At 43.7% G+C, this 144,179-nt stretch overlaps 1 protein-coding gene across 1 annotated transcript; it reads right to left on the reverse strand.

The window, feature by feature from the left end:
• Positions 1-11,723: 11,723 nt before the first annotated feature.
• On the reverse strand, positions 11,724-82,995 carry LOC126267624 (uncharacterized). Its single transcript, XM_049972923.1, has 3 exons — positions 82,746-82,995; positions 12,063-12,148; positions 11,724-11,903 (listed from the first exon to the last, which is right to left on the reverse strand). Exons 1-3 carry the CDS (start codon positions 82,993-82,995, stop codon positions 11,724-11,726), a joined length of 516 nt encoding a protein of 171 aa, XP_049828880.1.
• Positions 82,996-144,179: the final 61,184 nt, after the last annotated feature.

Here is a 144,179-nt window from a genome sequence, read left to right on the forward strand (position 1 = left end):
TATACTCATAAATGATCTGTAGGACAGGGTAAGCAGCAGTCTGCGTTGTTCGCTGATGATGTTGTGTTGTGCCCGAAGATGTTGTCATCGGATGACTGTAGGAGGACGTAGATGACATAATAGTATTTCTAATTGGTGAGATGGAAGACACCTACTTTTAAATGTACAAAAATTTAAGTAGATGCAAGAAAGTAGGAATAATAAACCCATGATGTTCGAATAAAGCGTTAGTGGCGTGCATCTTGACACAGTCACAACTACTAAATACACTGAAGCGCCAAAGGAACTGGTATAGGCGTGCGTACTCAAGTACAAAGATATGTAAAGAGGCAGAATACGGCGTTCCGGCAAAAACGTCTATATAAGATTAAAAGTGTCTAGAGTAGTTGTCAGGTCGGTTACTGCTGCTATAGTGGCATATTATCAAGGTTTAAGTGAGTCTGAACGTCGCCTTATAGTCGGCGCAGGAGCGGTGGGACACAGCACCTTCGAGAGAGCGATGAAGTGGGGATTTTCCCGTACGAACATTTCACTATTGTACCGTGAATATCATGAATCCGGTAAAACTTCAAATCTCCGACATCAGACTGAAGAGAATCGTTCAGCGTGACAGAAGAGCAATCGTTCCGCAAATTGCTGCAGATTTTAGTGCTGGGCCATCAACAAATGTCAGCCTGCGAATCATTCAACGAAACATCATCGAAGTGGGCTTTGACTGCTAGGCACAAAGCTTTACCCATCGTCTGGGCCCATCAACACTGACATTGGACTGTTGACTACTGGAAACATGTTGCCTGGGCGGATGAATCTCGTTTCAAACTGTATCTACCGGATGGACGTGTACGGGTGTGGAGACAACCTCATGGATCCATGGACCGTGCTTGTCAGCGGGGGTTGTGCAAATTGGTGGACACTATGTAGTGGTGTGGGGCCTGTGCAGTTGGAGTGATAGGGATCCCATGATAAGCCTAGATACGACTCCGGCAGGTGACACCCATATAAGCATTCTATCTGATCACCTGCTTCCATTCTCCTGTCTGATCACCTACATCCATTCCTGTCCATTGTGGATTCCGGCGGACTTAGGCAATTCCAGGAGGGCAATGTGACATGTCACATGTCGACAACTGCTACGAGTGGCTCCAGAAATTCTTTATTGAGTTTAAACACTTCCGCTGGCCACCAAACTCTCCAGATATGAACAGTATTGAGCATATCTGGGATGAGCCCCCCCCCCCCCCCACTTCGCAATCTTGGTTTTATGAACACCACTTCGGGAATCATGGCGTCAATTCGTTCCAGTAATACTATATGTGTTAGTCGAGTCCTTGCCGTTTTGCGGCACTTCTGCGTGCGCGAGGGGGCCCTACACGATATTAGGCAGGTGTACCAGTTTCTTTGGCTCTTCAGTACATGCAGGTGTAACGTTACAAGTCGATATGAAATGGAATGAGCATGTAAGGATTGTTGTAGGGAAGGCGAATTGTCGACTTCGGTCTATTGGTAGAATTGTAGGAAAGTTTGGTTCATCCGTAAAGGAGATCGCTTTAAGGACAGTAGTGCAACCCACCCCCTTTCATTTCTTAATACTGCCTCCACAGGCCAGCGTCCGTGACGCGATAAATGTTTAGAACAGCCATTTGTCTCGATGACGGCGTTTTCTGGCACGCCCATCAACATGGTGTAACATTAAACGTTAATCGTGACACATTTCCATTGATTCGCAGTCTAATCTCGATGATCCCGTGCCAGCTGCATTCGTAATTGACAATGACATTTGGTCAACATGGTAACACATAGTGGCCGTGTCTTGCGGAGCCCCGTGTTCAGCAAAAAATGGTTCAAATGGCTCTGAGCACTATGGGACTTAACATCTGAGGTCATCAGTCCTCTAGAACTTAGAACTACGTAGACCCAACTAACGTAAGGACATCACACACATCCACACCCGAGGCAGGGTTCGAACCTGCGACCGTAGCGGTCGCGCGGTTCCAGACTGAAGCGCCTAGAACCGCTCGGCCACACCGACCGGCTCCCGTGTTCAGCAGTGTTTGCTGAATGATGTGCTACGAAATAGCTGTGCCTACACTGGCATAGTACTCTGTCGTCAGATTTGCTACCGATTGCCACTTCTCCTGCTTTAGAGAGCGTGCGACACCCCGATTTCTAAGTTATGTGATGAATGGTTCCTCCCTCCTCCTTTTCCATAGGCACTTACGACAGTAGCAAGCAAACAGACGACCAGGGTAGCCATTTACGAGAAGCTCGTTCCCACTGGCCCGTAAAGATCGGCCACTAGGCTCCATTAGATATCGCGGTCATGTTTTGGCTCATCGTTGTCTAATATCCATAATTGGGAAAAGGTGCAAAGTTAAAATTAATAGTAAAGAAGTAAAATTAATCTAAGATTATGAAAGTATCTGACGCCAAAACAGAAATAAATGAAACAATAAAAGACAGCTTCTTTATTATTGAAGCACTTTAACCAAGTACGACAAGAGCTGCTGCGGTGAGGTGCAGTAGCAAATGTGTGAGGAAGGAGAGAGGTATTAGATAAAACATCCTTCTGTACAGAACAGCAAGTAATATATTATGGCTGAAAACACACACGACACTGGTGTAATATTCTACATTATTTATTATTGAGTTTACATACGGGTTTTCGGCTGTGACGCCATCATCAGGTACAAATATAGATATATGATGCAGTGAAATTTTTTTAGGATCTAGGATTTCCAAATAGCACATCTATGGAATAGCTCCGTTTCCAAAGATGAACATTGTTAATTGTTAGATTTAGGAATAAAACGAGAGGAACAATTTAATTGAAAATGCGATCAAAGGTTATTTGACTCAGGTAAAATTTATGACACACTGACTAATGAACTATATAACAAACTACAGTTATAAAGAAATAAACTGAACACTACGCTTTGGTGACACGTTTCAATGGAGTGGCAGAGCTAAATGATCTTGTCGTAATCCTGTATTCAACAGCTCCCATATTACAGGCAGATGAGATATACTAATGAGGTTAAGCAGGTAAGTGATTCAACTTTCATTATACAAAGCACCTTTTTTAACAGAACAAGAGAAATTATAGCAAATGAAATGAAGGAAAAATGGGGCGATATGACATAGCGTGGGATTATGAGTAGTATCTGCAGTTATAAGTGGCGACTACCGGAATTGTGTCTGGCCAGTAAGTACTAAGTTTGGACAGATGGACATATGTTTATTAATTTTCTTCATTTCAAGATAGTTCTTCATCCATCGTCTATGGATATGATGATGCAGTACTTCATATTACACCTTTAGCTACGCCATTGTTTAAGCAGGTAGTTTGCGAAAGTAGAGTCTACTTTTTCAAGTTATTAACTCCTGTGAAGTTCCTTGAAATGGAAGTATGTTGCTCTGCCATGCTGATATGTAGAATCTGCCACAATTACTAGTGATTTTGTATATGCCACTCTTTTCCAAAGATGAAGTTCCGTTTTTTGGACAAAAAGTATCCAGTAGTGTTCTGCACATAAAATGACTACTCAAAGTTCCTGGATTGGTTGGTTGGTTGGTTGATTTTTTTTTTGGGAGGGGGGGGGGGGGGAAGAACTGAACAGTGAAGCCATCAGCCCAATTGGATTAGGAAAGGATGGGGAAGGAAGTCGGCCGTGCCCTTTCAAAGGAACCATCCTGGCATTTGCCTCAAGCGATTTAGGGAACTCACGGAAACACTAAATTTGGATAACCGGATGTGGGTTTGAATCGTCGTCCTACCGAATGCGAGCTCAACGTGCTAACCACTGCGCCACCCCGCTCGGTAAGTTTCTGGGTTTGAGCTTTATGGCTACGTGCAGTGAGACTTTGCGTAAATATGGAATTGCGCTTCATCTGTAGATGCACTAGTTTAAAATCTTTGATACTATAAAAATTTTACTGCACCACATATTTATCTTTGTACCTGATGATGGTGTAACAAGCTAAAACCGGTTTCTGAAATAAATAATAGATAACTAATTAAATAATTAATATATATTGTAGAAAACTACAACAGTGTCGTGTGTGTTATCGTTCATAATGTATAATATATTTTACCAAGAACTGGCGGAACAATCAATCAGTGCAGAAAGTAATATGTGAAGAGAATCACCTGGAATATGGCCACTGTTGATGACCGAAAGCCCTAGGAATATGGCTCTGGTGAGAACAAAAAGTAAATCTAATGAAGATCTTTTCTGAGCAATCTATGTTCGAAAGGGCCTTGTGGCAACTGTCAACCACACAAAAGCTTTTTCGACATTTACTAAAACATAATGAATTGTTTTTTAGTGGTAGACGAAAAGATTTTGGGAAAGAAAACCAAGAGGAGTAATTACACGGATCCAATAGAAAATCAAGGTTATGAAGAAATGAAGCGGACAGAACAATACCAGAGAGAAGGGTTCCAGTAAAAAGGCACAATGTTAGGGTGCTTGACTTGGCTTCTATCGTTTTAACTTATCCATGTCCCACTTTACAACGTCCTTGTGAGGAAGTATTTGGCAGATTTAACTTTGGTCATGCAGGGTAGATCGACACTATACTGAGAACACTTCCTTATTCGGAGGAACACTCGGACGGGCTCGTTCACATTTTTACGCCCCACTTCCTTCCTAAGTCAATAAAAAACTGGAAACTCGTGAATACTGCATACCTCTGATGGTCACTCGCTCATCTGACTGGCTTTTGGGGTCACCATTATTCTTTATCATCGGGTAGAACGTCGACAGTAAAAGCAATATCATCAACAAATCTCATCCCTGGTATTGTTTCACAGTGAATGTTAACTCCGTTTGTGACCTTTCTTTTATTTCTTTCATTGACTCTTCGACATTTGTGCCGAACAGTAGCGGAGACAGAATGTATCTCTGTCTTAAGCATTTTTAAATACCGAGTACTTTGCTCGTTGTCTTGGTGCTTACTGTTTCATATTCGTGCTCGTGTCTCTCTGTCCTTTAAACATATATAGCTCAGTATTCCTTTGTTCGTATATGTTTACTGTTCTCTCTTTGTCCTTGTTCACACTGAATATCGGCCTCTTTCGCTATGGTCTGTACATGCTGAAAGCTGCTACTAATTTCTAAGTTTTATCTATAAGTGCATGTCAAGTTGTGACACCAGTATTAATGCCACTAAAATTTTGGCCTCAGTATGAAATTTGATCCACGAAGGAGTATCAGCGCAATGTGACTACTGTTACTGAAATCTGAGGTACTGATAAAACTTTCATAGAACAACGGAAGAGCAAAGTGGCCTCTAGCAGAAATTAATGGAGATATGTTGCATACAAAGTGTTGAACAGAACAAAACCTATCAGTGGAAATTTATCCCTCCTTACACGAGAGGTACGTGCCATGCAGTTGTACTGTAGTCTGACGCAGAGCTGAAAAGACGCAAAACACAACTCATTACCACGCTTAACACGATGCAGAAAGGTGCCGTCTGAGCTTCGAATCACAGTTCGATTAAAATGCCTGATACGCCTAGACCGTCCTGAAACGGACTGATCCCATGAATCCAGTTACCGTAAAAGCGTCATGCAACGGAAAGGATAGAAAGTATTCCGGCTGATAAGAAATAAATGTAATGAAAATATATCCTATAAAGAAAATACATTACGAAATTCATGAGCTACCCCTAATATCGTATCATACATCTTTCGCGAGGCGTAGCGCAGCCACCCGACGTGACATGGAGTCACCAAGTTGTTTTAAGTTGCCTGTAGAAATATTAAACCTTGCTGCCTCTACAGCCGTCCATAATTGCGAACGTGTTGCCGGTACAGGATTTTATGCACGAACTGACCTCTCTATTTTGTGCCATAAATGTTCGATGGATTCATTTCGGGCGATCTGGGTGGGCCGGCCGAGGTGGCCGTGCGGTTCTAGATGCTACAGCCTGGAACCGCGTGACCGCCACGGCCGCAGGTTCGAATCCTGCCTCGGGAATGGATGTGTGGGATGTTCTTAGGTTAGTTTGGTTTAAGTAGTTCTAAGTTCTAGGGGACTGATGGCCTTAGAAGTTAAGTCCAATAGTGCCCAGAGCCATTTGAACCATTTGATCTGGGTGGCCAAATCATTCGCTAGAAATGTCCAGATTGTTCTTCGCAATAAAAGCGAACAGTTGTGATCCCGTGACATGGCCCATTATAAAGGGAACGTGAAGTCCATGCATAGCTGCAAACAGTCTCCAAGTAGCCGAACATAACCATTTCCAGCCAATGATCGGTTCAGTTGGACCTGAGGACAACTCCATTTAAACACAGCCTACAACGTTACGAAGGCACCACAGCTTGCGCAGTGCCTTGTTAACAACCTGGGTCCATGGGTTCGTCGCATCTGCATCACACTCGGGCCTTGCCGTCAGCTCTTACCAACTGAAATCGGAGTTTATCTAACCAGGCCACAGCCGTCTAGAGACCAAACCCTTTGATCACGAGCCCAGGAGAGGCGCTACAGGCGATGTCGTACTGTTAGCAGAGGAACTCGCATCGGTCGTCTGCTGCTCTAGCCTGTTAACGATTTATTTCGCCGAACTGCCCTAACGGATAATTTCGTCGAACGTCCAACACTGATTTCTGCGGTTATTTCACACAATGTTTCTTGTCTGTTAGCACTGACAATTCTACGCAAACGCCGCTACTCTCGGTCGTTAAGTGAAGCCCGTAGGCCACTAGTTTGTCCGTGGTGGCAGGCAATGCCTGAAATTTGGTATTCTACACACATCCTTGACACTGTGGATCTCAAAATAATGAATTCGCTAACAATTTCCGGAACTGAATGCCCCATACATCTAGCCATAACTGACATTTTACGTTCAGAATCAGTTAATTGCCATTGTGCCGTCATAATCATGTAGGAAACCTTTTCACATGAAACACTTGAGCACAAAGGACAGCTCCGCCGTGGTACTCTCATTTGTTACCCTGAGTACTCGATATTAGCTCCATCTCTATGTGTGCATATCGCTAATCCATGACCTTTGTCACCTCCGTGTAAATGGAAGGTGCAAAACCTAAGTACGAAAAAAAAAACACACCACGAACAAGAGAACAACTTAAACATTGTGTTTCAGTGGAAATACTGAGAGGTAGTATGTGACAGTTGCCACAGTAGTTCGTTGATACAGGTTTGAATTTACATGGGAAGTATGTTGAAGAGTACGAGTGAAACAGATTTCATGTTCTTTCTCGAGGGTGTGATGTTGTAACCTCCTTTCTCAGTTGATTTATTAGCTCAAGATCGTACTGAAATGGGAATAATGAATATCAAGCTACATGCATCTAATACGGGATACGAGTCGTGTTTGTAAGGAAATTGCTTCTGTTGACTCATAGTAGTTATTCTTAAGATCAGTAACACAGTGTGGAAGGAAGAAGATTCTACAAAGGGGCGACAGAAGTTACGGGATAGTAACATCCACATGGTATACAGCAACAGTGCACTGGCGGTATTAACAGACTCTGAACGCAAAATGGTAGTTGGAGCTAGACGCATGGGACATTCCATTTGAGAAATTGTTAGGTAATTCAATAGTCTGCTATCCACAGTGTCACGAATGTGTCGAGAATACCACTTTTCAGACATTACCTCTCACCATGGACAACGTCCGCCTGTTCGCTGGGTGATAGCGTGCTCTCCTCCCATGCAAGCGGGCCCGGGTTCGATTCCCGGCAGGATTGGAGATTTTCTCCGCTCGGGGACTGGGTGTTGTGTTGTCCTCATCATCATTTCATCCTCATCTCCGGAGCACAAGTCACCCAATGTGACGTCGAATGACTTGCACTTGGCGCCCGGACTTCCCCGAATAGGGGCCTTCCGGACAACGATGCCATACGCTCATTTCCATTTACCATGGACAACGCAACGGTCGGCGGCCTCCACTTAACGACCTACGGAAGCGACGTTTTCGTAGACTTCTCATTGCTAAATGACAAGCAACACTGTGTGAAATAACCACAGAAATCGACGTGAGACTTAAGACGAACGTTTCCGTTAGGACACTGCTCTGAAATACAGTATCAGTGGGCTGTGTCAGCAGACGACCGGCGCGAGTGACTTTTATAACAGCACGACGTCACCTGCAGCGCCTCTCCTGGGCTCGTGATCATGTTGGTTGGACCATAGACGGCTGGAAATCCGTGGACTGGACAGGTGAGACCAGATTTCAGTTGGCGAGGGCTGATGGTACGGTTCGAGTGTGGCGTAGACCTCAAGAAGCCATGGACGCAAGTTGTCAACAAGGAATTGTGGAAGTTGATGGTGCCATAATAATGGTGTGGGCTGTGTTTTCATGGATTAGACTACGTTCTCTGGATGTTTGACTAGTTCGTTTGAAGCCATTCATAGACGTCACGTTCCCAAACAATGATGGAATTTTTATGGATGACAATACGAATATCACCGGGTGACAATTGTCCGCGATTGATTTGAAGAACTTTCGGGGACATTTAGAACGCACCGTTCGCTCACTCAGATTGTACGACATGAGTCCCATCAACGTTTATGGAACAGAATCGAGAGTAAAGTTTGTGGACAAAATATTTTACTGGCAACACTTTTGCAATTATGAAGTGCTATTTCATTTCGAAAATCCACGGATCAGTATTCCTGCAGGGGACTTCTATCGACTGGTTGAATCCATGGCATATCGAGTTGTCGCCCTACGCCGGGCATAACAATGTCTGATATTACGACTGAAACGTCCCCTTAGAAAAATTTATAAATGACAGTGCTGGTAAACCTCTTACGTTATTTGATTTTTAAACAGTTGAGCAAAACTCAACTTACTCAGACATTTCTCTCTTTACTCATTCTGATCATGAATAAATCGACACCCAATATTTTTTTAGCGCAACGCAATCTGACTTTCAATAATACCTACAAAAGAATGGGCCTGACTAACAAGAACCTATACCTTTCATGAATCACTTATCTCACAAAAATCATCGTTACTCAAACTACTGCAATATAGCGAGCGTCTATACTGCCAGCTAAATAAAATATTCTAACTACTAAAGGCACTAACTACTGACAGCACAGTTAGCAAATGAGAGATTTTGATGGAGAACAGGCAATGTATTTACCTTAATAGTATTCAAAAGTCATAATATATACACTCCTGGAAATGGAAAAAAGAACACATTGACACCGGTGTGTCAGACCCACCATACTTGCTCCGGACACTGCGAGAGGGCTGTACAAGCAATGATCACACGCACGGCACAGCGGACACACCAGGAACCGCGGTGTTGGCCGTCGAATGGCGGCATTTGTGCATTTGTGCACCGCCGCCGTCAGTGTCAGCCAGTTTACCGTGGCATACGGAGCTCCATCGCAGTCTTTAACACTGGTAGCATGCCGCGACAGCGTGGACGTGAACCGTATGTGCAGTTGACGGACTTTGAGCGAGGGCGTATAGTGGGCATGCGGGAGGCCGGGTGGACGTACCGCCGAATTGCTCAACACGTGGGGCGTGAGGTCTCCACAGTACATCGATGTTGTCGCCAGTGGTCGGCGGAAAGTGCACGTGCCCGTCGACCTGGGACCGGACCGCAGCGACGCAAGGATTCACGCCAAGACCGTAGGATCCTACGCAGTGCCGTAGGGGACCGCACCGCCACTTCCCAGCAAATTAGGGACACTGTTGCTCCTGGGGTATCGGCGAGGACCATTCGCAACCGTCTCCATGAAGCTGGGCTACGGTCCCGCACACCGTTAGGCCGTCTACCGCTCACGCCCCAACATCGTGCAGCCCGCCTCCAGTGGTGTCGCGACAGGCGTGAATGGAGGGACGAATGGAGACGTGTCGTCTTCAGCGATGAGAGTCGCTTCTGCCTTGGTGCCAATGATGGTCGTATGCGTGTTTGGCGCCGTGCAAGTGAGCGCCACAATCAGGACTGCATACAACCGAGGCACACAGGACCAACACCCGGCACCATAGTGTGGGGAGCGATCTCCTACACTGGCCGTACACATCTGGTGATCGTCGAGGGGACACTGAATAGTGCACGGTACATCCAAACCGTCATCGAACCCATTGTTCTACCATTCCTTGACCGGCAAGGGAACTTGCTGTTCCAACAGGACAATGCACGTCCGCATGTATCCCGTGCCACCCAACGTGCTCTGGAAGGTGTAAGTCAACTACCCTGGCCAGCAAGATCTTCGGATCTGTCCCCCATTGAGCATGTTTGGGACTGGATGAAGCGTCGTCTCACGCGGTCTACACGTCCAGCACGAACGCTGGTCCAACTGAGGCGCCAGGTGGAAATGGCATGGCAAGCCGTTCCACAGGACTACATCCAGCATCTCTACGATCGTCTCCATGGGAGAATAGCAGCCTGCATTGCTGCGAAAGGTGGATATACACTGTACTAGTGCCGACATTGTGCATGCTCTGTTGCCTGTGTCTATGTGCCTGTGGTTCTGTCAGTGTGATCATGTGATGTATCTGAACCCAGGAATGTGTCCCCTTCCTGGGTCAATGAATTCACGGTGTTCTTATTTCAATTTCCAGGAGTGTACATCAGTTCATGACATCCAGTTTTACAAATTTCCTTTTTCTGATGGACACACGTCAAGATCGTCCGCTCTCAAAACTCTGCCATCTCTCTCCCCACGTCCATCACTGCTGACGGCTCACCTCCAACTGCGCAACGCTACGTGCTGTTCACATCCAACTGACCAATACTACAGTAACAAATATTCCAACAATGCAAGCCGCAGCCACAGACTGCACACAGTACAGTCAGTGATTTTCATACAGAGCGCTACGTGGTGTTACCAAATGGCTCTGAGCACTATGGGACTTAACATCTATGGTCATCAGTCCCATAGAACAGAACTACTTAAACCTAACTAACCTAAGGACATCACACAACACCCAGTCATCACGAGGCAGAGAAAATCCCTGACCCCGCGGGAAGCGGGCATGCCAGTCGGGAACGATAGAACAAGTGGGGCTGTGACAAGACATCAGCCAATTGCACGCTGACCCCTGTCGAGGACAACAACAGCGGAGGTCTCTTATGCCAAGAGACATAAGCGCCGCGTCCGACTGGTCGGTGCCCAGTCGAAGAAACGTTTCTACACTAACGACCTCAAGTGTCAACTTTATTACTTTGCTTGTGCTAGGATTGTTTGTACTGATGAACCTTGTTTATTTTGCACGTCGCTCTTTGCTTGCGACACATTTGTCTAATCGCAAAGTTAAGCATTGTAATCCTTTTCATTTTATAATAAACCTTATTAATACGATTTGTCTGAATTTTGTCTAGCGATCAGAGAAAGCTGGCTTCCTAGACGAACCATGTTCGACGACTAGGCAGTATTTAACAGTTCAGAAACACCAATACAACCGCTCAAAGTACGTACCTTTTCTGCTGACTCACCGTGTTTCTATCCCTGATCTAAGGGGAGATGGGTTACGCACCCATCAGTTAGCGCAGCTTTCTACCCAGCGACTGTTCTCAGAGTAATTCTCACAAATTCGTGTCCCTCCACGCTGCAGAGTAACCACTTTTCCTCTGAACTAATCTCTCCCTGAACCGACTAACGTCCGCCAGCCACTGCTGGGAGCCGGTGTGGAGGAGTTAGGAGTGAGGTAACAAAGTGAAGGCGCTGCGCCGAACGAATTGCGAGCGGGGGCGCAACTTGCGTCCCGGCGTTGCATATGCAGCGGCGGCGCTAACTTCCGCCGTCGCGAGTTATTTCCGCGGCCACAGCGGCGGCGCCAGCACTGGCCCCTGCGGGACGCGCGGCAGGCACGCGATTCACGGCGGCGGCGGCGGCGGCGGCGGCGGCGGCGGCACACGCCCAGCCCAGGGCGCTACCTCTGAAGGCCCACGCCCACGCCCAGACCCGCCTCTCCGGCGGGGTTCATTTGTTTAATTAAGCCGTGCGCGAGATAAATGAGTGCGAGCGGGAGCGGCGTGTGACGAGCGGCGCCAAGACAGCCGGCGGGCCGCTAAATTAATTACGCGACCGGCCGGTAGGGGACCGGCGCAGGCGCCTCCGAGGACCGGCCGGGGCCGCGAATGCAGGCGGTCCGCGCAGCGCCGAGGCGACGCAGCCGTAGTTCACTGGAGGCGAGCCGGCGCGGGTCTCCTGGCCTGTTTCAGGGTCAGCATTGATATCACATCAAAATACACCGCAGGCCGTAATGGCTCCTATATGGGAGACCAGAGAGAGAACATAGAAATACTAAATTCAGTACTCCGAAATACACTGATGGTTGAAAATCTGGAACATGAAAAAATAATTAATGTAGGGTAATGTAATTTAGCGAATACATTTCTCCAGGTAACATACACTACTGGCCATTAAAATTGCTACACCAAGAAGAAATGCAGATCATAAACCGGTATTCGATGGAAAAATATATTATACCAGAACTGACACGTGATTACATTTTCACGCAATTTGGGTGCATAGATCCTGAGAAATCAGTACCCAGATCAAGCGCCTCTGGCTGTAATAACGGCCTTGATAAGCCTGGGCATTGAGCCAAACAGAGCTTGGATGGCGTGTAAAGGTACAGCTGCCTATGCAGCTTTAACACGATACCACAGTTCATCAAGAGTAGTGACTGGCGTATTGTCACCAGCCGGTTGCTCGGCCACCATTGACCAGACGTTTACTATTGGTGATAGATCTGGAGAATGTGCTGGCCAGGGCAGCACTCGAACATTTTCTGTATCCAGAAAGGCCCGTACAGGACCTGAACATGCGGTAGTGCATTATCCTGCTGCAATGCAGGGTTTCGCAGGGATCGAATGAAGGCTAGAGATAAGGGTCGTAATACATCTGAAATGTAACGTCCACGGTTCAAAGTGCCGTCAATGCGAACAAGAGGTGACCGAGACGTGTAACCAATGGCATCCCATACAATCACGCCGGGTGATACGTCAGTATGGAGATGACGAATGCACGCTTCCAAAGTGCGTTTACCTCGATGTCGCCAAACACGGATGCGACCATCACGGTGCTGTAAACAGAACCTGGATTCATCCGAAACAATGAAGTTTTGCGATTAGTGCACCCAGGTTCGTCTTTGAGGACACCATCGCAGGCGCTCCTGACTGTGGTGCAGCGTCAAGGGTAACCGCAGCCGTGGTCTCCGATCTGATAGTCCATGCTGCTGCAAACGTCGTCCAACTGTTCGTGCAGATGGTTGTTGTCTTGCAAACGTCCCCATCTGTTGACTCAGGGATCGAGACGTGGCTGCACGATTCTTTACAACCATGCGGAGAAGATGCCTGTCATCTCGACTGCTAGTGATACGAGGCTGTTAGGATCCAGCACGGCGTTCCTTATTAGCCTCCTGAACCCACCAATTCCATATTCTGCAAACAGTCATTGGATCTCGACCAACGCTAGCAGCAATGTCGCGATACGATAAACCGCAATCGCGATAGGCTACAATTCGACCTTCATCAAAGTCGGAAACGTGATGATACGCATTTATCCTCCTTACACGGGGCATCACAACAACGTTTCACCTGGCAACACCGGTCAACTGCTGTTTGTGTATGAGACATCGGTTGGAAACTTTGCTCATGTCAGGACCTTGTAGGTGTCGCCATCGGCGCCAACCTTGTGTGAATGCTCTGAAAAGCTAATTATTTACATATCACAGCATCTTCTTTCTGTCGGTTAAATTTGGCGTCTGTAGCACGTCATGTTTGTGGTGTAGCAATTTTAATGGTCGGTAGTGTATTTATCTGATTAACACTGAAAGATCGCAGGTTAATGTAAGCTTGAGATAAAACATTGAAAATGTGAAATACTGGCACTTTAATAACCGGCGTAATCGCCCGATGGTAAAATGCAAACATGCAAACGTACGCGCATTGTATTGTACAGGTGCCAGATGTCAGTTTGTGGGATGGAGTTCCGTGTCTCTTGGACTTGGTCGGTCAATACGGGGACGGTTAATGCTCGTTGTGGTAGAAGTTCGAGTTGACGTCAGATGGTGTCCTGTATGGCCTCGATTGGAAACATCTCCGGTTATCGAGCAGGCAAAGGCAACATGTGGAAGCCCAGTAGAGCATCTTGGGTTGCAACCTCGGTATGTGGCTGAACGCTATCCTGTTGGAAAACACCCTCCACAATGCTGTTTATGAATGGCTTGCCAACAATGTGTCTAGCATGTAGACAGGTTGGTCTGAGACCCTGAAATAGCTTCGTTCTTACCAAAATACGGGCGTCTCTGTCAGCGAGGCAGTACCAGGTTTCAACAGAAAACACGACAGACATCGACCTCCCCCCCCCCCCACCTCTCCAATGAGGTCGTAAACGGGGGTTCTTTGGGGTCAGTGGAATGCACGGTACAGGACGTGTGGATCGAAGCTGTCCCTAAAGTAACCAATTTGTAGCACTCTGTTGTGTCACAGTGTTGCCAACTTCTGCTCAGATTTCTGCTGCAGATGCAGTGCGAAGCGCCGGAACCATACGCCGAACACGGTGGTCTTCCCTCTCGGTAGTGCCGTCCGGAGCCCGATCGTCTTGCGACCATACGCCCTCGTGACCACCGCAGCCAGCTATCATGTACGTTGGCTACTTTCCTCCCTAGTCGTTCCGCAACATTGCAGAAGCAACATCCAACGTCCCCTAGTCATATTACAAGTCCTTATGCAAAGTCAGTGAGGTTTTAATAACAGCGTCTTTTAAAATCTTGTACAGGGCTGCACGTTCAGAGACCGTGCATAGTTACAATTGAAAGAAAATCAGCCCTCGGTCACTATTTTTAACAAAATGGACCTGGTTTCGACACTGCCTGGAGTGTCTTCATCAGAATTTAAAACGAAGAATGGTCTATTTTCTATAACATGGTCACAGAATTATGACTAAAAATTTATGATAGAGTATAAGTACGCAATCGTCGTGAAAGACTGACAGTACTTACATGTCATTTATAAAATAATAAATATGCGAAAAGGGCATTAGTCACAAAGATATTTGAGATATGGAAAAATGTGATGGCGAGACAGTAAGGGCTGCTCGTTACTTGCGTGGTGCAGGTTGCGAAACGGACTTAGTTGCCCGCGTTAGCAATTGCGGCCAGGTTCAAAAGATATTTCAGATGAACAAATCACACACTTCATGAATCTCATCTCAGTCGTAGTCAAGTACAACTATTTCGAATTCAACGGACATTAGTATCAGCAATCCGATGGTCTCGCTATGGGAAATCCGTTAGCTGGTATCCTAGCTGATATTTTCATCAACTCCCTAGAAGAAAAAAAATTTAATTGTTTTCCAGCTGCGTCACTAGGTATTCTTTCTTATTCCATATACGTTTATGATGTTCTAATCATTTACATAGGACCCGTTGACGAAGTTGATCGTATCTTTAGCCTATTCAATGATCTTCATGAGAAAATTTCTTTCACTATCGAATTTGAAAATGAGGTCCGTCAATTAAATTTCGATGACTTGATGCTTACTATAGAAACAAATAAAATTTCTTTCAATATTTTTCGTAAAGTAACATATACCGACCAGATCGTTCCTGCGTCTTCTATTCATCCACAATCGCATACAAAACCCTTCTTTCATTCTGCTGTTCACCAAGCCATTTCCATCCTACTTTCTAAAGAAAACTTCAACGACGAAATTAATTTACTTAAAACAATAGCAGTTAACGAGAAAAAACCTAACATAGTAGATGACGTCTTTAAAAAGAAAACTGCTAAAAGACTTAACTACGCTGGGCACTTCTGTTATCGAGCCTAACTCAAAAAAATATTTCTCATTAGCTTTCGTGGGGCCTATCTCTTATCAGATCCAACGCATTCTTCGAAAGAAATACGATTGCTACGTTGCTTTTTCTACTAATAACAATTTGGGGAAAAAAACTTCGTTCATTATTTACATTCTATGCATTCCCCTTTAGAAAATTCTGGTGTCTACAAAATTGTCTGCGATACTTGCTCCTCGTACTATTTAGAACAAACAGGAAGTGCCTTCACTACGAGATATAAAGAACACTTGTTAAGAAAAAATGGCACTAGCCTGCAAAATTCGTCTTTTGCCGACCATCTTCTAATTACAAGTCATTCGCCTAAAGCCATCTGTGGTAGCAACATTTTACACACCGAAAAGAAAGGGCGTAGACTAGATATTCTAGAAGAATCAGAGATTTTCCAGCATTTTGCTCGAAAGGATAGCCTCACCCTTAACGAACAGCTACAGCTACGTAACAAAAAATTTTTCATCCTTACAAAGCCGTTACTCGATATCTGACTTCGGGTCTCCTTGTGCAGGTTGCCGAACTGTTCTTTCCCTTCTAAGGTAGTCCTATGTTTTTCAGTTATGAAATGTTTCTTGGCGGCATTTCACGTAAATATTGCTTTCTACAAGTAGTCATTCAGTCTTATCTACATTTTCATAATGATGTTTTCATGTTTTATTTTTCTGTTACAAGCTTTGATGTAGACAAAATGTTATGTTGCATGCTACTATCAAACAAACATTGCTTCCCATTGTGTACCAAACACCATTTATAATCATTTCTGCCTATATTTCAGTGTGATGTAGTCTAATTGTATCTACGGCTACTAGATGTCGCGCTCGTTGCAGTGCCATGTTCACCTGGCCGCATTTGTTAACGCGGCCACCTCTGTCCGTTCACAACCTGCACCACGCAAGTAACGAGCAGCCCTTACTGGCTCGCCATCACATTTTTCCTTATCTTAAATATCTTTGTACATGACATATAAGTACTGCCAGTCTTTCACGACGATTGCGTACTTTATCATACATTTATAGTCATAATTCCGTGACCGTGTTATAGAATATAGACCATTCTTTGTTTTAGATTCTGAGAAAGACACTCCAAGCAGTGTCGAAACCAGGTTAATTTGTTAATAATAGTGACCGAGGGCTGATTGTAACAGCGTCTTTGTTGCCCAAAGACATTCTTGACTGACATCAACTGATCACGTCCAGTCTCGAAGGTAACTAAGCCTCACGGCAGTTACAGCGTGTGTCTAAAACAAAACTGATTTACATCCTCGCAGTGGTGCCGCTGCAGCCGCTCACACGTGTCTGGAGCCAAATCTGAGTAGAGATCATGTTTCAGATGTAGAAACACGCCTACAACTCCTTCTTGGTTTTACGATTCTTTTCCCCTCAGTCGAAATACGCATGCGACAACGTGTGCTGTCTAATATGTTCGAAATGGCCCGTATAAAAATGAGATTCTTCCGGCGCTCATATTCGGGTTCGATTTCAGATAGAACGGTAGACTCAAGTGTTTAGGGCAGCCCTCGGTCTGTGGACCATTTGTGTACCCAACAGAAAGATCGGCTTAATGTCACTATCCCACAGTACAGGGTAAAAGTATGAATATTACATACTTCCTCCTGATTAGGCTAACGGAACAAACCGGATTGTTCTTTTTCCATTCATGTGATCTACGATGCGTCTTGAGACTCTTACAGAGGCAAAATTAGTCCATGGGTGGTTCCTGAGAACTCACCTCCCCCCCAAAAAAGAAAATGTTTCGCACAAACTTATCGTATCAAACCCGAGCCGCGGGTTCTAAGACTGCTATTCGCAGCAAATGACTGAATTTTTTACGATGTTTTCCTAACATCCTGATCACGAACAATCTTTACAGTTTTACTGTTAATTTTTATCCCTTTCCGAGATACGTAAGTCCAAACTTTCCCTACTTGTATATGTAAAATACGCAGGTAAAATCCTGTGAGGTGGAAACGTAGTTTATAAAGTGGTAGAGGAAGTTGCTGGGAAGTGTCTCCGTTATCATCGGAGTGTACTAAGAACGTCATGTAGTGGTACTGAAGCACATGCAAACTCTTCGTGCACGTAAAATCCTGTCAGAGGTGTAAAATGAGTTTTTGATCATTTTAGTTTCCCGTAAGTAAACTACAATTTTACCTAACCATGAAGTTCGTTTCCTATGTCATGCCCTATTGCGGCATGGAAAAGAAGGCAAACCGGGGAAAAAAATATTCCTTTTGAAGCACAAGAAAGGTGAATATGCTCCTGTTCGAAAGACTCTTACTAAAAAGTGAACTAGTGCCTCACTGTATCTTTCTTAGCATCTTCAAAGGTTATAGCAGAAATTTTGGCATGCAGCACAACAAGAAAGGAAGGAAGGGATGCAATAAGAGCAGTAACAGAGAGCAAGAGGGAGACTGTGACAGTGATAAGAGACTATAGTAGTAGTAGAACAAAAGACTGGGGCCTTGAGACACGATTCAGAGACAGAGAGACAAAAAGAGATTGTGCAAATGAATTGGCAAAATGAGTGAGAATGGACAAGTGTGAGTGGATGGGGAACGGCACATTTGGCAAAACTAATGGTTTACGTTTAACATCAGCCGTAAACTACTCTAGCTGACTAACGTTAGTGAAACGTCTACGAGATCGTTCTGCCCCCAAATGCCATTAAAGCTTCATACAAAACAAACTTAAAAACCATTTCAGAAAGTAAACGTTTGTAGGGTGGTGAATCTGTAAACTTTAAGTGCCGAAATGTGTTTTTTGCAAGCACATTAAAAGATTAGAGGTTTCTGTATTATCCGGATTTTCGACAATGCAGAATACATCTGGTATCAATCAATCAGCTAAACCAGTTTCTTGTGTAGAGTACACGGGCGTGCAAGAATTAAGAACGCAAGTAAACTTTCGCATAATGTGTCTGATATGCCCGATAAACCCGCTGGGAGAACAGGTAGTAGGATTGTGGAAAGGGCCAAAGGTTGAGGTCAGTTTCTCCTTCTAATTGTCATTTATTGTAATTGAATAACCTTTACAACCAAAGCGGCACATAGCCGGACCTTTACCGAATGCAGCTCTTTCACGGTTGAAGGGCTCGAAACAAGAAATCTCAACAAATGAATACGATAAAAATTCAATTAAGATAGCAATAAAACAATTGAAAAAGAACAAACATATTAAAAGCGCAATACAAATGGTTGAGGGCCACAATTAAATTTCAAAATTTTAGAATATATTACCATAGACTTTTAAAGGCGGAAGGCCAGAATGTTTAACAACAAGAAATCTTAAAAATTAACAAGATTAAAATGCAATTAAAGAAGAAAATAAAATAAATGGAAAACCGTATCACGGCTACGTGGAAAGCCTCAAGGCTAAGCAGATAGAACATACATATGTAAGGTTGAATCCAGAAGGCCGCAATGTTTAAGCTCGAAAGATAAATTAAAGAATTAATTTTGCAAAATTATAAAGAGAAAGATAAAATAACTATAAGCCCGGTGCCCGGTGGCACTCAGAAGCCCCCAGGGAGGTCGATCCTTCCTCGTTCACTTAGGCGAGACAGGTGGTGAGCCCAACTACACTTGATCCGTCGGAACCCAACCAGGAGACAGACGTGGACCGATCGACACAACGACTTGCTTGCCACCAATCCGTACATGAGAACTCAAACACACAAAAGTTACGAAGCACACAACATGAATGCACGTGGCTTGGGTAGTTGAAACTACTACTCAACTTTGACGTCCTGGGACGGTGAGCCACGAAGCTCGTAGCGGTCGGACAGCTCCACACACGCTCCGACACTGCACAGGGAGCGGCAACGGCCACAGCGACTGCACCGCGCGGAGACTTCTTCCCTGGTCCGCCGCAAGCGACCGACTGCCTGCTGGTGCGTCCGCGACTGCTACTCCGTCGCGACTGCACTGCTGGTGTGTCTCCCACTCACTTCAGACACACGAATGAGGATATACTGGCTCGGACCCAACCATGCTGAGGAAACACGCCCACTGGCCTAAACGACATCCCTGCACCAAGAACGGACCGACCCAAGTTGCACAAGATGATAACTGAAGGGGCTCAGAAGCACTCGGAGAACCAGTTACACGTCGCCCGTTGAGTTGAACGACCTCTCACAGCTAATACACCGACAATATCTAAAATAACTTCTCACTGGAAATAACGTGAGCTACACATACAACCTGGAAAAACATTTGCACGAAGATCTGAATGATACCCAACAATAGCTAAGCACGCATGAAGACAAATCGGGAGTCGATGCACACACACACACACACACACACACACACACACACACACACACACACACACAGCCGACTCATGATCGATTGGCTAGCCAAAAGGGGTCGTCCGATAGAACGACCGACCGACGATCCACCAAGACCGTGGCCCGGCTAAAATGATGCGTGGCGACAATGGTCGGGCGAGCCATGTCGACTCAGATCTTACTGCGGCTCCAACCGACTGCATTAGCGCCGCATTGCAACTCCCCGAATGACAGGTCCAGACTGCGCCCCAGACGCGTTCCAACTGACTGGCAAACCCCAACTCGCTATCAGAATTCCCTTGCGACTGACAACGACCGGGAAGTAATAGGAATCGAGCAAAGAAACTAAGAGAAGGGATATATCGAAAAGCGCTGCTAACGCCGCTCACGGTCAGGCAAAGCAGCAACTCAGGGACAGTAGTAATTTAAATTAACGTAGTGAGGTGGAAGTACTTTAAAAACAGGATATAAAATACATGATGGCCGGAAAGTGAGCTAAGCATGGCTCACATCTGGTACCGATGAATTTGCTAAACCAGTTTCTCGTGTAGAGTACACGGGCATGCAAGACTCAAGAACGCAAGTAACTTTCGCGTAATGTGTCACTGTCAAATACTTATAACACAGCTCTATGAAATTTGGACCATAAAGGAAATGAACTGCTACAGAACAGTACTATGTAGTATCACGGCTCCATCTGATAGCAGTATAAACAGGCCATGTTAACCAGAACGGGGCTCCTCTCTCCGTGGTCAGTTACGAATGTGGGTTCACTGCTAGGCAGGAGGAGGAGAATTGTGAGGGCATGTCCACAGATGGCTGCTGATGACAGAATAACATTTATTGATCGACTGCAATACATTGGATTGGGGTCTCTGGATGTGGTTTCCTTCCACTCGTAATATTCTTGGCGACAACGGAGGTGAGCGGCGGACGTTCACACGTGCGCCCGCCACTGCGTCTGAAGCTGTGCTGGTTGAAACGTCCTCTTAGAAAAATTTATGGATTACTGTGCTGATAAAACCCTTACGTTACTTGAATTTGAAACAGCTGAGCAGAACTGAACGTGGTCAGACATTTCTCTCTCTTTACTTATTCTGATCAACACTAAACTGACACACAATATTTTTAGCGCTACGCAGTCTGACGTTCAATAATCCCTACAAAAGAATGGCCCTGTCGAACTATAACCCTGACTGGTTTGATGCGGCCCGCCACGAATTCCTTTCCTGTGCTAACCTCTTCATCTCAGAGTAGCACTTGCAACCTACGTCCTCAATTATTTGCTTGACGTATTCCAATCTCTGTCTTCCTCTACAGTTTTTGCCCTCTGCAGCTCCCTCTAGTACCATGGAAGTCATTCCCTCATGTCTTAGCAGATGTCCTATCATCCTGTCCCATCTCCTTATCAGTGTTTTCCACATATTCCTTTCCACTCCGATTCTGCGTAGAACCTCCTCATTCCTTACCTTATCAGTCCACCTAATTTCCAACATTCGTCTATAGCACCACATCTCAAATGCTTCGATTCTCTTCTGTTCCGATTTTCCCACAGTCCATGTTTCACTACCATACAATGCTGTACTCTAGACGTACATCCTCAGAAATTTCTTCCTCAAATTAAGGCCGGTATTTGATATTAGCAGACTTCTCTTGGCCAGAAATTGCCTTTTTTGCTATAGCGAGTCTGCTTTTAATGTCCTCCTTGCTCCGTCGTCATTGGTTATTTTACTGCCTAGGTAGCAGAATTCCTTAACTTCATTGACTTCGTGACCATCAATCGTGATGTTAAGTTTCTCGCTGTTCTCATTTCTACTACTTCTCATTACCTTCGTCTTTCTCCGATTTACTCTCAAACCATACTGTGCACTCATTAGACTTTTCATTCCGTACAGCAGATCATTAAATTCTTCTTCACTTTCACTCAGGATAGCAATATTATCAGCGAATCGTATCATTGATATCCTTTCACCTTGTGTTTTAATTCCACTCCTGAACCTTTCTTTTATTTCCATCATTGCTTCCTCGATGTACAGATTGAAGAGTAGGGGCGAAAGGCTACAGCCTTGTCTTACACCCTTCTTAATACGAGCACTTCGTTCTTGATCGTCCACTCTTATTATTCCCTCTTGGATGTAGTACATATTGTATATGACCTGTCTCTCCCTATAGCTTACCCCTACTCTTTTCAGAATCTCGAACAGCTTGCACCATTTTATATAGTCGAACGCTTTTTCCAGGTCGACAAATCCTATGAACGTGTCTTGATTTTTCTTTAGCCTTGCTTCCATTATTAGCCGTAACGTCAGAATTGCCTCTCTCGTTCGCCAATACTGCCAGCTAAATAAACAATTCTAACTACTGAAGGCACCAACTACTGATAGGAATAGTTAGCAAATGAAAGATTTTGATAGAGAACAAACAATGTATTTATCTTAATAATGTTCAAAAGTCATTCATGACATTCAGTCTTACAAATTTCGTTTTGCTGACGGACACATGTCCAGATCGTCAGCTCTCAAAACTCTGCAATCTGTCTTCCAACATCCACCACTGCTGGCCGCTCACCTCCAACTGCGCAACGCTACGAGCTGTTCACATCCAACTGCCCAACACTACAATAGCGAATATTCCAACAATGACAACCAGCCACAGACTTAGCATAGCACAGCCAATGATTTTCATAAAGAGCGCTACGTAACGTTACCAACATAAGAACCTAAACAGCCTACTTACATGGTGTAACTCGAATCGTATGCCTCGACACCGGCGTTCTGGGCTTTCAGAGACTTATTGGGGCGGCTGGAACGAGACGCCACGGGCCTCTGCCGTGCTGGCGGCCATGGGGGTGGGGGGTGGGGGGGGGGGGAGGGGGGGAGGCGTGGCTGCACGGCAGGTCAGTGACCTGTCTCAGCGGACATTCCCGGCGGTGGCTGCCTGGCGTCAGCGGGCCATGGGCCCCGGTTCCTGCCCCAGTCACGGTATTCGTGTCGGCAGCGTCCCAGGACGTTGGCGACAGTGCGTTACCGCGCAGTACCCCAAATGATGATTCCCGTGACAGGTAGCTGCCTGTTGAAAGCGGCCGACGATAGTTACGGTGGCGGCGTCATTCCGGCGACGACCTACATTACCACGGTGACCATTACGATGGCAGCGACGATTCTGAACTGGTGACGGGGCTAGGTGTCACAGGCTGTGTCTCACTCCAACACTTCACGGCGGACGATGTTGATAAACTGACTGCAGGCCCTTAGATACGGCTTTCTGCCGATGATGTCTGCTGTTCTTCTTACCCAGTAGGTCGCTGGCATATTCTGGTGTTGCTCGACTGGCGGAACTGACCAGGTTACCGCCTTCGATGTCAACACCCTGGCGTGTGGCGAGCTGCTTCTTGTCACGCCGCCGGCCGGAGTGGCCGAGAGGTTCTAGGCGCTGCAGTCTGGAACCGGGCGACCTCTACGGTCGCAGGTTCGAATCCTGCCTCGGGCATGGATGTGTGTGATGTCGTCAGGTTAGTTGGGTTAAGTAATTCTAAGTCCTAGGGGACTGATGACCTCATAGCTTAAGTCCCATAGTGCTCAGAGCAAGCCTCTTGTCACACCAGTGAGCTGGTCGATGGCTCAGCGTTCTCCTTCATGTTGCTGAACTGGAGGCTTCGCCGACCCATTTAAGCCACAGTTTCATGGCTCACCACAAAAATGACGGAATATGGTGTAAGTAGGCTGTTTAGGTTTTTATGTTGGTAACGCAACCTAGCGCTCTGTATGAAAATCACTGACTGTGCTGTGTGCAGTCTGTGGCTGGTTTGCATTGTTGGAATATTCGCTATTGTAGTGTTGGGCAGTTGGATGTGAACAGCGCGTAGCGTTGTGCAGTTGCAGGTGAGCCGCCAACAGTGGTGGATGTGGGAAGAGAGATGGCAGAATTTTGAGAACGGACGATCTGGACGTGCGTCCACCGGAGAAAGGAAATTTGTAAGACTGTATGTCATGAAGTGATATGTATATATAATGACTTTTGAAGGCTATTAACGTAAATACATTGTTTGTTCTCCATCAAAATCTTTCATTTGCTAACTATGCCTATCAGTAGTTATTGCCTTCAGTAGGTAGAATCCTTTATTTAGCTGGCAGTATTGGCGCTCGCTGTATTGCAGGAGTTCGGGTAACGAAGATTTTTGTGAGGTAGGTGACTCATCAAAGGTATAGTTTATTGTTAGTTAGGGTCGTTCTTCTGTGGGGATTCTTGAAATCAGATTGCGTTGCCCTAAAAATATTGTATGTCAGTTTAGTGTTGATCAGAATAAGTAAAGAGAGAAACGTCTGAGTACGTTCAGTTTTGCTCAGCTGTTTGAAAATCAAATAACATAAGAGGTTTACCAGCATAGTAATTTACAAAATTTCCTAAGGGGACGTTTCACTGGTTCTTAATAGCGTGTGCAATTATCACGGATCTCTGCAAAGGGTTCTACCTCAGCCTCGATATTATAAAGCGTTCTTGAGGTAAGACGTTCCATTCCTACACAAGTGTGGTTGACAACTGATGAATCGTCGTTGATGCATGTAGACATGCTTCAGTAAGTCTCTCCGACGTATCCTTAACGCACTCGATTAGATTTAAGTCTGGGAAACTAACAGTCCAGCGCATTCGCCGAATATCATCTCGTGCACAGAGCTACATCACCTGCGCTGTTCGATGTGGTCGTGCATTCCCATCTATAAAAAGTGTCGAATGCACTCATGAAGAAGTTTTTATGGTCAAGGCGCCTATGCAACATTACACCTCCCACCTCCCCATGCCGTGACTCCTCGACCACAGTTTGAAACTTGCTGCAGGCATGAACTTACCAAGACGAATACAACTAACCGTAAGCTGTCAGGTGAGGTCGTGGTCCAAGAAACTCTTCCTGGCGTTTCGTCCAGAACTCCGCTGGACATACTCAGAGGCGCTCCTCCGTTGAGTCATTTCCTACTTCGAGTCGTTTCCAGTGAGACGATAAATTTATGAACAAACTTGATGGTGTACCAATTGGTACCCATTAGGTCCTGCTAGCGCTAATTTCTGTATGGAGAAATTAAAACAATCGGCTGTCGACAATGCAAATAAGAAACCATCTCGCTGGTACCGGTTTGTAGATGACACATTCGTGGTTTGTTCCCGTGGTAAAAGGCTTTTGATGAATTCTTTAGTCATCTAAATAAAATTAATGCAAAAATTCAGTTCACCATGGAAATGGTAAAACATTAACAGAATATAGTTCTTGGATGTTTTAGTTGTGAGACACTCCGATGGAAGATATTTGCATAAAAACTCCACTCACCATCCAAAACAAAAGAGAGGTGTCACTAAAGGTCTCTTTTTTAGATGCCAATTGATATGCACATCGGAACACTTGGATGCTGAAATAAAACATCTGGAGCAGGCTTCCGACAAAAATTGTTACTCAGAGAAAGAGGTAAAGAAAATTTTGCGACCAAGGAAAAGAAGACTGAAGGACAGGGATGAGCCAAAAAGATGCAAAAATACAGTTTCTCTACCATTTATTAAAAAAAGTAATAAATCACATAGATAATATTTTACAGAAACATGACATCAGACCGGTATTTAGACCAACAAAGAAAATAAGTAAAGTACTCCAACCTACCGACCGGAGTGAACGAGTGGTTCTAGGCGCTACAGTCTGGAACCGCGCGACTGCTACGGTTGCAGGTTCGAATCCTGCCTCGGGCATGGATGTATGTGATGTCCTTAGGTTATTAGGGTTAAGTAGGTCTAAGTTTTAGGGGACTGATGACCTTAGAAGTTAAGTCCCATAGCGCTCAGAGCCATTAGAACCGTACTCCAATCTGTAAAGGATAAACACCCTCCTCTGTCGACATATGGCGCATACAAAATTCCGTGTACGTGTGGTAAAGTTTGTATTGTAACTATCAAGAGCAGAATAAGTACATGGCTTAAAAGAGCACAACAGTCTTTGCCGACTAGGAAAAATAGAGAAATAAACTGTAGCAGAGCATGATCTTCAGTCAGAACCACATATATAATTTTTTAATATAGAAGGCTGTGAATTGCTGTATAATAAAGGTCATGTACAGAAGAGGATGGGCACCACGTTGAGGAAGCTGAAACAAAGTTAGAAAGACAAGAAATTTTATGGTGGTAAAAGCATAAGAGGCAGGCTGACAGACAAAATGATTGATGACCTACAGCAGTATTATGGGGTGGTCATTAGAAATAATATTGAGGATTAGTTGAAAATGAAGCAGGCAGTATACCTTCTTCCACAGACTGTCAACTGATGAAAAACCAGTAGACCATCTTTGTCCTCCGGGACCTGATTCATGGTGCAATTAGTGCAATGCCCAGTATTCAAACAGTTCATACAACCATAAATATTCCATCCCAGCAACAGTCATGGATATCATGAAACCTGTTTGCACAGACTTGGCAAATCCTCAATTACTCAAGAAGTGTCTGCATGGCCAGACTCAAAATCCCAATGAGTCGATCAATAATCTTATATGAACTCTGTTACCAAAACATATTTTTCTTGGTATGAAGACACTAAAGTGGGGGGTCAGTGATGCTGTTATTGCTTTTAATGATGGCATATGGGAATTAATCCTGGAGCAAACTGCATCAGAGAACGTAAACGGATAGACAGGGTTCGCATTGATAAAGCAGAGTATGCAGCACAGTTGGCCACTAAGGAGTCCAGAAAGAAGAAAAGAAAAAAACTTGGAGGAAGAGCAAGAATATGATAAACAGTATGTTGCAGGGTGCTTCTGAGTGACTAAAAATAAAAAGTTAAGCATATATTAATAAAAACTATCTATGACTACAAAATTTTAAAGACGTAATTAAAAAATTTTATTTCCGAAAGCAGTCGGTGAAATGCAATTATTGTGTTCAGTAGACTCAGAATTTCATGCCAATGGTTAAGTGATTCCTGAAATACAGGGAAACCAAGTCACTAAATTTAACATTGTCGGGATAGGACGTTCTAACTCCCCATAAGACTTCGACCCGCTCGCAAAAATCTAGTCACAAGGCCCAAGTCCAGTATATTCGAAGCCAGCAACGGGCATTAGCAAAACTAGCAAGCGTGCAATTTCTTCAGTGATACGTCAGTCAAACAAATTATTTATTCATTTATTTGTGAAATTTCAGATGGGCACGGGTGCCCATATTGCTAAATCGTCAGACATATGAAGTGTTAGGCTCTCCACGACTGTCTTAATCTAGAACGCAACTGACGGCTTTTGATGGACAAGACATTCCCGCTGTCAAAACATGTACTTTGCCTGCCACATATCGCTCACATACGCGAACAGTGACTTTTAAAATGCTATAAACACGCGTGTGTGAAAACATAGTTGGACTAGATTCTTTTAATTTGTTGACTTTAACATTCAGGACAATGTGTTGTCAGTGTAGCTAGCTTGCTAATAGAATTTCCAGGTTTCACAAGGTTTAGGCAAAGCTAACGATTTTGTTGCACATGTTACTACACAATGCTTAGCCGAAAGATTCCGGGCGAGACCTGTTCCCATTGTATTACGGGACAAAGTTGCTGCTGAACTTCAAGAATTGCAGGATAACGAAGTTATTGCGCCCTTATTAGCTAGTCAGTGGGCAGGCCCACTGATTTTTATCCCCAATGCTTGGGGTTGCATTCGCCTCTGTGTTGACTTTCAGTGTACATTCAACCCACAAACTGTCAGTGATACGTATCCGTTGCCACGCCCAGAAGATCTCATGGACAAATTAGGCGCTGGACGCTATTTTTTAAACATCGATTTGATTCACGCATATCCTCAAAAACCGCTCGATGAAGAATCTCAAAATGTGTGTGTAGTTATTACTCATTTGAGCTCATTTAGATATTTGTGTTTGCCATTTGGCAGTGCTTCCTCAACTGCCATTTTCCAGCAGTATTTGGAACAGCTGACTGCACCAGTTCCAAACTGTTCAAAATATTTGGACGATATTCTAGTAGCAGCTCGAAATCCTGAAGAACATATTGCAAATTTACGTGCTTTGTCTCGTGTGTTATTTGATGCAGGACACAAGTGCAGGCTGGACAAGTGTGAATTTTTTAAACCTGATTTGCAGTATCTTGGTCATGCCATAAACAGTCAAGGTGTACATCCTCTACAGTCGCATTTGTTAGCCATACGAGATTTGCCAATGTGACAGAATTGCACGGAATTAGGGAAAATTAACTATTATATTCGGTTCATACCGAATGCTGCTCAAATCACAGCTCCAATGTATCGCTTGCGTTGCAAGAATGTCCCCTTTGTTTGGACAGATGTGTGCCAAGTAGCTTTTCAAAAACTTATGGATGCAATGCTTAGTGTCGATGCTTTGTTCACTTTGATCCTGACAAACCACTTGCGCTGCAAGCTGACGCTTCTCCTTACGGAATCAGTGCAATGCTTTCGCGCAGAATTGATGATAGAGACAGGCCTATTGCTTCCGCATCAGAAGTGTTGTCCAAAGCTCAGTGTAACTATTCACAAATTGAAAAAAAGTGTTTGGCTATTGTGTATGGTGTTACCAAATTTCACCACTAATTGTATGGTTGAAGATTCTACTTAGCGACGGATCACAGCCTATGTAGTCCTTGTTTCATCCGATGAAACCGGTTCCTGTACGAACTGCCCAAAAAATTGCAAAGATGGGCTTCGTTGTCGTCTCAATACCAGAATGAGATTCGGTATCGTCCGACAGCTAAACATGGTAATGCGGACGAACTTTCACGTCTTCCGATCGGCCCTGATACAGACTTTGACGCTTCTGCTGCATCTTGTTGTCACATCGATCCTCAGGATTCTTAATTGCTTCAGTCTTTTCTGCTGAAATATAGGAAGATTGCACAGGCTACGGAAGCTGATTCAGATTCGAACATTTTGCTCAATTACATGCGTACATCTTGGTCTCGTTCCTTGCTTTGCATAAATAACTCTGTATTGCGCTGATACTTTGCACGTCGGCATAGCCTTTTTACAGAAGCGTGTGATTCTTGTTCAGAATGACAATGGACAGTCACGTGTGTTGATCCCTAAAGCTTTGCAAAAAGAAGTGTTGCAGTTACTTCACGAAGGGCACTGGGGGATTGTTCGCACGAAAAAGTCAGCGCGCCGACACTATACTTGACAGGGTATGTACGCCCAAATAGAACTGATGTCACCGTGTCACACATGTGCTCAAAATCAGTCTGCTCCGCCACAAACATTCTCTGCTTGGCTTAAGTCGCAATCGCCATGTTAACGTGTGCACATAGACTTTGGGGACCTTTTTGGAACACCTGTTGGTTGATTGTGGTTGACTCGTATAGCAAGTTTCCTTTTTCTGTGCCAATGAACTCGACAACGCTACGTAACACAATTCAGGTGTTGCCGTCGATTTTTTGCCTAGAAGGTTTACCTGAAGTATTAGTGTCGGAAAACGGCCCACAGTTCACGTCGCATGAATTTGAAACATTCTGTGAACGCAATGGCATCCAGCATCTAACTACGGCAGCCTTCCATCCACCGTCAAACAATGTCGCGGAACGTTTTGTCAGAATATTCAAGCAGAAGATGGCCAAAATTCGCTCCGCACCCACCAGGGATCAAGCCTTGCAAATGTTTCTCGCCTCATATGTTTCGTACCCATGAGATGGACCATCGCCAGCGGAATTGCTTCACGCCCGCTGCTCCACCAGATCCACACTCCTCAGCATCCGGGGCCGAAGGAAGGCCGCAAGCATCTCTTCGCGCCACTTGATATTGTCTTTTACAGGGCTTTAAGCTTCAGCAGACGGTGGGCGCGAGGCGGGAACGTACGTCGGCTTGACACTTGCAAGTATCTACTTTCAGGTCTAGATGGTCTGCAGAGCCGCCATCAGAACCAACTTCGCCTGTGTCATTTACATGATGGTATTTCAGTCTCTCTTCCCATAGATTCACGGGTCCAGAGGGCAGCGTGGCCACAGCAACCGTCAGAGGGTGTCATCACAACATCGAAGACCCCATGGAGCCTTCGCCTCCATCCGATGGAGCTGGACCCGCCCACACCGCAGCAGTTGCCACCTTCTTCATCTGGTTCATGGCAGCAGGAGGTGATCGCATACTACTCTGGCTGTTTTCCGGGGGACGTTTCCGTCAGAGCGCAGGCTGGATGGCGGGGTACGACCGGAAGCTTGACGTCCCCTGCAGCCACAGCTTATGGCCCAAAGTTGCGCCCTTGCTCCCCCGCCTCGGTCGCACTCCCTAGACGCCGACGGTCAGTCGCTATTTTTGGGGGGGAAGAGGGGGGGGGGGAGAGAAATGTTCCGGCGTAACCATAAGCGCCGGAACGAAGGCGAAGAACGGAAGACCAGAGAAGGCGGTGTAACGCTGTCGGCCAATGGGCGCTCAATGGGACCGCGGAGCTCAGGGACCGACCTCTGCAAGTAGTGAATATAAGCGCCGCTCCTGACAGCCTCGGCCGCTCAGATCGACTGAGTATACGGACATATTAGTGAATACACTACTGGCCATTAATATTGCTACGCCAAGAAGATATGAAGATGATAAAAGGGTATTCATTGGACAAATATGTTATACTAGAACTGGCATGTCATTATATTTTCAGGAAATTTTGGTCCACATAACCTGAGAAATCAGTACCACAAAAAACCACCTCTGGCCATAATAACGACCGTGATACGCCTGGGCATTGAGTCAAACAGAGCTTGGATGGAGTGTACAGGTACAGCTGTCCATGCAGCTTCAAAACGATACCACAGTTCTCCAAGAGTAGTGACTGGCGTATTGTGACGAGCCAGTTTCTCGGCCACCATTGACCAGACGTTTTCAGTTGGTGAGAGATCTGCAGAATGTGCTGGCCAGGGCAGCAGCTGAATATTTTCTGTATCCAGAGGGGCCCATACAGGACCTGAAACTGCGCCCGTGCATTGTCCTACTGAATTGTAGGGTTTCGCAGGGGTCAAATGAAGGGTAGAGCCACGGGTCCTAGCACATCTGAAATGTAACGTCTACTGTTCAAAGTGCCGTCAATACGAACAAGAGGTGACCGAGACGTGTAACCAATGTCACCCCATACCATCACGCCGGGTGGTACGCCAGTATGGCGATGACGAAGACACGCTTCAAATGTGCGTTCACCGCGATGTGCCAAACACGGATCGGACCATCATGATACTGTAAAGAGAACCTGGATTCATCCGAAAAATTGACGTTTTGCCATTCGTGCACCCAGGTTCGTCGTTGAGTACACGATCGCACGCGCTCCTGTCTGTGTTGCAGCGTCAAGGGTAACCGCAGCCATGGTCTCAGAGCTGATAGTCGATGCTGCGGCAAACGTCGTCGAACTGTTCGTGCAGGTGGCTGTTGTCTTTCAAACGTCCCCATCTGTTGACTCACGGGTCGAGACGTGGCTACACTATCTGTTACAGCCATGCGGATAAGATGCCTGTCATCTCCACTGCTAGTATTGCGAGGCCGTTGGGATCCAGCACGGCGTTGCGTATTACCCTCCTGAACCCACCGATTCCATATTCTGCTGACAGTCATTGGATCTCGACCAACGATAGCAGTAATGCATACGCGCCACCGGCGCCAACCTTGTGTGAATGCTCTGGAAAGCACGTTATCTTCGTGGCGTAGCAATGTTCATGATCAGTAGTGTAGTATAGGCACAGTTCTAGTCCGGCACACGCAGGTCAGTTATTAGTGACATGTTTTAAACTTGTAGGAACATTTCATAACCAAGAATATTACTGTTTGCATGTCTTATTACTGTTTGCATGTCACCCATCGCTAGCGACTACTCCTTGTAAACCGCCAAGTTAAATATTGTAAATCTGGTTTATAGAAATAAAAATACTAATGTTATTTGCTTGAATTGTTGTATAGCGTTCCGAGGATGCAGCATCCTTTAGGCACGCTATACGAGACGAGTGGGCAAGACCCAACAATTCAACTGTGTCGGTGAAGACATGATGTAGTTCAGCTGCTCTGAATAGAAACGAAAAAGCCTAAATGGGTGGTATGAATGGCGTCAATGAAACCACCGCTCCTCTCTTTGGGACACTGGTTACCTCACATTCCATGGTCAAAGACGTCGATTCACGCTGCAATGAGCAACAGGCAGATTTTCTTGACAACCTTTGACACTCCCCACGTTCAAAGCCTTCTCTATGGACATCGAAGGGCTGCATCCACGCTGAACGCGATCGCCACACTTTGAGTGGAGAATGATCGTAATTTTTCCTCTCGTGTACAGGGTAGAATCACTGGAGACAGTTCAAAAATGATTCCACGGTATTTTAATCTGACGCGAAGCAACAAAGGGTCCTCATGTTTTTTCAAATGGTCCAAATGGCTCTGAGCACTACGGGACACATCTGAGGTCATCAGTCCCTTAGAACTTAGAACTACTTAAACCTAACTAACCTAAGGACATCACACACATCCATACCCGAGGCAGGATTCGAACCTGCGGCCGTAGTGGTGGCGCGGTTCCAGGCCGAAGCGCCTAGAACCACTCGGCCACACCGGCCGGCTCATGCTTTTTCAGTACTCCTGTGTCACACCCTCCTGTGGTGTGACCGTGATGGGATGTGACATTTACGCATACGAGAATAAAACGACAAGGGTTCCTTCTAACTCCCCCCAGTTCGGCCAAACCCTCGAAGGTACCAGCATACATTTATTGGGGATTTTAACAATATACCTTTACAGAAAGAACCTGCAAAGTAGCCTGCCAGCAGACGCCTAGGACAATTTCTCAGGTTTTCTAAGACATATTTGTAAAGTACTCGACGAAGTTGGGTGGTTGCTACAGAGCGTTTTGCCGAACTGGGGTGGTCTTAGAGGGATCCTTCGCCATTTTATTCACGCTTCTGTCAATGTCGCATCCTTCTGTCATCAGGACGTGCAACAGGAACGCTGACAAAGATAATTTGTTTATCAGAAGACATTCCAATTTCGTCGAATGGCTTTGAACGTTCCCCAGTGGTTCTTCCACCCTATACACCAACGAAAATGTTGCAGTTTCACTGCACTACAAAGGGGTAAGATCTCATCCACTGTTGTTGCAGCCCCATGATGTTCGTCGGGAGGGATTGAATCACCCATTAGGTGCCAAAGGTTGTCTAAAACTTAGTCGTTGTGCTTATCGTAGTGCGAGCTGTCGGGTTTCGACCGCGAAACGTGTTGGAATCAACGTACCAGGGGAAGAGATGGTTTCATTGACGTTCTTTATTCCAACCCCTCAGGCCTTTTCGTTTCGATTGTGTGAGGCGGTGTTTCTGAAAAGTTTTCGTCTGCCACCCATAAGGAAACTGTGTGATTTTAACGCTGGGCTTAGTGGTTCTGGCCTCCACGACAGAGACGTGAACTGTAGGTAAGAGGGGCTGTGACAACCTTCCCAGCGTGCCACATGTCCATTGTAACGCTGGGCACAATTGTGGTGAAATCTGCTGCCGGTGTGGCGTAATTAATCGACTCTACACACATGTGAGCAATATTTCAAACTTATGTGTCAGAATGGGAGACAATCAAGGGGTTTCGAAAAATGATCCCTTAGTTTTGTTGCGCATTGTATTTCCTAAATGGTGGGAAAAAACCTTGGTGCGATATAAGGAAGGATTCGTATCATCTAATGCATTCGTAAATTCATGACGCATTATACATACTGAAAGAAAAAAACCAACAACATAAATTACTGCCCGGCGCGGTGGCCAAGCGGTTCTAGGCCCTTCAGTCCGGAACTGCGAGACTGCTACGGTCGCAGGTTCGAATCCTACATCGGGCATGGATGTGTGTGATGTCCTTAAGTTAGTTAGGTTTAAGTAGTTCTAAGCTCTAGGGGACTGATGACCTCAGGTGTTAAGTCCCATAGTGTTCAGAGCCATTTGAAACATTTTTGAACATAAATTTCTGACAATATGCCGGGTTCGCATCGACCATCTCTTCATAATTATGCTGTGCAGATGGAGGTGATATTTTAATTTTAACTACTGACGATGCCTTTCACACGATTGGTTTATGTATCTCCACTGCAGGATGTGATTTTAGTGTATTTTTGCTTCTGATGAAGGTATATTTAGATGTACCGAATCCGTGGTCAAGGATTTCAATAAACCTTTATCCTGCAACTGTTTGGCTGTTAACAGTTACCTTGAGTAAATTTATACACCAGACTGAAAAACGATGGGCCAGACAAACGTTAGCTATACTGATCAGCAGTACGGCCAATAGCTCACGTAGATATTCTCCATCTCGGAAGTGTACGGGATAAAAGCAAATTCAGACACGATTACAAATTCATGTTTAACAGCGCGCTTGGATGAATAATAACACTGAGCTAGAGGCTATCCGCGTGGCGGAAAGGCACGTAGTCTAGTTTAGCTAACTAACACAAAGAAATACCGAATTCACGAAAGTTATTCAAATAACGTAAAACTGTACATACACGGCAATCTATAAAAGGAAATAACAGAAAGAGGAGATTTACGGAGAGGAAGGCTCGAATGCACTAGATGGGAAGCACTTGTTCTGTTATCAATTCACACGCAACAAGAAACCTGAAACTCTAGAAATGAATTTAAAACTGAAATGAGGAAAAGAATTCTAACACGACAAACGGATATCACATACACAACGCATTCACACATAAAAGATTCACAGTAACTAAAGCGAGATATAGGTTGAATCAAGCACTATCTGAGACTCCCGCTAAACACGCTGGGCAGAACAGGTAAAATTATTGTGGAAAGGGCCAAGGGTTCAGACCAGTTTCTGCTTATAATTGTCATTTATTATAATTTAATAACCTTTACAACCAAAGAGGCACATAGCCGAATCTTTACCGAATGCAACTCTTTCATGGCTGAAGGCCTCCAACAAGAAATCTTAGCAAGATAAAATACAATTAAGATAGCAATAACATAATTCAAAAAACATCATACTCAAAGTCCAATAAAAATGTCTGACGGCCACAATTAAATTCCAAATTTTAGAATATATTAATATAGACCTTTACATGCAGAAGGCCAGCATGTTTAACAACAAGAAATCTTAAAAATCACCAAAGCAATAAAATAATTTAAAGAAGCAACATATGCAAGGTGCAATATCAGTGGCTGAGGGACACAATTAAACTCCAAATATTTAAAAAAAAATTACCACAATCTTTAAAGGCAGTGTTTATGCTTGAGGAATAAGTTTAAAAATTAATTTTGCAAAATTTTAAGAAAACAAACAAATAACCATAAGCCTAAAATTTAAAATAGCTGACATCAGATAATTAAACACCGGTGGCACTCAGAAGGTCTCCAGGGAGGTCGGTCTGCCCTCGTTCACTTAGGTGAGACAGGTGGTGAGAAAAACTATACTTGATCCGTCGGAACCCAACCAGGGGACAGCCACGGACCGACCGACACAACGATCTGTTTGCCACCAATCACTACATGAGTACTCAAACACCAAAGGTTACATACTCAACTCGGACGTCCTGGGTCGGTGAACCAATAAACTAGTAGCGATCTTACACACACGCTCCGATACTGCGCAGGTACCGGCAGCGGACCCAGCGGCTGCACCGCGCGGAGACATCTTCCCTGGTCGGCAGCAACCGACCGACTGCCTGCTGTTCGGTCAACGACTGCTGCTTCGTCGCGACTGCACTGTTGGTGCGTCTGCCACTCACTTCCACACTCAAGACGCACAAATACTGGCTCGAACCCAACATGCAGAGGAGACAAGCCCACTGGCAAAACGACATCCCTGCACCAGGAAAGGACCAGTCCAAGTTCCACAAGATGGTAATTGAAGGGGCCAAAAGCGCTAGGAGAACCAGTTACACGTCACCCGTTTAGACGACCTACCTCTCAGAGGCAGTACGCCGACAACATTTAAAATAACTTGTCAAAAGAAATAACGGGAACTGTACATACAAACTGACAAACATTTGCACGAAGACCTAAGCGATATACAACAGTAACTAGACACACACGACGACAAATCTGGAGTCGATGCACACACACAGAGCCGACCCAGGAACGATTGGCGAGCCTAAATGCGTCGTCCGGTAGGAGGATGAACCAAGACCGTGGCCCAGCTCAAGTGATGCGTGGCGGCAATGGTCGGGCGACCCATGTCGACCCAGACCACACTCTGCTCCAACCCGGCGGCATTAGTTCTGCATTGCAAGTGCTCGACTGGCAGGTCCGGATTGCGCTCCAGACGCGTTCCAACTGATTGGCAGCCCGAACTCGCAACCCCGAACTGGCCTCCGACAGACAACAACCGGGAAGTAATAGCAGTCGAGCAAAGGTACTACGAGAGGGGATGTATCGATACGTGCTGCTAGCGCCTCTCACGGTCAGGCAAAGCAGCAACTCAGTGACAGTAGTAATTTAAATTAACGTAGTGAGTTGGAAGTACGTTAAAAACAGGGTGCAAAATACATGATGGCAGGCACATGAGAGCCACGCGCGGCTCAATATCCTATAGCTAAGTGGACGTAGGACAAATAATGACGTTAAATAAACAAAATATTAATAAGCATCGTCGCACTCCACAAATGAAATAGATACTTTGGTGTGATTTACCAAGAGTATACTTCTGCGAAACGCACCAGCATCCCAAGCCAAACCAAATCCTTACTCTTTCCAACGACCTAAACTTACATAACAAGAGACAACCTCACCTTCCGACGTCCCAGTGATCGGTGAAGTCCAAGGGTATAGGCGGAAACGAGCAGAGTTTACGTCTTTCCTCTGCCTGTGCCAACCTCTATAACAGCTGCTGACCAGTGTCCTCTAATGTTTCTCTGGCCCGGCACAAGTTGGTTAAGCTGCCACTACCACTCAACAGTTCCTCCCTAAGAACCAAACTACATGGAAGTATCACACATAGACGTACATACACTATGTGATCAAAATATCCGCCAGAGTAGATCAGATGGCCGTCTCGGAAATTCTGTGTACAGAAAACGGACGCATACAGATTTGTATCTAAACGCGCGTAGTTTTCACCACCCTGCTCAGAAGAGAGCTATGTTGAATACCTTGGTAGACAGAGCAAGGACTATTTTGGACAAGGATCATCTCGGCTCCGAGATAAGCCATCTAACGACGGTATTCAGAAAAAATGGATATTCCGATCGTGATATCAGATCTACTCTGGCGAAGAAACCTAGGAAAGACGCTGTTCGAACAGATGAAGAGGCTACTAGAAAACGACCAGCAAAATCGGCAGAGTCCTGAGCCGGCAGGGAATCAGACCAGTCTTCTGGCCACCCAGGGAGATTAAGTAGATGTTGAGACCCGTGAAAGATAATCTTGGCCTGAGAGTGCCGGGAATTTACAGCATTCCTTGCGAGTGTGACAAAAATTATATGGGCCAGTCTATAAGAACTGTTGCCGATCGCTGTGTGGAACATCAGCGTCACCTGAAAAACAGGTATCTAGAAAAATCAGCGGTGGCTGCGCACAGTTTGTTAAATCAACATAAGATTCTATTCGACGAAACAAGACTACTTGCTCAGGATTCAAACTATTGGGACTCTGCTATCAGGGAAGCAGTTGAAATTAGACTCTGTGAAAATAATTTCAACAGAGACTCCGGTTATTCACTCAGAAATGCTTGGAAGCGCGCAATTTATAAAGAAAGAGCGCAGAGGGAGACTTCTTTCATTCCTCGCAGTTCTCCGCCTGTTGCGATGGATGGCGCTGCAAGCAACACAGGATAAAGCGCGCAATCAAAACCTATGTCTATAGAGGCCGCCACCTCGGCACGCGCCGTTTTCACCGTGACGTCATCCAGTAAATGAGAAGCCATCCACTGCTTATAAAAGCGTAAGCCTCGCCGGTCCACAATAAACAGTTTTACCCTTGACGAAGATGACGGAGGTAGTCATCGAAAGCTTGGGATGTTATCCAAATTTGACGCGGCAAGTAAACTGATAACTTTTTATACATTACAGGGATGTTATTGTCCTGTAACCACTCCGCCATAGGTTCAAAATGCATTACAAGTTCGTGCCGCCCTCCGTTGGTAATGTTGCAATTCAATGCCTTGATGACAGCTTCCACTCCCGTAGGCATACGTTCAGTCAGGTGCTGGAAGGTTTCTTGGGGAATGGCAGCCCATTCTTCACGGAGTGCTGCACTGAGGAGACGTATCGAGGTCGGTCGGTGAAGCGTGGCACAAATTTGGCGTTGCAAAATATCCCAAACGTTTTCTTTAGGATTCAGGTCAGGACACTGTGCTGGCCAGTCCATTACAGGGATGTTATTGCCGTGTAACCACTCCGCCATAGGCCGTGCATTATGAACAGGTGTTCGATCGTGAAATCCAAGTTTTCTCACCTCCCGCCTAACTGTCATAATACTTGCAGCGGATCCCGATGCAGTTTGGGATTCCTGTGCGATGGTCTGGATAGATGTCTGCCTATTACACACTACAACTGTCGGCGATCTCTGCGAGTCAACAGACGAAGTCGGCCTGTACCTTTTTATGCTGTACGTGTCCATTCACTTTTCCACTTCACTATTACATTGGAAACAAGGGACCTACGAATGTTTAGCAGTGTGGAAATCTCGAGTACAGACGTATGCCACAAGTGACACCCAATCACCTGACCACGTTGGAAGTCCGTGAGTTCTGCGGAGCGCCCCATTCTGCTCTCTCACAATGTCTAATGTCTACTGAGGTCGCTGATATACAGTACCTGGCAGTTGGTGGCAGTGCACTGCACCTAATATGAAAAACGTTTGTTTTTGGGGGTGTCCGGATACTTTTGATCACATAGTGTACAACCTCCCTAATAGGTGAGACAAGGAATAGGAAAGGGAAAAACAGACAAATAGTATGAAAACATAATAAACAAACGGGAAAGCAAAACATAGCACTGTAGATACAGATAATTAGTATAGATCTTGTTGTTGTTGTGGTCTTCAGTGCGAAGACTGGTTTAATGCAGCTCTCCATGCTACTCTGTCCTGTGCAAGCCTCCTCACCTCCGAGAAACTGCTGCAACCTACATCCTTCTGAATCTGCTTACTGTAATCATTCCTTGGTCTCCCTCTACGTTTTTTACCTCCCACGCTGCCCTCCAATACTAAATTAGTGATCCCTCGATCTCTGAATGTGTCGTACCAAAAAAACACTGCTTCTAGTCAGTCTGTGCGACAAATTTATTTCCTTCCCCATTCTATTCAGTACTTCCTCATTAGTTACGTGATCTACCCACTTAGTCCTCAGCATTCTACTGTAGCATCACGTTTCAAAAGCTTCTATTCTCTTCCTGTCTGAACTGTTTATCATCGATGTTTCAAATTCACACATGGCTACAGTCCATGAAACTACTTTTCGAAAAGACTTTCTGACAGATCTACATTCAATGATCTTCTTCTTCAGAAACGCAATTCTTGCCATTGTCAATCTACGTTTCATACCCACTGTACTTTGGCCATTGTCAGTTTATTTTGCTCCCCTAGTAACAAAACTTCTCTAATACTTTAAGCGTCTCATTTCCTAATCTAATTCCCTCACCCTCACCTGATTCAAGTTCCATTATCCAGGGACTGCTTTTGTTGTTTTTCATCTTATATACTCCTTTCAGGACACTGTCCCTTCCGTTCAACCGCTCTACCAAGTCCTTTTCTGTCTGTGATAGAATTACAGTGTCATTAGTAAACCTGTAGATGTGTAAAATGTAATGCATACATTTAGAAATAACAATTTTTGCCTACTGAAGTGCCACTGTGGCTGTCTCATGAAAGTCTCTGCTGCTTATTCTTCTCCCCAGAATCGAAATCACAGCTGTACCGATCAAAAGAGGTGCAGGTAAATATGTAAAGACAGCAGGAAGTCGAATATTGCCAATGAAAAGCTCCACATTGAAACGTTTGATCTCTAGTAACGACTGCGGAACTTTACTTTCAATTGAACGATTTGGCGCGACCCACTTCGCCAGTCGGTCATTCGGCGCAAATCCGATGTCTCACGAACTGATTAAGTTCTTTCTAGTTACTCAAATGTTTCCCAAAAGTTGACGGAAAAGCGAATTTTCGATTATGTAATGTTAGCTCGGTATTAAAAGTTTGTCCCCTATCATTACAAATAAAATCTGAATGACTCACTAATAACAATTAACAAAAGGAAATATGAGTTTTCATCCACAGAAGGCACTGAGAATAGAAGACGATTCAGTTGGCGCTCTTTTCATGACAGACGGCGATAGATGTGCGCAGCTGTTGTGTCTACCTAACTCCAATTTATGACTTCATGTGTCGGCTACTACGACTTCGCTTGGATGGGATATAAAACTTGGGAATATTGTTTGTAATTTCACGAGCCAGGAATGTTAAACCTCATATTAGTGTTTGCAAGATATCGTATGTGAATGTAACACAAGCTGTCTTTCACTCTATTGGAGTCCCTTGAACCTGTGTTGATAGTTCGAAAGAATTTTTCTTTCTTCAACTAACGTGATAATGTTTCGCTTATATTTTACTTTAGGATCTTGCAACTCCACCTGATCAGTGCGAATCGGATTCCTAATACTCCGCCAACAAGTCTAATATCATCGCATTTAGAGCACCAAATCCTACGGGGGGCAGAACAGTAGCTGAAACTAGAATCTAGAGACATGCGTTGTTGATGCTATTCTAATACGATTGACAACGGTTGGTGACATTCGTTTCATACAATATTTCGATGGTAGAATAGTAGTTGATCCGTGTGAATAATTGGCACTCCATCCTGATCAGTCACCGGTAACTAGCATTGTAATGGAGAAACAAGTGAATTCACGTATTTATTAATAAAATGTTTTATATTCTGAATAGTAGTAACAGATATTATGCTCATAGTAAACAATCGCTATCATTAAATACAATGTGGTCAATTGTAAACCATATACAAATAGGTAGTGTCGGACTGATCTTAGTTTTAAATTTTCTTTGTTTTACTAAACTTTTTTGAAAACAATGTTGGCAGCTATAATGAGACGATCGTTTACTTTTTGGTTGTAAGTGTCGTTAACACAAACATGGATAGCAGTGAATGTGCGAAGTCGTATAGAGCCACGTATAACCGTCCATGCGGTAAAAAAACAGGATCTGGTAAATACAATGCTGCCCTTCGAGGAGTCAGACTTTGTACTTTATTAATTGTCATATGGTCATAGCGAAGGCTACTTTCGTCGAGAATTGTTTTCTTATCATTTGGAAAGGCATAGTTGGATCAGAAGTATTGAGGTTAATAAGGCGTTCGAACACAGTTTTATCGAAATTTATGAGTTCAGCCGTGACGATGTACTTTTCTCCTAAGAGAGTTACCACTAATCGTGCGCCACGAGCTAATGCCTGATCAGAATTAATATTTCTAATTAACTTGATAACAGCAGTTTTCTTTAAAAGAAATTGATGATTTAAAAAGTTCAAGAATTCGAATTTCAGCTGTACGCTGAATGTTGTTCATTTCTTCGAATAGGACACATTCAGAACCGAGATAAACCTTTGTCGCTCCAGGTAACAAATTGAAAATGACAGGTTCATTAATAGTTGTACTATCATTTTTTTAACGTAGAATCGCCGTTCAATAGAATCGAGAAGCATTTTGTTCACTGAATTCTATGGTGCTGCATATAGTGCTAACAGAATGAGCGTAATTAGAATAACTTACCTGTGATGATGAATGCTAGTGTAATTCAGTTTATTCGTGGGGTACATAATGCATGCTTGAAGAAAATAAACAACTCCAACTGCTGTAGTGTGTAATAATAAAATTAGATTATCAATAGCCTGCAACTTCTTAAAAATAATGTTTTTAAAATAAAATTTTGTTAGGAGAACGGTGACTTTAAACTATTTCAGTATTTTTTGGTCACAAATAGTGAACATAATCTTGAAAATGATGTTTCATTCGTAAATTTTCGTTACGTAATAAAAGACATATGACATACAGATTAAAAACAGCGTTGAGAAATAATGCCTTGATGACAGTTTCCACTCCCGTAGGCATACGTTCAGTCAGGTGCTGGAAGGTTTCTTGGGGAATGGCAGCCCATTCTTCACGGAGTGCTGCACTGAGGAGACGTATCGAGGTTGGTCGGTGAAGCGTGGCACAAATTTGGCGTTCCAAAATATCCCAAACGTTTTCTTTAGGATTCAGGTCAGGACACTGTGCTGGCCAGTCCATTACAGGGATGTTATTGCCGTGTAACCACTCCGCCATAGGCCGTGCATTATGAACAGGTGTTCGATCGTGAAATCCAAGTTTTCTCACCTCCCGCCTAACTGTCATAATACTTGCAGCGGATCCCGATGCAGTTTGGGATTCCTGTGCGATGGTCTGGATAGATGTCTGCCTATTACACACTACAACTGTCGGCGATCTCTGCGAGTCAACAGACGAAGTCGGCCTGTACCTTTTTATGCTGTACGTGTCCATTCACTTTTCCACTTCACTATTACATTGGAAACAAGGGACCTACGAATGTTTAGCAGTGTGGAAATCTCGAGTACAGACGTATGCCACAAGTGACACCCAATCACCTGACCACGTTGGAAGTCCGTGAGTTCTGCGGAGCGCCCCATTCTGCTCTCTCACAATGTCTAATGTCTACTGAGGTCGCTGATATACAGTACCTGGCAGTTGGTGGCAGTGCACTGCACCTAATATGAAAAACGTTTGTTTTTGGGGGTGTCCGGATACTTTTGATCACATAGTGTACAACCTCCCTAATAGGTGAGACAAGGAATAGGAAAGGGAAAAACAGACAAATAGTATGAAAACATAATAAACAAACGGGAAAGCAAAACATAGCACTGTAGATACAGATAATTAGTATAGATCTTGTTGTTGTTGTGGTCTTCAGTGCGAAGACTGGTTTAATGCAGCTCTCCATGCTACTCTGTCCTGTGCAAGCCTCCTCACCTCCGAGAAACTGCTGCAACCTACATCCTTCTGAATCTGCTTACTGTAATCATTCCTTGGTCTCCCTCTACGTTTTTTACCTCCCACGCTGCCCTCCAATACTAAATTAGTGATCCCTCGATCTCTGAATGTGTCGTACCAAAAAAACACTGCTTCTAGTCAGTCTGTGCGACAAATTTATTTCCTTCCCCATTCTATTCAGTACTTCCTCATTAGTTACGTGATCTACCCACTTAGTCCTCAGCATTCTACTGTAGCATCACGTTTCAAAAGCTTCTATTCTCTTCCTGTCTGAACTGTTTATCATCGATGTTTCAAATTCACACATGGCTACAGTCCATGAAACTACTTTTCGAAAAGACTTTCTGACAGATCTACATTCAATGATCTTCTTCTTCAGAAACGCAATTCTTGCCATTGTCAATCTACGTTTCATACCCACTGTACTTTGGCCATTGTCAGTTTATTTTGCTCCCCTAGTAACAAAACTTCTCTAATACTTTAAGCGTCTCATTTCCTAATCTAATTCCCTCACCCTCACCTGATTCAAGTTCCATTATCCAGGGACTGCTTTTGTTGTTTTTCATCTTATATACTCCTTTCAGGACACTGTCCCTTCCGTTCAACCGCTCTACCAAGTCCTTTTCTGTCTGTGATAGAATTACAGTGTCATTAGTAAACCTGTAGATGTGTAAAATGTAATGCATACATTTAGAAATAACAATTTTTGCCTACTGAAGTGCCACTGTGGCTGTCTCATGAAAGTCTCTGCTGCTTATTCTTCTCCCCAGAATCGAAATCACAGCTGTACCGATCAAAAGAGGTGCAGGTAAATATGTAAAGACAGCAGGAAGTCGAATATTGCCAATGAAAAGCTCCACATTGAAACGTTTGATCTCTAGTAACGACTGCGGAACTTTACTTTCAATTGAACGATTTGGCGCGACCCACTTCGCCAGTCGGTCATTCGGCGCAAATCCGATGTCTCACGAACTGATTAAGTTCTTTCTAGTTACTCAAATGTTTCCCAAAAGTTGACGGAAAAGCGAATTTTCGATTATGTAATGTTAGCTCGGTATTAAAAGTTTGTCCCCTATCATTACAAATAAAATCTGAATGACTCACTAATAACAATTAACAAAAGGAAATATGAGTTTTCATCCACAGAAGGCACTGAGAATAGAAGACGATTCAGTTGGCGCTCTTTTCATGACAGACGGCGATAGATGTGCGCAGCTGTTGTGTCTACCTAACTCCAATTTATGACTTCATGTGTCGGCTACTACGACTTCGCTTGGATGGGATATAAAACTTGGGAATATTGTTTGTAATTTCACGAGCCAGGAATGTTAAACCTCATATTAGTGTTTGCAAGATATCGTATGTGAATGTAACACAAGCTGTCTTTCACTCTATTGGAGTCCCTTGAACCTGTGTTGATAGTTCGAAAGAATTTTTCTTTCTTCAACTAACGTGATAATGTTTCGCTTATATTTTACTTTAGGATCTTGCAACTCCACCTGATCAGTGCGAATCGGATTCCTAATACTCCGCCAACAAGTCTAATATCATCGCATTTAGAGCACCAAATCCTACGGGGGGCAGAACAGTAGCTGAAACTAGAATCTAGAGACATGCGTTGTTGATGCTATTCTAATACGATTGACAACGGTTGGTGACATTCGTTTCATACAATATTTCGATGGTAGAATAGTAGTTGATCCGTGTGAATAATTGGCACTCCATCCTGATCAGTCACCGGTAACTAGCATTGTAATGGAGAAACAAGTGAATTCACGTATTTATTAATAAAATGTTTTATATTCTGAATAGTAGTAACAGATATTATGCTCATAGTAAACAATCGCTATCATTAAATACAATGTGGTCAATTGTAAACCATATACAAATAGGTAGTGTCGGACTGATCTTAGTTTTAAATTTTCTTTGTTTTACTAAACTTTTTTGAAAACAATGTTGGCAGCTATAATGAGACGATCGTTTACTTTTTGGTTGTAAGTGTCGTTAACACAAACATGGATAGCAGTGAATGTGCGAAGTCGTATAGAGCCACGTATAACCGTCCATGCGGTAAAAAAACAGGATCTGGTAAATACAATGCTGCCCTTCGAGAAGTCAGACTTTGTACTTTATTAATTGTCATATAGTCATAGCGAAGGCTACTTTCGTCGAGAATTGTTTTCTTATCATTTGGAAAGGCATAGTTGGATCAGAAGTATTGAGGTTAATAAGGCGTTCGAACACAGTTTTATCGAAATTTATGAGTTCAGCCGTGACGATGTACTTTTCTCCTAAGAGAGTTACCACTAATCGTGCGCCACGAGCTAATGCCTGATCAGAATTAATATTTCTAATTAACTTGATAACAGCAGTTTTCTTTAAAAGAAATTGATGATTTAAAAAATTCAAGAATTCGAATTTCAGCTGTACGCTGAATGTTGTTCATTTCTTCGAATAGGACACATTCAGAACCGAGATAAACCTTTGTCGCTCCAGGTAACAAATTGAAAATGACAGGTTCATTAATAGTTGTACTATCATTTTTTTAACGTAGAATCGCCGTTCAATAGAATCGAGAAGCATTTTGTTCACTGAATTCTATGGTGCTGCATATGGTGCTAACAGAATGAGCGTAATTAGAATAACTTACCTGTGATGATGAATGCTAGTGTAATTCAGTTTATTCGTGGGGTACATAATGCATGCTTGAAGAAAATAAACAACTCCAACTGCTGTAGTGTGTAATAATAAAATTAGATTATCAATAGCCTGCAACTTCTTAAAAATAATGTTTTTAAAATAAAATTTTGTTAGGAGAACGGTGACTTTAAACTATTTCAGTATTTTTTGGTCACAAATAGTGAACATAATCTTGAAAATGATGTTTCATTCGTAAATTTTCGTTACGTAATAAAAGACATATGACATACAGATTAAAAACAGCGTTGAGAAATAATGTTTTTGATGAGCTGCCCTTCACTTACTGAATGGTTCAGATAAGTAGTCCTCTCTTGACAGAAAACATCAGAAGCGGCTTATACACTCGTGCGGCTCTTAAAGTCTGTTACCATTGAGTTCTACAGCATACGAGGTGCGACAATAAAGTAATGAGACTGATTTTCTTTGCAAGATGTGGCAACCCTGCAGGCTTGCGTAGGCACAAAACCTTTGACCTTGGTCTATAAACTGCTTCTAGTGCAAGCAGCACATCGATGCAACTGCTCAGTCGTGAGTTGTGCTGTAATAAGTTAACACGTGTTTGTGTCTCTCGTCACGGAAATGGAACCGCATAATATTCCGCAACGGTATGTCATTTCTTCTTGCGTTAAACTAGGTGAAAACGCAACGACAACTTACAGTAAGCTTCAGAAGGCTTTTGGAGGGGAGATTATGTCAAGAGTTCAAGTTTTTCGTTGGTATAAAATGTTTAAAGAAGGCAGAACAAATGTTGAAGATGAAGACTGCAGTGGACGACCATCAACCTCACTGACGGATGTCAACTTGGCCAGGTTGCGTGAACTCGTACGATCTGATCGAACATTATCCATGAAAATGATTGCAGGAGACCTGAACATCAATCGAGAAACGGTTCATCTAATAATAACTGCCCGTGCCAACATTGCTGATAACTGGATTCTGCATCACGATAATACGCCATCCCATACTGCTCGGTCAGTACAGCAGTTTTTAACGTGAAAACAAATTTTAGTACTACCACAGCACCTTATTCACCAGATATCGCTCCATGCCACTTTTTTCTATTTCCAAGAGTCAAAACGGCGGTCAAGGGACACCATTTTCAAACAACACAAGACGTCAAAAAAGCTATGACGAGGGTCTTGGAGGATATTACAGGAGTTCCAGAAATGTAACCATCAAAGGCAGAAAAGCTGGAAAATGTGTGTGCAATCAGAAGGGAACTACTTTGAAGGTGACAACAGTAAACTTGACTGAAACAGTAAGCAACATTTTTTACACATCGGTCTCTTTACTTCATTGTCGCACATCGTATAAGAGGCAGGCAGCAATTATACGTACCGAAACATTAGCAACCTTATTGGGCTATTTATCTATTCACCTTACTTCACCCATACACACACATGCCGGTAAACACATCTCTTTGCTAGTCGGGGACTCCCGCTACGATAAACTCTGAAGACTGATTATCAAAGTGAGATAAGAGTGCCGGTATTCGATATTACTTTTTTTTATTTTTACTGGTGTTTTTCTCATCTAGTGAGGTGTATTGTATTAAACCGGGGACCTAGAAACGACGGAGAGGCTTCGTCCCGCCGTAGCCCTCAGTGGTACACAATTCCAAAAAGGCCCAGGGTTATTGTGCGTTCGGCCAACAGTGGACTCCCCGTGGGAACGTCTCATACCAGACGAGTATAATCCCAAATGTTTGCATGGTAGAATAATTATGTTGTATGCGGACTTGGAAACGGTGTTTGCGCAGCAATCGCCGATACAGTGTTACTGAGGCGGAATAAGGGGAATCAGCCCGCATTCGCCGAGGCTGGCCGGCACAGCGGACCTCGACACTAATCCGCAGGACGGAATCGTGCCGGGAACTGGCACGCCTTCCTCGTCGCGAAGAAGCGCGTTAGACCATGTCTAGTGAGGAGGTCTTAGTTCAGTGGCTGCTGTTCACGTTTTATTAATAGCCTAGTGTTTCACCCTGCCCCCATGAACCATGGACCTTGCCGTTGGTGGGCAGGCTTGCGTGCCTCAGCGATACAGATGGCCGTACCGTAGGTGCAACCACAACGGAGGGGTATCTCTTGAGAGGCCAGACAAACGTGTTGTTCCTGAAGAGGGGCAGCAGCCTTTTCATTAGTTGCAGGGGCAACAGTCTGGATGACTGACTGATCTGACCTTGCTACACTAACCAAAACGGCCTTGCTGTTCTGGTACTGCGAACGGCTGAAAGCAAGGGGAAACTACAGCCGCAATTTTTCCCGAGGTCATGCAGCTTTACTGTATGGTTAAATGATGATGGCGTCCTCTTGGGTAAAATATTCCGGAGGTAAAAAAGTCCCCCATTCGGATCTCCGGGCGGGGACTACTCAAGAGGACGTCGTTATCAGGAGAATGGCGTTCTACGGATCGGAGCGTGGAATGTCAGATCCCTTAATCGGGCAGGTAGGTTAGAAAATTTAAAAAGGGAGATGGATAGGTTGAAGATAGATATTGTGGAAATAGTGAAGTTCGGTGGCAGGAGGAACAAGACTTCTGGTCAGGTGAATACAGGGTTATAAATACAAAATCAAGTAGGGGTAATGCAGGAGTAGGTTTAATAATGAATATAAAAATAGGAGTGCGGGTAAGCTACTACCAACAACATAGTGAACGCATTATTGTGGCCAAGATAGACACAAAGCCCATGCGTACTACAGTAGTACAAGTTTATATGCCAACTAGTTCTGCAGATGATGAAGAAATTGTTGAAATGTATGATGAGATAGAGGAAATTATTAAGGTAGTGAAGGGAGACGAAAATTTAATAGTCATGGGTGACTGGAATTCGAGAGTAGGAAAAGGGAGAGAAGTAAACTTACTGGGTGAATATGGATTGAGGGAGAGAAATGGAAGAGGAAGCCGTCTGGTAGAATTTTGCACAGAGAATAACTTAATCATAGCTAAGACTTGGTCGAGAATCATATAAGATGGTTGTATACATGGAAGAGTCCTGGAGATACTAGAAGGTGTCAGATACATTATATTATGGTAAGACAGAGATTTAGGAACCAGGTTTTAAAACTGTACGACATTTCCAGGGGCAGATGTGGACTCTGACCACAATCTATTGGTTATGAACTGTAGATTAAAACTGAAGAAACTGCACAAAGGTGGGAATTTAAGAAGGTGGGACCTGGATAAACTGACTAAACCAGAGGTTGTACAGAGTTTCAGGGAGAGCATAAGGCAAAAAAATGACAGGAATGGGGGAAAGAAATACAGTAGAAGAGGAATGGGTAGCTTTGAGGGATGAAGTAGTGAAGGCAGCAGAGGATCAAGTAGGTAAAAAGACGAGGGTTGGTAGAAATCCTTGGGTAACAGAAGAAATATTGAATTTAATTGATGAAAGGAGAAAATATAAAAACGCAGTAAATGAAGCAGGCAAAAAGGAATACAAACGTCTCAAAAATTTGATCGACAGGAAATGCAAAATGGCTAAGCAGGGATGGCTAGAGGACAAATGTAAGGATGTAGGGGCTTATCTCACTAGGGGTAAGACTGATACTGCCTACAGAAAAATTAAAGAGACCTTTGGAGAGAAGAGAACCACGTGTATGAATATCAAGAGCTCAGGTGGAAACCCAGTTCTAAGCAAAGAAGGGAAAGCAGAAAGGTGGAAGTAGTATATAGAGGGTCTATACAAGGGCGATGTACTTGAGGACAATATTATGGAAATGGAAGAGGATGTAGATGAAGATGAAATGAGAGATACGATACTGGGTGAAGAGTTTAACAGAGCACTGAAAGACCTGAGTCGAAACAAGGACCCGGGAGTAGACAACATTCCATTGGAACTACTGACGGCCTTGGGAGAGCCAGACCTGTTAAAACTTTACCATCTGGTGAGCAAGATGTATGAGACAGGCGAGATATTCTTAGACTTCAAGAAGAATATAACCATTCCAATCCCAAAGAAAACACGAGTTGACAGATGTGAAAATTACCGAACTATCATTTCAATAAGTCACAGTTGCAAAATACTAACGCGAATTCTTTACAGACGAATGGAAAAACTGGTATCAGCCGACCTCGGCGGAGATCAGTTTGGATTCCGCAGAAATACTGGAACACGTGAGGCAATACTGACCATACGAATTATCTTAGAAAACAGATTAATTAATGGCACACCTACATTTCTAGCATTTGTAGACTTGTAGCTTTTGACAGTGTTGACTGGAATACTCTCCTTCAAATTCTAAAGGTGGCAGGGGTAAAATACAGGGAGCGAAAGGCTATTTACAATTTGTACAGAAACCAGATGGCAGCTATAAGAGTCGAGAGGTACGAAAGGGAAGCCGTGGTTGGGAAGGGAGTAAGACAGGGTTGTAGCCTCTCCCCGATGTTATTCAGTCTGTGTATTGAGCAAGCAGTAAACGAAACAAAAGAAAAATTCGGAGTATGTATTAAAGTCCATGGAGAAGAAATAAAAACTTTGAGGTTCGACGATGACATTGTAATTCTGTCAGAGACAGCAAAGGACTTGGAAGAGCAGTTGAACGGAATGGACAGTGTCTTGAAAGGAGGATATAAGATGTACATCAACGGAAGCAAAACGAGGATAATGGAATGTAGTCGAATTAAGTCGGGTGATGCTGAGGGAATTAGATTAGGAAATGAGACACTTAAAGTAGTTAAGGTGTTTCGCTATTTGGGGGGAAAAATAACTGATGATGGTCGAAGTAGAGAGGATATAAAATGTAGACTGGCAATGGCAAGGAAAGCGTTTGTGAAGAAGAGAAATTTCTTAACATCGAGTATAGATTTAAGTGTCAGGAAGTCGTTTCTGAAAGTATTTGTATGGAGTGTAGCCATGTATGGAAGTGAAACATGGACAATAAATAGTTTGGATAAGAACAGAATAGAAGATTTTGAATGTGGTGCTGCAGAAGAATGCTGAAGATTAGATGGGTAGATCATACAACTAATGAGGAGGTATTGAATAGAATTGGGGAACAGAGGAGTTTGTGGCACAACTTGACTAGAAGAAGGGATCGGTTGGTAGGACATGTTCTGAGGCATCAAGGGATCACCAATTTAGTACTGGAGGGCAGCGTGGAGGGTTAAAAATCGTAGAGGGAGACCAAGAGATGAATACACTAAGCAGATTCAGAAGGATGTAGGTTGCAATACTGGGAGATGAAGAAGCTTGCAAAGGATAGAGTAGCATGGAGAGCTGCATCAAACCAGTCTCAGGACTGAAGACAACAACAACAACAGCAACAATGTTTCACGGGCAACTTACCGTCGATTGTATGACTGGTGACGTTGTGTGGGTGAACTGGAATTTGTGAAGGTCGTAGTAAGAACCTGGAAAGCATTTCACTAAAAGTCGTCTTTCATATCGTTTATTTTTATGCGAGCTACAACTTAGACCTTGTAGTGAAATTCTGCATTCATGTTATCGTCTCCTAAGTACTCTATAGTCTTTGGTTGACAAAGATGAAGGCTACGGGTGATGATGACAAAGATGAAGGGTACTTATTTTGGTTATTTATTTATTTGGGAGGAAATTTCTGAGAATGTACGTTAGGAGCATAACATTGCATGGGAAAATAGGAACGGAAGAGAAGCATTTGAGATATGGTGCTACAGACTAATGTTGAAAATTAGGTGGACTGACAACGTAAGGAATGAGAAAGTTCTGCGCAGAATCGGAGAGGAAAGGAATATGTGGAAAACACTGTCAAAGAGAAGGTACAAGATGGTAAGAGAATTGTTTTAGACATCTGGGAAAGACGTACGTGGTTCTAGAGGGAGGTGTAAAGGGCAGAGGCTGTAGAGAAAGACAGCAAATATTTGGGGACGTAGTTTGCAAGCGCTGCTCTGAGATGAAGAGGTTGGCACAGGATAGGAATCCGTGGCGGACAGCATAAAACCAACGAGAAGACTGATGGTGGAAAAAAATATTAATCTGATCTTCTGAGGGCCATCAGGTCATCTCTTACATCGCACTTACTCTACATTTACCTTTCGTGCATCATGGCTGAGAGATGTTTTCAGACAGCGAGTTCTGCGGAAAGGAAGTTTGAGATGTCTGCGCCAGCTAAGAATACTGGGAAAAAAGGAAGGTCTGGTTGAAAAGAAGAATGAACAAGGGTAACGAGAGCGTACAAGAACAGTGGTAATCATTATTCCTGCTGCAGTAGGTATGTCATTAACTGTCTTGTGTAGTCTATCACTTTTAACAGCTTCGCCGCTATCTGTGGACATCAGTTGTCAGACATGGCTGGTTCAACTTGCTGGAAATCTATTTTCTGGTTTATCAGTTTACTGCCTACGACCAGCTGAAATAGTAACTCCAGCTCAAACTGAACAGCATAAAACTTTATGGGCTGTTCTTCGAGACAAACAGTTGGCAGTGATGAGTGAACAGTTGCTGATACATGTAACACGAGTGCTAAATGTGTTTGTACATATCCTGGAAGAGACAGTCCCCAGCGCTCCAGCTCCGAGACCAGCATTACCTTCTTTGCCAACTGCACCGTCTCTTTCTCCAATCAAGCGAAGAGGCAAAGATACTGAGGTCTTACGTACTCGTGGGCCGTCACCTTCCAAAGGTTCCCATGAGAAAGAGGACAAAGTTGATGAAAAGAAGACAAACCGTGGAACACCCATTGGATTATTTGCCAGCAGTGCTCAATATATGAAATTGTATGATGCTGTTAAAAGTGCATATACAAATTACAAGATCACATACTGCTCAGTGCCATTTTGTAGCTGGCGATGTTGTTCAGTTCTCTAATATAAAGCGGGAGATTGTTCCACAGTCGGGTTCTTGCGACTAACAAGAACTTCGGGAAAGCGCCTGGACAATGGAATGAGACAGAAAAGATTTTGCTCTTACTAGAATGGGCGTTGTGCCATGTTGTTAAGAGCCTTTAGGTAGAGGGAGTATATGATGGACAGTAGGGAAGACAGAGGGTACAGAATTCTCTGAGCTTTCCAGCACGCGGTCAGTGTATATGGTGGTGAAATGTGAGCAAAGAGTGGAACATCACAGATATAAGTGACTTGGCATTCATAACCAGTTCCAGGGGCCGTGAACTTCACTGAGAAAGACCGTGCGAGATAGCATCGCTGTACTCAGTAATTGGGGGTATAAGATTTTGTAGAAGATATTTTTTTCCGGGACAAGAGGTAACAGCTTTTATAGTTTTGTAGGACATGGAGAGTTGCTGATACCTTCTTTCACGTTGCCAGTTTAGAGATTCCTCTGTTATTACTTCTAGATTCTGTACTGAGTCAGAGAAGTTGATATTCGACCATTTAGGGATAAAGATGGTAGGGATTCCCAATACCTGGGGCTAGTGGGCCTACAATGACTATCAGTACTGCTTGGGTTTTGGGTGCCGTGAGCTTGAACCCTACATCCTGCGCCCATTTCGATAAGGACCTCGGGTTGGTACCGATATTCTCGTAAGTTATATTCTGGTTTATTGGTTTTGCACGTATAGTTAGGTACAACCAGAGGTCACCGGCGTGGATGTGGTATTCGTAGCAGAAAAATAGTGTTGACACATTGAAAAGAGTATAGTATCTATAAGTAATTGGTACCTATATAGCTACAGTGAACTAATCAGTCACGGGTAAGGGCAGAGTTTGGTGGTTGCATGTTGGTGTAAATATCAGACAAAGTCACTTTACTTTCTGCTTTTGATCATGCTGGTTCTAAATGCTCTTTGAAGTCGGCTGTTTCAGGACTCATTGGGACCATATGGCTGGATGCTGCTTGTAGAAATCCGGTGTCTAGTTTCGACGGCCACATCTGTGTCATAGCTTACCAAAACTGTGGTGACATCGCTGCTTTGCAAGGACAGTTTGGCATGATGTTTTGTTCTCAACGCTCTCCGGGTTGTAGGTTTACTTTCCATTGGGTCAAAACGTAACATCCATTTTTCAGAGAACGATATTTTGTTATACATTTCTGGAACAACATCAGTATTCCAATTATCCATCCGTGAGATTATGGTATGGCATTCATTACCTTCCCACTGTTGTGACATTGCTACGGGAATTCTAGATTCTGTAAGGTTGACCTTTGCTGATTTTCATGTGTCATGAAATTGTACTCCACGTGGGCTACTACAGAACAAATGCAATTATGCTATCTCCACTGCTCATAAAGCTCTTAAATGATATCGAGCATTATTCTTATCTCACAATCATTTACGAAATTTGCATGGTTTTTGAGTTTTTCCCATGTACTCTTATATACATATTTACGTGAAACACTAGTAGTTGTCCTGAGCAAAAGTTATCAAGCGTACTCTGCCTTCAGCGGAATAAAGATTCAGAAAACGATTTGCCATTAGGACACGAATTATGAATTATTTCCATGCATATTACAGCCAATAAGGTGAGTCATCATTGACGTAAATTATGAGACTACATTCTGAACTTGACGATGTACGACCTGCCTATTGTATATCATGCTCAGTTGTAAATGGGTATTTCGCTTAGCAAGTGAGGTCTCGTATCATCGTAGCACGTTATCTGTCTGCAACGGCGGTCCTGATGTTTTAGTCTGTAATGTATCCCAGAAAACAAAATGAAAAGTTAATGGTGTTACTCTGCAGTGGAGTGTGCGCTGATATGAGGCAGGGTTAAAATTTCGTGACCGACTGAGACTCGAACTCGTGACCTTTGTAAAGGTCCCGACTTGAGGACTCGATCTGTTACACAGTTGTAATCTGTCAGGAAGTTTCAGAGGGTGTTACTGTTCACAGTGGAATGTCTGAATGGCGGGCGGGGCACGTAGATGGCAAAAAAGAAAAAAAAAAAACATTTGGCTCTTAATCGCAACGATATGGTATAAGACTGTCTTTAATTTCATATGTATATTTTCTCATAGTATCTTTATAACTCTCAAAGCCTTGGGTTATATCTGGAGAGTAGTGAGCTTTGTGATTCCTGACAGCCGTAATTGTTACAGCTGATGCAAAAAATGAGCTTTGCATGAGGATAATGATTGTAACTGGACTTCCTCAATTTTGTGGACTGCAATCTCGAATGAAGTACATAGTACACTGTCAAGCCACGTTAATGTGACCACTTGTCAAAAGCCTGAATAGCCACCTTTTGCAGTGCAGGCTGCTGCGAGACATGCAGGAAGACAGTGCATGAGGTTCTGCAAGGTATAGCACCGAAAAGGCTGTGGTGGCCGAACGGTCATTGCAGAGACAGTGTTGGTGTCCCCTGGGTTCATCTGGGTGATCAGTTGCTCAACAGTTGTGCGTCAATTCGCCTGTACATATCTCCACAAAACCGTAGTTCACCCCCATCATCCATTGCCTATGGTGCACTACAGTTGCCTTGGCACCGGTTTTGGATAGCGCCATTGCCATGTAGGGTACACTTTAACCATGGCAGCGCGTGATCAGTTTACAAACATAACGGTTTTGGAATGCTTCTGCCCTTCGCTTTAAAGCCAATGACATGCCATTCAGGACGTCAGATAAACTGCACCATTTCCGCGTGTAAGGTGGCAGCTAGAATGAATGTTAATTTCGCAGCTTACATGAGTTTCTATACATCGTAATGAGTAGATTGATATGTTGCATCATATACTTTGGTGATAGCGAGCAGATTTGCCTATCAAAATGGTTCACATGGCTCTAAGCACTATGGAACTTAACATATGAGGTCATCAGCCGCCTAGACTTAGAACTACTTAAACATTACTAACCTAAGGACATCACACACAGCCATGCCCAAGGCAGGATTCGAACGTGCTACTGTAGCAGCAGCGTTTTTCCGGACTGAAGCCCCTAGAACCGCTCGGCCACAGCGGCCAGCAAAATGTACTGTATGTGGTGCAAAAAGGTACGACACTTGGTTCAATGGTATTAACACAACTAACCCAAATCCTGCTTGTTAATGAGCAAAAGGTGGAAAAAAGCTGCAGGAAGAGAGGCTTGAGTTTGGGGCGGACTTGGGTTGGCTGGCCACTGCTCACGGACCGCGAAAGGCTATTAGCATGGTGTGACCCGTGGTGAGGGAGATGGCGAACATACCAGGTGGTCCATCAAAGTAGGTGACGACCAAGCGCTGGCTGTGACGGAGGAATTGTTTAGGAAATTACATTGGGTGAATGGCTACAAACAGGTTTGAAATGCAGTTAAATAGAATCACATTTTCTGATCATGTGAAAGGTGCTCTTGTGAAGCACGAGAGTAACTTTTAGGCGTCAGGAGTGGGCACAAAATGTCAGATTGTCTGAAATAAACTCCGAAGAAGTGGCGAGATAATGGCGCAATTTGAAGGTACGCCTTTTGTGATTGGTGGGGTGGATTCCATGAGATGAAAGGACAGCGTCCATTTGACTAATAAGCTCTGACGCGAAGCACGAAAGGAATCAGATGGAGCACAGCTTGCTACGACAGACAGAATAACGAAAACTTTGGGGGCTTTCCTCTGAACCAGTGTCAACTGTAGAACAGGGTTCATCACGCTCTTCACGACGCAAAAAAGGGGAATTTAGTGTGAACCCTAAGATTCAGCTAGAAATTGGCTGAAAAGTCGTTGAGCTCCAATAGTTGAGAAACGAAACAGCCACGTAGTTAATTGTTCTTGCGAGAACTGAGAAGGCGTTGAAGTACACATGCTGCTCCATCTTTGAGTGTGTATATCGCCATATTTCCAGACTAGCGACAAGTGCATGTTTTCTCGCCTAACAAGAAACATAGAGCAGTATCAGCTGATCGACAGTACGTCACAGCTAAAGATAAATGCACTGGCAAGGGCATAAAAATATTGGATAACCAGCTCGTGTCCACTGTGAGCACTAGCAACCTTGAGTAATCTTTTGCCTATCTTGTCACAGAAACTGACCATTCTCTTCAGACTTGATTGTCATTCTAAATAGTACCGAGCTTAGCACCTTTAATCGAATGATTTGAGGTAACATTTCCCAACTCAGACAGTACTTCACTGTCTAAATGTAATAGAAATTTTGTAGAAAACTTTCTATTTAAATCTGATATTGTTGCCTTCGATGTTATTTCTGCTAATCAGGACGTTATTCGTTATCTTGAAAATTGTCCTGAAATTGTCATGTCACACTCAGTGTAAACCGGTATGCTTCATTGACAATAATACAGCAAATCAATTTTGTACAGCTAAACACCGACGTCCTCTGTCGTAGAATAAGGATCAACTCCTACCCCACTTATTTATTCTAGACGCTGGAGCACTCTCAGGGCGTTTCTGCTGATGTCTGACGAATGTGAAAAGGAGTGGAGTGTCAGACACATTACAACTGCTACACTGTTTTCTGCTTTTCTCCCGACCCGCTTTATTTACCCAACACTGCTAGTGCTGCCATCTGTCGTCTGTGAGAGGTTACTGCGTGTTGACGCCGGACAAAGGCAGTGGTCACGTTAATGTGACTGGAATTTTTAATTCGAAAACGAAACCACGCTAATGGCGTGCGGTCGTAACGTCACCAAACCGACCTTTTCTATCGGGCTTAATATTCTGAAACCACATAAAATATTTATAATTAGTAGAGGTGTTTGGCATCTAGTATTCTAGTAAATAAAACAGAACGCTATTTTCAATATATTATTATTAATTGATTATGAGAAAGAGTAGTGATGGTACGCTGGCTGATAAGAGAGGGAGATAACAAGCATTCAAGACAAGCGGCGAGACAAGAGTTGAAACAAGAGTGAGTCAAACATAAATTTTTAAAATAGTTGATTCACGAAATACACACAGATATTATTACATGTGCCACAGTCTATTCTCTGCAGGATGATTACGTCTTTGGTTTTAAATTATATTGTAATGATTGCTGCAGTCATATATGTTTTCGGTCTCCTCCTTTCTTCGATTGTGCAATTAAAGTGCTTCCTGTTACTAAGTATGTCAGTTAAACAGAGGTCAGATAGCGTAAATGATCATTACTGTTCAAAATATTGTATGAAAAGGAATATTTTCAGGGAATGTTTGTTGAAGTCACATCTTTTATGTACTTAGTTTAGTTGAAAAGCAACCTTCACGATGCTTTCAACCCATTCTTTCCCACTTATCAGACGGCACGGTAAAGTGGTCTCACACCTGGTAGGAATGATGGACATTGTGCATCGTTAATGTTACTTTATGAGTATTGAGAAATATAACTACTGCATGACAGATGAATGAATGAAAACGGGGAAAGGTGAACGGAGAAAGAAAAGAAGAAGAGAAATAGTCTGCCATGAAACGGGACGAATGCCAAAACCGTTTGCTGGCTTATATACAAACTGGCACGAATGTACCTGGTTTATTACATAATTAAGAACTGCAGCCAATCATGCAAAGAGACAAATGCACAATTACTGATGTTACTTTGACACAGTTAACGAACAGACTGTTGAAACTGATTGGCAAAAGAAGAAAACTGCTTCATTATCTCTAAAGAGATGTACCCACACATATCATACTGTTAAATAATTGTGTCAATAGCTTGCTTGCTTTTATCGTACAATGAGTAACAGTCCGTTGTGCAATTGTTTTACCATGGGACGTCGAAATTGTATGACGCTGAGAGGATTCCTTTTATCGGAAAACGGTTTAATGCCAAGTATACTTCTTTTCTCCCACGTAGTCTGGTGCGTGACAGAGCTCATGTTTTAATCGATGTGCTGCCGTGATCTTCCTCTAATTATGTGGGCGCAAGAGTAAAATTACGGCGTGTTCTTAGAGGTTCCAGATAACTGGATGCTACGCAGATTTTTATGGCCGTGAGGGCGCCGCTGACCCAGATAGTTCGGCAGCGTGCTTGCTGCAGTGCAAGAGACGACGCTCGTAAACACGGAGAATACTTTTTTTTTTTCTTTCATTTTACGGTCATCAGTCTTTTTCAGTAGTTTGATGCCGTGCTCCATTTCATCTCAGGGAACATCGCGCGCGTGTAAAACACACCTACTGGGAGCGCTCCTTTCCCGTTTCACGAGCATACAAACGCACACAGCACGTAGATAAGCGGGTAGCCGCCCGTGATGCGAAACCGTTGGAACTAAGGTATCCAGAAAATCTGTGTGCGTAGAAAGAAAAGAATAAGGAGCCAGGGGTGTCGTATTTCATGTAGGAACTCGAAACCTTGGCTGTGGCAGGAGCATCTAGAAGAACTGCGGTTCGAGGTTTTGAACAACAATAGATTAAGAACTGCACGGACATGTACCTAGTAGAACAGATCGTGATGTGGGATAACAGTCAATGGTAAAAATCAAATGTGTGTGAAATCTTATGGGACTTAACTGCTAAGGTCATCAGTCCCTAAGCTTACACACTACTTAACCTAAATTACCCTAAGGATAAACACAGACATCTATGCCAGAGGGAGGACTCGAACCTCCGCCGGGACCAGCCGGACAGCCGGACTGTAGCGCCTTAGACTGCTCTGCTAATCCCGCGCGGCAATAATAGTCTCAGAAAGATTGGGTACTACTGCTCTAGAACACATGAACATTACGGGAAGGTAGAGGGAGTCTATGTAACAAACGAGTGAGAACTTTGGTAGCAAGTGCTTCACTATGAAGAAGACGATGACTCACGACGGAAAGTCCCAGTGGATTGCATGAAGCAGTGAGAAGAATACGTAAATAAACATAATAAATAAATAAATAACAAGACGATTTGTGGCAATGCCGAGAGCATCTCAGTGTGTCGAGTACTATAACAACGCCCCAGAAGAGTGGTCACTGTGTTGTCCTTCGTGATGAATGCGCGTCTCTGGTGAGACAGACAAAAACTGACAGACAGTGAGAGCCTCGCTTTGGCTTGTAGCAGACACCTGTTTGGGGGGGGGGGGGGGGGTCGTGAGGCTTCCGTATGAGCACGACGGCTGCGGCGAGTGGCGGTGGGGTCGGCACCGGACTGTACCGCACGCGTCCTCTGCGTCAGCAATATTCAATCAGGCTGCCACGAGGTGGGCACGACGCGCGCTGCCGGCACATATTGCTGCGACAGGGCCAATATCTGGTAGGGGTCGCGCGCCGCTTGTTCCGGCCGTACGAGTGGGCGCGGTGCACATGTGCGTGCGCGCATGTGTGTGTGTGTGTGTGTGTGTGTGTGTGTGTGTGTGTGTCTGACACAAAGAACCGTCCCAGGGCCGCCACGTGACGAGTGGCGAATGTTGTAGCTCGCACAGTGCCCCAAACAAAATAAATAGCATGCAGTCAGTAGAACATTCTTCATAGCTCGTTCTCGGACTTTACCTTAATTTGAAATGGAACAGTTTAGTATCAGTAGAAAGAAATCACAACGGTTGGAAACGACACATAATAGCTCATGTCCATACACTAACCGTCAGCGTACCATAAACAAAATGCTTGTATCAGCAAGTGGAAGTCTATTAGGGGTGTGTGGCTCTGTTAAATAGCAGACCTACCTGCTGGCTCTACTTCTTCGAAGTTCAACCAAACATCCTAGACCTATTAAACTCACCTGATCTTACGTGCAGTACAACTGCTGGTATGATGCGCTTCACCATACGAGATGTGATGAAAGGTTTTTTCTAAGATAACACTTTTGTGTCGGAGGTTGGTACGCTTATAAATCGTCACGGACAAATCTGGTAAAGCCTTAATATATTGATGAGGCCCAGCGTCCTCCAGTTTTGCAGGCGTATATAAACTACGTCATTGCACAAAGATACAAGCCCTTCTTTTTCAGTTCATGACGTTCACGCCACACACACTCCTTCGTATTGCCCCGCCACGTTTGATAATCAAGGTAAAGTCATTTGCGCATGAATTTACCCTGTCAAGCTGCCACAACTCTCCTATGCTTTGCGGCGTATGACAGTTGCTACCTGCGACGTGGGACTTCCAACCACGCTGCCAGGATATTTTAGGAACTGCTGGCATCCAATAATCTGATATTCTCCAAGACACACAAAAACAGTCAAGAAATACCTATTCGCCGCCAGGCATTTTATTTAGTTGACCAAGCCGTGTGATGGAGACTTCACCAAATCAGAGTACTTCCATATCATACCAGAAATTACGTAGATGTTTATGGCTATAGAACTGTGGTAAGTAGTTACACAGTGCAAGTTCGGAATCACAAAACACTCCAACAGCACTCACAAAAGAATCACAGTTAAGATAATGCCACAACTCATAAGTAGTTGGATAGAGGGGGCCAGTACGAGTGAAGATCCGGCTGTAATTCGTTTAATGACCTCACTTCAGTTCCTGATTATATAACTCGGTGAGTTCTGTTCAAGGCCACCCAGTGCACTGCCTACAATGTTCTGTGTATTCAAGATCATTCCTCCTCCGTTCCCCCTTGGCCTACCCACACACCTGCTAAAGTGTCGGGTTACACAACCTGATATCGCCTCCCAAGGTGAAGTCTTGACCTTGGGAGGTGATATCAGGTTACCGATGAGGCAATTGTGCGGGGTATATTCAAGATCAACCTCGATTTACCTCATGTACTACCTTGAACAGGTTCAGTATACTGATAATGATTTCCAGGAACCCGTTATTTGGTTTCCAAATGGGAGGATGGTCACCCTATGGATGAATGTGACTGAAGCTCTCCTCCTCCTCCTCCTCCTCCTCATCCTCCTTTTAATACTAGAGTGCTTGTAAGTGCGACTTCATTCTAATGCTGGACACCATAGGAAGATGTGCTTTGTTATAAATAGTAATGTTCTCTCTGCAAGGAAAGGGTCAGGAAATAATAACATTGTAGCAAATGAATTTGTGGTTTATTAACAATATTTTACAATACAGTCTGTTAACAATAATTTTTCAGATTATACATACAATGTTTAAATTTTTTAACATTTTTCTTTATACATTATGTGGGGAACAGGAACTAGCAGTGGAAGGGCAAGAAAAAAAAACCACACACATGCTAATATAAACAAAAGTTACCTGCACATAAAGTGTGCAAGAATTCAAACATGCTCAGAAACACACACCTAAGACAAGCAGTTCCTGCTACTATTCCTCACACAGCCAAGATTTACAAATATATAAATACACAGCCACATACTTGACAACTCGTAAATAGTTGTGGGAGGGTCCAGATTCTGCCCCCACAGATCAGCTGTGTGAACAGCCTGACTTTCAGCTGCAGTGCAGTGTACACCTCATGGTCTTGCAACTGAGAGATTATCTGTCAAACCATCTGCAGAGCAGCGCCAGCACCCTCAAGCTGCCACCTCTTGTAACCCTTGATCATGAGAGACTTTGAAGCCATATGATGCACACACTCGGCTCACATCTAGGTTGTCTCTGCAACTATGTGGTATGTGCAGTTTCGACATGAGGCCCACGAACTCCACAATCTGTAAACCATTCGCCTCGTCTTTCCTCCAGGAGATAACCTTCTCGTTTTTTGGTGTTATTTAATATCGGAGGTGTCGAATTCCTCTAATTGCTTCATATAAGTCGCAGCCTTTCATCCAGTAGATGAAGTTTGGGATCAGCGAAGTATGGCTTTGCAAACTTATAGTGGAATCAGTGTATGTAATGTTTGATGAGGTCCAGAACACATATACCAACGTATATGGCTTCGTGAACTGGGCTGAAACCTTAGACATTCTCAGGGATAATAAGCCCTTCATTGAAGATAGTGACCTGCTTGAAATTGGGTCTGGTAATGTAATCTCTTTCGTCATATTGACTCCCAACCCCACCAGTAAACTGGGTGAATTTCACGGTATTCTCTAACATTTTACATCGCTTTTTCGAAAACTGAATTGTTCGTTGGTTCGCAAAAGTCTTTTTCAAAATTACATGTGACACGAGCCCTCTGTCTAGTGTTTACATCAATGTACTCATTCAAACAGCAACGCTGCTTGCAGGAGATGCCATAGGAGATCTTCACAAGTCCTCTCTCCAACCTAACGTTTCTGTAGTGTAGAACATATCGTTGTTATGCCCCAGTCAGCAGCTTCGAAATGGAACCAGTCCGTGAGGCTAGGCGCTCTGGACGCAGCAGAAAGCCGTTTTGTGCATCATACAAATGGACTGAATGCGTCAGTTCTACCTCCAGGACATACCCTTCTACTGAATCAGCAGTCAGATCATTGATGTTTTCCTTGAGTCTAATGATTTCCCATTTGGACATCCATTGGACCTTCCAGATGGGAGACTTTGTTGCGTGGCTTGGCTGTAGAGGTTGTTGAAATCCATATAAAGGCAGTAACTGGAATTGCCATATGGTCTGCACGGCTGCTTTTCCATTCGCTTTGACATACTTGTGTACACACTGGCATTTCCGCCCCCAGGAAACCCGCGTTCAAAGAACACCAACATATCCAAAATCGGTCATCAGTTCGATGTTGACAAGCGTTCTTCTTAATATTTCATGTCGCGAAAGCCCTCGTGTGCTGTAACAGGAGGCAGGATCCATTGAGTATGGATTTAGGAGTACACTTCAGAATGCCTCTAAAATAGCTACGAGTAGATTGAAAATCTATGTTTATGTAAATTTACCATATTACCATAAATTGGGGTTACTGAATTCCTGACAAAGCTCCTACAGCTCATCCGACACAGAATGCCTCTAAAATAGCTACGAGTAGATGAAAAATCTATGTTTATGCAAATTTACCATATTACCATAAATTGGGGTTACTGAATTCCTGACATAGCTCCTACACCTCATCCGACACGAAAGTGCTTGTTAGTAAAATGAAGAATGCGATTACGTTGGGCAATGTGGTTTTGTGGATTCTCTCCATCGAATCCAGGTATTTGCATGAAAATCCCCCTTCTTCATAACAAGTTAAACTTTACATGAGCCACATAGGCAGACCTGGTTAAGTGCATGACCTCCTGACTTATTGTCTCAGCAACTTTCTGAAGAGACGACAGCATGAAAAGTAGCGAATCCAGGAAGCGGAGAGTTAGTTTTGGCGTGATTCGCCTGGGAAATGAAATGTAATTTTCAGCGGCGTCGAGAATGACACCGACCTTATCATCTTTCAATCCAAGATCATGCAAGTGCTCAACAATGTAGTGAGCTTCATACCCTTTCGAATTATGGAAGAAGGCTGTTACGTGTCGTGTCAGTTGATATTTAAAGTTAAATGCGTTGCCGGTTGCGCCTTGGACCTTCCCCATTAAATGACAGTGATATGTAGGTAGAGTCTCTGCTTTCTATCCAAATGCAGCCAACAAATGAGACAGTCAGCTGTCTTTTTGTATAATACATTATTCTTCTGCGAGTCGGTCACGGGAACGTTATTGCTTTATATTCCATCAACTACCCACACAAGATTTTCGAGGTCAGAGAGCAAGCTTCTCGTAGAATTGTCCCCGATTTGTGATTTAAATACGAGCATACATTCCCATCTATGAAGATAGTATGAGAGGTATTGGGGACACCTTCACAACCCACGATAGGAGCTAGGAAGCAGTCTAAGTCAGTGTATACGAAGAAGGGACGTGGTGGTGGTTGTCCTTAAACTTTAAGAACTTCAGGCATTTCCACACTTACCAGTTCCTGGCTACTGCAATCAATGAGATATCTTTCAAGGTACTCACTCTTGCTAAAAGAGTTGCGGTATCTGTGGAAAAAATACCATGTATCATCATTTTTGACAAATGGGAGACATGTTTTTGACTGAAACGTAGGGCAGCTTCCTTCCCACAGAGAACAGTAACAAATCTACTTGTTTGGTGAACTGACTGGCACTGAATTACAGGAGTCCTACTACTTCATGCTTTCCTTCATTCTGCACAGTGTGCTCGTTATCTTCTTCTTCTTCTCCTTCTCATTTGTTGTCACAAACATCCAGGCTCTAAAAAGATGAATTGAATAGTCTGGGATCAACCTATCGAATTTAGGAAGTTCTGGAGTTTTACGGAGATTAAGATGTGTTTGAAGTTTTAATGATAACGGATATTATAAGTTTGGTATGTACAGTATCTGTATACACTGCATTTGTCAAGTAACTTCTATCGCTAGCTAGAAGCAACAGTGCAAAGCAAAATTCATCCCCTTTAGCAGTTTTATGGACAATTATGCATGCTTTTTTTAGCTACAAAATGTTTGGAGAGAGGGATGAAACTGGGCTCCCCAACCAGTGGATCAAAATTATGCAATTATACATCGATATGGAGTACTTGGCTGGGCTGTATGAGATCCTGTTTCCTGTAGTTCAGAAGGATGACCAAGAACGGCACTTTTGGTAAAACTTCAGAACCACTCTGCTTATTCATTGGCATTGTCACATGCTCCACAGCTAAGGAAGACTTCTGAAGCTTATACTGGCCGGTATTCTTACAATTTGTGTTTTGAGGATATTCTCTGGAAGATAAACTTTTGCAATGCTAAAACCGTTACAAAGTTTGCTAAGTTAGTGGGATTCAGGATCACACTACAGTGTTTCCTGATACTGTGTTTAGCTGTTTTAGTTTTTTATTATGAGCTTCTTGCTTTACATTATCCCATAACGTTAGATGAAGGTGACAAGATAATGCAGTGTCACATTATGCCTTAGTTATTAGATTCAGAATTTAACCACTTGCAGGAATCCAGCAAACTGTCACTGAGTTTCATGCATCGAAAAATGCGCATATACCAGATGGTAGTTTTTACAGGAAATGATGGGGTGATGAAACAGGGCTTCATTTTTCAAATGATCCAGTGGAGTCAAGGATAATTCCCAGTGTCTCCACCATGCTAAAGAGACTAAATCCCAGTCTCTGAATAAGAGGTGGGAACAATTTAGTTTAGCCAGTGGTGGTGACATAACTAATTGTTTCCCCGGTTTCATGCCTGGAGAAGAGATATGTTTCAGGGAGCTCTACCGAAATAAGAAGAAAACTTAGTTTGGGATAGCACCTTTAGAGGCTGAAGCAGCAGAATGTGCAGTCCTTCGCTCAAAAAGCGAACGTCAGAAGCTTAACTAGACTTATTCCATCCTGGACCTTGTAGTAGGGGATGGGGAGGCTTTAGTAAATATTTCGAGTGGAATTAAAATAGAGGAACATTTATGATTGAACCCATTAATGAAGGTCGCTTAAACAGGGTTCTGAATAGCTGTTTGCCTCTTTATGTGAGAGGAAAGATAATTTGTAAAGAGTGGTCCAAGGTAAGCTTTGAGTCCTGTAGAACAGCTGGATATTTTGAATAAGCTCAGAGAATACGAGAGATTTAACAATAATGGGTTTAAGAAGGAAGTAAATTACGACAAAAAAGACTAACGACGGGAAAAGCAGACATTACCATGTGAAGAGATAAAATTGGGCTGTATGGGGCAAGGAACATGTTCCGCAAGGGTAAAAATCATGCACGATACAAGGAAATCAGGCTATAATGGAAAATGTACACCCTATAGCGGACGTTATCATATACATTTCGGAAACTGATGGCTTCCTGAGGTGTGCGTCAACTACAACTACAATCCACTTTAAAACATGACAGGCCTCTAATCAAGAATTTTGTAGGATATGATGATAGGAGCTTGCAGGAAGATTTCGTGTTTCAAAACAATGTAGTTAAAAACGCTATAAACAGAAAACCGATAATTACAGGACAGATCCATATCACATTGGTATTATTTTAGATATTGGTATGGACATTAGTACTCTGGCCACCTAACTATTTGCATCTAAACGCAAAAAATTGGGGTTTTCTGTGTTACCTGTCATGACGTCAGGATTACAGGAGTAGCGGGATGTAAAGGCGTCAGTCACAATGGAAGCGCGATTTATTTTCACTATAAACTGAGAAGAATTTAGACAATTCTAGTAGTACCAAACTTCAGTATATTAGTATTATTGAGGATTGACTGGCTTAGGGATCAAAGAATTCTATTAGATTTGTTGTTAATATACAAAACAGAGATTAGAAAATCATTGTTACATTTATAGAGTCAGAAATGAAGGAATAGTCTATACTCAATACACAAACACAGAGTGTAAGTTAAGAATTAACAAGACCGAGACGTTCCTAAGAGACCATAAGCTATATCCTTCAAGGATGCTACTGCGAGACAAATTTACAAAAATGTTTAAACAAGGGATTGTGTAAAGGCTCCATTTCCATTCAATAACACAGTATTCCTTGTTATGAAACAAGAAGATAGTGTGGATTAGTGTGGATACACTGCCCTCAGAACGAAAAGGAAGAATGATCAGTCACAACAAAACACGAGTAATAACAAATATAAACACAAAACATTTAGCCACACCAAAACACGCTTTTCTTTTAAAAAATCGAGGGATATGTAAACCCGCCCAATAAATTCACATTTACATGGTTTGGTGCACAGATGACAAGCTATCAGTGAGGGTAGCCATACAAATGCTTCTGCAAAACCTTATAATTTAAAATCGCGGTTAGAACAAAAACGAAGAAAAACTTTCTTTAGGTTTCACGTTGTTGGATGAGTTACAACCTAAAATAGTTCATTTTTTACAATTTTCAGTCAACAAAACCCACTGATGATGGGAGAGAAGTGTCGAAACATGTTTGAGTAAGGGGGAAAAAACAGTATTTTGCATAAAAAGCGTAACCTATGGCCAATAAAAGATTGTTTACGTTTTGATGGCAGGGTTTTCAATCAGATTATCAAAACGGAGAAGGACTGCCCTGTTCCCATGGATTAAGTTCTGATTAGGGTCAATTGAGCACCCTCGGGTGAGAAAGTCAGTGGACGTCTAGTTTGGATAGGTGAGTTGGTGGTGACCTTACAAATGTCGGAGACGAAGGTACGGTGGCTGGTATGCGTTCCAGTCCTATTGCACCTCCTGTTGCCACAGTGAATATTGTCTTCTCTGGTGTGCAGAAAATGGGCCAAGCTGCTCGCTATGGCGTCAGCGAGGAATGCTAGACACAGCACTCCCTCCGGCAGGTCACGTGCCTTGCGACAGCTTAGGCACTGTGCCTGACAGCAAGGCGTCGCGGGGAGCGGTAGGGGGATCAGCGAAGGCGGCACACAGACGATGAGCACCAGTACTCTCAAAGACGGACGGGTGCCTAGGCCTGAAGCTACAGCATCTCCCGGATGGTTCAGATGGTTCTGAGTACTATGGGACTTAACAGCTGAGGTTATCAGTCCCCTAGAACTTAGACCTAGTTAAACCAAACTAACCTAAGGACATCACACACATCAATGCCCGAGGCAGGATTCGAACCTGCGGCCCTAGCGGTCGCGCGGTTCCAGACTGAAGCGCCTAGAACCACTCGGCCACACTGGCAGGCTCTCCCGGATGGCGGAAGCATGCACAGTGTATAGCCAGGGAGGGGGTACATGTACAGGCTGGCAGGTGGTTCACATACTGCCCGGGAAGTGTCACACAGGGTCCCATCCAGGAAACAGAAGTCAGCAGCTTGCACTCTGTCGATTTGGACCTTCCACCAGAGAAAGGTCCAGCAGATCTGCATCTCTGGTCAGTCACTGCTGTGGCTAGTCTGCAGTGGTAGCATTTGGCGGTAAGTCAAAACAAGGCCAGCAGGCTGCACTCCTGTAGTTGAAATCTCCAATGCAGCACGTCACGATTCGCCTGCAGTGTCAACCTGTAACTAGCGGACTGTCATTCAGCCTGGATCAGTAACTCGGACAGACTGACCAAATGCTGAGGCCGAGATCTTCATTTACATGAATACTCCGCAAATCGCTCTTAAGTGTCTAGCAGATGGTTCATTGGACCACCTTCACAATAATTCTGCATTATTAAAATCTAAAAAGCGTGTAAGGTGTTAGGCAAATCCAACAACTTTCATGAAAACCCTGACATGATAGCAAATCCGGCAGTATGTCACATAGCTCCGAATAAATCCTGACATTAAATTAACCAAAGTAATACTATAAACGAGTGAGCAATTGGAATACCACAGAATAACACAAGAACGCCTGAATGCATGTCACACCTTCCCACAGTGAAACAGACGCAGTTCCGAGCCGAGGGGAGAAACGAGAACAGAAGCTGAGAGCAGAGCCGTGTAGGCCAGGAGGCCCTACGGTAAGGGACGGACACCCACATTGCCAGCCGATCGCCAAAAGCAGCCCTCAGCCCATGTTAAAAGATAGAGCCTTTCACAAGAACAGTATAGATCTTACAATACCACTAAAAGCGCCACACCAGCTGCAACTTTTAGCGTGAGACTATACGCATCTCTGTTACATTGCAAACATTAAAAACATTGCCCCACCACAAAAAGTATAATGTTTCTCATTGGATAGATAGAATTTTTGTAGGCGGAGCTTAAGATTAACATTGAGACCCTGACTGGTCAGTTGAAAACACAGCCAGATACCTTTTTCTTAAACCAACTTCGGTAAATTGTAGTAAGGAGAAGTTAGGAGAGAGTTGCTTCCGAGACAGCGAGGTGTGTGGAGCTGCGCCGCCCACCGCCCCCTGGTGTTGACAAACCACCGGCAACGTAATGAACGCATGCGATGCTCCATAAGAGCGCATAAGGCTTCACTCAGAACAGCTGAAGTCTCATCTGTTACATCCCCTTTTTGCTTAATACTAGTGTCGATCGTCAATTAAAGCTCATGGTATTCACATTTGCTACTTGAAGTTAAAATGTCAAACGCGATGATTTTTCTGTTATATAATTATTGAGAAGCCACATCAACCACTGTAATTTATGACCAGTTAAATAAGTAATTAAAGATAATTGAGGGTCACTTTAGACCATTTTTGATAGCTTTCTCATTTATGTAACTTAATTTAAACCTAGATTATAGATGTGATATGGCATAGGTCATCCTACGGTCCATTGTAGAACTTGGAAACCCATTCAGGGAATATTCATTCACATTTTTGTTGAACGCTGTTGGTTTTTATCATCCTGTATTAAAATATTTCCTTTCACCAATAGCGCAATTTATAAACAATGTTTTGTGAGTAGAATAAAAATTTCAGTGGTAAACTCAACTGTTTTTTCATCGTTATTTTACGAACTAATTAAAAATAGGAAATCCTTGAACCCCTTCCACTATATTGAGTTAGTATTAAGAATCTTTTACAGGGAGTGCAGTGGAGCTGACGCTGAAATCATTAAGTATTTGATTATTATCATCGCTAGTCTCACTGAACTCTTCTGAATTCTACATGTCATGTGTGGTCTGGCGTCTCCTTACCAGCAATAGGTCCCAAGTTCAAACTATTTAATTCCCTAAAAAACACGCTCAGAGCATCATTGCACGTAAGTGGTAGGGAGAAACGACTTAGAACAAACAGACACCACGCATATTGTTAGAAGCGCGAGGAGAAAACGAACACCTATATTTTTCCGTGCCAGCACCCAATTCCCTGATTTTATTACGATTCTCGGTTCACCCCAAGTAGGTCAGCGTCAATTAAATATTTTAACATTCGGAGGAGAATTTAAATTGTCTGTAATTGTAATGCCTAGGTATTAATAAAATTTAAGGCCTTTACCATGTAATCGAACTTAAACGGATTCCTTTTTAGCACTCATGTGGATGACCTCGCTCTTTTCATTATTTAGGGTCGATTGCCAATTTTCGTACCATTCACATTTTTATTTAATTCGTTTTGCAATTTTTTTGCTTGTCTGATGACTTTACTAGGCGATAAACGACAGCATCATCATCAAACAACGTAAGACGGCTGCTCAGATCGTCTCCTAAAACGTACATATAGATAAGGAACGGCAGGGGTCCATAATACTACCTTGGTGAACGCCGGAAATCACTTATATTTTGCTCGATGACTTACCGTCAATTACTCTCTGACATGAAATCACGAACCTAGTCACATAACTCTCGTTTTGTACAGTATGGAAACCCTTCTTGAAATCTAGAAATACGGACTCAATTTGAAATCCCTTGTCAAATGGCTCTGAGCACTATGCGACTTAACTTCTGAGGTCATTAGTCGCCTAGAACGTAGAACTAATTAAACCTAACTAACCCATGGACATCACACACATCTATGCCCGAGGCAGGACTCGAACCTGCGACCGTAGCGGTTGCTCGGTTCCAGACTGTAGCGCCCAGAACCGCACGGCCACTTCGGCCGGCAGAAATCCCTTGTCGATAGCAGTCAACACTTGGTGTGTGTAAGGCCCTAGCTGGTGTTTCACAAGAACGATGATTTCTGAACCCGTGTTGATTGTGTAATTAGGCCGTTCTGTTCGAGGTAATTAATAATGTTCAAACACAACATATGTTAAAAACTCCTGCTGCTTATCGACGTTCATGATATGGGGCTGTAATTTAGTGGGTTACTCCTAACATCTTTACTGAATATTGGTATGACCTATGCAGGTTCCCAGTCTTTTGGCACAGACCTTTCGTCGAGCGAGCTCTTGTTCAGTATGGAGCTTTTGCATCAGCACACTATGTAATGAACCTAATTAGTATACAGTCTGCACTAGAAGACTTGGTTTTATTAAGTGATTTAAGTTGCTCCACTACTCTGATGTCTGAAGCGGAGGTATTTAAAGGTAGACAACCCTTACTTGTAGCAGATTAGGCGTCCATTTGCCCTCGTCTGATCAGGGATGTCAGCAGTCCTATCCGCACCTTGGTGCCTCAGTTATGCACGGATTTTCCTGCCTCAGCATTTCTCATCAGTGCCAGGATACTTTTGAACGGTAGAGCTCAGATGTAGTGTGTTATCACTCCGTACTGTTGGGATTGCTGAGCAACATGTCGGCTGCTGTTATACTGCACGATTTGTGGTGCTTCTTGTGACTCTGCTGTGTGGGAATGAGTTACGAGAGTTGCCCGGCTTCTGCAGTATTGGCATTGTTCCCATGCTCTACATTATGGTTGTGACACACTCTCTGAGTTGTACTTGGTTTTTCTTTACCGTTTGTGTAGAACAATAGAGTTATTAGTGCATGAGGAGAACGGGTTGCTGGGCCACAGTAGCGTGGATTTCACATGCAGCTACTAGCAAATCAGTTTGCATCAGTTTCGACAATGTACACAGCTTTCCTTTCCGGAGGTTGTTGAGTGGTGTGATTTTTGGATTGAAAATTTCGGTGGCTGTTTCCATAATGGCATTAGAATTTGCTCTAGGGGAACAGCTGTTAAAGAAATTAGTTCTTCATGTGGATGTTGCATTACCTATAAACATAGCATGGGATGAGCACATTGCAGTATTAAAGAATGATTTATGAAACTAAAGAAGAAAGGAATTACAGTTAACCTATCAAAATCTTTCTTTGGAAAGTGGGAAGTGAAATTTCTGGGGCATATTACAGATAGTAGTGTTCCAGTCCAAGAAATACATAACGCATACATTTGTTTTAGGGATTGTATTTTTTTCTTTTTTCAAGATTTCTACCATGACTCAGCTTGACCATTCCTGAACTGTTATACCGATTTAAACAGAAATCCGTATGGCATTGCGCATAGGAAGAAAAGGGCAGTTTTAATCACTTAAAGACAGACCTGGTAAATGCTCTGTTTCTGTTGAATACTAATCTCGAGCAGGTGCTCAAAATGTCGACAGATGCCTCAGATTATGAAAAGTCTTGTGACGTGTTTGTAGAGGACTTAAGCAACTAAGACCTTACATTACCTAATCGCCTTTGCAAGTCGAGTTTCAACAAGCTTGAAAGAAATTACTGTGCCATGGAAATTGAAATACTCGCCATAATGTGGAAGTTCCAAGAGTTCTATTGTCTGTTAGTATGGAGAAAAATTTTAGAATATACAGATCATCAACCATTAAATTTTGTTATGCAATGTCGCTTAATACATCATAGATTGATGCAATGAGTACTCTATCTTTAGAAATTCAATTTTGAAGTAGGATGAATAAAGAAATAACAAAATGTTGTGTCCAGAATCTTGTCTCAGCTGCCTGTCTTGCTGAAAAACACTAGAACCACTGAAGCGCCAGGAGACATATATGAGACCTATTTTTTAAGATGTGGAGTGCACAGTAGAACTATGAGATAGCTTGCTGAATCAATGAAATCTGAACAGATACGTGATGCTTATTATTGTCTTACTGTCAAGACTTTTTGCGAACATATGTGTAGTTACTAACGATCTAATGTAATGAAGTCCGTAAAAAGTGAAACTTAACTCTTCATGTTACCATTCAAGAAGCTTACAGCAAGTAATCAGTTTTATAAGAGCTAACAGAACGTCCTTTCACCTGTGCTGATAGACAATTGCAACTGAGAATTGAAAAATTACGATATCCGTAAAATACTAAAACCCAGGCAGAGATTATTCACAGTGCTGTCCACTCCAAATATAAGCTTTACCTTTGACAACTTTTTGCCGAAGTCATTCTTTTTCTCAATGGCAGCTGTAATTATTTTTGCTCAAGGTAGACTCTCTCGGCATTCGTATCTGCTAATTGCTTATCAGAAAACTTGTGTGATTGGCTTCAAAATCATTTCTGGGTTACCGCCTCATAAACAGAAATCTGAACATGGTCAGTAAAAACTAAAATTCACTTACTAGCCATGTGCAAGGCTAATGACCTGAAAGTTAAATTTCTGCTACACTTTTACATCAGAAGAAGGGCTTTAACACTGCAAAAAGTGTGTGCAGTGAAAATAAACTTGAGTCCTTGTAGGTGTTTGGTGTCCAGCAAATTCTGTATGTGTCTCTTGCTTGTGCACTCGAATCTTTGTCTTGCTTCTGTGTACTGTACATCTGAATTGTGAAGGCAGTTTTATGTGTTTTAAGCCCTTATTCAGTTCCTAAAGCTAGAATAAGTTATGCCATGGTTTTTTGATAGTGTATGTTTGAAGTGTGATTTAGTTCTACGGTTATTTCTATTTTACTGACGTAAGATTTTGCACTTTAATCTGAGGATTTGTTAAAGGAGCTACAATTATGGTTTTATGATTACTCTGTTCATTTTAATATAATCCGTTTTTCATAGATGTGATCCGCTATGAGAGTTGTCGTCAATAAATACTATGACTGCTAAAACATATCTGTGCTCCCCCGCCCCCACCTACACACTACAACCCATGTTGTAGCTAAATCAGTCGTACCATCATGGCAATGTCCATGGTGCATTGCAGCATGTCTAAGTTCCTGGAGTCCCTTTCCTGGATAAACTGATGGGAGTGGAAGGGGCATAAGAACACTTGCATCGTCCTGCAGTCACTCATCAGTAAGTATCTGCATTGTAAGCCGTGATAATACAGAGATATGCAAAGAATCAGTGCAAATTTGTTTTCGTCTTACGACTTACCTTGTGCAAACTGTGTATAAACACTGTAGAAACAACCAGTAAGGTTGTGCATTGTTAAGACACAGATATGATGTTAGAGAGACTGGAGTTTGCTCTGTCCAGCAATCCTTACTTAGGTTTTCCAAAATCAGTTCAACCAATGCTGGGATGGTTCCCTCAGCAACGCCACTGCAATCAAATGTCCGATCTTCGTAAAAACATTCTTTTGTATTCCATATGTTTGTATATTTGAGCTATGAGCTTTCATTCTGTCATGATGATAAATCCTGTATCTATATCAGATATATAAATAATAAAATTTCAATTGAAGAAAGATCTAGACACCGTATGTAGTGGTCCTGGGTTTCTGACCACAATATCGTCATCCAACGGTAGCAAATAGACACCTGGTTGTCAGAATTCAACTGTAGGGGTGACCTCGTGGTTGGGTAAAGCAGAGTCCACATGGAACGGTGGAACCAAACAGTACTTTCAGGAGATAAACAGCTTTTATTAAGAGTGAATTGTCCATATCAAGACTGTCTGGAACCCATGGCTGGAAATCGCTGATGTGGGAGAATACAAGGACAGCAATGTTAGTAGACACTGGAAAGGTGGCCTTGCTGAGGCAGCTAGTAATGGCAAAGTCCTGCAGTGGGCAGTGAGCCCATGAGCTGTGAATCCGATGGACTTCTGAGTTTTGGCACATGACGGATGGATCTGCTGGGGTCGACGTCTGAGAGCCTCGGGCTAGGTGGTGCTAGCAGACCAGTGTCTGTATTTGTCTCTATTAATGTGAGCAGACCTTGGAGGCTGTCAGTGGTGTGGACACGCTGAAAGGGTACACCTGAGCTTTCGACGTACCTCTGCAGGTGGCAGAATCGTCTGCAACAGTTGTACTGGTTGACAGTCAGAGTACCTCGCTTGGGCTGCTATGAATTTAACACAAGCTGTCACACAAGAGATAATTAATAGGACAGTTTTTAGTTGAGACATGGGTGTTTTATCACACAACCAGGATTACTATATGACGATGAAATGGTCCATATGAATTCCTGGTTATTATAAAGTTCCATGCTAACATACACTTGAATAAGGAATTATTGCAGGATGTATTCGAGCTCAAGACATACAAAGAATATGATAACTGACGATTATCGTCATGGGACAATAATACTCTAACACTTAGATCCCCTCGGAAAAACTGTCTAGTTTAGGTGAATGGGATAAATCATAATCTACGAATGAGTTACGGGAAGACAAATACATGATGGATACATAAAGTGACAGCCTGAAAAAGTCAGGAGGATGACAAACTACGACATGGAAAGGACATCAATGACTGTATCATCAATGAGACATCAGTTACTCAAGGAAAATATAAATTTCATGGAACATAATCGACACTATCTGCGCCATTTAGGAGTATCATTCCGTGTCTCCTGCCGAAGCATTCCCTACCAGTCTACATTTAACTCTCCATATATGCTCGTGGAATAACAACTCACCAATGCGAAGAGCTCTGCTAACAAGACTACAGTCTGCTCTCTTAGCAACAGTTTTACCGTTTTAATCAGCCGTTTCATACCTACATATACAGTTCTTAAACATTTCTAAGTTGCACTCCTGCTCTCCAGCTGTTTTCCGCTTCAGCCAGTACACTACTTTCCACATACATATTTCTCTGAGACTATCGTCCTGACTTCCCATTCCCTGTTACTTTCTTAAGATTAACCAATGAGGAGCCTTCTTATAACTTGTTAGAAAGAAAGTTTGTTCATCCTGTTCAAGACCCTTTGCTTTACAAAGAGAAATGAATTGCTGTCCACAGTGCAGCTCCTTGCTTTCACAGAATACACAGTTCTCTGTTACCGTCTTTCCTCTGCACACGCGTTCTGGGGAGGTGACCGACCAGTGCAAAGCAAAGTTCCTGCTTGTAAAAACTACAATTCTGCCTGAGTACTGGTGTTCGTCGTGCTACGTTAGATAACTCTATGATAATAGTCCTGGAAACCACATCACACAGAGCGCATTAGGAGAGAAGCTGCCATAATGTGGCGCACAGACATCCAGCCGAAGCAATGACTGGAATGTGGCATGTACCTGCCACTAGTGACGCTTCATCCTGTCTCATTCTCTCCTCTGAAAACCAAGCTGAAGCTCTCAGTGTGGCCTGCCCACTGCCCGTGATCCCTCTCCTGACCCTGGATCGTCAAGGATTCACCTAAACTACAGAAAATAACACATGTAAAACAACCACTAGTTAAAATTGAAGAAATGCTGGTGATGAGCGGGGATGAATTTAATACGTGCCCTACATGCAAGCACACAGCTGAGGACTGTATCCGTAGCCCCAAATACAGTGAATGGAAAGAAAATGGACGAGCATGTGACGAGCACGTATGCATTTCAATACTCACACAGGTAGATGCTTGTGCTGGAGCTGCCTACCTTTTCTGAAAACCTCACATTAACTTAGCCCTATTCCACAATGAACTACAGGTGTTTACCTTGATGGTTGGAGACCAGATGGCTTAGTTCAAAAGATCGCCACGAGTATGCACTGTCAGTCCTCCACCACCACCCTCTCTCATCATATAGTCAAGATGGCGGTCCAGGAAAAAAAGGGACGGAAACCAATAGGAAACCTAAGTCCAATCATGTGTCGGACTTCAGCCAGTAGAACAAAAGTATCCTGTGACGTCATCAGAGGGGATGTAGGGCAGGCATAGTGCAGCATCCAGATCATTTAAGTTCATAACTGAGGTGTGCTGTAGATAAACAGAGTTGTCACCTGATTTCACATATAGTTCGCTGTCATCATACACTGTTATATTAGTGTCACACCAGTAAGGTGAATGTCTGGGGAGGATGAGTTGGATAATAATCTCTAGTTATCTTCTGATTGATGTAGCACTCTGTATGACATATTTAATTCCAGTCAAACTCATAAATAGGCACTTTTACACCCTTAGATGCATTTTCAATTTCTATTCTCACATTCAAGCCCCAGTCATGATGTGCTTCTACACCCATGTTTACATGTTTTGTTCCCTGGGAGTTAAACTGTGTTAGAACTGAAAAGCATAGGTACACCTGATACCTTTTTATCTATAGCATCTGTACTCTGTGCCTGGCCTAGCAGAGGGATGTTCTGCTGGGATGGGTTGTACGTTGATAACCAGTACTGTGCCCCATCTTGCTGTTGTTTAGGACCAATAACAGCATACGATGCATTTGGAGCAGACTGCATGTCCTCATCACACAAATCGATAAAGCGATGAGTGGGACAGACAATAACATCTCCATGTCCTGCTCCACCAAGAGGGCCATGTGTGCTACACGTTCCAACGTGATTGCTACAGGTCGTGACAAGATGGCAAGTGAGGTTGCTGCAGGTCCAGATGTAGCAGAAGTCGACATATTGGTGCTCCTCCCGCCTGCAGGCTTGGACATGTCGAATGCTATTGCTGGATGAACAGGAGGAAGTGTTATACGTCGACCAAGACACGAAAACAAGCAATAACAATAATAATAATGTTAACCATAGGCAAAGATGTGATCTTGGATATTTGCTTTTCCATTTCTTCCTGTCTTGCAGGGCTGTGCTGGATCTCGAGTGCTGTTGATGCTTCGATTCTTCTTCTTCTTCTTCTTCTTCTGCTGCTGCTGGATGACACAGCCTGCCCTACATCCCTCCCAATTATGTCACTAGATACTGCCATCCTATCGGCTGAAGCCTAAGACATGACTCGATTCAGGGTTCCTATTGGTTTCCACCCCATTTTTCTGGACCGCCATCTTGGACTATGTCATGGGAGAGGGTGGTGTTAGAGAACTTATAGAGCATTCTGGGGGCGATGTTTCGAACTAGGCTAGTTGGTCTCCAACCCTAAAGGTGAACACCTGTGGTTTGATGTGGAAAAGGGCTAAGCTGATGTGAAGTGTTCAAAAAACGCAGTTAGTTCCAGCAGAAGCCCCTATCTGTGTGAGTACTGACATGCGTGTTCACACTATTTTGCTGCATTGCCATCATTTGTCGAAAAGTATTCACCACACTCTCGTCCATTATCTTTTCATTCCATTCCTTGTGTAGGAGAGTATGGATACAGTCCTCAGCTGAATGCTTGCATGTATTACACATATTACATTCATCTCTGCTCATCACCCTCATTTCCTCAATTGTACACATGGATGCTTACACCAGAGTGGGTAAAAGTTTTGCCTGTTGCATTTCAGAAGACAGACTGACACTGGGTTTCATCAAATCGTCTACAGTTACAGCACAATCATTTATCAGCACGAGTTGTGAAGCATAACTTATCCCATCTTCATTATATGATGAAGAGTATTCATCTTCACCAAATATCATTGTTATCGTCAGATGCTAATATACCCCTCCTTCTCCAGCACCTGCATCTCATCCAGTGAACAGAGTACACAATTATGTCTGTCTTCCCAGTCCAGCAGCTAGACATAGTCTGTTTCCCCATTTTTCCCCAGACCACCATCTTGGATTACATCACAGGAAGGTAGAGGTGGAGGGACGATAGCACCTACCGGAGGTGATGCAGTGAACTAGGTCAGTTGGACACTGGAACTCATGGTGAAGAAACCAGATGGAGCTATTGCCTATGAGAACTCAATCTTTTAAATAAACAATGCATACTTTCATCCATTCCATCCACAAGCCCAGTGTAGACCGTGTCCTTTTCCCACCAATTTCATGATGGGGGGAGAGGAGGAGAGGGGAGCAATCTATACAAAATAAAGACTTACATCCATTCTATCTAGCAATGCATCACAGACGGAGTGCTTTTCCCGCCAATTTCCAGACGAAGGAGGGGAGGAGAGGTGGAAGTGGAGGCTGGGGGAGGGGATGGGGTTAGGTTTGTGGAGGCAGCCCAATTGACCTATTTTCCAGCCAAAATTTGAACTTCCAGCCATGCTGCTACATCTATAGCTGCCATCTTGGATCCGCCATTCTGAATAAATCTGGCAACCATGCAACATGGTGTGACACCAGTTTTGTCCTGCTACTACTTTACACCATGTGCCCTCTGTATATAAGTTCTTTTTGTTTCTGCATATTCTGGTAGTTGGCAGAAGTTGCTTGAAGATAGGTGTTTATCACTTTGTGAACTTGTCTCTTAGAAATAAAGATGATTTATGTTTGTCTTTAGGATTTTTGGGCTAGAATTTACTGTGATACTTTAATATACGCTACACTATGGAACAAGAGATGGACTATTACATCAGAAGAATGCAGCGACGTATTTTATTTGATACATTACTTTGGCTATATTCAACAATTGGAACGTTATTTCTATTTTGAACTGAAATTTCCTTAACCTTTCATATAAAGGGAGTGGAAGAACTTGACCCATAGAGTGACCATTTCATTTCAACATATTTATTTGCATCATAGATAAATCATTAAAAGTATTACAGTCATAAATCAGACAATTATTTCTTCAAGAAACGCCATTCAGGCAAACTTTAAAAACTGCTTATTATATAAAACCACAAATGAATTAATCTCTTTAAAAGCATTTAAAAACCCCCAACTCAGGCCAAGTAAATCATTTAAAACAAACTTTACATCAAATAACAGGAAATCAATTATTATTTCCACATAGATTGAAAATCGCCCGTCCCAGGCCGAATATTACCAAACAATTTTACAAGGTTATAGACAGTTTGATCAATAGTAACTCAGTTATTTCCCCATCGAAATTGACATACGTCACTAAGGCTGAATTGAACCGGAATTTTAGAAAACGGTTTCAATTAAGACACAGTCTGCTAGAAATCCCTCAAAATTCTTAAGACAAATATTTAAAACATTAACCTGGGCAACCTTGCAGAGGCAGCACACGTTTTAGAAACCTCCAGCTTGTACAATAACTGAGGCCCGAGATTGTGAGGCCGCAACTTGACCACGAATGGTGGAGGCGACTGAGTACTTATCTTAGAATTAAGATGTGGACTCCGTTTGTACTTCCACCCCGTTCAGAACACCGAAGTCGGAACCAAACAGCACAAGCGAGCTCAGGCGAAGTCCACCGCCCTTACGCCCGCTAGTAATTTAAAAGGGGAGACTCTGTTCTACGGTGGCTCACTGCTTCCGATCTGTGAAACATAAATGAGAAGCGACAACAGGGAACCACACAACCGTTCCTTCACCTTAATACTCAAATTTATACAGAAAACTACTTCGATAAGATTGACAATAATGAAACTGATTTCATTCCTTTAAGCAGAACCAAGTACACGAATGATGCAAATGGAACTGGCTCATTAAAACCCAACATCTCATGGAGCACCTTACGTGCCCCTGTAAGGTACCACACGGCAATCTGTAGACACGGAATATAGATCGTTCGGTAAGGCTGCGTACATGTATCAATGTTTTAGACACTTGCCAGCTGAAGTAAGAACAATACTATTAAGGAGCGAAGCACACAATAAGAGGAGTGAAATATCACATCACAGGCCTTGCAACGCTTTGCTGCAAGGGCAATCAACATTATATTCCACTAATCGTTGGTAGGTCTTGAATTATTTAACTTGATGCCAGCTGCTGGATCGATGTGGGGAAGACGCCAGACGTTGCTTAGTCCGATAGTAACTGCGTGTTCCTTCACGGAAGCGAGTCACAAGCATAGCTTCACGAGGTTGCCAAGAAGCCGCAGCGCCGGCCCGCTGTTACTGATCCCAGTACGATGAAGCGCTAACTGCCGCCCGTACTCGGGCACACCGTGTCTGCTGTCGTCTCTCCAACGTCTCGCTAACACGCGCACTTCCACGTGCCGTGGCCAACATTGTTGTCCCTTTCCACTCAGTACTGCCCGCTATGTCCTGAGCCGGCGCAGGCTCCAAAGACAAACTTCTGCCAGAGGGAATCGATAGTGCCTAACCAAAGACAACCTTGGCACCAGTCCTGCCACACCTATACATCACATCCCAATGGCTCTGTTTTCATAATTTTTGATGTTTTTCGTTCAGGTATGCAAGTGCAGCACATATTCAAATTATTTTCTAAGGTAAATGTTCTAAGAGTTTAGTAAATGACGCCGATTTTTTTTAATTTAATCTTATTCTGTCCCAGGACGACAAGCTGACTGCCAGACTATTTATTCATAAAATGTAATCTTATGATTGAGGAGAATATTCTGGACAAAATTTAATCCTCAGTATTTTGAAGGAAAGAAATTACAGGACGCATGTTCGACAATAACCGATTGTACATAACATTTTACACACAATCAGCAGAGGGTTTTGCCTTGGCAGAAAATCCTAAGAAATTTTGGTCTAATGTCAAATCGGTAGGTGGATCAAAACAAAATGTCCTGACACTCTGTAACAAAAATGGTACTGAAACAGAGGATGATAGACTAAAGGCCGAAATACTAAATGTCTTTTTCCAAAGCTGTTTCACAGAGCAAGACGGCACTGTAGTTCCCTCTCTAGATTGTCGCACAGATGACAAAATGGTAGATATCGAAACAGACGACAGAGGGATAGAGAAACATTTAAAATCGCTCAAAAGAGGAAAGGCCCCTGGACCTGATGGGATACCAGTTCGATTTTACACCGAGTACGCGAAGGAACTTGACCCCCTCCTTGCAGCGGTGTACCGTAGGTCTCTAGAAGAGCGTAGCGTTCCAAAGGATTGGAAAAGGGCACAGGTCATCCCCGTTTTCAAGAAGGGACGTCGAAGAGATGTGAAGAAGTATAGACCTATATCTCTAACATCGATCAGTTGTAGAATTTTGGAACACGTATTATGTTCGAGTTTAATGGGTTTTCTGGAGACTAGAAGTGTACTCTGTAGGAATCGGCATGGGTTTAAAAAAAGACGATCGTGTGAAACCCAGCTCGCGCTATTCGTCCACGAGACTCAGAGGGCCTTTGACACGGGTTCACAGGTAGATGCCGTGTTTCTTGACTTCCGCAAGGCGTTCGATACAGTTCCCCATAGTCGTTCAATGAACAAAGTAAGAGCATATGGACTATCAGACCGATTATGTGATTAGATTGAAGAGTTCCTAGATAGCAGAACGCAGCATGTTATTCTCATTGGAGAGAAGTCTTGCGAAATAAGAGTGATTTCAGGTGTGCCGCAGGGGTGTGTCGTGGGACCGTTGCTATTCACAATATACATAAATGACCTTGTGGATGAGATCTGAAGTTCACTGAGGCTTTTTGCGGATGATGCAGTAGTATATCGAGAGGTTGTAACAATGAAAAATTGTACGGAAATGCAGGAGGCACTGCAGCGAATTGACGCATGGTGCACGGAATGGCAATTGAATTTCAATGCAATCAAGTGTAATGTGCTGCGAATACATAGAAAGATCCTTTAGCTACATTATAGCAGGTCAGCAACTGGAAGCAGTTAATTCCATAAATTATCTGGGAGTACGCATTAGGAGTGATTTAAAATGGAATGATCACATAAAGTTGGAAGACTCTGCAGGAGAGACGTTCACTAGCTCGGTACGGGCTTTTGTTGAAGTTTCGAGAACATACCTTCACCGAGGAGTCAAGCAGTATATGGCTCCCTCCTACATATTACTCGCGAAGAGACCATGAGGATAAAATCAAAGAGGTTAGAGCGCACACAGAAGCATACCGATAATCCTTCTTTCCACGAACAATGCGAGACTGGAATAGAAGGGAGAAACGATAGAGTCACGCATGGTACCCTACACCACACACCGTCAAGTGGCTTGCGGAGTATGGATGTAGATGTAGATGTATATATTGGCACACAGGTTAAAACGAGTAATGGACCGGATGGTACCCTCAGAACTGCACACAGTCTTTCTCTCAGCAGGCGTCCTGCAGACGTCTGCGCTGTTACGGTGAATATTTCCGGAGCTAGCGCGAGTGCGGCGGGCCTTTACAGAGAGCGGCTGCACCGCGAGCCAGATATCGGCCGCAGCAGAGAACAGCACAAGGCAGGGCGGAACGGTGGCCCAGTAGGTGGGGGCGGGCCAGTTTTCGCGGCGCAGTGAGCGCCCAGCCCAGCCGCCGCCGCCGCCGCGTTTGCAGACAGAGGCGGGCTTTGAAGCTGGCGCGGCTGCTGGCCGGGGCCGGGCCGGCCAGGTCATGCATATTTTATGAAACATTTGCTTTGGGCGGGAGCCCCGCAGCGCAGACAACGCCCGAATGATGTTCCGACGACTGGCGGCGGGTCGCCGATCCTCCGCCAGCTGCCGCCCTCTTAGGCTCGGTCGTCGCCTTTACCTGTGCTACTTTGTGCTACCTGCTACCGAAGCAGAGCTCAAACTGCCTTGCCATAACAAAGGTGTGCCCCCAGGATTCTGTGTTGGGTCCTCTATTTTGGGACATCCACATGGAACCATTAATGGACAGCTTAGCAAAGAGCGAAGTTGCGCCTCCTGTTGGTGGGCGGCCGTAGCTGCTATGATGTCGAGCCAAAGATTCAAAGGGCCACGAAACAATACAAAAATGGTGCAACAATTCTAAAATCAAAATACCACCAAACAACTCAACCTATCTCTTGTAGAAAGGACAACCACACTACTGGCCATTAAAATTGCTGCATCAAGAAGGAGGAATTCTACCGTTCCTCTGCCGAAATTCTTAAGATTTTGACTTCCAAGAGACGCGCCTCCAGAGGCTTGTTCAGAGATTTCACGAACCTGAAGCCGAGGGCCTGCCGCTGGAAGCTGTCCCGTGTGAAACCTGCATTCTCGCTCAGCCCTGGCGCACTCACCTCTGCTGGGAGCCAACTCACTACAAGTAAAAACTGGACGAACGTCCAGCACGCTGGAGTAGCTTGGATCAGCAACTTCTGTTAAACAGTAGAACGGAAAAGTAGTCCAGGTAGCCAATTTTTACTTTTTATTCATGCGGTGATTACACTACTGGCCATTAAACTAGCTACACCAAGAAGAAATGTAGATGATAAACGGGTATTCATTCGACAAATATATTATACTAGAACTGACATGTGATTACATTTTCACCCAATTTGGGTGCATAGATCCTGAGAAATCAGTACCCAGAACAACCACTTCTGGCCGTAATAACGGCCTTGATACTCCTCGGCATTGAGTCAAACAGAGCATGAATGGCTTGTACAGGTACAGCTGCAAATGCAGCTTAAACACGATGCCACAGTTCATCAAGAGTAGTGACTGGCGTATTGTGACGAGCCAGATGCTCGGCCACCATTGCCCAGTCATTTCCAATTAGTGAGAGATCTGGAGAATGTGCTTGCCAGGACAGCAGTCGAACATTTTCTGTATCCAGAAAGGCCCGTACAGGACCTGCAACAAGCGGTCGTGTGTTATCCTGCTGAAATGTAGGGTTACGCAGAGATCGAATGAAGGGTGACCGAGACGTGTAACCAATGGCACCCCATACCATCACGCCGGGTGATACGCCAGTATGGCGATGACGAATACACGCTTCCAATGTGCGTTCACCGCGATATCGCCAAACACGGCTGCGACCATCATGATGCTGTAAACAGAACCTGCCGAAACAATGACGTTTTGCCATTGGTGCACTCAGGTTCGTCGTTGAGTACAGCATCGCAGGCGCTCCTGTCTGTGATGCAGCGTCAAGGGTAACAGCAGGCATGGAGTCCGATCTGAGAGTCCATGCTGCTACAAACGTCGTCGAACTGTTCGTGCAGATGATTGTAGTCTTGCAAACGGCACCACCTGTTGACTCAGGGATCGAGACGTGGCTGCACGATCCGTTACAGCCATGCTGATAAGGTGCCTGTCATCTCGACTGCTAGTGATACGAGGCCGTTGGGATTCAGCACGGCGTTCCGTATTACCCTCCTGAATCCATAGTTTCCATATTCTGCTAACAGTCATTGGACCTCAACCAACGCGAGCAGCAATGTCGCGATACGATAAACCGCAATCGCGATAGGCTACAATCCGACCTTTATCAAAGCCAGGAACGTGATGGTACGCGTTTCTCCTCCTTACACGAGGCATCACAACTACGTTTCACCAGGCAAACCGCTCAACTGCTGTTTGTGTATGAGAAATCGGTTGGAAACTTTCCTGATGTCAGCACGTTGTAGGTGTCGCCACCGGCACTAACCTTAAATGCTCTGAAAAGCTAATCATTTGCATATCACAGCATCTTCTTCCTGCCGGTTAAATTCCGCGTCTGTAGCACGTCATCTTCATGGTGTAGCAATTTTAATGGCCAGTAGTGTACTTAGGAACTCAGCAGTGAGAATCGAGGGCTCACCAGTTGTCCGGCGACGAGAGGCACTTTAGCTGGGAGTCAAACCGTAACCCAAAGCGGCCTAGAAGTGTTAATAACGTCATAAGCATTGCATATAAAAGATCCATCTTCCTCCTGAATTACTAATATAATAACTGTGGCGTCGACAGTTACTATGCCATAACGCAGGTGCACGCTCTCGTAAGTTGGCACTACGACAGAAGACTAACTACGCCGACCACATCGCCCTCTGGCCGACGCTGTGGAGCTGAGAGAGTGCCGTCGTGATTACTGCCCCTTTTAATCAAGAGCAGACGGTGTGGAAATATCGCTTCCACTACCGAGTGGGCCAGCTTGCTGTTGAGACTTTATATTAATTATGTTCAGTTTGCAAAGAGCATACCTAAATCATAGCTAACATTTGCTTCAAAAATCATAAAAGAAGATTGTATACACGGAAGAAACCTGGAGATACTGACAGGTTTCAGAAAGATTATATAATGGTAAGACAGAGAATTAGGAACCAGGTTTTCAATTGTGAGACATTTCCAGGATAGATGTGGCCTCTGACCATAATCTATTGGTTAGGAACTGTAGATTAAAACTGAAGAAACTACATAAAGGTAGGAATTTAAGGAGATGGGACCTGGATAATGTGACTAAACCAGTGGTTGTACCTAGTTTCAGGCAGAGAATAAGGGAACAATTGACAGGAATGGGGGAAATAAATGCAGTAGAAGAGGAATGGGTAGCTCTGAGGGATGAAGTAGTGAAGGCAGCAGACGATCAAGTACGTAAAAAGACGAGGGCTGCTAGAAATCCTTGGGTAATAGAAGAAATATTGAATTTGATTGTTGAAAGGAGAAAATACAAAAATGCAGTAAGTGAAGCAGGCAAAAAGGAATACAGACGTCTCAAAAATGAGATCGACAGGAAGTGCAAAATGGCTAAGCAGGGATGGCTAGAGGACAAATGTTAGGATGTAGAGTCTAATCTCACGAGGGGTAATATAGATACTGCCTACAGGAAAATTAAAGAGACCTTTGGAGAAAAGAGAACCACTTGGATGAATATCAAGAGCTCAGATGGAAACCCAGTTCTAAGCAAAGAAGGAAAGCAGAAAGGTGGAAGGAGTATATAGAGAGGGTCTATACAAGGGCGATGTTCTTGAGCACAGTATTATCGAAATGGGAGAGGATGTACATGAAGATGAAATGGGAGACGTGATACTGCGTGAAGAGTTTGACAAGGCACTGAAAGACCTAAGCCGAAACAAGGCCCCAGGAATAGACAACATTCCATTAGAACTACTGAGATCCTTGGGAGAGCCAGCCCTGACAAAACTTTACCATCTGGTGAGCAAGATGTATGAGACAGGCGAAATACGCTCAGATTTCAAGAAGAATATAATAATTCCGATCCCAAAGAAAGCAGGTGTTGACAGATGTGAAAGTTACCGAACAATCAGTTTAATAAGCCACAGCTGCAAAATACTAACACGAATACTTTACATACGAATGGAAAAACTAGTAGAGGCCGACCTCGGGGAAGATCAGTTTGGATTCCGTAGAAATACTGGAATACGTGAGGCAATACTGACCTTACGACTTATCTTAGAAGAAGGATTAAGGAAAGACAAACCTACGTTTCTAGCATTTGTAGACTTAGAGAAACCTTTTGACAATGTCACTGGAATACTCTCTTTCAAATTCTAAAGGTGGCAGGGGTAAAATACAGGGAGCGAAAGGCTATTTACAATTTGTACAGAAACCAGATGGCAGTTATAAGAGTCGAGGGACATGAAAGGGGAGCAGTGGTTTGAAAGTGAGTGAGACGGTGTTGTAGCCTCCCTCCGATGTTATTCAATCTTTATATTGAGCTAGCAGTGAAGGAAACAAAAGAAAAATTCGGAGTAGGTGTCAAAATCCATGGAGAAGAAATTAAAACGTTGAGGTTCGCCGATGACATTGTAATTCTGTCAGAGACTGCAGAGGACTTGGAAGAGCAGTTGAACGGAATGGACAGTGTCTTGAAAGGAGGATATAAGATGAACATCAACAAAAGCAAAACGAGGATCATGGAATTTAGTCGAATTACATCGGGTGATGCTGCGGTTATTAGATTAGGAAATAAGACACTTAAAGTAGTAAATGTGTTTTGCAATTTGGGGAGCAAAATAACTGATGATGGCCGAAGTAGACAGGATATAAAATGTAGACTGGCAATGGCAAGGAAAGCTGTTTGAAGAAGAGAAATTTGCTTACATCGAGTACAGATTTAAGTGTCAGGTAGTCGTTTCTGAAAGTGTTTGTATGGAGTGTAGCCATGTATGGAAGTGAAACATGGTCGATAAATAGTTTGGACAAGAAGAGAATAGAAGATTTCGAAATGTGGTGCTACAGAAGAATGCTGAACATTAGATGGGTAGGTCACATAACTAATGAAGGGGTATTGAATAAAATTGGGGAGAATAGGAGCTTGTGCCGCAACTTGACTAGAAGTAGGTATCGGTTGGTAGGACATGTTCTGAGGCACCAAGGGATCACCAATTTGGTATTGGAGGGGAGCGTGGAGTGTAAAAATCGTAGTGGAAGACGAAGAGATAAATACACTAGGCAGATTCAGAAGGACTTAGCTTGCAATAGGTACTGGGAGACGAAGAAGCTTGCACAGGGAAGAGTAGCATGGACAGGTCGATCAAACCAGTCTCAGGAGTGAAGGCCACACAACAACAACATGTTCAGTTAAATTTTGGACGGCAACGAGTACTTGTTAGCTTTGAGATTATACAGAATATGATTTGACATTGAGTACCGCTCTTCACATCCTAGTAGAAGGTATGTATGCGTTCGATATTTACTTGTGTTTTTGACTCTATTAAAATTGTTGAATGTTACATGCAGTACCGAAGTGCTTCACTTCTCCAGCTCCTACTCGCTTCCTTCACTCTCGGCCTATATTACAGAAACAATTCACAGGAGCAGACCCAAGAACCGCCTATCCAGGCGAGATACAAAAGTCACAGCTTACTAACATCAGTAGTGGGTTACGGCTCGGGAGCCTGGGCGGACAGGCTCACGAGGGTGGTGCCCGCCATGACGTTGAGAAGGGTGAAACCAAATATTAAGGTCAGTTGGGGCCTACAGGACATCCTTGGGTTGGGCCCTGTTGGTAATAATGGGGCTCTGCCCCCTTGAGATCAAAATAAGAGAACAGGCAGCATGATTCAGGGCGAAGAAGGGGGAGATCGGAAAAACAGGGAATATTCTGGGGATTCAGGCTGGGGATAAGGGGGTGATCAAGAGATGAGGTGAAGAGCTGTGGCAGCAATGGGAAGCCGATGACACCGGCCGAATAACTTTCCAATTCTTACTAGATGTCAAAGAACATTAGGTCTGGGATACTCTAAGCCAACGCGGGGATAGTTCCATTTTCTCGCTGTTCATGGGCCCTATCCGACATACATGTGTCGGTTTGGGAGAAGGGCAACGCCTTCGTGGGACCTTAGTGCACCGGAGGGAAATCCCGATCATGTGGTTTACGAATGACCCCTTTACAGTGATGCAGCAGCTGCGCTAAGACAGCAACTACAGAACCACGACACTTTCGAGTGCTAAAGAACCTGGCTAACAATGTATCACGAAAAGTTATTTATGAATATCTGAGGTACAACTGTGAGTAACGACAAATAGCAAAATGTATCCCAGTATCCCAATCCCACACCGCATGTGCGTGGATAAGTCGACTGCCTTTACAGCTGGAATCCGCCACGTGCATGACTAGGGGACTGGAGTACAACAACACCGAATCAGACAAAGCACCGGAATCGACGACCTAGGGTAGATTTTGTAGTAAGTAGGACTTAGATATAAGTAAGTAAACAATAGGAACCTGCAGCGAAATAGTCAAGATATGTTTGGCCTTCCCAGTGTCAGGGATTAGCTCGGTGGGGAAGGTCGTGCAGTGTATGTTTACATATTCAACTCGCACACCTGTGCGCTGCAGGTAGTGTAGAGGTTTAGTTCTTAAGTACACCACCAGAGTAAGTAGAACAACATCACTAGTAAAGTACCTTGCCCATTGTAACTAACACTACTTGTAGCTCATTTGTAAGCTTTGAAAACTATCTGCAAAAATCATTGTAACAATTAAAGGACCCACTAATTGAATAAGGCGGTGCATTCTATTTATAATAAAAGATTAAGAATAAAGAATTTCTTAGGTAAAAGAAAATGCCTTGTGACGAAAACGTCCGTCCAACTTTTACAGCAACTACAGCTTAACGCTTTCCGCAAGTATTCTTATCCCGAAACTAAGGTCAGAAGGCATGTAGCTTTAGCATGGAATGTGCTGTGTAGAAGCGAGCAGAAGGAACGAGCATTCCCAACAGTCAGTAACCTCGTCGATTAGTGTTATGGTGACTGTTAGAAAACAGCGTTCTCATTCCGGCTTCCGTCAAGTGCGAAGATGACGCTGTAATTCGCTACCTAAATGGTAAGGGCGTGAACGCTGCTGCGATTCATAGCGAAATTGTTTCAGTTTGTGGAGAGGATTTAATGTCAAGGAAACATGCCGTGAAGTGGTTACGTAATTTCAATTCCGGTAGGACGGAAATCCACGATGAAGACAGAAGCGTAAGGCCGTCTATTGTAACTGACGATGTAGTGCAGAAAATTGAAGAACATCTCTCTGATCGCAGTTCGACCATTAACGACCTGCATGGGGTTTGTCCAAATATTTCACGAACTGTTGTTCTTAAAACCGTAACAGATCGACTAAATAATCGCAAGTTGTGTGCGAGATGGGTGCCCAAAATGGATACCGATGTACACAAAATGAACAGAGTGAGTGCCGCTGGCTGATTAGTTGACCGTTTTGAGACTGAAACGGAGGCTTTTCTCAACTCTATAGGGACAGGAGATGAAACTTGGGCTTATCATCTACTCCAGAGAGCAAACGATAATCAATGCATGCGGCATACTTATTCAAACTCAGGAAATAGCGAAGGAAATCATGGTGTCAGTCTTTTGGGACAGAAAAGTGGTTCTGCTCGTTAATTTGTTTTGGAAGAGGTGAAGCAATAACTGCTGAAATATACTGTGACACCATGAAGAAACTTTGCAGAGCCATACAAAACAAACGTCGCGAGATGTTGACAACGGGATTCTGTCTCCTCCGTGAGAATGCGCGTTCCCACACAGCTTGTGCAAATCAAGAGCTGTTGACTTCATTCAGTTGGGATATTTTCAGCCACCCGTCTCACATCCTTGATCTCGCAACTATTGATTATCATCTGTTCACTAAATTAAGGAACACCTTCGTCGAAAACACGTTTCCGACGATGACGAGGTGAAAATCAAAGTGAAGTACTGGCTGAAAAAGGCGGCGGGAAACGTGTACGACGCAGGAATGAAAAAACTCGTCCCACGGATCACTAAATGTAATGAGGTAAATTTGTGTGAAAAAATAACGCAAGACCTATACTACAATGCATGAAAAATTTATTTCGGACTTAAATAATTCTTCTAAAGTTACTTCCCGTATTAGGCTCGCAATTCAGTTTCTTGTCACTTCGCGTCACCGGTGCGCCAACAGGAAACAAGAACGAAGAAAGATAAAGATGTATCCTAAAGTCGAGGGCCACGCCATTAGCAGCAGACACAAACTCATACAGCACAAAAAATAGGGAAAAGAACACTGTCCTTTCATATTCATATGCATTCTTAAGGTGTACATGAAAGCTTACCGTACCCTGTAAAGCCCCAAATCCGAGGTCACATAAATTTTGAACAAGTTTCTTTCCGTTTATGATACATAATTTTCTTATATGGGACTCTGGACAATGCAGATTGACTTCCAAAAGTTTAGGTATTGACGTGGCAGAACCTTTGCGACAGCGACGGGAACGAGCACCTTGTAAACGCGGTGGAACTCGGCTGTTGGCACGCTTCTGCCATCAGAATCTATGGAAAGTGGCTCTAGGACTGTGAAACCTCGAAAAGGTGAGAGGGGGCTGGAAGCCCACACCATGTAAGTGACCATTAATCTGTTCCGTATACATGTATCTCACACGCAGAGGTGGAAGCACTCCTAGACAAAACGGTAATGAAATCTTGTACCATCGGTAGCTACAATAAAAACCTTTCTTACTTTTACCAATTTAGATTGTTAATAGTGATAGTCAAGAACCAGTGTACTTACTTGAACAAATCTTTGAATAATTATGGAGGACGAAAGTAGTATATCATTGCAAAATCGAATAATATATTAGAAAAACGTCAAGGATGTACGTGTCATTCTTCATATCTTTATCCATTTAAAACTACCTTTTTGAGTGCCTACAGAGCACTGTATTGAGAGGTTATGCACATTTGCTGTGTTATTAATATGAATAGTCAATCAGCATGCACACATTTTCATCTTCTTACTCTCTTTATTCTTCCTTCTTCTTACACGGTGACAATTATTGAACTATATGAGATGAAATTGTCATAACTTCTGAACGGTTTGCATTATGACATTCGAACTGCGCGGTTGGCCGCGGGGAATGATGGGAATTAGTATGCGCTGTGGGGTTTGGTTTCGAGACAGAGACCTCTTACATTTGGATGGGTTCGTCAATAAGCAGAGTTGGTGCAGTTGGCGGACTGAGGATCCGCATTTCGTGATCTGGAAGTCTGTTTACCCACACCAGGTGACTGTGTGGTGTGCAGTGTTCAGTCACGGAATATTCGGTGCAATATTTCTCGACGGCGAGGTGACTACCGAATGGTAAGTCAAGGTTTTGGAAGATGATTTCATCTCCACTGTCCAAAGTGACCCTGATTCTGACAGCTTGTGGTACATGCAAGATGGAGCTCGACACCATGGAAGCAGGAGAGTGTGTAATGTGACTCTGGTGACCACATTCTGGCTCTGGGGTACCAAGGGGCTACTGGCATTAGCCTGGAGTGGCCGCCATATTCTCCGGATCGGAACACATGCCACTCTTTTTTGTGGGGCTGTGTTAAGGACAAGATGCACAGCTATAACCCCAAACCCATTGCTCAGGTGAAAAGAGCCATACAGGAGGTCGTCGACAGCATCAATGTTCCGACACTTCAGAGCGTCATGCAGAATTTTGCTATTCGTCTGCCCCACATCATCGCCCATGATGGCAGGCATATGGAATATGTCATAACCCAAACCCGAATATCTGTAGTGACGTTTCCATGTTGAATAAAGTGTCTACACGCCACCGTTTGTAACTAATTTACATTTTTCTTTTCATACAGTTCAATATTTGTCACCCTGTCACAAGAAGTAATTACTCCTAGACAATGTAGTAATTAAATCCTGTACCATCGTTAGCTACAGTCGAAACCTTTCCTACTGTTACCAGTTTTGATCGATAGTAGTGATAATAAGGAAGCTGGTTCATTCCTGAAAATTGTTTTTAGAAGTTAAGGAGGACGAAAGCAGTATGTCGTTACGAAATTGAATAATATATAGAAAAACGTCGCGGATGTACGCGTCGTTCTTCATACTTTTATTCATTTAAAACTACCTTCCCGAGTGACTACAGAGCATTAAATCGGGAGCTTATGCAAATCTGTTGTGTTAGTGGTATGAGTAGTAAATGTGCGCACATATTTTCGCCTTCTACATCTACATCTGCATAGATTCTCTGCAAATCACATTTAATTGCCTCGGAGCGGGTTCATCGAACCACCTTCACAATTATCCATTATTCCAATCTCGTATAGCGAGCGCAAAGAATGAACAACTGTATCTGTCCGTACGAGCTCTGATTTCACTTATTTTATCGTGGTGATCGTTCCTCCCTATGTACGTCGGTGTTAATAAAATATTTTCGCATTCGGAGGAGACATTTGGTGATTGGAATTTCGTGAGAAGATTACGTCGCAACGAAAAACGCCTTTCTTTTAATGATGTCCAGCCCAAATCCTGTATCATTTCAGCGACACTCTCTCCCATATTTCGCGATAATACAAAATGTGCTGCCTTTCTTTGAACTTTTTCGATGTACGCCGTCAGTCCTACGTGGTAAGAATCCCACACCACGCAGCAGTATTCTAAAAGAGGACGGACAAACGTAGCGTAGGCAGCCTCCTTTGTAGACTGTCACATTTTCTAAATGTCCTGCCAATAGAACGCAGTCTTTGGTTAGCATTCCCTACAAAATTTTCTGTGGGTTCCTTCCAATTTAAGTTGTTCGTAATTGTAATTCCTAAGTATTTAGTTGAATTAATTGCCATTGTATTTGAATGATTTATCGTGTAACCGAAGTTCAACGGATTGTTTTTAGCACTCATGTGGATGACCTCACACATTTAGTTACTTAGGGCCAGCTGCCAATTTTCGCACTATTCAGATATCTTTTCTAAATATTTTTGCAGTTTGTTTTGATCTTCTGATGATTGTATTAGTCGATAAGCGATAGCATAATCTGCAAATAACCTAAGACGACTGCTCAGATTGTCTCCCAAATCACTTATATAGATAAGGAACAGCAAAGGGCCTGTAACACTACCTTGGGGAACGCCAGAAATCACTTCTGTTTTACTCGATGACTTCCCGTCAATTATTACTAACTGTGACCTCTCTGACAGGAAGTCACAAACCCAGTCACGTAACTGAAACGATATTTCATAAGCACACAATTTCACTATAACCCGCTTGTGTGGTACAGTGTCAAAAGTCTTCTGGAAATCTAGGAATACGGAATCGATCTGAAATCCCTTGTCAATAACACTCAACACTTATGCGAATAAAGAGCTAGTTGTGTTTCACAAGAACGATGTTTCCTAAACACATGTTGACTGTGTGTCAATAGACCGTTTTCTTCCAGGTAATTCATAATGTTCGAGCATAATATATGATCCAGAACCCTGCTGTATATCGACGTTAATAAAATGGTCCTGTAATTAAGTGGATTACTCCTACTACCTTTCTTGAATATTGGTGTGACCTGTGCAACTTTCCAGTCTTAGGGCACGGATCTTCCGTCGAGCGAACGGTTGCATATGATTGTCAAGTATGGAGGTAACCATCAGCATACTCTGAAAAGAAACCTAATTGGTATACTGCTGGACCAGAAAACTTGCTTTTATTAAGTGATTTAAGTTGCTTCACTACTCCGAGAATATTTACGTCTACGTTTCTCATATTGGCAGCTGCTCTTGATTCGAATTCCGGAATAGTTACTTCGTCTTCTTTTGTCAAGGAATTTCTGAAGGCTATGTTTAGTAACTATGCTTTGGGAGCACTTCACATACAACCAGCATCTCTTTGGATTTTCTGCCAGGTTTCGAGTCAAAGTTTCGTTATGGAAACTGTTATAAGCATCTCGCATTGAAATTCGCACTAAATTACGAGCTTCTGTAAAAGATCGCCAGTGTCGGGTATTTTAAGTCTGTTTAAATTTGGCATGTTTGTTTCGTTGTTTCGGCAACAGTTTTCTGAACCGTTTTGTGTACCAAGGAGGATCAGCTCTGTTAATTTATTTGGTATAAATCTCTCAATTGCTGCCGATGCTATTTTTCTGAACTAAAGCCACATCTGGTCTATACTTATATCATTAACTTGGAAGGAGTGGGGATTGTCTATCAGAAAGGCGTCAAGTGAATTTTTATCTGCTTTTTTGAATAAGTATATTTTTCGTTTATTTTTGGAGGATTTTGGGGGTAACAATATTCACTCTCGGAACGACAACCCTGTGCTAACTAATCCGTGTATCAGTTTTAATGCTCGTTATTAATTCACGATTATTTGTTACTAAGAGGTCAAGTGTGTTTTCAACACAGTTTACTATTCGTGTGGGCTCATGAACTAACTGCTCGAAATAATTTTCAGCGAATGCGTGTACCACAACTTCGGATGATGTTTTTTGCGTACCTCCGGAATTACACATGTATTTTTGCCAACATATCGAGGGTAAATTAAAGTCACTACCAACTATAATCGTATGATTCAGGTACGTGTTTGAAATCAGACTCAATTTTTCTTTGAACCTTTTAGCAACTGTATCATATGAATTGGGAGGTCGGTAAAAGAGTCCGATTATTGTTTTATTCCGTATGCGAACAATGACCTCTGCCCATACTAACTCACAGGAACTATCTACTTCAATTTCCCGACAAGATAAACTACTTCTAACAGCAACAAACACACCACCGTCAACAGTGTTTAGCCTATCCTTTCGGAACACCGTTCGGTTCTTGGCAAAAATTTCGGCTAAGCTTATCTCCCGCTTTAGCCAGCTTTTAGTGCCTATAACGATTTCAGCATCAGCGCTTTCTATTAGCGCTTGGAGCTCTGGTGCTTTTCCAACACAGCTACGGCAATTTACAACTGTTATACCGATGGTTCCTGTATCTACGTTCTCCCTGTGTTCGGCTTGGACCCGATATGGCTGAAGCTCTTCTTGTCTTTTCCAGAGACCCTCTAACCTAAAAAACCACCTAGAACACGCCACACAGCCCCTGATAGCCGTGTAGCTTCCTCCTGCGTATAGTGAACAGCTGACCTATTCAGCGGACTCCGCCTTCTTAATCTCTTTATCCTTTAATTCAATAACCTTCTTACTACTTCTTCTAACAATTGTAATTCAGCTTCTAGTAGGACGAAACACCAGTCCAAGTTTCAAATTTGTACTTTTTATTCTTTCGATGACTAGTTTCTGGCCAAGACCCATTTTAGAATCATTTTTTTTTTATTCATGTCATCCGTATTCTGACTGGTTTGATGCGGCCCGCTACGAATTCATCTCCTGTGCCAACCTCTTCAACTCAGAGTATCACTGGCGACCTACGTCATCAATTATTTGCTGGATGTATTCCAATTTCTGTCTTCGCGTACAGTTTTTGCCTCCTACAGCTCTCTCTAGTACCAGGGAAGTCATTCCCTGATGTCTTAACAGATGTCTTATCACCCTGTTTCTTTTCCTTGTGAGTGTTTTCCACGTATTCCTTTCCTCTTCTCATTCCTTACCTTATCAGTCCACCTAATTTTCGACATTCGCCTGTAGCACCACATCTCAAATTCTTCGATTCTTTTCTGTTCCGGTTTTCCCACAGTCCATGTTTCACTACCATATAATGCTGTGCTCCAGACGTACATTGTCAGAAATTTCTTCGTCAAATAAAGGCCTATGTTTGATACTAATAGACTTCTCTTGCCCAGGAATGCCCTTTTTATCAGTGCTAGACTACTTTTGATGTCCTCCTTGCTCCATGCGTCATTGGTTATTTTGCTGCCTAGGTATCAGAATTTCTTAACTTCATCTGCTTTGTGACCATGCATTCTGATGCTAAATTTCTTGCTGTTCTCATTTCTGCTACTTCTCATTACTTTCGTATTTCTTCGATGTACGCTCAATCCACATTCTGTACTCATTAGATTGTTCATTCCACTAAACATATCATGTACATGCTCTTCACTTTCACTCAGGATGGTAATGTCATCAGGAAGTCGTATCATTGATATGCTTCACCTTGAATTTTAATTCCACTCCTGAACCTTTCTTTTATATCCGTCATTGCTTTTTCGGTGTACAGATTGAAAATTTGGGAGGAAAAACTACATCCCTGTCTTACACCATTTTTAATTCGAGCGCTTCCTGGTCGTCCACATTTATTATTTCCTCTTGGCTCTTGTACATATTGTTTATTGCCCGTCTCTCCCTATAGCTTACCCCTATTTTTCTCAGAATTTCTAACGTCTTGCACCATTTTACATTGTCGAACGCTTTTTCAAAGTCGACAAATTCTATGAACGTGTCTTGATTTTTCTTTAGTCTTCCTTCCATTATCAACCGCAACGTCAGAATTACCTCTCGGGAGCCCTTACCTTTTTTAAAGCCAAACTGATCGTCATTTAGCACATCATCATTTTTCTTGTCCATTCTTCTGTATATTATGTTTGTTAGGAACTTGGATGCCTGAGCTGTTAAGCTGACTGTGCGATAATTCTCGCACTTGTCAGCTCTTGCAGATTTGGGAAGGACACATCACCGTGACTTGGAGGGAGCCGACCCCACCAAGTGGGGTTTGTCGTTCTGTACACCTCCGAAAAGTCCATCCTGAGCATTGACTTCGCAGCGCAGGAGACAGATGGGTCACCAGTCCCGTTCAGTAGAACTTTTGCAGAGGTGCGTCCACAGGTAGCATCAGACACAGAAACGGAGGCAACCGAATCAGACGCACGCGGGGGGAGGTCGGTGTCCGGAGGTGTACTCTGACTGGAGATGGAGGTGGGGAAGGCCGTCGCGTTGTCAGGTGTCAGGGCGTCAGAGGACAGGGCACCATCAGTGGTAAGGTCGTCAGCCTTCCGTTGCCAGCAGTCTCAGAAGGATATGGCGGTGTCTCTTCCGGTTATCCGGCAACCATTGCTTCCTAACACGCTGATACCTGTCGGATGGCGGGTGTCTATCGTTCGACAATTGTCAGATGTCAGAAAGGCGGAGGTAGGTGCAGCTCTACGATCAACAATCATAGGTTCGGGTCAGACAGCTTGTGCCTGCTGGTGGTCGTCGTTCATTTGTATTGCCTCCGGCTAAGGTGTAGGAGAGACGGCGAAACGTCCATCGCGATCGTCGAGAGCAGCCGACACTGGTACCGACTGATTCAGAGGGGTGTAGCAGGCAGCTCCACCGCAGAGGTGACACAGTGGGCGCCGCTGGAAGAGCGACGTGTCGAAGGGCGTCTAAACCAGTCTACGTCGGAGACATTCAGAACGGTTATGGCCTTCTTGGACACAACCTGTACAGGTGCGCTGCTGGCCATGCTACATGACGACAGCCCTGCAGCCGGCAATGACCAAATAGGAAGGCACCTGTTTCGTGGTTCAGTTTTTAACTGACGGACACCATAGAGGACACGGTATGTTTCGAATGTCTTTCACGTTGCAGCCACGTGGCTGACGACGATGCCGTAACGTTTAAAGGCGACCACCGCAACGTTCGATGGTTCTTCAAAGGAGAGTTCGAAAACCTGCAACGTTCGGTGGCCAAAACCAGCGTGATCAACCACGACAGCCCCTGTATGTCCGTCAGAGTATCGGAACTTGAGCTCGTTAGCGTGGTGCCGCACAACGTCGGCGCACAGCTCGTCATTATGTACACAGTAGTACTGAGGGTGGAAAACTCTAAGTCGCAGCTCGTGGTCGTGAGGTAGCGTTCTAACTTCCCGCGCCCAGGTTCCCAGGTTCGATTCCCCGCTGGGTCAGGGATTTTCTCTGCCTCGTGATGACTGGGTGTTGTGTGATGTCCTTAGGTTAGTTAGGTTTAAGTAGTTCTAAGTTCTAGGGGACTGATGACCATAGATAATAAGTCCCATAGTGCTCACAGCTATTTGAACCATTTTTGGAAAAATCTATTCCGAGAAAGTCTTGTGGCGGAAGACAAATTTCATCCCGTATAAAACGTTCAGCTTCATACGTCTTCAGACGTTCGTGATTTAATGGAAAAATTAATTTAATTTTGGTTAGGCGGTAAGAAAAATCCATGATGGTCAATGAAGTAAACTAACGCGCGCTCGCTCGTAAGCAGCACAACAGGCGAGACGGAAACAATGCGTCCGCACCTCACCATTGGCAACCCCTAGACCACGGTGTCCACTACCAAATCATCGTAACATAGACGAAACTGGCATTTCCGAATATGTCAAAGACGTTCAATGATCATTTACAGAGCATACAAATAACATTAGGTGTCTGTATGCACTGTAAATTTTCATTGCGCATTTTTGTCACCTTCGGAAATGCCGTTTTCGACTATGTTATGATTTGAAAATGGGACTCGGCTGGAACTACACTACTGGTCATTAAAATTGCTACACCACGAAGATGAAGTGCTACAGACGCGAAATTTAGCCGAAAGGAAGAAGATGCTGTAATATGCAAATGATTAGCTTCTCAGATCATTCACACAATGCTCTGACATGAGGGAAGTTTCCAATCGATTTCTCATACACTAACAGCATGGGCAACTGTACCTATACACGCCATCCAAGCTCTGTTCGACTCAATGCCGAGCCGTATCAAGGCCGTTATAACGGACACAGGTGGTTGTTCTGGGTACTGATTTCTCAGGATCTATGCACCCAAATTGCCTGAAAATGTAATCACATGTCAGTTCTAGTATAATACATTTGTCCAACGAATACCCGTTTATCATGTGCACTTCTTCTTCGTGTAGCTACTTTAATGGCCAGCAGTGTAATCACCGCATGAATAAAAAGTAAAAATTGGCTACCTGGATTGCTTTTCCTTTCTACTGTTTAACAGAAGTTGCTGATCCAAGCTACTCCACCTTTTAGTTGTAGTGAGTTGGCTCCCAGCAGAGGTGAGTGCGCCAGGGCTGATTGAGAATGCAGGTTTCAAAAGGGACAGCCTCCAGCGGCAGGCCCTCGGCTTCAGGTTTGTGAAATCTCTGAACAAGCTTTCTCGTTGCCGTTCCACTGCACCCTCTGGAGGCGCGTGTCATGGAAGTCAAAATCTTAAAAATGTCGGCAGAGGAACCGTAGAATTCCTCCTTTGAACACTCTTGTTTATTTTTGCTCCTTTTAGAGAAATTCCGAACCTAGCGTGGTAACGCTGTGTCTTTAGTAACGTGTAGAAAGAGCAATGCTACCTGCGAAGCAGGATGTAATACCACATGAGATTGGACATAATTTTTTTCGTTTTCTAATATCGTATGCTCTGTCCTGTAATTGGGAGAGTCGTGAAAGAAATGATAGGACGTGGGGAACGGGAAGTTTCGTAATTTCCAACGCAAGAGTCGGGCATCGTTCCTTCCTCATTTCACTCTTGAGAAATCTTCTGGTATTTTCTGACTCAGGTGGACTGCTTGCCGAGGTTAACGGGCATTTCTGTGTCCTGTTGCCCTGGCAACGGACATCAGATTCTTACTTCTGCTTGGTAACTGACAAGTGGAGACCGGCCAACTGCCTTGGCACGCAGCCAGGTAAACAGTTTTCTGTGTAACCTTTACTTCTAAAGGAGTAAGCTCTGTTAATAACTGCAAGCTGTGACAGACTGCTGGTTATGATCACGGAAAGTGGAAAGGAGTGAGAAAAATTTTCGTTCGCTGTTCCATGTTAGGAATATTTTGGCTAAAATTGTTTATTCAGGGGCTTCACTCAAGGGCATACGTTTCATTCTTCCGTTACATTGGTTCAAATGCCTCTGAGCACTATGGGACTTAACTTCTGAGGTCATCAGTCCCTTAGAACTTAGAACTACTTAAACCTAACTAACCTAAGGACATCACACACATCCATGACGAGGCATGATTCGAACCTGCCACCGTAGCGGTCGCGCAGCTCCAGACTGTAGAGCCTAGAGCCGCTCGACCACTCCGGCCGGCCTACCGTTAGAAGTTTTTCTGCAGTCTGTGTTGAAGTCCGCCCAAGTTTTGCTGTTGCTCCGGACGCATAGCGTCGTCCTCTTTAACTTAAATTGGGACAGGATTTTCTCGGAAAATTATTTCAGCGTATGGATGGTATGGATGGTGATTCAACCACGGCCAGATGAGTCTATAAGCACAGACCAGACACGTAGAACGCACACCGAACAGCGCCGAGTGGTATGCTAGGGAAGTCAGGTGAGAAGACTCAGGGTAATTTCTTTACGTTCAAAGATTTCTCTCTATTCTTCAAGCTGGGCTTAATTCCGTTAGCACCCTTCATGCACATTTATTGTTAGTCAGGGAGGAGAATTTGTCTCGTGAACGGAAGTAGGAAACCTCTTGGTTTATATTTCCGCCTTTTCTGCATCCAGACATACGTCAACTAATTCAGATAAATTCATTTTCGTTTTTAAATGGGGCTTATGGTTCACGTTTAATGTGAACAGTGATTGTTGTCTTGTCCACTGTCCATCTTTTTGTGGTGAGAATAAACGGTATTGCCGGCGTTCGTGGCCGAGCGGTTCTAGGCGCTTCAGTCTGGAACCGCGATACCAATATGTTCGCAGGTTCGAATCCTGCCTCGGTCGTGGATGTGTGTGATGTCCTTAGGTTAGTTAGGTTTAAGTAGTTCTAAGTTCTATGGGACTGATGACCTCAGATGTTAAGTCCCATAGTGCCGAGGGCCATTTGAATAAACGGTATTCACTGAACGTTACATCTAGTTTGAAGGAGTAGAATCATTCATTCCTGAAATTTGTACACTATGAGTGCAGTTTGAAGGAAGTACCAATTTGAAGTTACGTAAGGCAGGTGCGTTATGAAGAAGTACTAAATTCAAATTCAAGAAAGTCAGATACATTATTAAGTGGTACCAGATTAAATTCATGTAAGTCAGATGCGTTATTACAAATAGTCAGGGGCAGGAGTAATTTGTGCTTAATGATGGATCTTAAATGGAATGTCGTATGGTCAAATTAATTCGTTTAGATGCGGTGTTCAGATCCTTACTCGAGTTTATTAGAGATTCAACTGGAGGGGAGTGCTGTGGCATTTCGCATATGCACACACGTGTCAGAGGACAATTAAGAAAACAATGGCTGCAAACTGGTATTTCGCATATTTACAAAAAGTGTTTGTCAGTTCATTATTAGATTTTACAAAATCTCGATGAAATATTCATGCAAATATATGTCCAATTATTTCTGGGAGATATTTGCTCCAAATTCTTGGAAACGTGAACGGTGCAGGTTAATTACCGAATATTGTTGTGTTTTATTTTGAGTTTCAGAACATATTAGGCAGATGCCGTGTTTATAAATCGAACTTCATTGATTCGTTACTAAATATAATGTGTGGGAACTTTTTCTCTTTTCAAAAAAACCCCTGCCATTTAATTTTAATTTTGTGGAGGGCAAATAACATAAAATATCACTGCCAATATTTACGACGCGAGATATGCATGTAATCAGCTATTTTGTGTGATTGAAAAAACACACACAAATTGGTACAAAGTGGAAATATGCAATGATTTTAACAGAAAATGAAAGTTGTTAATAGCACAGTATGAACGTATCTTGAATAGCTGTTTACGTTAAACCTGATAGAAAATACACTATTGGCCATTAAAATTGCTACACAACGAAGATGACGTGCTACAGACGCGAAATTTAACCGACAGGAAGAAGTTGGTGTGATATGGAAATGATTAGCTTTTCAGAGCATTCACACAAGGTCGGCGCCGGTGGCGACACCTACAACGCGCTGACATAAGAAAAGTTTCCAACCGATTTCTCATACACAAACAGCAGTTGACCAGCGTTGCCGTTTGATACAGGTCGGATTGTAGCCTATCGCGATTGCGGTTTATCGTATCGCTGCTGCCGTTGGTCGAGATCCAATGACTGTTAGCAGAATATGGAATTGGTGGGTTCAGGAGGGTCATACGGAACGCCGTGCTGGATCCCAACGGCCATGACAGGCATCTTATCCGCATGGCTGTAACGGATCGTGCAGCCACGTCTCGATCCCTGAGTCAACAGATGGGGACGTTTGCAAGACAAAAGCCATCTACACGAAAAGTTCAACGACGTTTCCTGCAGCATGGACTATCAGCTCGGAGACCATGGCTGCGGTTACCCTTGACGCTGTATCACAGACAGAAGCGCCTGCGATGGTGTACTCAACGACGAACCTAGGTGCATGAATGGCAAAACGTCACTTTTTCGGATGAACCCAGGTTCTGTTTACAGCATAATGATGGTCGCATCCGTGTTTGGCGACATCGCGGTGAACGTACATTGGAAGCGTGTATTCGTCTTCGACATACTGGCGTATCATCCGGCATGATGGTATAGGGTGCCATTGGTTACACATCTCGTTCACCTGTTGTTCGCACTGACGGCACTTTGAACAGTGGACGTTACATTTCAGATGTGTTACCACGTGTGGCTCTATCCTTCATTCGACCCCTGCGAAACCCAACATTTCAGTAGGATAATGCACGACTGAATGTTGCAGTTCCTGTACGGGCCTTTATGGATACATAGAAAGTTCCACTGCTGCCGTGGCCAGCACATTCTCCATATCTGTCACTAATTGAAAACGTGTGGTCAACAGTGGCCGAGCAACTGGCTCGTCATAATGCGCCAGTCACTACACTTGATGAACTGTGGCATCGTGCATGTTCACCTGTATCTGTTCACGCCATTCAAGCTCTGTTTGACTCAATACCCATGGGATCAAGGCCGTTATTAGGGCCAGAGGTGGATGCTCTGGGTACTGATTTCTCAGGATCTATGCACCCAAATAGGGTGAAAATGTAATCACATGTCAGTTCTAGTATAATATATCTGTCCAATGAATACCCGTTTGCATTTCTTCTTGGTGTAGAATTTTAATGGCCAGTAGTGTAGAATAACTACTGCAGTAGAGAACTGAAAGAAACACGGAATGAGACGAACAAAAATGACATTTTTATTCAAATACAGTAATAACAATGAAGTCCGTGCGATTTGTGATGGTCCCCTCAACATTACAAAAGGCGCTACATGGTTGTTAGTTGGGTCTTCGGATAACCACGGACTGCAATGCACGCTCTGCCACAGGCTCCGCAATGTTGGTAAGTTATTGTGGTAGGGCGCTAGCGCGGTTGGCGATTGCTGGACCTTCGTTGGTACATGTGGACGTGATGCAACACGTATCTCCGACACACCCAACATGTGTTCCATGGATTATAAGTTGGGGGGATGGGCCAGCCGGTCCATTCGACGAGTATCTTCTTGTTCCAAGAGGTATTCCACCTGCAGTATTCGATGCTGTTACGCATGAAGTCAGGTTCAAAATGGTTCAAATGGCTCTGAGCACTATAGGAGTTAACATATGACGTCATCAGTCCCCTAGAACGTAGAACTACGTAAACGTAACTAACCTAAAGACATCACACACATCCATGCCCGACGCAGGATTGGAACCTGCGTCCGTAGCGGTTGCGCTGTTCCAGACTGAAGCGCCTAGAACCGCTCGGGCACTCTAGCCGGCATGAAGTCAGGGTTGAATGGACACCCGAGAAGAGACACTTGGAGAATGAGAATAGTGAGACAGCAACGTTGACAGCTGAAAGTACCGCACTGACAGATCTGAAGGTTAGTACACTCATGCAACATTATACCACCCCACATCACACCTACGTCAGATCACCAAAACGATCATGTTAGACCGTGGTGGACATGCCCTCATTTAGCGAGAGGTGGAAACACGGAAGGCACCACGGAACGTTGTCGAGCAAGACAGTTTGGCTGGTTCAGGTGTCATGGTGTATGGAAGCATAATGTTCCATGAGCGTAATGTCTTCCAAATCTTTGGATCGTTAACCTCACCGGTCAACGTTAGTGTAACACTGTACTGCTTTCCCATGTGTGTTTTTTCGTATATGAGCACACCTGTCGAGCTTTTTGGATCTTGACGATCCAGGAATTTCCTAATTTTGACATCACATCTGTAAAAAATCATGTTTCACTACTTATCATTACACATGTCGTTAGTTCTATGTCTCTATTGACTTAATTCAGCGATTTCTGAGAAAACTGTGTTCGTCGCTAGTTTTTCAACGAATTTTACTGTCGCGCGTTTTATACACAAATTATGGGAAAAAAATTTATGGGTAAGAGTCAACTGTTATCCCATCTTCACTGACTTCTCTGATAGTGATTCGGCTGTCGTTCGCATTCGTTTCTTTCTCCTTGTCCATGATATCATCGGTTGATGGTGTACTAGGGTCAACGTCTTCACAGCCTACCGCGAAACTCTTAAATCGCTCGGAAAGGTCGTGTCCACTTCAAGCAGACTCTGGAACAGCAGTATGCAATATTTCTAAAACTCAGCTGTTCTTTACTCGCTTCTATTATCCATTTTATGTATACTGATTAATCGCCGATACTAGCAACACACGGTTTGACAGCTGACAGGTGCGTAAAGATTGAAACGGTTAGCTCTTACAGAAAATTGCCAGACACATTTACACACACACAAAACGATATCGTGGCATTAAATCGACACAGTAGATGAAATTACTAAATTCCAGTTATCTTTCAAAACGTCGTTCGACTAAAGATAGGTACGAGTGATGTGTCGCATACCAATTTTGTTTGCTCACTAGCGACCATAATGTGCAGCGTCAGACTGATCAAGCAGATCGAAGTAAGCGACGTGACGCATGATGGTAGCATATCACGTCCGCGTGACAGAGCCGGCAAGGGACTCATCATGTCTGCTTCCCAGAATACCGCCTGTGTTGGGCTGCCAAGTACTCAGCTTCCTCGGTGCGTTACCCTTCTCTGCGAATACAGCGTTACTGCAGCAAGTCATTCGTTTCTGTTGGCGATGTGCCACCGCACATCTTGCGACTGGCATGGACAAGGCTACTAGAAATGTTTCGTTTGTTTTCAAAGTTTTGCATTACATTTACAAATGTAGTTGATGCACGAATAAAACCCTAAAAAAGGCAACGAAAGAGTTTGAGTTCATTGGAATACGCGAGATATTCATCTGTTTCAGCAATGCACCATGCATTCAGGAGGAATTATTGGAAAGAGATGGCATGTAAATCAAGAATTCTGCGTTGGAATCGACAATTTAGAGCCACCAATTTTCTCTCAAAACCGAAAAGCACCGGGTAACCTAGTGTACCATACGTAAACGTGGAGATGGTGCAAGTCTTTGCGCTGGACGCCAGTTCGACGAGCTGCTTGTCTGTGACCTAGCCCAGTTACCCAAACTGAAAATGCAAGCGACAGATTAAAGTGGAATCCCAACGACGTGATATTTCTGGCGACACCTGACTTCGTTCAGAGATGAAGGCTAAATTAAAACTAAGTCTAAACAATCCTTGATCCAACTGAGATTCGGTCAGGCGACCTCCGGATCCCCAGCACCCGCTTTTTCAGCCTTTTTTTCTCCTTTTCCCATTTCCATCCACCCACTTTAACTTTAAATTTTTTTGTTTTTTAAATCGACGAAACTGTTGCTGAAGATAGTCACGAGAAATGATACCCCTATAGGGCTCCTCGTCATCTCTAGCTGATAAGAGCCCCACCCGAGGACCACGCTAATCACCGCACTGTCTGGTAGACGTGAGATTTAGCGTCTCAGCAAACTTGGAGGCGATAAGTGTTTAACGTCCCGTCGACAGCGAGATTGTTAGAGACAAAGCACAAGCTCAGGTTGGGGAAGGATGGGGATGAAAGGATTTAGGGATTTAGGGACTCACAAACAAGCTAAATCAGGACAGCAGGACGCGGGTTTGAGCAGTTGTCCTCACGAACGAGAGTCCAGTGTGCTAACCACTGCGCCACTTCCCTAAGTGCTAGCAAAAGTGGCCAGATAAAAGGGCACTCGCAAGGTGTTCCAGTACGCAGTAAAAAAGTGCTGGAAAACGTCGTCATCCCCAACACCAGGAACAATGAAATGTACAAAATGAGCAATTAGCCTTCGACTGCGGAAAGAAGGAGACCGGCCGCAGGGTAGGCAGTGACCAAAGTTCCGCTGAGCAAACCGGGCTTCCGCAGAAAGTGCCAGTTCGCCAAGTAACCACTGTAGGTTAAATGCATGAGGAAGCGTGCCCAAGAAAACACACCAACAACACGAAGCCGTGCCAGAAGTCCAGTTCCGTGCAGGCGTTCGTTAGTAGGTAATAAGTTATTGGTAACGGCTTTGCCCCAGTGGATACACCTGTTCCCTCCAGATCACCGAAGTTAAGCGCTGTCGGGGTTGGCCGGCACTTGGATGGGTATCCAGCAGGGCCGCCATGCACTTTTGGCATTTTTCGGGCTGCACTCAGCCTCGTGTTGCCAACTGCGGAGCTACTCGACCGAACAGTAGCGGCTCCGGTCAAAGAAAACTATCGTAGCGACCGGGAGAGCGGTGTACTGACCACATGCCGCTCCTATCCGCATTCTCATCTGAGGATGACACGGCGGTCGGATGGTCCCGATGGGCCACTTGCGGCCTGCTGACGGAGTGCGTTTTTTTAAAAAGGTTATTGATAGTGTCGGACCTAAACATAATTTACGGCTGAAACCGAAATCGTGACCAAATATTCGGCTCATCTTCTAGTTCTGGCCGAAACTGAAATGGAAAGTTATGTGATTAAGTAAAAATTTTGCTGAATTTACATTATACCCCAAATCACTAGTTTTTCCCAACTTTGCCACAGATTATCCGATTAAGGGAAAACAAGAGTTTTCGATTTATTACTAAATAATTTTATGTTTTGAATACAATGTAGCGGGCCGGGATGGCCGAGAGGTTCTAGGCGCTACAGTCTGGAACCGCGAGACACCTACGGTCGCAGGTTCGAATCCTGTCTCGGGCATGGGTGTGTGTGATGTCCTTAGGTTAGTTAGGTTTAAGTAGTTATAAGTTCTAGGGGACTGATGATCTCAGAAGTTAAGTCCCATAGTGCTCAGAGCCATTTGAATACAATGTAGATAAAAAAGTAAATAAATTTAAATACAAGTCTATTGTTACGTATCACAATCAATACTTTACCAGCATGTAAATCAGTTGTTATTTCGGGTTCTCTCTGTTTTAAGCATACCCTGCATGTTGAACACATCTACAACACAGCCGTTTCTCGCTTTTAATGACAAAGCATCAGCAACTGATATATTTTAACCATAATGAATAGGCGATACTTATCTTTGTCTTAGTATTTGTGGACTGAATGACAGTTTTACCTAAGAACGACTTAGTGTCAGTGTTTTGGGTTCCTTGTTCTACTCTCTGATAAGAACTGCAGAAGCTGGAATCGAAGCTGCACTGCGTACATTCACTAGTTTAGTTTTCAACGCCTACAGTTTCTGTCACTTCTTAAAGTTTCCTGCATAGCAGCCTTTCTTGAAATGGAACTTCATGTTATTCATAGCTTACGCACCTTTCCTGTGGATATTACGTTTTGCAATCGACGCTGTGTTGTTGTCTCTTCATTTGTGTGCCTCTCTTTCGTGGATAGTGCCATTGACATCTATCTAAAGGAAAATATTTTCCAAGCCTGTTAATATAAAAAATGTGCTACCTATTTATAACATATGCAGCGTAGCTACTGTTCTAAAAATGTGAAATGTGTCTATCCATAAGCTTTTTAGTTTCAGTATGCTTAAGGTACAAAAATACAAATAATTGTTACAGTTAATGATTTGTGTTGCTCAGTTTGCAACTGGCGCATCTGAGTGTTATTAAGCCCTAAACCCAGTTACAGAAACTCAGATAAGGCTCATTGACATATACTTTGGGTATTTCGGCGCTCGTCCTCCACGTCTTTGAGATACGAACTGTTGTTATTTCCTAGACCGCTCAAGGCTGATATTTCCTGCTAGAAGTATAAATGAATCTTGGAAAGAACGCAGGATATGTTTGGTAACTCTGTGACCGATAACTTACTTCCTGGATGACATAGACGTAGAGTACAAAATTCGCTTGATATATTCGTATCATTTCCATTAAATAATCTGAGTGATTTTCACATAATATTTCAAATAAAGTTATGAACTTACCTTTTAAGTCCAGGAAAGTCATTCGACGTGGAAACTGCAAATAACTCATCGCTGACGGCGCAAGCTTATCTGTGGTGGAGCAGCAAGGGAGAGCACAACGCTGCAGGATTCCGATAGCAGTAAAGTAACGTCGACGTCTGTAAAGTAGGCGCTGGTTTGGTTCCAATCTCACAGAAAATGCATTTTTAGCCTCTTCATGACAGAGCTACAAGAAATGGCACAGAAAATCGATTAGGAAATTTTATTTATTTTTTTCATGAAATGTCACATTTCCATACTCTTTCATTGCGACACATGACATGAAGTAAATATAGAACATTTCGAAGTTCAGGCGTCCTGCCTGCATGTAAATAACGAGAAAACAAACATGTGATGCTTTTTATGGTCGTAAAAAAACCTAAATACCTGCTTTCTAAGGCTATCATCGGCATTGGCGTCATGTGCCATGTAAAAACAAAGTTTCGTCTTTGTCTCAATCCTTTTCATCAAAGGTCGTAAAATAATTTGAAATCAAGGATCTATCGAACGACTTAACAGAATCAAATAGAAAGCCTAGTTTTTATGTGTCATCTGCTCCTCATTTCCATTTGTCGTAAACACGTTTTCCGTAACATCACAATAATTCAGTACCGTGTCCAGCTTGCGTCCTCCTCTACAACTGCATTTAGCCGATAGGGAATAGAGGCAACTTAGCCGGCCGCGGTGGTCTAGCGGTTCTAGGCGCTCAGTCCGGAACCGCACGACTGCTACGGTCGCAGGTTCGAATCCTGCCTTGGGCATGGGTGTCTGTGATGTCCTTAGGTTAGTTAGGTTTAAGTAATTCTAAGTTCTAGGGAACTGATAACCACAGATGTTAAGTCCCATAGTGCTCAGAGCCATTTGAACCATTCTGAATAGAGGCAACATGTTTCCGGGTGAATCTGTTACTGTGACAACTCTCCCCATGCTTCATGAACTGCTTCGGACAGCCTTGTCTTAGTTGTCAGCGCTGGTCTTCTACACCCATCTCCGCCCATACTTGCGCTATGTGACTGAGGTCAGCACCTTTAAGGGAGGCAGTCCAACAGCTGAACGTCTCCGTTCAATTGAAACCGTTGTTTCGCACAGTGACCTGTATTGACAGGAAGATGGTGGAAGATTATTCTGCCTCTGGAAAATGTCTGTTAAACAGAAGGAAGTATTACGTTCTCCAGTAGTTCGCAGTAGTAATGACAAGGAAGAGGACGGTCCAGTTGCCACAGAAGCCGCACCCTGACGCTATGATCTAAATATTTCCCTGTATTTGGGCCACTGCTTCTAGAAATAACCAAGAAGCATTAAATATTCCCTGCAAGCATAGCGTGTAACAGCAGCACAGTGAAGTTAGCAAAAATGGCAATAATAATGGAAGTATTTGTTATTCAACGGTACTTCTAGATCGAAGAAATATCTGTAAATAGTCACAACTGCTTGGATCGAGGCTATGATGGCTAAAAATATCTTTTCACCTTGCTGTCATGAGAGTAGCATATTTTCCTTGACAGAAGTCTGCTGATTATTAACCATTTCATAGAGGACTGAAATTTTTTACCATTTCTTATTTGTAAGCTAAGCACACCACATATTACTATCCAATCTAGCCTCTATAGGCTACAATGGGCTGGTAGATTAATCCTAGTTTCTTAGTTAAAATGTCGTTTGACTAGGGCCTCCCGTCGCGTAGACCGTTCGCCAGATGCAAGTCTTTCGATTTGACACCACTTCGGCGACTTGGCGTCGATGGGGATGACATGACGATGATCAGGACAACACAACACCCAGTCACTGAGAGGAGGGGGGGGGGGGGGCGGGGGGGCAGTTTCTTAGTTGAGAGGTATGGGTTCGATTCCCAGTTGCGCAGTGGATTTTGAACACAAGAACAGATCTACTTTAGTAGTACCAAGTGAAAAACGTCAGGTTGCACTGTAGTTCATAATCCGCATCATAAACATAAAATCTCCTCGCTACCAGATGGGGCAGAGGCAGAATTTGTGGTAAACAGAAATTGTGTCTCCAGTCTGGATCCATACCCTAGAGAGTTTGTTTTACTTAATGAGTCAATGTCAATTTAAGGACCGAGTATAATTTTGAAACTTTGGAGCTGAATGATGAAGCGGCCCTGTAAAGCTGAGGACTGAGCATTTCTCGCTTGCGTTGGTCCATACGCCGGTGGTGACGCTTAACCACCCGCATTTCGGATTCATATTCTTTGTTTTCGCTTTCGCTTTGTCGTCACTCTGCGGCATCAATATTGTTCCACATAATTTTTCAGGTTTAAGCCGACTGTTGTGAACAACCTATGGATCAGTAAAACTGAGCCGTCAGAATGCATCGGCATCTACTACATAATATGACATAGTATCAAATAACTAATAGCTTACGCTATTCTTTACATAATTTCATGGTCGTAAGGTCAGTGTACACATTTAGTGGTCAAATTAGGAAGGTTGTCTGAATTAGATTGGGTTTTATTCATCTCCGTACTGGTAATCAGGAAGGCTTGTGAATCCATCCCCTTTAGTTTGGTTTCATTTTTCAAATCGTCCAATTCTGATTGACGATTTAAAACCTGTTCATATTCTGAGCAACAAAATTTTTATTAACTTTGCTTCAGTCCATGCAGTGTCTGTCTTCTGGGTTCATGGCTGCCCATCGAAAGTGTTTTGTTGCAAACTGTGCAAATGACTTTAGATAAATCGGTAGTACTTTATTTAAAGTACTTCCAAACAGGATTATTTCTTCTTCATTCGGACTCTGTGCACCTAAAAAAAGCCTATTGTACGAAGATACCGTTTAGGAATACTACAATCGTGCTAAGTAGGTACTAGGAAATGTATAGCGTGGACGTGACTAATGGCACATCACACCACAGAAAGAGTAATTTGTTTGTTTCCGTAAGCTGCCTGTACAATACCATTCATAGGAACGCTAGTTTCACAGCCATCTTCACTTCAATTTTTGCAATCAATCAACAACCTGACATGTCTGCTGTTTCTCAATGGTTCAAATGGCTCTGAGCACTATGGGACTCAACTGCTGTGGTCATTAGTCCCCTAGAACTTAGAACTACTTAAACCTAACTAACCTAAGTACATCACACACATCCATGCCCGAGGCAGGATTCGAACCTGCGACCGCAGCAGTCGCACGGTTCCGAACTGCGCGCCTAGAACCGCGAGACCACCGGGGCCGGCTGCTGTTTCTCATTTCTAACTACGTAACGCATGTTAGTTACAGTTAGTAAATCGACTTCAATCAGTGCTGCAAAAAGTAAATCGAAAAATAGCGTCTCAGTTCCGACAAGCAATATGTTGTTGAAATTTTACGCAGACTGAACGGCATGCTCTGTGTACCATATGACCAATGTTTTCCGAAACCATGGTGTTTACTAAGAAAGAAGGCTTCCGCTTTCAACAAAACTCTTTCAGCATAACAATCATTTCCATTAATTACGATAGTAAATAAGTTAAGCTGTTATGCACACATTATAGCAATACCACTATCAGATACGATAAGTTATACACTACCGGCCATTAAAGTTGCTAAACCAAGAAGAAATGCAGATGATAAACGGGTATTCAATGGACAAATATATTATACTAGAACTGACATGTGATTACATTTTCACGCAATTTGGGTGCATAGATCCTGAGAAATCAGTACCCAGAACAACGACCTCTGGCCGTAATAACGGCCTTGATACGCCTGGGCATTGAGCCAAACAGAGCTTGTATGGCGTGTACAGGTACAACTGCCCATGCAGCTTCAACACGATACCACAGTTCATCAAGAGTAGTGACTGGCGTATTGTGACGAGCCAGTTGCTCGGCCAAGGTTGACCAGACGTTTTCAATTGGAGAGAGATCTGGAGAATGTGCTGGCCAGGGCATCAGTCGAACATTTTCTGTATCCATAAAGGAGCGTACAGGACCTGCAACATGCAGTCGTGCATTATCCTGCTAAAATGTAGGATTTCGCAGGGATCGAATGAAGGGTAGAGCCACGGGTCGTAACACATCTGAAATGTAACGTGCACCGTTCAAAGTGCCGTGATGCGAACAAGAGGTGACGGAGATGTGTAACCAATGGCACCCCGGACCATCACGCTGGGTGATACGCCAGCATGGCGATGATAAATACACGCTTCCAATGTGCGTTCACCGCGATGTCGCCAAACAGGAATGCGACCATCATTATGCTGTAAACAGAACGTGGAATCATCCGAAAAAATGACGTTTCGTCATTCGTTCACCCAGGTTCGTCGATGAGTATACCATCGCAGGTGTTCCTGTCTGTTATGCAGCCTCAAGGGTCACCGCAGCAATGGCCTCCGAGCTGATAGTCCATGCTGCTGCAAACGTCGTCGAACTGTTCGTGCAGATGGTTCTTGTCTTGCAAAATTCCCCATCTGTTGACTCAGGGATCGAGACGTGGCTGCACGATCCGTTACAGCCATGCGGATAAGATGCCTGCAATCTCGACTGCTAGTGATACGAGGCCGTTGGGATCCAGCACGGCGTTCCGTATTACCCTCCTGAACCCACCGATTCCATATTCTGTTAACAGTCATTGGATCTCGATCAACGCGAACAGCAATGTCGCGATACGATAAACCGCAATTGTGATAGGCTACAATCCGACCTTTATCAAAGTCGGGAACGTGATGGTACGCATTTCTCCTCCTTACACGAGGCATCACAACAACGTTGCACCAGGCAACTCCGGTCAACTGCTGTTTGTGTATGAGAAATCGGCTAGACACTTTCCTCATGTCAGCGTATTGTAGGTGTCGCAATCGGAGCCAACATTGTGTGAATGCTCTGAAAAGCTAATCATTTGCATATCACAGCCTCTTCTTCCTGTCGGTTAAATTTCTCGTTTGTAGCACGTCATCTTCGTGGTGTAGCAATTTTAATGGCCAAAATACGCTTTTCACGCTGGAGGAAAACTCCCATAATAGTTGAACGTCGCCCGGCCAAGTGAGATCAAGCTCTATTCCATTCCGATCGGGACACGACTTCATCCGTGAGTTCACGAAAGCTGGTTTCGGCCAAGTCGGAGAAACCAAAACTGTGGCCGAAACCAATATTTTTGACCGAAACCGTAACCGAAATTCCGTGAGAGTGTATTTCATCGCAAATCCTCATGAAATAGTGATACATGAACCAGATTCGTTAAACTGAATATTAATCTCTAAAGTAGCTACATTAGGTGACAATCACATGGTACCTAGCATACCAACTAAAAAGTCATAAAACTAAATCGTTAACCGCGAATGGTAATATTGTTCGAATGATGTAGACTTAAAATGTCACTGAATAGTTCAATGCTTTTCTGTAGAGTAAGGCAGCTCCTCCCAAAAAAAAGGGCAACTGTAAAGAATAAAAAAATGTTCCCTAACGATAGCTTCAGATGACTTACCGAGGCAAGCAGTCTCTGTTAATAATGCTAGTTACTGAAGCTAAGTAGCACAGTTACATGTTTCGGCCTACAGATTCATCGTCAGACATATATGCAAAACATTTACGAGCTCTACACCGTCCTTACGCCCAAAATTAGGAGGATTGTTGAATCTTGCTTATTATTCGACTAAATATGAAGCTTTTAAGAAAACAGTGAACAGTAACACAAATTAATGCAGGATTTTCGATGACACTACATTTCAAAGGAGGTTGCGAAATAACATCTCGTGTTCAGCATAAACTCAGTTAAACACTAAACGTGAACAGCCATCTGACAGTGAACCTGCCGGTTCGAAACCGACAACAGCGCAATTTTTTCATAATACACGCCTCATTAACAACAGCTAATTGCTATTTTTACTTTATTGTAAGAGTTAAACTAAATCTTTACACACTCCCTGTCTCACTGCATCAGTTATTGAGAAAACGGCAACACTAAATTGCTTCTAGTTTATTAAATCACCAAGTTTTATTTTCTAACAAGTCATTAAGGGCGGTCATCAACGTTCTGACGCTAGCTGTTAAGAAGCGTCGAATCTGACCAATGGCCATTCCTATCTGAGACGCTGGAACTGGGACGAAAGAGGAGGAAGATTGTTCACAGCCTCTGACTGTCTCTTATAGCGGGCCGTTCGATCGGCTGTTCCATCAGATCCTGAAGTCACTGGGACAGAGGAGAACCGACCTTGAAAGGAATTATCTCTGACAATGTTTTTTGTTAAGACTCAGCAGATGAAACCTGCAGAGGAAAGGCTCCACACATCCGTTCTCCCATTTTCTGTGGCGATTGCTGAGAGAGAGAGAGAGAGGGAGGGAGAGAGAGAGAGAGATAGAGAAGGCGCCATAAACCCCGACCCAGCTGTGCTTGGAGTAAAGTAAAACGTAAAACACATTACAGCAACTAGAGATACAGACTGTGTGATTGTAATCCGTGCTATTTCTTCGTCTCACTGTCTTGCGTCACGGACAAAACATGCGTCAGGGACATGAAGCGCAAGTTGGTTAAAGAAGTGACCTACAGACAGCACATCTCTGTAGATATTTACACAAATGTGTTTTGTTCTCTAAAATGTACCGATCTTATTCCTGTGGTGGGGCGTAACGAGCGTATACGTATGATTCTCTATGGAAGCGAATAAATGAAATATCATCTTTTAATCTATTCCGCTTACTCAGCACAATAACAGCAGCAAATCACAGTGCGGTCAACTGAGCTCGTCTTATAACTTTTTCTATAATTTTGTTAAAAACGGAAATCTACTTCCAAATTCTTAATTCGTATCTAGTAGCTCTACAGAATCTAAATTTCTAAGAAAATTGGTCTCCTGCAAAGTATTTTGCCTTTTGAGTTCATCCAAGCTCGTATTACGTTTTCCGATGAGCCCACACTCAAAATTAAATACCATAATGTTGCACATATTATTTTTGAAGCTTCTTAACGAAGCGCGTCATCAAACCCAGTTAAACCACCCACATAAATACAAACAGCAATGATGAAACAATAAGGTTCAAATTATTTCCTTCTGAGTGTGTTTCTCAACATGTAACGGCAAGTATGCAACTATTCAACGATAATATTCTGTTCATTGATAAAAGTGCGACATTAGAAGAGGACAATGTTAATCAATATTTGCATTGCTATACTTGCCTAAGACTAAACTCCATTGCCTTTGTAACACCATGTGTAAATAGGCAATTAAAATCTTGATTAGAATTCGTTCAACGGCAAAATCTTGGTGATTTTTATTTGAAGAAATTACTCACGGATAGTTTACTGAAAGTTCTGAAAGGACGAGAGCAGTTCTCTGAGAAAGACTTCACCACCAGACAATTGAAAAATAGATAGCATCTAATACTCATCTAAATGAGGGTAGACGGTGTCGAGACAGCTGCAGCCAAAGTGACTGAAGGTTGTCTGCTCTGGTCATCTCATATGTACGTATATATAGCTGGAATATCGAAGGATATTTTTTAGGTCGAGGTGCTAATATGTTTCTTAGAAACACAATGAAACCCAAAGAAGCTGATATAGGCATGCGTATTCAAATGCAGAGATGTGTAAATAGTGCTGCCGTCCGCAACGCCTATATAAGGCAACAAGTGTCTGTCGCAGTTGTTAGATCGGCTACTGCTGCTACAATAGCAGGTAATCAAGATTTTAGAGAGTTTGGATGTGGTGTTTTAGTCGGCGCAAGAGCGATGGGACACAGCGTCTCTTAGATAGCGATGAAGTGCGGATTTTCCACTGTGGCTGGAAAAAGATTCTGTGAGATTGGAACCAACGACGACTGAAGAGAATCGTTCAGCGTCACAGAAGTGCAACTATTCCGCAAGTTACCGCAGGTTTCAATGCTTGGCCGTCAACATGTGTCACGGTGCGAACATTATCGATACGGGCTTTCGGAGCCGAAGATCCACTCGTGTACCCTTGATGACTGTACGAAACCAAGCTTTACGTCTTGACTGGCCCGTCAACACCGACACTTGACTGTTGATGACTGGAAACATGTTGCCTGATCGGACGAGTCTCGCTTCAAATTGAATCGAGCGGATGGACGTGTACGGGTATGGAGACAAACCCATGAATCCATGGACCCTGCATGTCAGCAGGGGACTGTTAAAGCTGGTGGAGGCTCTGTAATGGTGTGGGACGTCTGCAGTTGCAGTGATATGGGCCACTAATAAATCTACATACGACTCTGACAGATAACACGTACGTAAGCGTCCTATCTGATCACCTGCATCCATTCACGTCTATTGTGCATTCCGGTCGGCCGGTATGGCCGAGTTCTAGGCGATTCAGTCTGGAACCGCGCGACCAATACGGTCGCAGGTTCGAATCCTGCCTCGGGCATGGATGTGTGTGATGTCCTTAGGTTAGTTAGGTTTAAGTAGTTCTACGTTCTAGGGGACTGATGACCTCAGAGCCATTTGAACCATTTTTTATTGTGCATTCCAACGGACTTGGGCAATTCCAGCACGACAATGCGACACACAACACGTCCAGAATTGCTACAGAGTAGCTCCAGGAACTCTATCCTGTGTTTAAACACTTCCACTGATCACCAAACTCCCCAGACATGAACATTATTGAACATTATTGAACATATGTGGGATGCCCTGCAGCGTGCTGTTCAGAAAAGATCTCTACCCGCTCGTAGTCTTACAGATTTAGGGACAGCCCTGCAACAATCATGGTGTCAGTCCCCTCCAGCATTAGTTCAAACATTAGCCGAGTTCGTGCCACGTCGTGTTACGACACTTCTGCTTGCTCGCGTGGGCCCTACACGATATTAGGCAGGTGTAGCAGTTTCATTGGCTTTCCAGTGTATAATCATTGTAAATCATACCGGAGTGTCTATTTCAGTCAAGGAATGCGACGACGCTTTCTGATATTTCAGCTCGTTAACGCGACTGTTTGTCTCACAGTTAGTTAGTGATGGAAGAGTGTCTTGTTTCAGTTAGTGTGAGTCTCAAAGTGTGAGTGCGTTGTGTGTGTGTCTGTGTGTTTTGCATTTGTCGCATTAGAATTCTTCTTCGGTGTTTTAATTTTAAATTCAGTTCGTGAGTTCGGGAATCCTTAGTGTAAGCTAGACAAGCTAGACTACGTGTCTTTCCGCCATGTGAGGAGGTTTCAGACCAATGTTACTATTCATTCGAGCGTGCGGTTCAAATTGGATTTCGAATAGAATGAAAATTTGCTTTCATTCTTTATATTAATGTATGTCTTTTAGCTAGTAGTTGGAGAATTTGTGCACACGCTACAGACCATGTGGTTGATCAGTGAAGCTAACATTTCTCTCTCCTATCCTGTTTCTGTCTGTTGTACAAATTTATTTTTGCTTTTATTTTCTTTTTCTTTTGTGCGTGTACTTTGTTGGATGAATGTGCGTGTACGCGTATGTGGGGCGAATCCATCCTTAATCCAACCCATAGCTTTTCCATATGTTAAGAAACAGTTATTGGAATAGTTACTGTCTCGTACATGTAGTACTAAGCATCCCTCTTGTGATCTTTATTGTGCGTAATTGATGTTCTTATATTAAACGATTTGTGAAACAAAATTGTGTTCGCAATGTTATTTTTGCAGCTCGTCCAACTCTTAGTTTGGAACCCTCAGAATCATCTGATTCAGTTAATTGGTTTTTTTAAATTTCATTTTGATATTCATACGGAGTTTTCCCTTGTATATAATCGCCACGCGGGGTAGCCGCGCTGTCTGGGACGCCTTGTCACGGTTCGCGCGGCCCCTCTCTTCGGAGGTTCGGATCCTCCCTCGGACATTGTGTGTGATATCCATAGCGTAAGTTAGTTTAAGTTAGATTAAGTAGTGTGTAAGCTCAGGGATCGACGACCTCAGCAGTTTGGTCCATTAGGATCTTACCACAAATTTCTTTGAATATAATATAATGTTCGTCAGGAACGTAACATGTCAGTGATTTCGAGCAACCATGGTTGTCTTAAATAGTAATGATAAATTAATTGATTGAGACTTACAGCATGCAAACGAGCACTAGGCTCGGTTTCAGTCTATCCACCAGGATAGGATGTGTAGTCGGAGCACGACTAGGTATCATTCAAGACCTGCCATGTGCTGATTATCGCTACTACGGAAATTAAAGGTAAATTATCCACCAAGCGAATTAGTGGCACAATGAGCCATAGGAACCGAGTGGAGTGGACTGCGGCTTGTACTGGCATGAACCCTACTGAGTACACTTGGAATCTGTTGTAATTGCAGTGCGTATCAGGAAGAGTTTTCCTCACACCGTGGAACACCCCAAAGGGGCAGCAGTTGAAGAGAGAGGCGATCCAGAGCACCAGGACCTCGACCAACCAGCATCCAAGCATGTTAGTCGTGCTTCAATTTGGAGGACTGGTGGCAGGTGGCATTGAATGTTATCCAGCAGTTGATTTCGAAATTAGTGATGTGCTAAGATGTTTACCCTGGAAAAAACTCCCCTTTTTTTGTTTTTGTTTTGTTTCTACTTCACTACAAAAGTATATTTTCTGTTCCACAAAGACCTACTGTTACGTTTCCTTCTCCTCTGGAGTCAACCAACCTATCCTATGTATAATTTTTTTTTCCAGTCTTTGATCGCAATATAAAGTTCTTCGACGATGACCGGTTTCAGCCAGTAATGATCATCTTCAGATTTACAATATAAAATATATACAACTAGTGGGCAGCCTGTCTTTCGAAACAATACCGTATTTCGTATCACGATATACTCTCATACAAACTGGGATATGTACAGATAAAATAAGGTAAAGCATCCCCGCTCTACGCCACGTCCTAATGTGATATCGTCAAAACATACGTAAATACACTTAGCAAAGCATCATCACTTAGAACTAAAATATGTTGTAAAATATGCCACATCGTCCGCACAGTCATTTTGTAACTGGTGTTACTGTACAAAAGATACAGAAGTGCAGTAATCACCAGAAATATGTTTGCCTATATGCTTCGCAGACGTCGCTACTGTGGGCTTAGATGTGTACTTCATTTTCGTAAGAACCATAGTATGACGAAGATATAGTCGCTAAAATATATGTAGCAGACTTCCAAATTTTGGTCACTATTACAGAAACCAGTTGTGATAGAATAAAAAACGAATACAGTTAAACATATAAAATTATTTAAAGGAAAGATATAAAGATATAGGCCTGACACTGTTATGGTGTATTTGCGATAAAAAATAAAATAAAAATATACGTAATACACTGCCTACAGCAACCTATAAAATACCTATGAAAGATAAAACGTCTGTCTGACAAGAAAACTGTACGGACGGAAAGACAGGTGAATTATCAGCGCCCTCTGTTGGTTCTGGCGCCAGGATGTTATGTAGGCGCGCAACGATCAAAGAACTGAACCACTAGAGAGTTTTTCTTACCCTCCGCCACACACCGTCAGGTGGCTTGCGGAGTATGGATGTACATGTAGATGTAGATCTTTATAAGACTCCCATAGAAAAGGTTTATACAACAGTCAATAAATAAGATTATATAGTCTGACCATACAATGCATGAACAGGTAGGATATAATCACTTACAGGATTAGAGCGACGAAAGTATGGAAGCAAGGCAACTGCATATTGTTCTTGACGTAAATCAGCAACAAGGCTAGATATAAATAAGCTAGGCCTGAAATAGTTACTTTACATGGTGTGCCCAGTCACACACCCCTCTTTCCATCCCTCCTCTTTTCACTCTCCCTTTGCCTCCGCTCTTTGTCGCCCCCTCTCCTTTCCCCCCACTCCCCCAGCTTGTTACTGCAGTTCCAGCTAGGGTGGTAGCCTGTCGGGCCACTGCCCACGCCCAACTATCCCCATCGCCTTCGCCTTCGCCTTCGCCTTCGCCTTCGCCGTCACCGCCACCGCCGTCGCCTTCACCGTCACCATCTCCGGCGCCGTCTGCTGCGTCCACGCCGGGAACTGCCCGTTCCCGCCACCTACCTATAGCTCCCATCCCTCATGTCACCACCCACCCTTCTGCCGCTGTTAAACGCCATAGTGGCACCGCCACCTCTTCTGCTCCCAAAAAGGCAACGCCCCATCCTCCTTCCCCCTCCCAGGATGCCATGGATGTCTCCCCACCTGCCCCTGCTCCCTCCGCTTCCTCATCCTCCTCCCCCCCCTCCTTTATACAAATACCTCCTCTCCCGTCCAGATCCTTCCCGAGGCCAGGAATCTCTCCTTCCTCCTCCGTCAACACGTCCCTGGTGCCCCTGTCTCTCTCCTCACTCCCAGACGGGATTCCGTTCTCATCTCCTCCCCCAGCCCTACCCTCCACACTGATATCCTCTCCCGCCTCCCCATCACCCGTTTTGGCCCCAACGCTTTCCTCACCCCTGTTTCCACCTTATTTTCAACTCGTCCGGCCCCACCCGCCTTATGCGGGTTTTCTCTGAGGACGCCTCGTCCATTGACCGTCTATTGAAGGAGGGTGCCCTCCTCTTCCACCAGCGCTATAAGGTCGACCCCTCCCGTTCCCCTCCTCAATCCCTGCACTGCCAGAGGTGTCTGCGCTATAACACACACCCAACAGCTGAGAGCCACGAGGCCCCCACCTGCCCCCATTGTAAACAAACGCACTTCCTCCGGCAGTGCCCTAACCTACAATCTCCTCCCTCCTACAATACCTGCAATCTCCCCCATCCCACCGACTCCCAAAAGTGTAAAGCCCGACCACCTCCGACCACTCCTGAACTCACTGTACCTGTCCATCCTCTGGACGCTCCCACCCCTCCTGGCAATTCCCTTCGTCCACCCCCCACTGCTGAGGACATCATCAGGTTCCTCACCATTGTCTTACAAAACGTCAACCCTTTCCAGTGCCCTCACACCCTTCAACAGGTCTCCCTCGCCGCCCGTTCCATTTTCCACTTGAAAATGTATGCCACCTACTCCAACAACCAGGCCCATTTCACCTTCTCCCGTCTTGACACCCTTGTCTAAATCCCTGTCATGGCGCGACAGCACCGTATCCTTTTCAACAACATCCTCTACCTTCCCGCCAACAAGAACCTCTTTCTGCACACCCTTGCCACCCACCTCGTGGATGCCTTCCTCCTCAATGAAACTTTCCTCCAACCCCACCACACCGTCCACACGTCGCCCTACCTCCTTCACCGCTTCGATAATCCCCTCCCGATTGCACGTGGCGGAGTTGCCATTGGTCACCACCGCCAGCTCCCAGTACGGCTCCAACCTCTCCTTCCCAACCCCACCGAACACCTGATCCTTCGACTCTTCTTCCCTGCCCTTACCGTCACCTGTGCCACCATCTATGTCCGCCCTAACATCCCTATTCCCTTCGACTTCCTCTCCCACATTGACCGTACCTTCTCCTCCTACGTGATCGCCGCCGACCTCAACATCCATAGTCGTTCCGCCTCCCAGTTACGGCGGTGGCGTCGGTTCCTCTCCCCCCTTCAAGGGAACCTCATCCCCATCCCCCAGCACACCTGTCCCGAATCCAACTCCACTCCCGATGTTATCCTTTCCTCCCCTAACCTCCTTGGCCGCATAACGGTGGATGTCCTGGAGCCTATTGGTAGCGACCATCTCCCTGTCCTCACCGTTTCCGACGGTCGTCGCCCCCGCCCCGACCCTCGTAATGACCCTACCCCGAAGTATATCCATGACTATTCCCGTGCCTACCGGGATACCCTCTCCACCCGGGGCGATAGCCACCCCTTCACCTACCGCCACCCTGACGATGTAACCCATTCCGCTTCCTTTCTCCAGCCGACCTTGTCTGCGGCCGTGGAGGCCCACGTACCTACTGTCGCCATCCACCCCCACTGTCATACCTTACACCCACAGGCCGTCCTCCTCCTCTGTGAATCCCGTCGTCTCTACCATACCTTCCTCCACACGCGTGACCCGGACACACTCTGACGCCACCAGCAACTCCAGCGACACATTCGTAATTTGCTCGTGGCCAAGAAACGCCGGGACTGGCGACAGTCATGCACCCGTTTGAATGCTACCCTACCTATCAACTCGTCCAAGTTCTGGTCAGCCTTCCGTCGCCATACCGGACCTAAACCATCCCCCTACAATCCTCTCCTCAATAGTGATCACCCACTCCCTGACACCCTTAGTAAGGCCAATCACTTTACCTCCTACCTCTCAGATGTATTTTCCATCCCCGACGATCCCCAGTTCGATTACTCCCTCTTCCCGGATGTCCGCGATCGAACTGACACCTCTGTCCCTCCCCTAGCGCCTGGTTTCCAGTACTTGGACAACACTGCACACACAGAACTCAATGACCCTATCACTACACAGGATCTCATTGCTACACTCCGCACCAAACGCAACACCGCTCCTGGTCACAATCGTGTCACCTACCGTCACTTTCGTGAAGCTCCTGTCTCTTTCCTCTCCACCCTGGCCAGGCTCTACAATGTAGTCCTGTCCACCGGTTACTACCCTGACCTGTGGAAAACCTCACGTATCCTGATGTTGCTTAAACTTGGTAAACCGCCATCCGCCGTCTCCTCCTACCGTCCCATCAGCCTTACCTCGGTCTTCAGCAAGGTCCTGGAATCTATCCTCACCCGCCGCATCCACCAGCATCTCCACCAGCACCGCCTCCTTCCCATCACCCAGTGTGGCTTTCGGCCATCCTTCTCTTCTGATGACCTTCTCCTTCACCTCACTCATCTCCTTTCTGAACAGCTTAATTCCTGTCGCTCTGCAATCTTTCTCTCTCTGAACCTCGAACGTGCTTATGACCGCGTATGGCATTCCGGTCTCCTCTTCAAGCTCCAAACCTTCGCCCTTCCCATTAATTACGTCCGTCTGATCGGCTCCTTTCTCTCCCGCCGTCCTTCCTATGTCACCATCCATAACGCAGATTCCTACACCTTTTTTTCCCTCCGCCGGTGTGCCCCAAGGCGCCGTCCTCTCCCCCCTTCTCTACCTTTTGTATACGGAGGACATGCCGCAGCCGTCACCCCCCATCCACCTTCTCCAGTTTGCCAATGACACCGCCTTCCTTGCCCTTGCCCCCACCCTGCAGCGCTCTCAACACCTTCTCCAATCCCATCTTGACCAGTTCACCACTTGTAGCAACCAGTGGTTGCTCAAAGTCAATCCCTCCAAAACCCAGGCGATCATTGTAGGCAAAATCACCCCTTCCTTCCGCCTCCTTGATTTCTATCTCACCGTCTATGGCCGTCCTATCGCCGTCACCCCCACCCTCAAGTACCTTGGCGTCACCCTCGACCATCGACTCTCCTGGACCCCACATCTCCAGACAATCCAAGCCAAGGCACGCTCCCGTCTCCATCTCCTCAAGCTCCTTTCTCATCATACGTGGGGTCTGGACCCCTCCACCATACTCCACACCTATAAATCCCTCATCCACCCAATCCTTTGTTACGGCCATCCGGCCTGGATCTCTGCCCCCGCTATCTTTTACATATCACTCCATGCTCTCCGTCTCGCCTATCGCATCCATCTCCCCTCCCCCATGTGGATCCTGTACAATCTCATTCCATTCCCCCACCTCCTCCTTTTCCTTGAGAGGATACGGATCCAGTACACCTCCCGCAAACTCGATCCTCCACACCCGCTTGTCTCGCCCATCCTCTCCCGCCCCCAATTGCTGCCGTGCCTGTATTCCCACGTCCCACCCGGTCTTCATCTCTCTACCCTCCTTACCCTCTCCCAAGGTGGCTTCCGCCAGCTCCCCCTCCTGATGATGTCCTCCTTCCCTCCATATACCCCTCCTAACAACTTTGATCCTCCTTCCCTCTTCCTGTCTCTGTTCCTTTGGGCACCCTCCCTCCCTCATCCCTTTCTCCCCACTCTTCTCCCCGGGCTTCCCCTCGCCTGTCCCTCTACTCCTCCTCCTCTACGTGGACTTTCGCGCGCCGGAGATCATTGGCATCAGTGTCTCGTGTGTGCCGTCGTGTTTAGTGTTCAGTGTTCACCGTCGCACTCCATCGTTCACTTGTGCCATCGCCGTCTTCCGTGTTTGTACGTCGTGTCAACAGTTTCAAGTGTGGACTATCTTCGAGTGTGAACGGCTCCGTGTTTGCCTTTCTGTGTCAGCTGTTTTCTTGCCCACCGTTCTGTACCCTATGTGTAATCTTTCTGTTTTTTTCTCATTTTGTATTCTATGGCTGAAGAGCAGCATAGAACGCTGCTGACAGCCTGCCTGTTGTACAGGTTTTAAAATTACAATAAAGAAAAAAAAGTTACTGTAGTATGTTATCAAAGCAACGTAAGTATTGCGTACATTTGTGGATTTATGCCTTTTTGGTCTGTAATACCTGTAACTACGGTGGGAAGTCGAGAGCACGGCCTTTCTCTGTTCTGTGTAGGATACGTATACAACCCTCAATAGTCCCTTGGAGTCAGTTTTTGCTAAATCCATTCTTAATGCAGTTTGGTTACATGCTTACAAATGCTCCTTGACTCTCACTTTGAAAGAACGGCCAGTGTGACCGATATAAAATTTGTCACAACAGCTTCAAACGACCTTGAAAGACCAGAACCATCAAATTTATCAGAATTATTACTGAAATTATATTTTACAGTGTGTTGTTAACTTGAAAACTACGTCCAACCTTAGATTTCCTGAAAGACTTTGCTATTTGCTGGGACATTTTTCCGTAAAATTTCATTGACTCGATTTAGAACTTTTGTATTTTTTTATATTTTCTTCTTGGCTTACCTCACCCCACCCCCTCCCACGCTGGCTTCGTTCCTTGTAAACACAAGCTGTGTGAAATTTAGGGATTGTAGGATAAGGAGAAAAGCAGCTCCTGGACCTCCACGTAGGAAATAAAACCATCTACTTGTGCCGATATAATACAGATGCTCTACCTAGAATTTTTGCCCATTATATTTACTGCAAATAGAGGGTGACAATTATTGAACTATATGAAATAAAATCGTCTAACTTCTGAACGGTTTGCGTTAGGAGGTTCAAACTGTACGGTTGGCCGCAGGGCATGATAGGAATTAGTATGCGCATGCATGGTTTGGTTCAGCGATGAAGCTCACATTCACTTAGGTTTGTTCATCAATAAACAAACTTGTCTCATTTGGGGAATAAGAACCCGCATTTCGCGATCGAGAAGTCTCTTCACTCTCAACGGGTGACTGTGTGGTGTGCAGTGTCCGCTGAAGGAATAATCGGTGCGATATTTCTTGATGGCACGGTGGCTAGGGAACGTTTTGTGAAGGTTTTGGAATATGATTTCACCCCATTACTCAAAGCGACCCAGATTTCGACAAGATGTGGTTCATGCAAGGCGTAGTTCGATCCCATCGAAGCAGGAGAGTGTTTAATGTCCTGGAGCAGTAGTTTGGGGACCGCATTTTGGCTCTGTGGTGCCCAGAGGCCACTAGCATAGGCCTCAATTGCCCGTCATATCCTCCGGATGTGAATACATTCGACTCCATTTTGTGCAGCGTCAACGGATCATGCAGAATTTCCCTATTCGTCAATGATGGCAGGCATATCGAACATGTCATAACACAAATCCAAATATCTGTAGCGACGTTTATATGTTGAATAAAGCTTGTCCACACCGTGGTTTGTAACTAATTTACGTTTTTTTTTATATCGTTCAATAATTGTCATCCTGTTTGTTGTCATATTTTGTTAGTATTTAGATACTGATGTTAATTAGAAATGTGATACGTGGTGTAACCCGCATGAATTGTTTTTTTGTTATGATGTATTTATTCTGGGTTAATGACGATATGGAAAGTTAGGAAAAGCATTATCGTTGGAAGAGAGTAAAGACGCTTGTAGGAGCGCTGTCTGAGGTCGAGAGTGTGGCGTCAGATCAAAGCGCGAAAGGGATTCACCTGATCGCGAGACGTAAGAGTGGAAACACCGAAGTGGAGTGCACTGTCGGGTCTACGTGAGGCTCAGCTGTTACTAGCGAGACACTAAGAACGTGACGACTGTGGGCATATGTAAGAGACTCCAGTGCCATCAATATCCTCCCTCATAATTGGTCATTGCGAATGAAGGTGTGCCCGCAGTATTACATGATGCAACTGGGCTTGTAGGCAGCAGCGAAGACGACGGCTTAGACAACAAAGACGAAGGCTATGTTCGTCGACTTTAAAAACTTTGTTAAATATTACCCAGCCACACTCTCAATGCATTTTATTTCAGTAACATGTGTTACACGTAAAATACTGTGGATATCTGATCTTGTCACCATCCTCAGTCACTGTCACCTGCTTACGGTTCCATTCATTTCCAGATATTGAATACCCGAGTGCCGTTGTTTCATTACCTAAAAGTAAAGTAATAAAGGGCATAATTTCCAGTTCTACGTGTTAGCAAAAGATGTAACCGAAAGTAATTAATAACGAAGCCTTAATAAGTAAACAGTGTTGTTCAATGATATTCTGCGGTAGTGTCATTCTTGCTAACTGAATGAAGGCGATGTGAAGCAAAGTAACTTAAAATTAAAGTAATTCTGGCAATTACAAATCAAAGAAAAGAATAAATTCTCATATTTCATATCTATATCTGTTGTAGTACTGTTATTGTGTACTGGCATGATCCGTATATCGGCGTTGTCAATCTGTTGAAAGCCAACAAAGCCAACAGTTGTTTATATGATCAAGTAAACTTTCATAGTAACTACAATCTTTCCGAACTACATAATCTTTGATTTCCAGGAATCTAGTGCGTGGAAGTAAACGTTAATCTGACGTTACCGAAATTACTGTCGTAACAGAAGAGCTACCTCGACAGTCATTTACCTTTTAACGAAGAGTTTAAATATCTTTTTCCAAATTAACATATCTATGTATTAACAATATAAGACAACTGCTTTCTTCATTTATTATTATTTCATAAAGTATTGTGTCTACCACCTGTTTCCACACGTACAGCCAAGCGGTTACGTATTCATTGTTGCCCATATTGGACAGACAGTGTCGCAATATGGCTGGTCACCGTATTAATTAATTTACGTATTATTTCACTTAGATTTGTTGTGGACTCCTGTGGTCATGTATTGCCCTTTACGTTTCTTATTTTACGTGAATGAAGGCACTGTTTAAGTATTAAACCAAATCTACACTACTGGCCATTAAAATTTCTGCACCACGAAGATGACGTGCTACAGACGCGAAATTTAACCGACAGGATGAAGGTGCTGTGATATGAAAATAATTAGCTTTTCAGAGCATTCACACAAGGTTGGCACCGGTGGCGACACCTTCAACGTGCAAACATGAGGGAAGTTTCCAACAGATTTCTCATACACAAACAGCAGTTGACCTGTGTTGCCTGGTGAAACGTTGTTGTGATGCCTCGTGTAAGGAGGAGAAATGCGTACCATCACGTTCACGACTTGATAAAGGTCGGATTGCAGCCTATCGCGATTGCCGGTTGTCGTATCGCGACATTGCTGCTCTCGTTGGTCGAGATCCAATCACTGTTATCAGAATATGGAATCGGCGGGTTCAGGAGGGTAACACGGAACGCCGTGCTGGATCCCAACGGCCTCATATGACTAGCAGTCGAGATGACAGGCATCTTATCCGCATGGCTGTAACGGATCGTGCATGGATTATCAGTTTGGAGACCATGCAATGGTGTACTCAACGACGAACCTGGGTGCACGGGTGGCAAAACGTCATTTTTTCGGATGAATCCAGGTTCTTTTTACAGCATCATGATGGTAGCATCTGTGTTTGGCGACATCGCGGTGAACACACATTGGAAGCGTGTATTCGTTATCACCATACTGGCGCATCACCCTGCGTGATGGTATGGGGTGTCATTGGTTACACGTCTCGGTCACCTCTTGTTCGCATTGACGGCATTTTGAACAGTGGACGTTACAGTTTAGATGTGTTGCGACCCGTGGCTCTGCCCTCCATTCGATCCATACGAAACCCTACATTTCAACAGGATAATGCACGATAGCATGTCGCAGGTCTTGTACGGGCCTTTCTGGAAACAGAAAGTGTTCTACTGCTGCTGTGGCCAGCACATTGTCCATATGTGTCACCAATTGAAAACGTCTGGTCAATGGTGGCCAAGCAACTGGCGCATCACAATACGCCAGTCACTATTCTTGATGAACTGTGGTATCGTGTTGAAGCTGCATGGTCAGCTGTACCAGTACACCCCATCCAAGCTCTGTTTGTCTAAATGCCCATGCGTATCGAAGCCGTTATTACGGCCGGAGGTGGTTGTTCTGGGTACTGATTTCTCAGGCTCTATGCACCCAAACTGCGTAAAAATGAAATGACATATCTGTTCTAGTATAATGTATTTGTCCAATGAATATCTGCTTATCATCTGCATTTCCTCTTGGTGTAATAATTTCAATGGCCTGTAGTGTAGATAAATGGAAAGTACAGGAGTCGAATATGTATCTCAATAGAGTAACCTGTTATACACTTCTCTCTCCAAACGGTCAAATTGTCTTCGATGACGATAGCCTGGTCGAAATTAAATTCATGAGGCATAAGCGATCACAATCGTATTATCGCTTTAATTGATTACAAACTACGCAAAATATTACTTCTACGTGACAAATTCATTCGTTGCCCAATATAGGCAGTTTGTTTAACTTAGTCACCTTAACAATGCGTTATCATGTCAGACAACTCACTGGTTGTATGGCGCGACGGGTCAGTAACCGGACGGCAGGAAAGGTCAGAGCGGAGTGGGTGGAAACATGTCGTATTACAAACGCTTCACCGAAGAAGTCTTTCACTGTGCAGGGAAGAGAGCAGCCGTAACAAGGACAGTGTCTTTGTCTTCAGATTGTTCAACCGAGAAAATATTTTTACGTGAGTACCTGTATTGCTCCGATGAAATAACTGGAACCGATTTGCCACCCGTCAGACACACTTTAGAGGTTTTGATTTACATTCTACGGATTTTTAAACTAATTGTGCATCCAAGCGCAACTCCAGCTGCGCCTGCAGTGACATTTCATCGAAAAAAACCTCGAATTCGGACACATGACTTGAGAAACTGCGTACTAAAATTACAAGCTTTGCATCAACAGTGGAGATATGGAAGGTCGACAGACGTTCATAACAGAAAAGAAACAGTCTTTGTTCGAAAACGTGATGGTGTTAATCATATAGCACATTGCAGTACTTTCAAAATCGTTACTACTGAAGAAGATAAACAGTTTTTGATCAACCAAAGCTTGAAATAACGGCTGGAGTTCATGCAAGGGAGCAATTATCATTTACATGACAAAGGGAAACGAGCATAAGGCAAGGCAGAGGCAGCTGAAAAGAATCCAGAAAGTAGAGAATTATTTTCGGCTTGATAATGTAGATATTATACATAAATGCATTTGAAAATAAAATAAAATAAAAATACACTCCTCATTCACCGCAAAAAAAAAAATCTCATATTTCGGTCGTTTGATCTGGTATCGTCCAGAGTGTTCTAAATTTCTCTTAGACCAAATCTCCGAACTACTAACGACAAGCTCCAGTAGAGTTGAATCGGAGTTAGCTAATTCCGAAGAAGTTCTAGGAACATAACCTGAGAATATTATCTTGCAAATTCCATCGCCACAAGTAAAGAAGAGAAAGGGTACGGCAACGAGTAGCGATTCCCCAATTTGAAGCCGCCTCTGATAACTGGACTGTCAATGACGAGGAAGCATTTTTTTATTCTAATATTACTTCCTTTGCAAACTGAGTGTACTGTGTACTATGCAATGTCCTTGAGACATGCAAGCATGCATGCGAAAAAGGCTACTGAAATCCAAAATCCATTTAAGTATAATATTCTGCAAGCTGCTACCACCCACTGGGATGTTGAATTACCACCAAAGTTTACAATTATCGATATGAAATCGTGTGATTCTTTGAAACTGTGCCACTAAAGAGCTTCATTTTTTTCAACGCGGGCCCCACAGCTTCAATAAATTTGAAGAATGGCATTTTTCCACTACCGGTTTCTGGTATTGCCCATTCTCAAGTCTGTCTGAAAAGAAAGACACCATAGCTAAAAGCAGCTAAACACAAATCATATAACTACACTGGATGTACCGCTACATAAATTTATCATTTCGTGTTTCTGGCTGGATGTAACATTTAAATAAGGTGGCAATACCTTTGTTCTCTTGCCTTTCATGTCATGCACCTTTATATTTTAGAAGAGGACCTTTTACGACCGCGCTTTGTACAGCTATGCATGGCACGCGATTTTTAAGTTAATGAAGAAGATGCAGCCACATATGTTACTGGACGTAAATGTTATGTTTGTGTAACGGTGCATCCAGTGTAGTAAGGTAATTTCGTTTAGCTGCTGTTTGCTGTTGTATGTTCTTGTGTTTTCAGACACACTTGATAACTGGCAATACCTGAAACCAGTAGTGTGAAAAATAAATAACAAATTTTATGCAAAGTATGATGAAAAATGTCGGCTTTCAAAACTAAAAATCTTCTTGGAGTGTCTGCATTGAGACCTTCGACTGGAAAAGAGTGGGCTACAGGTCGGTTTAAACTCACCCTAAACAGGGTTTTTAGTTCTATATTAAAATATTAGTTTCAGGAACAGTTTTAGAGTTTGGTGTTTTGACTAGACTCTTAAAAATCTCTTATTTACCTTGCATGCATCGCATATATGAAATTACTTTCGAAAGATTTTTATCACGGAATACGTCTTGTAAAAATACGGCACCGACTATAGCAATCTTTTAAAAACATTTTAAATCACTTGGTCTGAATCCGTTGTTAATAAATTTTAAAGTGGAGTGCAGTACGTTAATTGCAACGAACACTTGGATCAAGTCGACATGTCTCGAATAATCGATTGTTTTCGCGACGCTTTGAGACAGCAGAAACCTGGAGAGCATAACACGGATTTATTGGAGTTTAAGGCAATTTTTCTTGACCACGCAACATGTTGTGGAGTATCTTCCCGAGTTCCAGGGATTGTCCATCATGAAACCCGGGAAGTCATGTGTTGGTTGAAAATATTTGTGTTCCGCTATGAACTGGAATCATTCCACGAAGATTTTGTGATATTTGTAGCTTCCTTCTCAATATGTATGTCGAAGAGTCATTTCTCCGTGCTTTCTGCAGCCAGAGCGCTGTTTCCGGATTTAATTTGTGGTAACTGTTTCCTGAATATGTCACTTTTGCATCCTTCGATATTAATTTGTCTTTTGATTGAAAACTGAAAATGGTGTACGCATTGAACCATGATGTGCAAACATTAAACGAAAATATTGAAACAGTCAAACAGAAATCGACCATATCCGAAGCATTAGCAGTAATGGGATCGAACAATTTCCTTTCTAATAAACAAGGCCATTCTTTATCACATACCACTTAAATGACTAGTTCCTTAAGACTCAGCCTTGAACGGTAACATGAAAATGGAAATTTTATCAACGATCGACAGATAGTAAGTACGCGGAAAGTTGTAAATAATCCGGCAGCAAGAGGCGCCAACTTCATGGTGAACTACTATAAATTGTTTACAAAGAATAATAAATAGTAGAGGCAGTATGTACTTCAAGTTGTATCCGAGTATCGACGTACGTTTTCAGGGCTTAAAAAAGAAATTTTATCAAAAATCTGCAAATATCTGTAAAAGAAGATTTAATTTTGTTACCACATTCGTCTCACTAACATTGGAGGTAGAAGTTTTATAGAATGGATTATTAAAGTTAATACAAGAAATTTAATGATTAAGTTGCAAGTCTGCAGTGTAGTTCTGAAATATTTTACAGCTGATGAGGTATTATAATCGCAATTTGCAAGTTATTTCTTAAGTCGAAAGCAAAAGTTTAAACAGGTTCTTCAGCGAGATGTTTGCTGAGAAGAAAGCAAGTGGGAGCTTAAAGTGATTTTTCATTTCTTTTTAGAAAAAGAGGCCAAGGAACACTGCTACCAATTCCTATGGATCCAAAATTACATAGGCCTTTGGAACAAAACAATGGAGTTGCACAAAGAACAAATACAGACTTGATAAATAAGCTGTCGGACCGCGATTGGAATGTCACCTTACCGATCGCAGAGTGTGCATTGAAAATTTCAGCTTTGCTCTCATTTTCAGCTACCCTACTAGCCTGGCCTCCACTGTTACGTAATGGATCAGTATTTCGCTGTTGTGAATAGACACTGACTCTCTTCATGTACCCCCAAAGGCGAAAATGTACAGTTGTTTAAAACATTTCGAATACCACCACTGTGTATAATCTTACCTTTTACAGTCTCGGAATCATTAACAGAAGTTAGTTTCAACTCATGTGGCACCATTTGCTACAAGTACTCTAGTTATTCTTGATACGTGGTCAGAAAAGGTGTACGTTTAGTTGTGTTGAGTTCAAGACGAATTTTCGTCTGCAACAGTTGTAAGGTTCCTAACTTATTTTTGGGTACTGAAGAAAAGTTATTTAAGCTCCATTTTCATTCGATGCGTCATTTTTTAATCTGTATACTGTACATTTTTCAAACTGAAGTTTTCAGTAGTCGGTGTATTACGCCACAGGCGTTCTAAATACAAGCAATGTGATCCTCGGTTGTTAGTTGCATTGTCGCTTCTAAGAGAAGCTAGGGAGTGAGTCATGCTACTGAGCGATCTGGAAATAGCTTGCAGAGAACAGAGTTAAGGGTACAGAGGATGCTGAATTTTGTAAAATGTTCTTTGGTTCAGATCAATTTCAGAAGCGAAGATTCGCAGGTGCTGTTATCGCTGCACCGTTTACCTTCGCGTAATTTATGATGTGTATTAAAAGGAAAGATTTTAGAAGGATTTTTCTTTATTTTTTGCGTTATTAGTTTCAGTGTTCAGATATGATTAAGTAAGGTTGTACATCTACATGGATACTCTGCAAATCACATTTAAGTGCCTGGCAGAGGGTTCATGGAACCACCTTCACAATTCTCTATTATTCCAATCTGGTATAGCGCACGGAAAGAATGAACACCTGCATCTTTCCGTACGAGGTCTGATTTCCCTTATTTTATCGTGGTGATTGTTCCTTCCTATGTAGGTCGGTGTCAACGAAATATTTTCGCATTTGGAAGAGAAAGCTGGTTATTGGAATTTCGTGAGAAGATTCCGTCGCAACGAAAAACGCCTTTCTTTTAATGATTTCCAGCCCAAATCATGCATCATTTCTGTGACACACTCTTCCATATTTCGCGTTAATACAAAACATGCTGCCTTTCTTTGAACTTTTTCGATGTACTCCGTCAGTCCTATCTGGTAAGGATCCCACACCGCGCAGCAGTATTCTAAAAGAGGGCGGACAAGCGTAGTGCAGGCAGTCTCCTCGGTAGACCTGTTTAATTTTCTAAGTGTCCTGCCAATGAAACGCAGTCTTTGGTTAACCTTCCTCACAACATTTCTATGTGTTCCTTCCAATTTAAGTTGTTCGTTACTGTAATACCTATGTATTTAGTTGAATTTACGGCTTTTAGATTACTCTGATTTATCGTGTAACCGTAGTTTAACGAGTTCCTTTTAGCACTCATGTGGATGACCTCACACTTTTCGTTATTTAGGATCAACTGCTACCATTCAGATATCTTTTCTAAATCGTTCTCAAGTTTGTTTTGGTCTTCTAATGACTTTTTTTAGTCGATAAACTACAGCGTCATCTCCAAACATACGAAGCCGTCTGCTCAGATTGTCTCCAAAATCGTTTACATAGATAACGTACAGCAAAGGGCCTATTACACTGTCTTGGCGAACGCCAGAAATCACTTCTGTACTCGATGAGTTTTCGTCAGTTACTACGAGCTGTGACCTCTCTGATAGAAGATCACGAATCCAGTCACATAAATGAGACGATATTCCATAAGCACGCAATTTCACTAGAAGCCGCTTGTATGGTAGAGTGTCAAAAGCCTTCCAGAATTCCAGGAATAAGGAATCGAACTAAAAGCCCTTGTCAATAGCACTCAACACTTCATGTGAATAAAGAGATAGTTTCACAGGAACGATGTTTTCTAAACCCATGTTGACTGTGGGTCAACGGACCGTTTTGGCTCAAATGATTCAAATGGCTCTAAGCACTATGGGACTTTACATCTGAGGTCATCAGTCCCCTAGAACTTAGAACTACTTAAACCTAACTAACCTAAGGACATCACAAACATTCATGCCCGAGGCAGGATTCGAACCTGCGACCGTAGCGGTCAGACGGAAGCGCCTAGAACCGCTCGGCCACACCGACCGGCGTAATAGAGCGTTTTCTTCGAGGTAATTCGTAACGTTCGAACACAATATATGTTCTAAAATCCTGCTGCATATCGACGTCAACGATATGGCCCTGTAATTTAGTGGATTACTCCTACTGATATGGCACGCGCCGCTAACCTGTGATCTCGTTCAGAGCGTGCACTGTAATCGATTATAGTTCGCTGTCCTGGTGCGGGTGGCGCTCCGGCGGCGATCTGCTATGACGTCGCTGGCGTGTGTTTGCGGTGGCCGGCGGAAAGCGACAGGGTAGTGGGTTTTCCGGGTAGGGCACGGAACGTGAAGTTGGCTCTGTCTGGCGTGCTAGTGACTAGCGCTAAGGTTTTTATGCCTCGCAATATGAGCAGAGTGGTCTGGGGCGGAGGCGACTCTGCTGTGCTGGCCATGCGGTGGTGATTAATTGGAGTCGGCGTACTTGTTCTGCCTGTCTGTCTGAAGTGAAGGTCCGGTGGGGTCCTGTGATACACGTAGTTGCTGAATTTTGGAGTCGTCTGCCAGGTTAGGGTGTGGGATCGGTTGCCTCTTCAGATTTTCTCTTGGAAGCTCCAGCAGCGGTTTCTTAACTTTTCTGATGTGGGATGGCGTTGTCGGACCTTTTTGCTGTGTGTGTGTGTGTGGCTCGTTACGATATTTGTTGGTGCTAATTCATTTGCTCAAGTGGAGGAGTTGCCAGGAGTTGCGTCATGTATGGTACATTTGGCAGTCGATGTATTAGGTAAAGTCTGCCTATGAAGGGTGGTTTTGTACAGTATATACATAGTGAATTACTGCTGCTTGGTATGTGTGGTCTTCTGGGACCTGAACAACACAATCTAGTCACTTTGGTTGTGTAACAGCATTTAGAGGGATGTTCTGTATTTTTTTACTGTATTTCTATTAACTTGGTGGAATAGTCACGTTTGGTGTCGTTAAGGCACTTCTAAGACTGTGGTTTGACTATTCATGTGCGCTTGGCTTGTATTGTTTCGTTTTAGGAAGCGAGAATTGTTTGAGATTTGTGTGTGCTGGCTTCCGGCACTTATTAAGAGCGCCCGAGATAAAGGCGCTGTTGTTATCATGTGCTGTCGGGATGTTATACTGTATTTTTGAATATTATCTTGTGTTGATATTATCTGTCGTGTGTTACAGAACATAACCAAGGTGCGTAAGTGATGGGCAGTTGTGTGAAGCATGTCAGGGAGCTCTCAGCGGTTTATTTCGGGGACCGTTTCTAGTGGGAAGGCTCCGAAGTGTTGAGAGCTCGCTCGTCTGTGATTGCGTTGGGAGTTGCCCTCGCCCTTTGGTTGTGTCAAATTACAGGGTGATTCAAAAAGAATACCACAACTTTAAAAATGTGTATTTAATGAAAGAAACATAATATAACCTTCTGTTATTTATCATTACAAAGAGTATTTAAAAAGGTTTTTTTTCACTCAAAAACAAGTTCAGAGATGTTCAATGTGGCCCCCTCCAGACACTCGAGCAATATCAACCCGATATCCAACTCTCTGTAGCATATCAGGCGTAACAGTTTGGATAGCTGCTGTTATTTCTCGTTTCAAATCATCAATGGTGGCTGGGAGAGGTGGCCGGAAAACCATATCTTTAACATACCCCCATAAGAAAAAATCGCAGGGGGTAAGATCAGGGCTTCTTGGAGGCCAGTGTTGAAGTGCTCTGTCACGGGCTGCCTGGCGGCCGATCCATCGCCTCGGGTAGTTGACGTTCAGGTAGTTACGGAGAGATAAGTGCCAATGTGGTGGTGCTCCATCCTGCTGAAATATGAATTGTTGTGCTTCTTGTTCGAGCTGAGGGAACAGCTAATTCTCTAACATCTCCAGATACTGTAGTCAGGTTACAGTAGCACCTTCGAAGAAAAAGGGACCAAAAACTTTATTGGCTGAAATGACACAGAAAACGTTCACCTTAGGCGAGTCACGTTCATACTGAGTTGTTTCCCGCGGATTCTCAGTGCCCCATATACAGACATTCTGACGGTTGCCTTTCCCGTTAGTGTGGAAAGTTGCTTCATCACTAAACACAATCTTTGAAACGAAAGATCCATCTGTTTCCATTTAAGCAAAGATAAAATCACAGAAGTCGATTCGTTTAATCTTATCAGCTGCAGACAGTGCTTGAACCAATTTCAGACGATAAGCTTTCTGTTGAGCGGTCGCCATCTTAGCATCAACTGACGCTGACGCCTAGTCAACAGCGCCTCAAGCGAACAAATGTACAACTAAATGAAACTTTATAGCTCCATTAATTGGCCTACAGATAGCGCTTAGCTCTGCCTTTTGCCGTTGCAGAGTTTTAAATACCTAAAGTTGTGGTATTCTTTTTGAATCAACCTGTATTATTTTGTTATTATATTTATTTGTTGTGTGTTGAGCTTCTTTCATTTTATGGTGCCAAGCGCCGTTATCTTTCTCAAAGTTTTTTATATAAATCATTTTAAATTGTAATGCCAAGTTAACTTATTATTGGATTTTGTCTTTTGAATGAACTCTAAAATCACTATTCCGAAAGATTCTTGATTTTATGGTGGCAAGCCGCCGTTAATGTTTTTAAAGCTGACTCTTTAACCATTTGTTAAGTTTTATAAGTTATATGAATTTGTTGTTATGTAAAAGAGTTTAGTATTGGCAACTTACTGAATTGTGTACAGAGTCTGCTCTTTGGATATAATTGGGTGGAACTCCTTGGATAGTTGTCCTATAAGAAAACAGATTTCACCTACTACATTTCTTGAATATTGGTGTGACCTGTGCAGCCATCCAGTCTTTGGTTGTCTGTTCACAAGACTTGCACTCAGCAGTTATCCTTTATCACTCCTTTGTCATTTCAGTAATTAATCTCATGGCAGAGTAATATTTTTTATATAAAGTAATTCTTGGATAGATATTGTAATTGAGAAAGAATGAGTTTCAGTGTTCGCAGTATAGTTTTTTAAAGTTAAATTTTCTTTCAGTTATTTAGCAAGTTTTAATTCTACCACCGTCTCCTCACAAATTCTGTTTTCTCATTATGCGTGTCTCCCCACTGCGGAACGCAGTGACTAAGGCATGATATGCTTAGCGGAGAACCACGTCCTTACATCGCTCTGCGCCAGGCTTCGTTTCTTATTTAGCTGGTTCGTTGGTGGGGGTGCGGTTTTTTTTTTTTCCTCATTGCTTCGAGCAGTACTGAGTTTGCGTTGCCACAGGTAAGCCATGGAAATTTGTTAGGGCCCGGTACATCACAGTCAGAACACGGCAAGGTCATTTGCAGTCAGCTTTTCATTTCAAAGTTATTATCAGTTTCGGGTTAGATAATGTTCATTTCAGATTTCATTTCGTATGTATATCGTTTTATTCCGTACAGTGCATTGTTATTCAGAAAAGTTACGCAGTCCTGTTTAATACAGCGAGTTTCGTTATAAACGAAACGCGCTGGTAGTTGTTCCATAAATGCGTCACAGCCCCTAAAACTCATTACAGACGGGAGCGGTTTTTTGACTTAAATTTTTATATATTTTGTTCTATGTGGCACACGGAATTGTGCCTAGACTTCGTTCCGAATTTTTCGGGAACTCTGCAGTTTGAGTTCTATTGCTTCGTCTGGGACTTAATGGGAATCTTAAAAGTAAGCGCACACGCGCGCGCGCGCGCTCGCCTCTGTGTGTGTGTGTGTGTGTGTGTGTGTGTGTGTGTGTGTTTGTGGGTGTCTGAAGCTTATGGCGCTCAACGACGAGGTTATCAGCGCCCTTAAATTCATTCAAACAAACGAATGTGCATAAAATCGCTGAACTTGTTGGACTCAGAGAGGAGGAAATTCATAAAACCACACTCATCCGCACATTCCCACCACATTCGCGTTGACCTCCCATTCACTCTCTTTAATAGGCGTTAATACAACAGAGAAATGTGGAGGATGCTGGACGTGGGAAGAACTAAATGAAAGAAATAGGGAAATTTAAGTGGCTGACCATTTAATAAAAACATCGGTGGGCCAGTCAACCAGCCAATACATTAAAAAAAATCATGATTTTCGAAAACAAGTTGAAAGAGAAAAAGTGGGTGTACTTATTAAGTTACTTTCCTCTTCACTAATATTAAATTTAGAGACAGGGCCTTTTTGCTAATGTTAACCCAAAGAAACCAAAACACTCACGCTTATTGACTACTTAGTGCTAAGCTGCATACCGTCTACTTCGTATGTTGTCTATTTTATACAGGTAGCTAGCCAGTTCTGAATTCTGAAAGCTGTTAGTAGGTCATTGTCCTTGGAAAATTCTAGTTTCACAGTATATTTCCTGGGGCACATTTCTATTCTTGATTATACTCCTTCACTTACTTAAGGAAGTGTAATCATTTTTCGCGTAACGCAGCTGTTGTGTAAAAGGCACGTCAGTGGGCACGAGGACCAAGAAGTCTGCAAACACAGAGCAGTGCACACAGGTAAACTTCAACATGTCGACCCTATACCTCCACTGCCGGCTGCTGGTGCCGAGCGGTTCTAGGCGCTTCAGTTCGGAACCACGCGACTGCTACGGTCGCAGGTTCGAATCCTGCCTCCGGCATGAATGTGTGTGATATGCTTAGATTCGTTAGGTTTAAATACTTCTAGGTGACTGATGTCCTCGGATTTTAAGTCTCATATTATTCAGAGCCATTTCAACCATTTTGTTTAGACCACTACTGGGTGCAGTCGTATAACACGAACATTACCCGACCCACTTACAAATTTTTTCTGTGTGATCGGATGAACTCATCATTTCCAGTAGGGCAGAGAGGATAATAAAGTCAGTTCGCTGGATTCTATTCTGACGGAAAATCGTTGCCGCCCAAGATCACCGCCTTATAAGACAGGGCGGAAGCTGAGCCTTGCTCTGCCAATGGCTGCGTCGCTATAAATACATTCACGGACACGGTAATAGCTTCCTGTCCTTCTTTGAGAGTTACGGCGGCGAGTTAATTGTACCGCATTTATGGGCACGGGAGAGACGGCGCGATAATGAAAGCGGGGAATGAGGGTTTTACAGCCGGCTGCGACGCCGCGACGCCGGGGTTGCGAAGGCGACGCCGCCGCCGGCGCCGCCGCCGCGAGCTGCAGTTCCGCACGGCGCTGGCCTCTTTTCGCGGAAATGCTGAAATAACCCGGCCAGCGCCTTGCCTGTCTGTCTCCGAGCAGAGACGCACCTTCCGCCCGCGTTCATCCGCCACACAGACGGAGCAGTGCCGCAGTGCTGTTACAACAAATAATGTATGCGAAGAAGGTTAAGATCTGAACTACGAACCTTGAGTCAATTGTGAGGAATGATTAACCTCATCCATCTTAAGACATCAAAGGTCAGAGATGACTATAATACGACAATATCGGGATAAATGTTAATTCTACGTACACTCTCAATAGTAAATAATCACTAACCACACATTTCCGAATGTGAATGTGCATTTAGTGCAGTGGTTCCCAATCTGAGGGCGTTTACCTCTAGAAAGTTAAATTTTCTGACGAATAAAACAAGTGGGTTCAACGCTATTTCGGACATGACAGTAAATTATATTTAAAATATCATTATTGTGTATCAGTACCATATAAGTTGCGAATAATTACATTATTTTCAAATACCAGTAACCGTAAATGTGACATAATGTCGTGAAGGTTACAGTTTGTGAAACGACTGCCTCAAGACCTATCTCATGTAGTCCATCCACTACACACGTACATTCTACAATACTGGCCATTAAAATTGCTACACCAAGAAGTAATGCAGATGATAAACGGGTATTCATTGGACAAATATGTTGTACTAGAACTGACATGTGATTTCATTTTCACACAATTTGGATACATATATCCTGAGAAATTAGAACCCAGAAAAACCACCTCTGGCCGTAATAACGACCTTGATACTCCTGGGTATTGAGTCAAACAGAGCTGGGATGACGTGTACTAGTACAGCTGCCCATGCAGCTTCAACACGATACCACAGTTCATCAAGAGTAGTGACTGGCGTACTGTGACGAGCCAGTTGCTCGGTCACCATTGACCAGACGTTTTCAACTGGTGAGAGATGTGGAGAATGTGCTGGCCAGGGCAGCAGTCGAACATTTTCTGTATCCAGAAAGGCCCGTACAGGACCTGCAACATGCGGTCGTACATTATCCGGTTGAAATGTAGGGTTTCGAACGGATCGAATGGAGGGTAGAGCCACGAGTCGTAACACATCTGAAATGTAACGTGCACTGTTCAAAGTGCCGTGATGCGAACAAGAGGTGACCGAGATGAGTAACCAATGGGACCCCGGACCGTCACGCCGGGTGATACGCCAGTATGGCGATGACGAATACACGCTTCCTATGTGCGTTCACCGCGATGTCGCCAAACACGGATGCGACCATCATGATGCTGTAAAGAGAACCTGGATTCATCCGAAAAAATGACGTTTTGCCATTCGTGCACCCAGACTCGTTGTTGAGTACACCATCGCAGGCGCTCCAGTCTGTGATGCAGCGTGAAGGGTAACCGCAGCCACGGTATGCGAGCTGATTGTCCCGGCTGCTGCAGACGTCGTCGAACTTTTCGTGTAGATGGTTGTTGTCTTGAAAACGTCCCCATCTGTTGACTCAGGGATCGAGACGTGGCTGCACGATCCGTTACATCCATGCGGATAAGATGCCTGTCACCTCGACTGCTAGTGATACGAGGCCGTTGGGATCCAGCACGGCGTTCCGTATTACCCTCCTGAACACACCGATTCCATATTCTGCTAACACTCATTGCATCTCGACCAACCCGAGCAGCAATGTCGCGATACGATAAACCGCAATCGCGATGGGCTACAATCCGACCTGTATCAAAGTCGGAAACGTGATGGTATGCATTTCTCCTCCTTACACGAGGCATCACAACAACGTTTCACAAGGAAACGCCGGTCAACTGCTGTTTGCGTATGAGAAGTCAGTTGGAAACTTTCCTCAGGTCAGCACTTTGTAGGTGTCGCCAACGTCTCCAACCTTGTGTGAATGCTCTGAAAATCTAATCATTTGCATATCACAGCATCGTCTTCCTGTCGGTTGAATTTCGCGTCTGTAGCACGTTATCTTCGTGGTGTAGCAATTTTAATGGCCAGTAATGTACCACGATTCGACAGGGTGACTATTATTGATCTACCTAGTGTAGAAGTATCAAACCGGAATTTGGTTGCAATAACTACACATCTGCTGTTTAAAACTAACAAATAATATTTTATTCAAAATAATCCCCATTCCTATTCATACATTTCTCCCACATCTCTGTCAGGCTATAAATTCCACGCCATAAAAGAAAAATAAAAAAAAGTTCTTCTTTTGAAGCGAACCATTCGGCAAGCCATTTTCGTACACTTCATATGAACTAAAGCGCTGTTCAGTTATAGATGATAATCGGACGGAGCCAAGTCTGGAGAATAAGCCGCGTACTCTACTATTTCCCAACTGAACGCCTCGATCGTTTCCCTGACCCGTTTTGCTGTGTGTGATGGGGCGTTATCATGGAGCAATATGACTTTGTGTTGCGTTCTTACACATTCCGGTCGTTTTTGATGTAATGCTCGATTTAAATCGCTCGTTTGCTGTTGGTAGCGACCAGTGTTAACAGTTTCACCAGGTTTTAGCATATAATAACACGTGACACCCATCTGACCCCAAAAAACACAGAACATTGTCTTCTTTCCAAAGCGATTTGGTCTTGCAGTGGATGTCGATGGTTTGCCTGGTTTTGTCCATGATCTATGTCGTTTAGGATTCTCAAAATACATCGATTTTTCATCACCTGTCACTATTCGATGGAGAAACGACTTCCTTTTGTATCTGGCGAGCAGCATTTCACAAGTGGTCCTTCGATTTGCTTTCTGTCTTTCATTCAGTTCATGCGCAACCCATTTTCCCAGTCCCCGCACCTTTCCCTTAGCTGTCAGCGTAAGAGGACCTTTTTTCTGCGTCACATTCAATTATTCCACGAGTTCATCCAATAAAGCCTGCAATTCGTTGTCTTCGAACTTTTTCGGTGGTTTCCCGCGCTCGTCGAAACAATGTGTCTTCCGAGGGGCATGTTCGGCGAAAGCTTCTGTGGTGTCACCGCCAGACACCACACTTGATAGGTGGTAGCCTTTAAATCGGCCGCGGTCCGTTAGTATACGTCGGACCCGCGTGTCGCCACTATCAGTGATAGCAGACTGAGCGCCGCCACACGGCAGGTCTAGAAAGACTTCCTAGCACTCGCCCAGTTGTACAGCCGACTTTGCTAGCGATGGTTCACTGACTTCCACGCTCTCATTTGCCGAGACGATAGTTAGCATAGCCTTCAGCTACGTTATTTGCTACGACCTAGCAAGGCGCCAGTATCCGTACTATTGATGTTGTGAACCATGTACCATAAAAAGCGACGTTCATCATTAATGGATTAAAGTTAAGTATTCCACCAGCTATGTCCGATTTTCTCAATTCTAATTCCCTTGTCATGTTCCAGACCTCACGCCAGTCTGCGTGAACTAAAACGCGTGCATTTCGGCCTCCTTTAGTCACCCAGTGTTGGCTCTCCTGCCAACCACAACAGCTTCGACAAGCCTCCGATGCGTTTTTGTAGCAGTTTTCTTCAGATGGGCCTGCCGGAGTGGCCAAGCGGTTCTAGGCGCTTCAGCCTGGAACCGCGCGACCGCTAGGGTCGCAGGTTCGAGTCCTGCCTCGGGCATGGATGTGTGTGATGTCTTTAGGTTAGTTAGGTTCTAAGTTCTAGGGGACTGATGACCTCCATGTTAAGTCCCATAGTGCTGAGTGCCATTGTCTAAACATTCATGGTGGTGTCTGTTTGTTCTATATCGTGTCTCCCTACCACTTTCGCGCAACGACGCTCTGAGCGTGTTTTTTAGGGAATTAACTAGTTTGAACCTGGGACCTGTTGCTGGTAAGGAGACGCCAGACCACACATGACATGTAGACTTCAGAAGTGTTTAGTGAGACTAGCGATGATATAACCAAATACTAAATGATCTCAGCGTCAGCTCCACTGCACTCCCTGTAAAAGAATCTTAATACTAACTAATTTAGAGGAAAGGGTTCAAGGATTTCCTTTTTTTAGTTAGCTGGTAAAATAACGTCGAAAAAGCAGTTAAGTTTACCATTGGAAATTTTATTCTACTCACAAAACATCGTTTATAAATTGGACTATTGAGAAAAGGAAATGTTTTAATACAGGATGGTAAAAACCAACTGCGTTCAACAAAAATGTGAACGAATATTCCCTGAATGGGTTTCCAAGTTCTACAATCGATCGAAGGATGACCTGTGCCATATCACATCTATAATCTATGTTTAAATTAAGTTTCACAAAAGAGAAAACTATCAGAATGGTCTACAGTGACCCTCAATTATCTTTAATTACTAGTCTAACCTGTCGTAAATTACAGTGGCTGATGTGGCTTCTCAATAACTATA

This window comes from Schistocerca gregaria, chromosome 4, assembly GCF_023897955.1.
Source record: "Schistocerca gregaria isolate iqSchGreg1 chromosome 4, iqSchGreg1.2, whole genome shotgun sequence".
In the NCBI taxonomy this organism is placed as follows: Eukaryota; Metazoa; Arthropoda; class Insecta; order Orthoptera; family Acrididae; genus Schistocerca; species Schistocerca gregaria.

Bases quoted from the DNA above. Each gene is read 5' to 3' on its own strand.
- LOC126267624 (XM_049972923.1), bottom strand. From the start codon at position 82,995: ATGACCTGGCCGGCCCGGCCCCGGCCAGCAGCCGCGCCAGCTTCAAAG. The intron at 12,149-82,745 runs GTAACAGCGCAG...ACCCTGAAACAG, and splicing joins TAGCTCCGGAAATATTCACC to GCCAGGAGACCCGCGCCGGC. The intron at 11,904-12,062 runs GCCGGTCCTCGG...ACCCCGCCGGAG, and splicing joins CGCCTGCATTCGCGGCCCCG to AGGCGGGTCTGGGCGTGGGC.